Source organism: Parambassis ranga, chromosome 19 (assembly GCF_900634625.1).
Source record: "Parambassis ranga chromosome 19, fParRan2.1, whole genome shotgun sequence".
In the NCBI taxonomy this organism is placed as follows: domain Eukaryota; kingdom Metazoa; phylum Chordata; class Actinopteri; family Ambassidae; genus Parambassis; species Parambassis ranga.
The window spans coordinates 14487035-14588503 of NC_041039.1; the positions used below are offsets into that span (position 1 = coordinate 14487035).

A 101469-nucleotide genomic window follows, 5' to 3' on the forward strand; every position below is an offset into this window, starting at 1 on the left:
AAGGTAAGACACTTAATATACACGATGCAGGGAGACAGTGAGAGACAGGTGAAACACATTAGGACAGGCCAGGTAATAAACGAGGAGGACGGGACTTTCAAAATAAAACAGGAAACCATCAAACAAACCAAGGAAATACAAAATAACAAAAATAACCAGGAACTCAGGATATCAGGGGAACAATCAAAAACACAACCCCACTAAAATACCCAAGAAACTAAGGATAAAATCCGAAAACAAAAAACGAGGACACAGGATCCTGACATGTAGATGCTGCAAGTTTATGGTCAAAAAAGTAAATAGGAGTACCTTCTGTTTGGCACGGCTTCCTGTCTTTGATGTGTTAGAATATCTGACAGTTACAATCTTGCTGCAGGTGAAATAGAGTCAGAGATTTGGTGTCCACGAAAAAGACCCAAAACAAACTGCCTTTGAAGGCTCAGAGACCACTATAAATAAATGATCAAAAAGTAGATGGAACAGGGCTGTATGCCTACAAAAGAAGAACTTGCCTCTATGCCAACTTTGACCTCTATGAAAGCACAGGCTGACCTCTAACCTGCTTGACCCACTAGTCAGACAGGTCAAGATGACCTCAGCCTAATATAAAATATCACAGGTTCTGGCAGGTCGGGTCAAAAAGCTACGTTTCAACTAGGTTAAAAATAGTGTGCAAAAGGACAAGCTGTGCTAGTGCCGCAGGGTGCAGGTTCAGTTAAACACACTGTAACAGGCCTGTATTATTCCTTCAATGTTTCTATGACTATTCAGTGACATCTGTGCTGCTTAAATATACAGCAGACTACAATTATCCCTCAGTTTTACTAAATGTTTGGTGAAACCTGGGAGAGGAGCAGGTAAGATGATTGAGGATCTGAATCTCAAAATGAATCTGTGCCTGACAGGTACACATTTTGTTATGGAGCTATAGCCTTTAGCAGCAACATGCCAGGGAAAAGCACAGCTCAGACAGATTTCCCCTTCTCGGGTTTTAACTCAGCCTGGCTTATCCATAAAATCCACACAGAGAAATTAAACATGAAAGGTCTGTTTCTGTTAAAGGAAAGAAAAGAAAAATACACTAACGTGTGGGATTTTATGCTAATTTCTCATTTGAATGTGAAAAACAGGCGGCACCTCACCTGCAACAATTGAATCCTTGGAAATGCTGGAGCATGGGGGTATCCACGCAACCGAGGCCTAAGCTGAATTTAAAACATGAACATTCTCAAGACAATAACATTAGATTCGATCAAAATAAACCTTCACCACTTCTTGATATTTACTTTACTTGAAAACTCTGGATTTTATTTTGAAATAAAAGAAGCATCAGCTCACATTTTTGGGCATTTCCTTAATAATGTTTACTGGTAAAGTCTGTTGATTCAGATGCAAATGTCGATGCTGAAACTTTCCATGGGAGGACCAATAGGAAAACAGGCTCCACTGAGCTGACTGTAAACTTAAAAGTTATTTTTTTCTCTTCTTTTCTGAGTGCAAAAGCCGACACAATTCAAAACACTTAACAACTATAATTTTTGTTTTAAAATGGCTACCATCCACCATCACTCAGGCCAGACAAACACGTTTTAGTACAGATAAAGTGAGCTCTGAATATCGGAGAAAACAGGCTTTCTGGTTCCAAGCATGTGTGAAAAAACCCACCCAACTACAGTGCCATCACTGTTGGCTTCTTTTTAACATTAAGAGTGGACACATGGTGCTTTCTTATTGTGTCACCATCATATTTAAGCCTGCCACCGAGATGTGTGCTTGATGTACAAATTCAACAGAAGTAGTGTCATTTTTAGGTTCCTTTCAAGCTGTTTTTGACCATAACATTGATAAACACAGTGTGCTATATATTTCTTCTTTAAACTATCACTGTCAGGGGTTGTGAGATGGCGGACACAAACGCAGACTTAGCCGGAGGTGAAAACAAACTCAGTTCCTTTAATATAGGCCAGGGTTCGGTACACAGGTGATCAGTCAACGTGGCAGAGGTATCCAAAAGGCAAAGGCAAAAAAGCAGTAGTCAAATCCAAAAAAAACAAGTCACACACAAGAGAATCCAAAACTCACTCGAAAACACGTAGGAAAAAACACAAGAATCCAAAACTTACTCGAGAACACGTAGGGAAAAATCACAAGAGCAGAAAGGCTACTTGGACGGCTGTGTCGCATGGAAGACTCACAAGACGAACTGGCAACAAGGGGCAGGAAACACACAGGCTTTATACACAGGAGGGCGGGAAGACAATTGGACACAGGTGAAGCACATTAGGGCGGAGCAGGTAATCACAGGTGGGGGAAGGGAGCACACATGAGGAAGGGGAAGTAAACAGAACTGAAACACAGGGAGAAGATCGAGTTTCAAAATAAAACAGGAAGTGACTAGTAAAACTAAAACTAATACAAACAGAAAATGAACTACAAAATAAAAGACCTGGCTGAAACCATGACAATCACAGGAAAATATATTACAATTGTTTCACTGCTATACAGTCCTTTGAAGCAAAGGCACATGAATGATTACAGCCTTCAGATAACACAGCAAGCACCCTTTATTACCCATTCATGCTATAAATCACGCTTTACTCTGCAGAACAGTTCTAATGCAATGAAATCTAATAATTGCATAATCTGCGATTATTGGATGTGATGAAGACAGCAGCAAAGTGGGGAGGCACGTGTGAGTAAGTCAGGCTCCCAAGTGGATCACTTGGAGCTCGTCTTCATCATTATCTGTCTCCCATTGTATGTTTCCTTTCCCTGCCAACAATAGAGATGGAAGAAATGAGTCTTCCTTCATTTCCAAGCAACTACTTCTGGTTAGCAACAAACCCACACACATCTGTTTCACACACCAACCTGGTCGCCAGGAAAAAATGTTTCCATTTAACGTTTCTGTGAAACAAAACTACACACAAAAAATGTTTATGTCAACGAGTATATGAGTGTACAGACTATCAACTGATCGATGTGCTTTAGGCGATTTGGGGAAACACAATGATGGTAGGCTAGATGACCGTTTAAAAAGATGAATATTTATCATCTTAATAGTGCATTTGACTACTTTAAGTCACGATTGCTTATATTGTTTGGCTATCACTCAAAAGCTCGGCACACCCGTTGCCATGACAGCCACTGCAATATAGCAACTGTCGTAAATTGATTTGTTTTGTCAAAATAATCGATCCATGTGCCTGATCTATATGTAGGTTGAGCGCTCCTACCATGGTTTCTCCTTTATACCCAGAAGACACTTCAACGAGTGTATGACTCACGACAGATGTGGTTACCTGGACAGATTTGAGCTTTACGCAGCGGGGGAATCAGCAGCTTTTATTTGAACCCATTTCACATCATGGCAATCATCTTAAACCAATTCATAACAATAAACACATTTTTCAAGAAAAACCATCCCGATCACACAGTCGCCATTTTTAGCTGCCATCCAGGCATCTCCCATGAACACGTAGAGTTGCATCAGAAGGTATAAACTTAGAAATCAACTTTGTGTTCTGTTTTCAAGGACTGACATTTCCACCTCTTGTTTGGTTTTCCTATTAAGAAGTAAAACCCACAATTGCTACACATGATGTACTTCCACTAGAAGTAATGATTTATTTATCTTCTCTGTGACCTATAGTGATGTGTAGAAATGCCATGATATGTGTGAATGAGAAGCTTCACAAACATGCTGCAGCACGGAGTGGAAAACACAAATCTTTGAGCAGATGTCTGTGTTTGCAGGCGAGACATATGCACAATTATATATGTACAAAACGTCATTCAAGCTGTTTCCAACAACAGAAGTAATGATTTATTTATCTTCTCTGTGACCTATACTGATGTGTAGAAATGCCATGATATGTGTGAATGAGAAGCTTCACAAACATGCTGCAGCACAGAGTGGAAAACACAAATCTTTGAGCAGATGTCTGTGTTTGCAGGCCTGACATATGCACAATTATATATGTACAAAACGTCATTCAAGCTGTTTCCAACACCATGTATAGGTTAACCCATGGTGTTTTAAAGCATCTGTTAACCAATGTGAGCCCTATAATTAACTCTTATTGTAATCATAATTATTCTGCCTGGTGGTGTATAATCAAAATATGTTTTATAGAAGGTTTTTTGTCTGTGGTATTTCCATATAACCACACAGTGGATGCAACAGAGATGCTTGAGTGTGTGAGGAGCTGTGTGACAGTGCTCAGAGATAATTTCCTGCTGCTCTGAGAGTGTGTCAAACCACTTCTATGGGTCTGCAAAGGTAATTGAAAAGCAATCTAAGTAGACTATATCACAAAAAATGGTTATACAACACAACTTCACTTGTGAAAACAAGTTTACTGCACAAGATGATATACTCAGGATAAACATGTGCATTTTAGTTTTTCTTTATAATATCACTTTTACTGGTCAGTTCCTTTAAAAATGTAGAAAGCTACAAGCTGGATCCATACTCCGCGAGACAAAGACATTTTCCCCCCCTGCAGACGTTACGCCCACAAAATGACGTCATTTTTTGTCTCTGACCGCCCGCTGATCCGCACTTTTGTGCACAGGGTCCGGGCCGAACTTTGTCTTTCAAGGCTGTGCGGCAACCATGCTGTGATTGGTCGGAATTTATTGTGGGCGTGATGAAAGTGGAGAAGCGCAAGAGCCTCTCCAGGAATATAGGTAGGTGTATAAACAGCACTGATTCAACAGATACCGGTTTTGCATGATGAGCAATAAAAGAAAGAAAGAAAGGCAAGTAAGGGTGATTTGTCACCAATAACTCCAGACAGCCATTCACACATACCAGATGGTGACTGTTATTACCATTCTATATACTCCTACATACCCGGGCATAATAGGCTCGTTAACAATGTCTGTATATCTTTGCTATTGTTACTTTTAATGTTGCATCTTCACAGCTCATCACCGGACAGTTTGAAGTATCGCAGGCATATTGGAACACAGTAGATGTGCAAATGTGGTCATAAAGGCACAAACACTGAATCTTTGCTATTGTTACTTTTAATGTCGCATTTTCACAACTCATCGCCAGACATCTCACGCTGTTGCAGGCACCCTCTCTGTATAATGCCCTCTTGCCATGGCACAAGTCCTTGTGGTGTGTTAAAAAACTCAGTAAAGTCTTTCCTTATAGTTTAGTGGGCGGGCCGTATGAGGAGTTCTGCACACACGCGTCTCGCGGAGTATGGTACCTCAGTGCGGAAAATACCTTTTTTTGTATCTCTTACCACCCGTGGAGTGCGTTCTCCGCTCTTTGTCTCGCGGAGTATGGAACAGCCTTAAGAGTTCATAACTTTTGTTTTTGTTTCGAGCCATTAAAAGTTACAACAACATCAGCCTTCATGCAGCAACTAAGAGGGAGCGAGACCCCCATCTAGACGGCCAATCACACCACCACACAAGAGGCCAGATGCGTGACAGACCAATGCATAACACAGCAGTACAGTATAATACTACACAAACTCTAAATGGCCATGGTGTCAGCTTGCTGGGTCCTAAAGCTTTGTGTATGCTGCACAATTTCTGGACCATGTGTACAAATGTGGGAGGAAACTAAACTTAACTTCTTCTACCTTAGGCCATTAATGTTGTAGGCTATGACAACCAGACTTTACAAAAAAGTTTAATATTTGTCACACATTTATTTTGTTACATTTATTTCATCATGTGTAAACAGAGAGCCTGTGTTGAGTGCTTCTGTATTTATGTAAATAAAGAGACAAACTGCATACAGCTTGATGTCGCCTATACTGTATATTCACTGAATGTGGCTGGATCAACAGAGATTAGAGGCCAGAAGCAAATCACTGTCATCACACAAGGTGCCATATAGCTGATAATGTATGCCATAGCCTATGGGTAGGATCATTCTCTTTGCAGACGAACTTGGGCTTACCATGCTGATTTGTGAGCGGGAGAAGTGATTCATTGAGGGGGGAAAATGGAAATGTGCATGAAATTATGGATTATGTTGCTCGCTCCAATGTACCCCATACCAGTAAATCCAAGGAGACAACTGACCATCTATTGCGGCCAATGGAATAACCTCAGCTATTATTACCTACATGAATGCTTACTTCACAATAGGTAATCTACTAAACAAGAAGGAGAATCCTGCATGACGTTGTTGATGGCAGCTCGCAATTTCTCTGCTATGCCTTTCAGCTCTGAGATCAATAAAACAAACTACCTGCCATCAAGTAGGCCTATTCCCTTCGCTGACACCTTCATCTCAGAAGTCCTGGACATTAAAAAAAAAGCATTAAAAACCAAGCAGAATAGATTTCTCTAAATGTATCACATTGATTATTTTAATAGTTGGGCTTATATTGAAAGGTTTTTTCTTCAGCTTTAAAATCGATGCTGTGATACTACAGATTGTTTGACAGTGTCTCTGCTCACTGTTGCTATGCCCCCACAACATGCCTTTTGAGATAATTAAATGGCAGACCCTCAGATTCTGCAAACAGGGAGGTGGCAATGAGCTGGATTCTTTTTGTTTGTGTGAAAAGGGCTAATGATCTTATTGTGTTTAAAGCAGAGTGTAGCTTATGTATCTCTCCTTACTCTCAGTACATGACCTACTTACTAAAAGTGTTAAAAGATGAGCAGACCTCGACCTTTATTCTGATTGAAGTGAGACACTTGGAAAACACATGAAGCTAAAAAACAAAAAAACACAACCTACCCTATGTTAACTGAAATTCATCATTGCTGTTCCTCCAGATTAAACATTACACATTTTAAAGAACTTCATGCCTTCACAATGATTTAAACTTTAACTCCAACTTTACCTCATTCAGTATGTGTGGATGCATGAATATGCAAATCAGTCTTTGCCTCTACCTCCACCCACTCTACCATTGCTCATCTGCAGCTCAAGCATACCGATCACCTTTAACTTTGCTCAAACTTGTTACTGCTGTACAATAGAGGATGTTCCTACTAGCACTAAGATCGAGAAAATAGCTTTTTATATATTGAAAATGTAGGTTTTGTACATTAAAACTCAACCTATTATAAGAATTCACAGGCATTTTGTTTACTTTTTGTGTTATTGTCATTCATATAAGGTGAAATGGACCCAGCTCCCAGAGACTTGATTTGATTGGATGGATGCTGCTTGGTTATGTTTCACATGTTTTAAATTATCATTAGAACATTGCAGCTCCAAGGTGAACTGTTCACCTTGGGCTATTATTTTGCTTTGTCTTCTGGCATATTAACAAGGTTAAATAGGAGCCCCAGATGGCTGAAAACAGAAGTGTTTACTGAAGCGCAATTCCAACAGAGCTGAACAATACAAATCGCACAGAGAGGGTCACCCCAATTCTGAACTCACTCTGCCAGCACGCACTTCATCCATCTCCAGCTGAGACCAGCACTCTGTATCAAAATAAGGACGTCCCATACATGTGTGAGGCTTCCCTTGGGAAATATTTCATGTTCAGAACAGACATGGCTTCTTGAGCGCAGAACTCAAAAGCTTCTTGCATCTTTGCAGCCTTGACTGAGGCAGATAATGAACCGCAGGACACTCCACAGTGTACAGTGAGCATTGAACTCTGACATAACATTAAAGTTGTCAGATAGACTCAGTTCATGCTTTCTGACATATCACTTATAAGCCGCTATCCTTGTGTGGCCAGTAAGGCATGTAAGGTTACCACTGGGACAAAACTAAGCCTGTGACTAAGCATATAAATCTTGTGCAACACCTCAGCCAGTGACACAGCCAGGTGTGGGACTGGGAGATGAAACACCACCAGAGCTAAAAGAGGCAGTGAGTGTGCTTGTGTATGCATGAGACTCAATCAGAAGACCCCTGGGTCATGACTGAAATTGACCATTCAATGATGTTGTGCAGCCACTGAATGGGTGAGTAAATCATTTAGAAGAAACTCTGGGTGCTCTGGAGAGTGCCCCCAAATAGCAATTAAACCATCACTGTTATAACAGACTGATGAAACACAAGTGACAGAAAAGATATGACACACATAACTTGTCACATATGGATGTCTGGACACACACACCTTGTGTGTAAATAAAAGCCATCGTGGTCTTGGCCATATTGCATTGCATTGATCACCAGTATGTTTCTGGAGTAGAGAAAACGAGGTAGCAATCTATAAGACACACTGAGCTTTTTTTTGCATACTTTAAAACATGCATGAACTTTCAAAAACACTTTAATGGGAGAAGAAGAAACCTCATTAAATTGTGCAGCAATAATCTCTTTTTTCAAAGCTGACAGGCTGACAGAACTTTAAAAGTGATCTGCCAACTTTCAGGTGCAGCCAACCATAGACGACCTGAGCTATGCACCATCTCCTCTCTAGCGTGTAGAAAGAGGACAAACACTCACAGAGTTACAGACGACGTGACAGAGAAACAGACAGTCAGAGAGGGAGAGGCTGAAGCAGATAAATTATTCACAGAAATGACAAGGACAATTTTAGGAAATTTGGCACTGAGGTTCCCAGATGGATAAGACTGTGAAAGACAGTTATTACAATATTGTTATCAGATACTGATACGGTTGATGCTGAAAATTATATTAACATTAAGGTGATTAAATCATATCAGCAACCTCATAATAATGCATGGATTACAGCCATGACACAGGAGCAGATAAGGATTCATTGAATGAGATTATCAGTTTTGTCTTCCATTTTTTTTTGTGAGAGTATGATCACATTTTTATCATGTTTCTTCAGAACAAACTGGGGTGAGAAGACCTGAGATCTATCATCTTTCTATCTTTTGTCAGTCTGCTTATAGTAGACTTTGTATTGTCTTTACTTGTCAGCTTTTCCTGATACAGACCCACCCAGCAGGGGAGGAAGAAAACTCAGTCTGAGCTTGTAGCAGACTTAAGAAACTCCGCCGAAAGGATGTCTGGCACCAACTGACTGAGTTAAAGGGATGAAAAACAAATCAGAAAACAATAATGCATAAGTGGCTGCGCGCTGCTCGAGACAGCTCCAAGCAAATAACAGTTTTTATTATGATGAGAAGTTTCTCCTGTGTGAGAGCAGAGCAGAGGAATGAGCTGCGTCTCCTCCTCAGAGCTCCTATTCCTCATTCCCTCCCAACACACACACACACACACATATATATATATATATATATATATATATACATATATATATATGTATATATATATATATATATAAAATTATGCCTTTTCCATCCTCTTCCTGTGCTGGAATTTCATTTTATCACACAATCTTTCACTGCGGCTGTTTGTAGCCAACAGGATTTGTTGGTATTTTCATTGCGTCTCACCTGTTAGCAGAGAGGATCCCCCGTGAATGGATCAAACCACTCCGACTGTGTGTAGCTTGGTATTTTGCGCGTCAGAGCGGCTGAATGAAGCGGACAGAAGCAACAGCTGCACTCACTCACTGCAGTAGAGAAATACAGTCCTGGTTCCTTTCAGCGCGCACTGGTGATCCATCTTGCAGGTGAGTCTTTTTTCTGCTTTATTCACAGTTTTCTCTTTTCATTCGAAACAAAAACAAAAGACTGAAAGAAGCGAAGAGTGTTTATGAAAATGAAAATGTGAAGTTCACTTATTCAGTTCCACAGTGTTGGCATTTTATTTGTTCTCTGACCGTGTTCTTTTATGTCTTATTGGGTTAATTGGGTTGTAATTTATTGGTGATTGATTTGCACTGACAGATTGTTTTCTGGTCATTTATTGTGCGTTAATTAAGGCATGTGCCAGGGAAATTGCTTTTGGAGTGTTACACTGAAGGCGCGCTGCAGCATTTGCGTATTGTGGAACGAACAAAATAAGACAAATATACCCAATTGTTTTTCACAGTTTTCACATCACAAGTTGGAGATGATGGTGGAGGACAGACACGCAGCCTAGGTTCTTGCTTCCACCTCTGCACCCTGTCAGTCAGACTCAAGCCTTCATTATGTTCCACCATCTGACGGATCAAACTGTGAATGGCAGCTGTCAGGGACCGACTTCAGAGTGCAATAAGAGCGCCGATAGAGACGCGCTCCAGCTGCCCACTTTCTCCACCGCAGCCAAAGTCAGAGTGATCATCACATTCACCCTGTGCGCAGTGTCGGCTGTGTGCAACTTGCTTGTGCTGTGGGCAGCCAGCAACGGCGGCAAACGCAAGTCACATGTCCGGATCCTGATAATGAACCTGACAGTGGCGGACCTGCTGGTGACCTTCATCGTGATGCCCGTGGACGCGGTGTGGAACATCACGGTGCAGTGGCAGGCTGGGGATGTCGCCTGCAGGCTGCTGATGTTCATGAAGCTGGTGGCGATGTACTCCTGCGCTTTTGTAACTGTGGTCATCAGTTTGGATAGACAGTCTGCTATCCTCAATCCGCTGGGCATCAGCGAGGCCAAGAGGAAAAGCAAAATCATGTTGACTGTGGCCTGGACGATGAGTGTGATCCTCTCACTCCCTCAGGTAAGAAAAACAACATCCTGTATGTTCTTCCACTCTGGGCGCACTCAGAGAGGCTTGTAGCCACTTGGAGGCTGCCTATAGACCCTGTCAGGTGCCTGTTTATAAGCCTTTGACTAGCAGCAGGAATATTTTATTTTCTTTCAAATAAAAAATCAGGCTTCTTTTTTTTATCTGTGCAGGTTCAAATCATTGGTATCCACAACATTCACTGAATTTAATATACTGAACACAAAGTAAGCAGTTCAGCACAGGAATTAATTTGTATCTTCTTATTAGGTGAAGCATTTACCCTGCAGGTTTTTAGCAAACATTAGAAATGCTTATCAAGTATTTAATCAGCATAAAATCAGCCTTTGTAGCTCCTCTGTCTCATGTAATAGGACTGGAGCGCAAGGGGGCAAATACTATACAGTTGTCAAACACACAGTTAATTTTAAATATGTACATAGTGTTCTGATACTTAGATGACACATGACTTATCATTCAGTGAAATACTTAAAAGACGGTGGAGGTTGTTGGAGTGGATAGATGTGTGAAAGTATACAAAGTAAAAAATAGTAAAGATGTAATTGAACAGACGGAATGGTGTGTTTACCTTTCAGAAGTGCTAAGCACATTATTATTATTTTGTAGTGGAACAGCCAAAGAATGACAGAAGTCAAAACAAAACCTTCTATCCTTCTAGCCATTTTCACAAGCCTGCGTTTTAAACAATTAGAAACGTGTACAGAGGTGAGAATTACAGGGTTTGAGCAGGAGGAGACATTCAGCAATAACGTTTCTTTGAAAGCGAGGTTGTTGCACACCTGATGATGCAACAAGCAATTGGCCACCTCAGACTTAACATTCAAGAGTCACTTGACTGGACTAATACACTTGTAAAGAATGGAATGTGGTCTTTATGCGTGGTAGTCAGCCAGCATAATTTATTTTATTTATTCCACAGGTGTATAGATTATCTTGAGTACTATATGAATATAAAAACAAACATTTCTTTGTGACATAAGAACAGGTACATCGAGTCACGAAGCATTAAAAAGGTAAAAACGAGTCCATCAGCTAACATCTGAAAACTATAGGAATAAAAATCAACACATGTGCAGTGTAAGAGTGTGGCTCACATTTCATCCTTGAATTTATTCAAGCCAAACCAATTGATGTGACATTCATGAATAGGAAATGAGAGGAAACATTTGCCAAAATGATAATAAGATTGCCTTGATTGATTTTACCTCTTTCAACAAAAAAGTCTTAAGACCTGTATCATTCTCAGGCTGTATCATCCTCCTCAGAAGGAAAACGTTTTCCCTTACAAAATATGTTTAATGTTATGAATGCATGTAACCAGGGGTGATTAATTCCAACGTGAACCCCAGGATCCTGATTGAAGGTCTGCCTTGCTGCTACTACCATCAGCCTAGTAGACCTTTGGTCCCATGATTGGGTGTGGTTGGTAAATACATTCATATGTTATGTGTTCACCATGTAGCACTAATCTGACCATAAGTGAAAGAAATTTAAAAATCTTTGAATGAAGGTATGAGATGTGCTGTTGATTATAAAAAAATTAAAACACTGTGTTGTATTTTGCTGGACAATATAATTATCTATTAAGTCTGCAGGGGGAAAAATAATTAGACACCTTTCTGATCTTGTGTAACAGAAAAAATGTGGCTGGCTTTTCAGTGTCCTCTACTTGTGAGACACAAATTTGCCTGAAAGGTACACTCTGTTTTTATCCACATTATAATTTAATTGAGGTGTTTTGGTAAGAAAATCTGCAAGGCCATTAGGAAAGTAAGGGTTAGATTTGTTTACTGCATATTTTTTTTTTTTTTTTTTTTTGATACTGTATTAATCCCAGAGGGAAATTCGTTATGGCAAGCAGTGTCATACAATGACTAGCAAGGCACGCCACAGGCTAGGGTGAAGTGTCTTGCCCAAGTGGCTGGGTGCTAAAGAATGCCATGTGAAGTTCATGATAGTTCTTGTATTTGGCTGAAATGCTGAACACAAATGAAGCAGCTGTTCACATTAATGAGATGACATTTCTGATCAAGTACAGCACATCCGTGGATCATTGACCCGACAGGCTTTCAAGTGAGTTGCAAATATCAGGAATGCTTATCAAGCACCTAATCAAGTGTACCCTTCGATTTCCTCTGCCTTATGCCGTGGGGCTGGGGTGAAGGATGTAACATACACGTATATGTAATATACATTGGAGAGATAGTCATAGTTGACAATGCTGTAATATTCTGCAATTAGAGGCTCAATTACACACAGTGGAGCCTTAGATGGCCTTAGAGTCTATATGTATATATACACTACACACTTTTCTGGCTCACAAGCTACTTTTTACAATGACCAAGTCAAAAGGTAAGACATGAACTTACAAGTTTGTGTGCGCGGCAACAGTATGGATGAGACGAAACAGCTGTGGTGCTACAGACTCTCAGCGATGCAGCTTTAAGGCGCCATGTGCACTCCTGCAACGGAAATCAGTTTTTGGCACAACAGGTACACTTTTAGCTTCAGTTTAATGAATGAACTAATTAGCCGTTAGCTTCTAGCAGACTCTGTCCAAAACTGAGTCTGATTAACAGTTAGGTATGAACATGTCGCCTGGAGTCAGGTAGTTTTATACATGGTATAAATAGAATTGATGAAATAGATGAAATAGAACATTGATGTAAATGAAGTCAGCTGTAGCAATCTGGACATTTTGTTATCGCTGCACTCAATTAAAATGCAATTCAATGTTTGTAATCCAAGTATTCAGAATATGTTACTCAGATTGAGTAATGTAATGGAACACATTACATATTACACTTTAGGACACGTAATCTGTATTCTGGAACTGAATACTTTTAAAAGTATCCTAACACACTAAGCTTTGTTCAAACTGTGACCTCTGTCACATGTCTCTGTGCCACTATTATTAGTAATCAGCTACATTGCAGATTTCATAACACTACAGCAGGCACTCCACATCTGATGATACTGGATTTGGACTTTTTTTGGTGCAAGCTAGAGTAAGCTACCGATGCTGTACACTTGACATACTGTTTTTTTTTCTTTCAAAGGAATTCAAAGTCATGCTGTAGTGACTCCTACTGCTGTGCACCTGAGAACATGTCCACTTTCTACAGTAATATCTTTTTATAGAAATACCTCAAAACCAGCTTCATTAAAAAATCATTGCACGAACACACTCGGTTCAGATTTAAACTCCCACTCTCTCACCTGATTTGTGTCATGATCTTGAGTTCTTTTGTTGTTGTTCTCATTGATTCATTGTTTCTGGTTGGTCCCTGTGTTCTGGTTGTTTTGTTGTTGTCTTTGCATCCTGTGTTCTGTTTTTTGTTTATTATTGTGTTCTTCTTTCCCCTGTTTCCCACCTTTTGTAACCTTGTCATCTCATTTGTTACCCTGTTTGTCAGCCCTCTGAGCTTTTGGATTCTGGTCATTTTTTGTGTATTCTGCCTTTTGGATTTCACCCCTAGCCTTTTGGTCTTTGCATGTACTCTGTGCATGACCTCTGCCAGTAATAAAGGACCTGTTTTTGAACATTGAACTGTCACCTGTCTTTGCACTTGTGTCCGCATCCTTAAAAAACCCTGAAAATCTGACACCTTCGGGCTCTGGACAAAAACGATTTAGGAGCTCAGTGGTCTCCATTTTAAAAGTGATTATCTTATAATTGTGGCTGTGTTTAAACAGCAATGTCAGGAACAGATGGAAGAGATTCACAGTTCAGAAATTACACAATCACCTGAGGCTGGCAGTCAATTCTCATTAACCTCTGCCCAACTTAACAGCAGAACAAACATACTTGCAGCCCACTAGAAAACTGTTATTATATTAAGTAGGTTATGCATAGGTAAGAGAACAGGCACTTGGACTGCTTACATGATCACCAACCTTAGCTCCACTCACACTCCCATCTCCTGCCGTATTGAGATAACCAAGACTCAGAGGTTCACACTCATACATCATTCATTCTAAAGCAAAGGATACAGATAAATAACTGGCAGCTTCCACACACTCACTAGCTAGGTTTTGAAGTGGCGTGTCCAGTGACCCTGAAACCGGGTGACGGGTTGCGGCAGATACCGGTTACAACATCAGAGGCCCCTGTTAAAAACAGCAGAACTCTATGCAGCTAAAATCTCATACCCCCAGACCTCTGATATAGGTGGGTTGAGAGGAAGATTATTCTGTATCAGTCATTACATCTCATACGTACACAGTAGATACCAAGAAGTCCTGACCTCTAAGACCTTTCTACTGAACACCTGAAAGCATTCTCCCGTGAGGCCTTTTTATTTCTTTGTTTTTGAAGATCAAAAGGGAACACATGCTCCTTTGCATATTAATATAATGCTGAAGCAACCTGAGACCACAATTGGAACAAAATTAAATCCAGGTCCTTTAAATGATTACAAATAGGAATACGGTTGTAGCATGGCTTTCCTAATTTGATTTATGCATGTTGTCATTATTTCCTAGCCTCAAAGACAAACAGCAGGAAGACATTCAGTCACCTGTAGAACATTCAGCTGTAATACTGATGCCATAAGAGGACAGCATGTTATCACATGTCACTGTCTCTGCTGCAGAAGGTCATGGGATCATATCTCCATTTGAAAAGGTTACATATGAGGGAAGGTAAAGAAATGACAAAGATATATTGGAATATGACGCTGTGGCTAGAATGGGGTGGGAAAAAGTTGATTACAGCATTAATCAAAGAGTCAACATTGTATTTCTTGGGCAGGTGGACTACCTTTGCTGGTTACTGATTTTAAACCCATATAGAGCCGGTGTGTTTGTAATGTTTTATCCCAGTCCTGAGACTAATTAAACAGTATTATTAACTCTTTGGTCCTCCTGTAATTTAGTCTGTTCTTGTCAGTCAAATATCTGAACAGCACCTCCAAGGAATTTCTAAGAAATACACTTTTATTTTAGAATGAACTGATTAGCTGATTTGGTGGTCAAAGGTCATTGTGACCATACGTCAAGAATGAATTCATATAGTAATCATGAGAGAGGTTTACACAAAGGATGACTCTGTGAGAAAGGTCAGCTTCACTGTGCAAATACACCTTCATCAAACTATTATTAGAGTCTTCACTGTTATTCAAGTTAGACTTGATTAGGAGGTCACATTTTGTATTTCTCCTCATTAATGTGACTTACACACAAAATCAATTCTATATAACGCTGTATAGAACTAAACCTGAAACCTCCTTAAACTCTAAGAAGCAGCAGCTTGTAATTATGGAATTATAGAGTGTACTAAAGCCACTAGCTTTACAGAGGTTAAATCAAAGGATTGCACATAAAAAAGGGATAATGGTAATGGTAATGGTAATGGTACATATTTCCTGCATGGTCTGTGGGTGGGCAGGAAGTCCTGTCAACATGAATGAATGAGAGTAGATTTTCTGTTTGGGCTCATTAGTAAATTCCTTCAATAACAGGTTGGATTTAAATATTTAAATTGTAATGATTTTCTTTTGCATGTATTAGATTAGACTGTGATTGTGTAAATAGTGACATCCAGGTGAGACCAATGCTGCAGATCACTGTTAAGTGACTCAACCATCTGGCTACATCCACTTCTTTTTTTTTAAATTTCATTTGGTCTTTCCACAATTCATTTCACCTGTTCCTCATTATCTTACCTCTCACCTTCTTCACTTGCCGGCCCATCTTGCACCTCGCCTTCCAGCCTTTTAGTCCTCGTCATTTTGATCTCCTGTTTGTTTTTCTGGCCTCTTGCTTTCACATTTGTCCTGTCAGATACTGATGCTTCACTCGCTTCTTGTGTACCCAGCCTTCTCTTTGATAATGACGGGTTTTTGGTTCTGGATCCTGTATTTTCAGGTATGATTTTAGTTGTTACATATAGTACATTGCACAGCTGAAAAGTGAATATTTTCACCTCACCCTATGACGTGAACGTCTAAAAGGTTTTTCACAGGTCTAAAAGGATCACAAATGAGACTCCACTTCATGTATGATTTGTAGTGCAGACAGCTGGATCCCCCCCCCTCCGCATTGTACATTTTGCCCAAAACACTACATCATATGGCAGCTAACAAGCAGGATGAAATGCTTCAAGCAGGGGATTCGATATATTTGTCACAGCTCACAGAGGAATACTGAATGAGATGAGGGGAGCTCTGCAGCTAATCATGTTGAATTACATGTTGTATCATGGGCTTTTTGGCTTCTACAGTGGATGGCGGGGTGGCAGAGTGATGGCAAGTGCTCTAAACTATCGGGAATGCTCTAGATTATCCCCCAAGCCAGGTAGCAGATTTGCTATATTTTCTAATGTGAGAGAATAATTACGTTAAATCAGAAATCACTTCTGCTTGTATAAACTACACAGCAAGGCCATTACCTCGTTGTTTGATTTTTCCTCATCACTTCAGATGAATCAGTAGGATACTTAGATATTTTCTGGTGTAACAATCCCTGCACCTTGCTGCTGATCCTGTGTTTTTCTATTTGTCATTTCATTACAGACGATACTCAATGCATCTTTTTTTTTGAAGAAACATACACTATATACTGTCCTATGCACAGCTGTGAACTCTGGTATCTACTCAGGGGCTGAAGCAACAAATAAGCAGATAAGAGGAAATCCAGTGACCCGCAGGGATGTTTACTGTCCTCTGTTATTAATAGCTGTAGGCTATATAATTGCCAAATTTGTGAGCCAGCCATGCATTTTGCTATCCTACCTACTACATGATGGTTAGTCCAATTATATTTAAAATTGTTTATGTTGATTTATGGATGTAGTTCCATTCATCCATCCATTCATCTTCAAACCGCTCATGCTTTGAACCTATTATATCTAATCCTTTCATGTCAAAACCCTGTGTCCCATCCATAGTCTGTAAATCAAGATGGATGAACATACATTGGCATAACGCAGAAGAGGAGGGGTTTTGAAATGAGGGAGGCTCCAACCATTAACATCCAGGCAGAGTAGACTAAGTGGCATGAAGATTCTCAGTCATCCAGGTCATTTTTCATTCAAGAGCCTGAAGCAGTCCTGAACTTAAAAACCCTGCTTGAAAGAGCAGCCAAGCGTCTTCAAGGAACTCTTAACCAGTCCAGTTGTCCTGCTGCAAGCCCTTGAATGTAAGCAGATTGTGACCCGACCACCTGCCCATCACTTAAAACATTCCTACTCACTCTGTTAATTATCAATATGATTAAACCAACCAAAGTATATGTAGGGCATAAATTAGAGCAATTAGAAGGCTATTAATAATAGAAAAGGCAGTGTAAAGCCTTGAACATGAGCCTGCCTTCCCTGAATGTGTTAAGAATTAACTGTTGACTAATAAGCGTGTAACTCATTGTAAATCAGAGGTGTGGGAAGTAATCCAAGTGTCATTTATGGTTCTCCGTACAGATGGAGAGCTCAGTGGGGCTCCACTCAGAGGTGATTGCTATGTTAAGGAGAAGCAAGTGCTTATTTAGTATCACGGCTAAATGGGTTTATAATGTATTTATATGTAATTTCACACAAGCTTTAAGAGTCACACTTTGAACTTCAGCATTGTTCTGTTGGATTATGAACGTGTACATGTAAGTTTTTACCACTTGTTGCTCACCTCTGCAGTTACTGCTGCGTTTTCAGAGACTCAGCTTCTCAGCCATCACAGTGCATTTCTTGTCATGGTGGTGACCAGTGATGGGATGAGTGTAGATTAGTGTACAGTGATTTAATTTTTTTTTATACATGATTGTTAAAAGAGTAATGCAATAGTTACTTTCCCTGATAGTTAGTATAATGATGTAACTCAGTTACAAATTCAGTTACTTTTTTGGGGAAGTAACTAGTAACTATAGCTAGTTACTTTTTTAAAGTACCGTGCCCAAGCACCTGGAGATTCTGATTGTAAAAGGTGCTATATAAATAAAATTGAAATGAATAAAACTGCCAAAAGCAATGCTGCTCTCGTTTCAGATTCGCCTCATGTTTTAGCCCCAAGCACTGACTTTTCCCTTGACATCCTTGTGGCATCTGCTCTCAGTTTGAATTATATCATGTTGCAGGTAATAAAACTAAATACTAAATAGAAAATTAGAAACATGCCAGCTGTGGAACATCACATTGCATTTCATATTTGACCATAATATCACCTATTCCCTCGTTGAACAGAGAAAAACACATTAACACATTTTATCAGGATTAAATTTGTCACGGAATTTATTTAAATACTTTAGAAAATTTTTTGGCTGGCTTTATATCTTTGAAAGAATTCCGATGAGTGGTATTTACAGAGTATTTACAGAGGCATGGAAGAGTAAATAACTGTATTATGACTGCTTTATGAGCTCATACGTCTCATGGGATTGTGCTTCCTGAGCAGTAAATATATCTGTATTTTAGACACACAGGCCAAAGGCCATTTGAGTTTAGTGGAAAATATTCAATCTCTTTTATTGATTTTTAACACATACATCTACACTCAACAAAAATATAAACGCAACACTTTTGTTTTTGCTCCCATGTTTCATGAGATGGACTTGAAGATCTAAACTTCATTCCAGATACACAATATTACCATTCCTCTCAAACATTGTTCACAAATCTGTCTAAATGTGTGATAGTGAGCACTTCTGCTTTGCTGAGATAATCCATCCCACCTCACAGGTGTGCCACATCAAGATGCTGATCTGACATCATGATTAGTGCACAGGTGTACCTCACACTGCCCACAATAAAAGGCCACCCTGAAATGTGCATTTTGTTTCTGCTTTATTGGCGGTCTGGGCACTCAGAACCAGTCAGTATCTGGTGTGACCACCATTTGCCTCATGCAGTGCAACACATCTTCTTCGCATAGAGTTTATCAGATTGTCTATTGTGGCCTGTGGAATGTTGGTCCACTCCTCTTCAATGGCTGTGCGAAGTTGCTGGATATTAGTGGGAACTGGTGCACGCTGTCGTATACGCCGGTCAAGCACAACCCAAACATGTTCAATGGGTGACATGTCCGGTGAGTATGCTGGCCATGCAAGAACTGGGACATTTTCAGCTTCCAAGAATTGTGTACAGATCCTTGCAACATGGGGCCGTGCATTATCTTGCTGAAACATGAGGTGATGTTCATGGATGTATGGCACAACAATGGGCCTCAGGATCTCATCACGGTATCTCTGTGCATTCAAAATGCCATCAATAAAATGCACCTGTGTTCTTCGTCCATAACAGATGCCTGCCCATACCATGACCCCACCACCACCATGGGCCACTCGATCCACAACATTGACATCAGCAAAGCGCTCACCCACACGACGCCACACACGCTGTCTGCCATCTGCCCTGAACAATGTAAACTGAGATTCATCCGTGAAGAGAACACCTCTCCAACGTGCTAGACGCCATCGAATGTGAGCATTTGCCCACTCAAGTCTGTTACGGCGACGATCTGGAGTCAGGTTAAGACCCTGATGAGGACGACGAGCATGCAGTTGAGCTTCCCTGAGACGGTTTCTGACAGTTTGTGCAGAAATTGTTTGGTTATGCAAACCAATTGTTTCAGCAGCTGTCTGAGTGGCTGGTCTCAGACGATCTCGGAGGTGAACCTGCTGGATGTGGAGGTCCTGGGCTGGTGTGGTTACTCGTGGTCTGCGGTTGTGAGGCCGGTTGGATGTACTGCCATATTCTCTGAAACGCCTTTGGAGACGGCTTATGGTGGAGAAATGAACATTCAATGCACGAGCAACAGATCTGGTTGACATTCCTGCTGTCAGCATGCCAATTGCACGCTCCCTCAATGCTTGTGGCATCTGTGGCATTTTGCTGTGAGACAAAACTGCACATTTCAGGGTGGCCTTTTATTGTGGGCAGTTTAAGGTACACCTGTGCACTAATCATGATGTCAGATCATCATCTTGATGTGGCACACCTGTGAGGTGGGATGGATTATCTCAGCAAAGCAGAAGTGCTCACTATCACACATTTAGACAGATTTGTGAACAATGTTTGAGAGGAATGGTAATATTGTGTATCTGGAATGAAGTTTAGATCTTCAAGTCCATCTCATGAAACATGGGAGCAAAAACAAAAGTGTTGCGTTTATATTTTTGTTGAGTGTATCTCTTAGTCAGATATGTTTTCAAAATGACATCCTCAGCTATAGCTGACAGGAAAAAAGATGAAGCAGCTGCAGAGGGTGCTAGCAGGTATTTTGGTAAATATGACACAACCCCTCAGGCTGACGTCCCCCAATGTCGCCACCTTGAAGGTGAATAATATCGTTTTGTAGACCACATGAGTGACAGTATTCCTGTATTTACTGGACATTTAAAAAACTCAACCGTCACATTATTATAGTATATATTACAGTAAAACACAATTCACTAATCCATTGAGTCAATGTAGTGTACGTTCACCTATTGATTATAATACGAATTATGACTGCAGACCTGCCATTGTTTTTTCTTGGCTATTTTCGTATCTGCTTGGGTTCTAGTGTCTGCATGCACAATAGAGTGCTCTCCACAGGAGTCTAATTTCCCTGCATTTACTGTATGTCTTTCTGGTATTTTAAAGGCAAACTGTACAGATGCTCAGCAGATGGTCTGGCTCCTGTGCAGGAGCTTACATTGCATTATACAGACACAATAAGGCTGACAAGATGATATGTTACTGAAAGCAGCATGTTGGACTTACATTTGTAAAGAAATAATTTAGAATCTATAATGTGACTACTTGCTGTAATTATGATTTCAGTATAGAAATGGAAGCCCAAGATGATAAACAGATTATATAACAACCTGTCAGACCTGCTAACATTTATGCATTTCTTGTACTCTGCATGCATTCTGACCCTTAAGTACACTTGTACGATTCACTGCTTTCCATGTACGCATTTGTTGCATCTCTCAGTTTCGGTTTCAGTTTCTATGCATTCTATGAAGTTGACTCTGCCGGTGAGCCACAGAAGTCTATGTAAGTCGAGTAAAAAGCTTTCAGCCAATTAGAGCGATGCATTTGAACCCACTCTCCCACCTGCCCCTCCTAGCCTGTTGGGGGTAGTGCTCATAAAATGTCTCTCCTGGTTGGCAGGTCTGTCTTTTACACATGCTCATTTTGATGGCACATTGACATGTAGATAGGGAGAGCTGTGGATTATAATGGATGACCTGCTTTGATAACATCCATTCATTGGATGCTAATCGTCCCTCGATCATGTCTGCAGTGATGTTTCAGCTATAAGGAAATTATCTACCTATCTAAGTGGGTGTTCTCTCTCAGTCACTACAGCAATATTTCTGATAGAAAACAATAACATGTTTTTACTGCCAAGTTGTTGACAGCTTCAGAGAAAATAATTCTGACAGATGTCGTTTCTGTAATTAGTAGTAGATTTATTGTCAGGGATTGTGAGATGGCGGACACAAATGCAGACTTAGCCAGAGGTGAAAACAAACTCAGTTCCTTTAATACTAGCCAGGGTTCGGTACACGGGTGATCAGTCAGCGTGGCAAAGGTACAAACAACAAAAGGCAAAACCGTAGTCAAGAGTCCAAGCAGGGTCAAAACACTAGAGAATCCAAACACAGGGCTGAACACGTAAACACCACAAAAACTCACGAAAACCAAGAGGCTGTAGAAAGGCTGGAACACTTGGATTACTCACAAGACGAACTGGCAACAAGGGGCAGGTAACACACAGGCTTTATACACAGGAGGGCGGGAAGACAATTGGACACAGGTAAAGCACATTAGGGCGGGAAGACAATTGGACACAGGTAAAGCACATTAGGGTGGAGCAGGTAATCACAGGAGGGGGAAGGGAGCACACATGAGGAAGGGGAAGTAAACAGAACTGAAACACAAGGGGAAGATCAAGTTTCAAAATAAAACAGGAAGTGACTAGTAAAACTAAAACTAATACAAACAGAAAATGAACTACAAAATAAAAGACCTGGCTGAAACCATGACATTTATAATGAATTACAGCAGCACAAAATAAACATCATCAGATAATCAGAATGTGGAAATAAAAGTTGTACAGAGGAATAATGTCAGTAACTGCAACTGAACCTCTAGGTAGAAGGAAAACATAAAGAGGAGGTCAGGGTATTGCTCCCAAAGTCACAAGTTTACATGATGATTTCAGGCTTGTTTAAAGTTTTTGGAGATCCCCAACAGTCCCAACCTCAGAAACTATGCAGCTATGCAGACGGTCTGAAGTGATGCTCTGGAGAAATCTAACATATTTAAAATTTGGGCCTGTTTCTGAAAAAAAGTGTGTTTTGACTGGTGATGATCCACAGGTCAACAACATACAGGGCAGTGGAAATATCATTCCATTTGCAGAACAGGTTTTCAAAGTCCGGAGATGTGGGCCTCCCCACAAACAGGGCTTTAAAAAAATATGAAATAATGTCACACTAAAATTGTTTTTCCCCTCAGTGAAGAGATCAGGAAATGTTGAACTGATGGTGTGGAAAGAACATATTTTCTCATTAAATGTGTGGATCTGCACTTTCTCCTTAGACCATCTTCTTTCTTTCTGAGATACATTCACCTGCAGCATGGTGGCTTAGATGTGAAAATAGAGGACTAACGTAGAGTCAACACTAAGCAGAGCTGTTATTTGTCTTTTTCATGCAGATGTTCATATTTCACAATGTGACCATCACAGTCCCGGAGAACTTCACTCAGTGCACCACCCATGGCAGTTTTGTGCAGCGCTGGCAGGAGACCCTCTACAACATGTTCACTTTTGTGTGCCTCTTCCTCCTTCCTTTGGTCATCATGATCTTCTGCTACACGCGAATCCTTGTTGAGATATCCAGCCGCATGGCTCGGGGAAACCGTAAGTGTCACTTTTTTTTTCCTCTCCCCCTGATCTGCATTCTGAATGTTTTCCGAGACACAACGATGTGTGTGACAGATGCAATGTTTTCCTTCTAGTGCTGTCTAAAGATTTTCATCTCCGCCGCTCACATAACAATATCCCTAAAGCTCGGATGAGAACTCTTAAGATGAGTATCGTCATCGTCACCTCGTTCATTATCTGCTGGACCCCATACTACCTTCTCGGCTTATGGTACTGGCTGTTTCCTGAAAAAATGGAGGAGACGGTCTCTCATTCACTGACTCATATGCTGTTTATCTTTGGCCTCTTCAATGCCTGTCTTGACCCAATCACCTATGGCCTGTTTACCATACATCTTCACCAAGGTCTCAAGCGATGTCGTCAAAGCTCAAACACGCAGACTAATATAGAAAACAACACTTGCCTTATACAAATGACGTGTCTTTCACCTCAAAGGCAGATAGGCTCAGTTGGCCCTAGCCCACACACAGAAGAGCTGAATGACAGCAAAAACACCATAAATATTTCAAGTTCCATCATCCCAATAAGCAAGATATAAAAGCAACAAAGCTTTTCATTAAAAGCGTATCTTCTCCTTCATCCTTCTTTGGAGATGATGGCTTCTTCAGTGATATTGCTTTCAAAATTGCTCTTTTGTGAGACAAATCTCCTCCACTCATACAATCACGTCGCATTATGGCTCAGCCTTGGATTGTTCATCCTGTTATCTGTCAGACATAATATCTTGAATGCCACAGATTGTAAAAGGACAGTGTAGACAAATATAATGCAGCCTAATAGCATGTTAAACACCTTAAGTAGCAGGCCAAATCATACTTTATTATAACTATGCATTTTTAGTTTTCTGTTCTTCAACCAGTCACTGTCTGATTAGGCACCAACACTATTTTGGTAGGGACAGAAAATTACCTTTACCACATATTAAGGAAAAAAAAAGGCAATTGGCCATTTTTTGGAGACATTTCACCACTCGCCTCAGCAGCTCCATCAATTCACAGGGGGGGGGGGGGGGGGGGGGGGGGGGGGAAGGCATGTCCTTTAATGCTGCAAAACAACATGGAAACAATGTTGGAAATAGGCAGCTGTAACACATGTAATTTTAATACATAGGTCTGTATTATTAGAATATGATGTCATAATTATTACACAATCACTGTTGTTTGCTGAGGGTGAGTCAGTGAGGTGAAGTCCAGACAAAGTTGACACAAAACATAACTAAATAACAAAAATATGTGTGTGTGTGTGTGTGGCCACACTGGAGAAATGGATGTGAAGTGTGAAGTCTTAATTGTTTTTGTTGATTATTGGATACATTTTAATTATATTTTTGTGTTTGTTTTGGAGCAAGGTCCACCGCTTTACTGACATTTATTGAGTGAACATTGCTCTTAACCATCAATCTCTGTGTGCAGTATAAAATGATTATGATTCATCACAACAATGAATGTTATGTCATGATTACTATTGACCATGATAGCCTTTTAAACAAAAAGTTATGCCATGCAGTACAGTTTATTGAATGTAGCTGTTCAGCAGCATGTTGTTGATGTGTTATTGACTGTTTAAATGTTTTCCAATCAATTGGTCAAAAGTGTTGCTTTAAAGATCCCACTGGGGACAATGCTCTATATATAAATTATGCATAATTCAGCATGCCATATGGATATTTTGATGCAGTGTTATTAGTTTTTTATGATGTGGATTGCATTGCTTTCTGTAGCCAAATGTTTAAGACTGTATTTATTTTTGAATTTTATGAGTCCCCATTACTTGATAATTTGGCTTACTGGATGTGTTGTTGCAGAATCCCCTGTTCCCTCAACAGAAGAGTGATCTGTAGCATTTGTGTGTGAGGTCCTGCTTCTTTTCTGCAACTTCAGCAAGATATTGTATTGTGTATTTACAGTGTTTATATGTTAAATAAATATAACTCTTTTTTTTTCTTTGGTGTTGCACAATGACCAGTTTTTCTTCAGGGTTATTCATTGTAAAAAAATATAATAGGCTACAGCTTAGTCAATGTGCCCATTGTGGTACATATTATTTTCATCTTTTCAAGACGTCTGAAGTACAGATGTGTGGGTTTTGCTTTTATGTAACATTCCAAGAAAGTTGTTTAGAAATCAATTACAGTAAATAGTCAATTTTCCTGGTCCATTTTGTGGAATTGTCCATCATCAGACTTATTTTTTTTGTGTGCTTGAACAACTTTTCATTCAGGTGGAAATGTGAACGGCTACAAATTACACGATCAGATGCTCCACATGAACAAACAAACTTTCTTTTTATTGAGGCGTGTTTGTAAGATCATGAATGAGGCTGAATCACCAGCACCAGAGATTTTCGCAATTTATATGATTATTATTAGGAAGGGTTTTTCTTTTATGCAGTCTGACACGTTCGGCTGTTAACTTTGCACTTTCTACCTTACCTGACCTGTAACCACACTATTTTCTTTCTGTTGTTAAACTGGTCAGTTTTACACAGGGTCTTTGGAAACAGACTGCCTTTTGAATTCGACTTCAAGAGGTCATGTGAGGAATGGCAGTTTGGTCATTTCAACGCTCAGCATCACCTGATGTTGAGGGCTGGTTCCCACATTCAGCCATAGTCAAGTATTTAATCCATCAGGTCACCGTGCTGGTTGAGTATTGGATGTTTTTATGCATCTATCCAGTGATAGACAACACTCCAGTGCTCCAGTCTTGTAATACTGCACAATTGTCTGAAAATGTATCACCAGCCTCTTTAGAAAACAAAACTGTAGCTTTTTATTTTTTCTTTCCACAGTAAAAATCTGTCTCTATCCATCTGCACTTACACAGCAGGTGTCACCGCTGACTGGACCAGAGACCTCACATAAATGCTGTGTGTCTGTCCATCCTAAAACAACAGCAATCAGAGCTGAGATCAGGTTATTGTACAGCCACTGTACGTCTGACAATGCTCTTCTGATAAGCCCATCTTCTCTCACTATTTAAAGGTTTGAAATGCCTTTTAATGACAAGATAAATCAGCTCACCTCTCTCTCTCTCTCTTTGTTTAATTGGGTATTTAGTCGGATTTAGCATTCCTGTCATGAGCTCATCTCTTACTCTGTGTTTGCTGCCAAAGAAGTGATTTTTCCAAGTCATTACTTGGAATTTGTGAGATGAAAGTGTACCAAGGATTATTATATTATACTAATCAAGGTGCAATGTTCAGAAGTTGGAACCTGATCAGATATTCTGAGTTACCAAAACTTTACTGTAACACATTGTTAAGCTGCATGAGTTGCTTGAGAGTTAACTGTAGGTCTCATAATAGTTGCAAACTGGATTATGAAATGTTAGCATCACTGTAAACACTCTTTGCATTTAATCACAACAAAGCGAGTAAGGTCATGGTAAGAGTCTCTCTGCATGTTTACTTTGAAACAAAGAAATGTGTACCAACCATAATGACTACCAGCTGTCATGAATATATAAGAGTGATTATAATTAAACTCATTCCATACTGTTGAGACAAATTAGAAGTATGTGCAGCTCTCAGCAGTGAGGAGGGCATGCTTCCTGAACCCTGTAAAAAAACTGACAAGATGACAAGTACATGCTGAGGTATTCACGGAGAAATACTCATTAGTGACCTGGACCTCACATGTCATGCAGCAGCAAGGAACGAGGCCATTCATCCTGGCAGATCCTCCTCAAGGGCATCTTACTGCTGAGTGACACTATTAAACTAAACCCTTGCATGAGCTATCTCACCTGTCACAGGCACACTGCTTCACCAATTGAGTGTACCTTGACTGGTCTTGATGTACATTACAGTTAGAGATGAATTTGAATCATGCTATTATTTTTACGGCATGTGTCATCTGAGTGGATCTGGACAAAATGTTGCAGCAGCAGGAATTCATAGAAGTTGTAATACTGTTTTTAGTCCGGCTTATTGGACGGATTTCAGAGGGATTTACAGAGCATTTGGCCTGTACAAGTAGGTTTTGCCTACAAGTTGTTGGAGCTGACTCCAGATGGTGTAATGAATCAATAAATCAATATCCTTTCCCTCAATCCACTGGCTAATAAGCCAACAGAGCAGCCAACAGTCTATTTTCACTTTTCCCTTCTATCTTTTCTTCCTTTTCTCTTCTTGGCTTCTTTTAAAAATGTTGTTCATTGTCAACTCGAAGGGGCCAATCAGTGTGAAGAAGCATAAAGGCATTTCCACAAATATCAGCAGCATCAGAAGTTTCTGTGGGCAGAACACACTGTATATATGTTCTCAGTCTGTAATCAGATGTAAATGGTTGTTTTTCTGTCGCCCTTCACAACACTTGTGTTTGTGTCACGGACGGTAGAGAGGTGTACATTGTAACCTCTGACTGGTTGCACTTCATTGCCACTGAATGCCACTTAAATCGGAGTCATTTAAAAATACATTTATCATTGTAGAACACACCACACAAAACGGAGGTGAGCATAATTGCACTGCACATTTTGTAATTTCTGTGACATAATAAAAACCATCAGTATGTGATTTTGAACCATTAATTATCAATATGATTACTTTGAAATATTGTTGCTAAAGATAAGAAAGACCACTGAGTATTAGTTCATTCTTTCCCATGAAGGAGGAGTGCAGACATAAATGACAGGAGACTACACTGTACTCTATGATAAATGTTTCATTTCCTTTTGACCTTGTGGGTCGCTGCCACCATAGAAAAAGAAAGCTGATGACACAAGGTCATTTTTCTTCCTGAACACCCACCCACGTCCACATCAAGCCCATCCCTCCCTCACCTTTTTGTCTAGCTTGTGTCGTACTCTCCAGTTATTTCCAACACACTGGCTGGATTGTGTATGGTAGACAGCAAACACACTGAGGTTAGTGAAGGTCAAAGACTCTGAGAACCCCAGAGTTGAAGATATTGATGAAGATACTGACATCATGATGACTGGAGGTGCATCTTTTGAATGATTTATTTATTTTGACTTTCCATCATATTTATCCACAGAACATATCATGGAAGGGAAGGCAAGCTCTCGCCTGACACTGCAGATCAAATCCAATCGTGTCCATTATTATGAGTTGTCAAGATGCAGACGTGTGTGTGACAGTTTGATGTGTGTCGGTAAAACAACACATCCCACTTTAGAAAGAGAAGAGATAATAACGAGCCTCTTTTATGTCAGTTGTCTGAGGTTTGATCGGATCAAACACAGCCATAGTGAACAGACACACACACCTAGATTTTGTGTGTACTGTACACAGGCAGAAGATGTTGTGGCCCAGTGGCCCTTACAGTAAAGGTGCTAAAAAGAGCCGTCTCTTGCAGTGATTTATTTAAGGAATTGGGGGCAAATCTGTGAAGTGAGAGGAGGATTGGACCGTCCAATTAGCCGCTGCCCTTCAGATTTAAGGCAGATAGTGAAGGTGGATTAGTATTTTAAAATCTTTCTGTTCCCAAGTTCCTTTTAACAACCCATGTTGTGATCTATGATGTGTTCTTAATGAGCAGAAATGATCTCTGATTGTCAGAACAGTACAGTACGAGGTGTGCTGTCTCGTTTGAGATAAGACCACGGTGCTAACAACACTGGAAGATATACACAAGTTCAACAAAAGTTGAGCTGTACTTTTTTACAGCGTCAGATGAAATGCAATAATACAGTAAGACATCAAAGGAGAGCTGAAGGCACTGAGTATCATCACACCTAAACACGAATGTAGAGAGAAGTGCCGACTGCAACCCTCATCTTTTTTTGGTCTATCATGGTAGGACTGACACCTAATCAATGTATTGTGGTCAGACAGAAACTTGCACATGATTTTTCTACATTTATGCTCTAAACCCAGCAGTGGTGGAGCATGCAGATTTGCAAGGAACCTCTAGAAAGTGCTACAGCGATAGGAATGCCATCAGTGTGAAAATAACAACCACGGAGCTCCTACTTCATATTGTGGAAGAGGCAGCAGTCAGTCAAGTTAATATGTGTTGGATGAGTTCAAAAACAACTTTCCTGGATGGCAGTCACTCAGGAATTGCAGGTTTCCACACTGTCCTTCATGGAAAAGCGATCCTCTTATCAACTTCAAATGTTGATTTCCTGTCTCAAGAGTTCAACCCATGTAAAGGTAAACCCATTCCAAGATAGCAAACCAGCAGCAATCTCTTTCTAGAGGCCTTCATCTCGCCTGCAAACCTTATTGATCTGACCTTCTTAGCAGTCGGAGACTCTGGATGTTTCATCTCTGGTTGGAAATCATGGTATCAAGTCTTACCTGTGGTTACTGGAGGAGATTCTCAGTTATCTGCTACAAAGATGACAGGCTGCCTCTTTGAATGTTATGATGAATGTCAAGGAGTTTCAGGCATCCTGACACAGGTTATTTGGAGTTTGTTGTGCATAACTGCACGGACACATTCCAGGGATACACTCAGATTTTGCAGCGATGTATTGTTGTATTATTCATCAACCTGTCAGATCCTGTCACGGACCTTGCTGACGATATCCTCTGTAATGAGCGACCGGATGCCCAGAATAGGACTCATTTCACAGGTTCTCTCTGCCACATCTGGATTCCCCCTGCTATTGTGTTGCCAACTGCACATGCATGTGCTGGGTGCAATACCTTATTTTACCATAGGTCATGAACTGATCAGTCATCATTCATTATTTGAAATAAGTGTTTTAAAACAATTAATACCTGCACGATGTCAGCATGTGCTGCCTCACTCATCATGGTGTTCATCCTCTCCTGAATATGTGCTGGTTAGCCTGCAGTTGCTGAGTGAGCAGCTGCTGCCCTTGTTGTGTACACAACAAAGTGACTGACAGAGAAAGCATGGAGCCACACCAAAGTTAAGCTGTGTGAGTGGAGAGCTTTGAAGGTTTTTGATGAGAAGGTTTAAAAGGATGATGAGAGGTGTTTACACCTTTCGGCTCGCTATTTTTATCAAGAAAAAAACTTTACACACAGTTTTTTTTCCTAAAAATAAATAATAATTTTCAACAGCTGAAGGACTGAATACATCCTCCTTGACAGCTCTGCTGTTACTATGGCTACGATAAAGATGAGATTATAGAATGAGGCTGTTACAACTTTAAGAAGATAATATTATTACAAATATCAATGTCTTCGGACAAATTAGATCGTTTTTACTGTTACTCACAGTACAGAATATTATGATATTGTCATGGTTTCAGCCAGGTCTTTTATTTTGTAGTTCATTTTCTGTTTGTATTAGATTTAGTTTTACTAGTCACTTCCTGTTTTATTTTGAAACTTGATCTTCCCCTTGTGTTTCAGTTGTGTTTACTTCCCCTTCCTCATGTGTGCTCCCTTCCCCCTCCTGTGATTACCTGCTCCGCCCTAATGTGCTTCACCTGTGTCCAATTGTCTTCCCGCCCTCCTGTGTATAAAGCCTGTGTGTTTCCTGCCCCTTGTTGCCAGTTCGTCTTGTGAGTAATCCTAGCGACACAGCCGTCCAAGTAGCCTTCCGCTCTTGTGATTTCCCCAGTGAGTTTTCGAGTGAGTTTTGGATTTTCCTGTGTATCACCTGTTTTGGATCAGACTACTGTTTTTGCCGTGCCCTTTGTGTTACCTCTGCCTCGCGGACTGAACTCCTGTGTACCGATCACTGCTTTGGACTTTGACCACTGGTTTTTGCCTGTGCCCTTTTGGATACCTCTGCCTCGCGGACTGAACTTCTGTGTACCGAACCTAGCCTGTAATAAAACACTGAGTTTGCTTTCACCTCCGGCTAAGTCTGCATTTGTGTCCTCCGTCTCACAACCCCTTGACAGATATGGCTTTATAATTTTACATGACATGACTCAAATCAAATCAAATGAGGTCTAACATTTAAATTCAATCAGTGCATTTAAAGAGTGAGGTTGTTGTTAGAAACAAAAACACTTACTATCATTATTACCAGATGTCTATTTTACCATAGACCATAGACTATAAATGATAATGGACAAAGCCTCTACATCACCCTTAGGCTTTTGATAAGCAGCTGTCGCTATCTTGGCTGAGTCCACCTACCTTTAATCAAAATAGGCCTGAAGACATGGAGCACAGGAGCTGAGGTGGCCGCAATCTAATTATGCAGTGATTCTCTTGGTTATTAGGGTGTGGAATTTACCAGTGCTATGTTTGTGTAGCTTTCCTTTGCAGCCCAGCCTCACCAAGAAAAAAAAAAAACGATGCAGGGGATCAATACCTACCTGCCCTTCAAAACCTGTGAGCGTATTTCTCCGGCCACATGTCAGATTTCAGCAAATACGACTAGATCCACCTTGAAATCAACCCGACTAACCGGATTTGCGCTGTTCTGATTGAGAAAAAAATCAATCCAGCTAGAGGGGGATGCAGCCCGAATCCTGCTTCAGTCCGATTGATTACACAAGTCTGAATGGGGTCTACATGTTCATGAGGGTGGGGACTTGGCCTAAAGGCAGCCAGGCAACATTGTTCATTTGCTTCCCACATTGTAATGGCACAAAGCAAAACAAAACAAATTCTTCTGAAAGCCACCATGTAATCTGGTTTGCTGTGTATGTGGCTGCCGTGTCCTCTTCATTTATGTGGACATGTGGAGACATGGAGACAAACAATTAGCTAATTGTTGAAAAACAATTAGCTGGCTGTGTGAACTCATCACCACATAGCTATTTCTGTAATTGAATCAGACGTGCGAGCCTACATTGTGCTGTAACACAGACGTCAGCAAGACTGATACCACACCTCCTGATTATTCTACAATTATAGTGATTACTTAAAGTGTGATTAGTTAAACTGCATCCTTAGTCGCTTATATATTGCTAACAACGCTGATTAGGTTTTACATTTTACAGTAACCTGTAATTAATCAAAAATAACCCTAATTGGTCCAGGAGGGCTGAACCATCACTGACTATTTCTGTCTGTGCGTCAGACCGCTGACCTGATTTTTAATGGGGGGAATAAATTATGTCATCGCTGCATTTCCAAATTAGAAAGGTCTGATCCTGACTGGCTCTCAGACTGTATTAATAGGGTGTACAGAGTTATTTATTTATATTTAACGAAGGTTAATCAAAGTGTGAGTGAGTATATAATACAAGACCACACATTCACATGACGCCGCTTGATCTCACACCAGTAACTAATGTAATATCATTTTAATTATCTGGTTTATATCAGGACCACCATTATGTCTAATGAGTGGGAGCACGTTCAGTAATGGGGAAGTAATCATTACTGTTCCCGGCAACAGCAACAGCTTCTAATCAGACACACCACATTTCTTCTTTTCTATTCTTTCACTGTTGACAAACAGTCGTGAAAACAGAATGGAAAATTAGACCTTGTAGGATGAATTAAAGGAAACAGTAAAACATAACTCTTCTTTCAAGATGATGACACATGTGGAGTGTTCTCTGCAGAGCCCGCCACTGTCACATTAGCAGTGTGACAAGACTTATTAGCTGGACTTCAGTGCGTTGTAGCTTTTCATTTCAATCAATGTCCTGGTAAAGGTTTTATAATGAATGCAAAGCACTTTTTCAACTTGGGTGCTTTCCATTTCCATATGGTATGTTTAATTATGTCCTTCACTGCAGGCTTTGCTTCAGTTTGCTCCTAGAGTCTTTGTTTACTTGTGGATATTGTTTTGTTTCCATCATACAATGATACATGTGAATATACATAACAACTTTTTTTAAAGATTCCCTTGTTGTATTAATAAACCAACTTTACCATGAACGTTTTGCGAGCAGAGTGTTGGATTGACGACATCTCTCCATGCTTTCATCACGTCTATCGGCAACACAGCCGCTTCACACAGGAGTGCTGTAACACATCTGTTACATAGCAACTTTTTTAGGAACACTGAAAAATTCCAAGTCTGGAGGCTCATTAGGCATATTTTTCATTTAATTATGTGCATCAACATATCTTGCAGGATAGATGTATGTTTGCATATAACATGTGCAAAATATGAAAGATCCAGTGAAACACTAACAGAAATGTCAATGTGAGGATAAGGTATGTTGTTCAGGATCTTAATAAGGAACTCATCGAAGCCATGAACCATTCAGTTCATTATTGCTACAGCAGGGAAAGGATGGCCATTAGACGACCAGGATTAGCCATCGATCCATTTTTAACTTTAAAATACATCAACACGACACGAAATTGGCACACAACTTCACGCAATTTCACAATAACACACAGTTGTTTTGTGCTGTTGTGTATTAAAATTGTCTCTTAGAGTAGAGGAGATTTGAACACACAAATACCCCTGAGTTTCTGTGAGTGTTTGTAACGCTTGCTCTGCTTTGTCTTGCATTTTATTTGTGTTGTTTCACATCATGATGCTGTTTGCCACGATGCTGCATGATCTGGCAAAATGTGTATGGATTTATTTTCAAATTTGTTTGTTCATTTGTTTGTTTATTTGACAGAAGGCACAGTCTGTCTATGGTGATGAAGTACAAGAAGTAGTCAGTTGTGTATCCACACCTGATACAAACTTGATATGTGAAGGCGGTCAGATGGAAGTTAAACCCAACATGCACCTGTCCACAAATGACTTGTCTCGCTCTATTAATAAATACGGCATGAAGATTTTTGCTGTTTCTCAGTGCATAGTGTCATACCTGCTGTCATGGCTGCTATCAGGGATTGTCTCATTTTTTTAACATGATTCTCATTCAGAGCCTCATGCCCACACCATGAGCATGTTATCTGTGTCATTGTTCATAATACACCACACAGCAGGGGTGCTCTTTAATACAATTAAAGCAGTATTACAAATCCACAATACAGACAATGATCTCAGATGCCTTTAACATATTCGAACCAGAATAAAGGCCATGCAGTCCCAATGTGCTTTCAGTGCTACATCTCAACACAGAAATTTGCATATATAAATGCAAATCACGCTCCAGTCCAGAGTGTTAATGCCGCACACAAGAGGCTTTCTAACCTAAAGTTATTTTCTATGTGGGTAGGCTGTAGATTCCATCATCAGTGGTAAATTACAGCTGAAAATGAGACCGTAACTCATAAAAGCTCATCTTCTGCTCCGTGTTAGTACATCCACATGCGGTGTTGATGGATATAGAAACCATTCACTGACATCTTTCAAAACAACTTTGCACAAAAAGGACCTGGGACTAACATCGTATTAATGATTCATTTGTAATTAATAAGAGCTGCAGTGGTATAAAACACAAGCCATGGCAACAGCACTATCAGAAAATGATGTTATTTCTTGGCTCCATAGGCCAGCATTACATTAGTCTGAGGCAAGGTATGACATTTAAGCAGTTTGATATCACACTTTTGCAGAGAAAGTACGATTTAAGTTGAAATGTATTTTAAGGTTAGGCAGGTAATACACATTCATTCTCATCATCCTTTGCCTCTCTACCCCGAAGACACACACACAGTGTTCATATCAGTGAAAAACCAGGTGCTGATGGAACTAAAGGCGACGACTGACGACTCACATAATGACAGAGGAAAACTTACAGAGCTGAGGTGAGCCAAGCAGCTACTCCAGGCTAGTTCCAAAAGGGAGTCGGTAGTCTAATGATGTAAATAAATGCAGTCATTTGATGCATGAATGAAACCTAAATGCATGCTGTTGTTATTCTTTTTCTCACTTCTCCAGCACAACATTGCTGAGCAAGATATCAAAAAGCTGTATATTTATATGTTAGCATAAAATGTTGGATTTCCCTACTATTTTACACAGGTTCATTGAATCTATGTTTGTATACAAAATAAGAATATAGATTACATAGGATTACATGTACTGGCTGATAAGTGTCAGGGACCTGACCTGCATATGAATGTTTTTTGATCTCTGGTCTACCCTGACAATCTTGAGTTTAACGAAAGAGAATCAAATGCCATCAGACTCTTTTATATTCTGCTGTCAAATGGAACATTGTTTTTCGGAAAAGGGAGTCTAAGCATGAATCTGAAAATAAATATGTGAAGATGAATATGATGGACTGTACAGTTCTGCCCTGAGCACATATGGATTTTTATATTAAACAGCTCACTGAGTCACTGCTGGCCTTGTTGATTTTAATGGCCTTCTTTATAAGAGAAAAAAACTGTTATTTCAGCTTTTACGTAGAGAAGATTGAAGCAAGGCGTCTGGACTTGTAGAGTTTTCTAGAAGACGTTTTGCTGCTCATCCAAGCAGCTTCATCAGTTCTAACTGTTTGGTGGGGAAACATGGTTTATATGTGGTTACAGACCTATGTGGGTGGGTCTGGGTAAAACTTTAAAAAACTTACAAACAATAGCACTAAATGTTTCCATACTTACCTGTGATGTTCTGGCTGACTGGGCCAGGTGTGTCTAACGACTGGCTAACGACTATGAAACTGCCGGAGGGGGACTGGTTGACAGCCTTTTGTTCTTACTGTGAGTATGTGCAAACTTCCTGGGAATGGATGGAATCACTGCATTGTGTGTGGTAGAAAGATGATGTCTGAGGCCACCACCTCTGTTAAGGGAAGGTTTTTCCAGCTTAACATAGATGGCTTCCTTGACTCCTCTTTCATACCACCTTTCCTCCCTGTCTAAATGTGAACGTTGTTGTCCTCAAAGGAGTGTCCTTTGTCTTTGAGGTGGAGGTGAACAGCTGAGTCTTGTCCTGAGGAGGTGGCTCTCCTGTGCTGAGCCATTCTTCTGTGGAGTGGTTGTTTAGTTTCTCCAATGTACAGATCAGAGCATTCCTCACTGCACTGGACTGCATATATCACATTGCTGTGTTTCTCCCTGGGAATCTTATCCTTCGGGTGAACCAGTCTCTGTCTCAGTGTTGTCATAGGTTTGAAATGGACCGGGATGTCATGGTTGTTGAAGATCCTGCGGAGTTTCTCTGATACTCCTGACACATATGGAATGGAGATGTTCTTTCTCCGCCTGGTGTTGTCCTTCTTCTTGTTGTTGAGGGGTCTTGTTTTTGTGGCTTTGATGAGTGCCCACTTCGGGTAGCCAAGTGTTTGCATTCAACAGATTAACAGATTTGGCACAGCGACCCCAATTTACCCTGCTAACGACTCTTCTTCAGCTGAGCAACAACAACCAGCCACTTCACTCCCCCTATTCCCCCCCACAACTCATCTGAATGGTCTTGCTCGCACCTTGTCCCCAGACCCCTCCGGCTGACCACTACCCCCTGGGAATTACCTGTTCCCCTCCTCCACCTGTCACCTCAACAGTGACCTTTACCGCTGAGCAGGTGAGAAGACAGCTGCAGAGACTCCATGCAGGCTGGAGGCCCTGATGGTGTGAGCCCCAGGGTCCTGAAAGCCTGTGTCCCCTCAGCTAAGTGGAGTACTTCACCATGTCTTCAACCTGAGTCTGAGTCTTCAGTGAGTCCCCGTGGTGTGGAAGACATCATGCCTCGATCCTGTTCAAAAGACGCCGGGCCCCAGGGGCCCGTGGCTCTGACGTCACACATTATGAAGAACAGCGAGAACTACTTTAACAAAAGCATATCGAAATAATATGGTTTGGAGATTTTCTTGATAACTGTAAACTCTTCAAGGACAGTGTTCTTTATTTCAAGATGTCAAATTCAGCTCATGGTCACATGATAAAATGATTATTTGTACAAGAACTGTCTGTGTTTTCTCTTTAGAATGTGCACATCAACTCTCACTCAGTGGTATTACTGCATGCACAGTCTGAGTATCAGTAGTGAGTCATTTTTATTGGGCTCCTTCAGTGAGAGCCACAGAGAACTCTCTCTCTCTCTTTCTTGCTGTCTCAGTAATTCAAAGATTTAACTTGCTGCTGGGCTTATGGCTGACTGAAACAATATCAGTCCAGTATCAGATCATCTGTAAGTTTCTGCTACTTGTGTGTAAGGCTTTGAATGAACTCCTACACTCATGCTAACCCCAAGCCCCCTCAGGTCCTTTGAAAAAGACCTCTGAGCAGTTCTGCTGCTGCTGGGAGATCTGGTGTTTGAGGTTGAGGCCTTCCGATTATGGAGCAGCCTCCTACACTATATTGGACCCACTATCATTACTGACACTTTAAAATCAATCAATCAATCAATAAATTCAATCTGTATGGCAAATGCGTGCGTGTGTGTGTGCGTGCTTGCACACAGTTTGCTGCTTTTAGTCTGAATTGTTCTGTATCTATCCTCTCTCCTCCTCTACCTGGCCCGCTATCAGCAGGATGGTTCTCCCTGGTTCTTCCTGTTAAAAGGGAGTTTTTCCTTGTCACTGTCTGCTTGCTTGAGAGTTAATTAAATTAAATTAAATTAAATTAAATTAAAAAGTTGTAATTACATTACATTACATTAAATTCAATTTAAAAAATGTGTGAAACATATGGCTACAACTTATTAAGACTAAATTATGGCACATCACAAACCATCAATAGTAAATGCTAAATTTGTTTCTGTGCTTGAACCTGTATGTAAAGAAATATTGTGGAACCGTTATGGACTGGAACTGGAACAACCGGGAACTGAGGAACCCAGAGAGACGTGACATAGGGACCAGGACAGCACCATGGTAAAACAGACAAACTGACTAAGACAAAGGGGAGCACACAACTTAAATAGACAGGGGTAACAGGACACAGGAAATACACAAGGAAAACAACACTTTTAAAATAAAACAGGAAACAAGACCAAAACACAGGAAAGACGAAACACAAAAACAGAAATGAAAACCATCTATAAAATACAAATACACTAAAATAACCAGGAAACTGAAGATTTACTAAAAACAACAATACCAGAACACAGGACTATGACAGGAACTAAGACAAGGTTGATCTTTATGTAAATGTTCTTGAAAGAAAAGAGAACTCCCCAATGAAAAGCTTCAAAACAACCTGCAATTTAAAAAAAATCTTTGCTGCAGAAAATGTGCTCAAAACAAAGCTCAAAACATCCATATGGCTAAATCAGAACACAACAAGAAGGGTGTGTGAGGACAGCCATGGGGCAGAGGTGGTAGTTGCGGTACAACTGCTACATTAGTGCTATTTTAATTCAGATATGAACACTCAGAGGCTGAAAAAGATGGGAGAGAGAGAGATAAAAAGGAAGAAGGAAAAAGGTCTATTTCCAGGTCTAGAAAAAAAAACCTTCTATGTGTCTGTCACTCTCTTATGTGTTGTTAGGGATGCCACTCATTGGTAACTGAAAATGGTGGCAGCAGATGGGATAGTTTTTTCTTGTAAAATGTTCTAAAGTGTGTGTCTTAACCTGAATCTTGAATTTCTTTAAGTGTGTAGCCATTATGAACAACATTAGCCTTTGGGTTGACAGCAGCTAGGCATGTAACCCACATGTGCCTCACACATTCAGACATCCAGGGTGCACGCACCTAAAGGAACCTGTCAGCTATTAGGCTGAAGTGAGGGAACGGTTGATTGGAAACAACTAGAAGAAGTGAAGCAGTCAAGCTAAAGCTAAAAACTGTAGAGAGCAATTACAATTCCAACGTGTCACTGTGGCAGCTTCAGTCTTTCTCAGGCTCAGGCTCTGATTTATGTACATGTGCCTGACTCACTCTGGCACTTGAACATGCTATGTTGTAGTCTAGAGTGATTTTACAGTGTTTGAGCTGAGTATAGGAAGAGCAGCGCTGCAGGCAGGCAGAGAAAAGGATGGGAGGAGATAGTAGTTGGGGGGGGGGGGATGATTTGCATATGCATAGCTCTGTGCACACTATGAGGTGAGGGTGCAGACTTATACATCCAGGCCATCTCAGAGCATTTCAAGGCATGAAGGGATTATCATGAAGGGATTATCCTTATAGAAAAAAAAAAGTTTTTAGGTAGCTAGCCACTTCCAGGAGAGGAACGCTAACAAAATGAGACAGAAGGCTTTTGGGTTATTGATCATGTTATACCTGGTCTGGTTTTATTTGTCAACATTTATATTCCATTAGGGATGTCATACCAGTGGGGAGTTGTTTATTAATGAAATATTTCTCATATATTCCTGTTTTTTGGTAACTGGCTGCACATATCCTCAGAACCCGCAGAATTTCTACTTCTTGTAGAAACTATGACTGACTGAAACTACATTGATTGGCAGACTGCCATGAAATGTATCTGTAATTATAATTATAATGAGAAAATCCACATCAGAAGGGGCATTGCATAACAAATTCTTTCAAGGTCACTGCCACGTGTGGTGTCACTTCTATTTAATTTGAGTCCAGTTGATATTATGATACAGGGTGACCTCCTACAAAGAGCTTAAGGGATCTAGAAACAGTACATCTGAGCTTGACTTTCAAACATGAACATAATACTGGAGCCAATATGCGGCTCTTTAGATAGCCTCCGTCAGAAAGAGCTTGAGACTGTCTGTGAACGAACCCATGACAACGGAGGAAGTACTGCATGCATGACAACCTCATCAAGCTTTCACAAAGAAATCCACACATTCTGACCTTTAGACTGAATGAAATTATATTTGTACCAGTTCTGTGTGTTTTGTTGACCATATAAGTGTTATTTTAAACAGTTTAAAATTTAAGCTTAATTCCTGGGGTTTATCTTGTGGTTTATTTGGGAAACTTCACTTCCTCTCAGCTTATGCTCCCATTTTATATCTGCAGAATCTGATGTTACGTAAACCACTGCACACATGGTGCATATTGAATATTATTGTAGCTACTGACATTCCAATAGGACCTTGTACTGTATGTTTATATAGTGTACATATTAACCTGTAAGAGGAGGTCTACATGAGACTAATGGCAGACCATTTTAATGGTTGTCAAATAGTGTGGAGTAAATGTTTTGTAAATTTAAATACAGTAGGAGACCCTGTTGATTTAGACTGTATGCTATCAATAGCACTAATACCAATAACATCATTGAATATACAGTGAAATAAAGCACAGACACTGCAGAGACAGTTCATCATTATTCAACACTGCTGACAGCTTCCATATTGTCAAAACTAGATAAGAAGTGGAGTAAACATGTTTACACTGTGCACTTTAATCCTTTGCACAATAGATGCAAACTAATGCAAGCATTTGTACTCTAGCAAGGTTTTGTATATTAAACCAGCTGAGTGTTCTTTCTTCCATTCTTTACTGCAAGGTCTGCTTTAAAGGCCTGCAGCAGAGGCCACTGGCCTTCTATAAGTTTTTACATAGAAAACACAAGATCAGTTAAAGAAATTATTTATTGCACTCAGTTTAGCTTGTTTCTGCTGTATGCTGTGTTACTTAGACTGGTGCAGTAAGCTCTGCAGTTTTTGGCTGACTTTTCATCCTTGAATCTTAAACTCGTGGGTATTGTTACATTAAGAATAATTTATTTGCTGCACTCTAATGGAAAAACACAGAATTCATCCAACAGCTGTGGTGAAGCTGGAATAGATGGTAAGAGAACAGAAAGTTTGCAGTTTGCATCTTTCACTTTACACATAAGGGGTTTTAGATGAGCATTTTTCATATAATACTCTATATATAGCCTAGTAGAAGTAGAAGTGTTAAACCAAGCAATCTACACATGTATGAGACCAGCATATTTCTACTGATGCTTCATGATTTAGTACGCTTGTCTTCTAGCTAAACATCTAATGTTTTTTTTCACTGATTATTTCTCTTTTTCTGTGATTGTTTCACATTTTAAGGTCTCCACTGTCTATAGGGCTCCTGACACTAACTCATCTTTTGGGTTTTAGCTGTAAAAAGGCTAAAACCTAAACAGCCTGATAATGTCAGAGGTTTCCAAGTGGAACCTTATATGCACACTTTGTGTCTTATATCTTCAACATATCTAATTGGGACTATTAATGGTTCTGTGAGTTTTGGGGAATTGTGTAACAACTCATTAAAAAAGTCTAAAACTGTCATTGTTCTCTGTTGTAGATTATGCATAACGTACTTAATGTCTCTGCACTGCCTAGTTACTGACTGCAATTTATCAGCAACATTTATTTGAGTAAAAATGAAAATAATGAATTGCTGATGGGGCCCTGTGGCAGGATGAAAGGAATATTTTAATGTTTAGTAAGTTTTGAATCAAACACATTCAATAATAAATATGCATTTTTCACAGGTAGTAAACAGTGAACGCTTCATACAATTCATACAAACAAATAAAATCTCATGTGATAATGTTAATGTTTCCGTTTATTAATTTTCTAGTAACCTACGTAGCGATCAATTTTTACTGAGTAAAATGCAAAGTAACCATAGTAACTAAAAGTTACGCTCTGGTCCGTCCATAAAATGAGCACGGCTTTTTGTCCGTCTCCTAAACTGTCCGTGCAGAAACAAGCACGTTTAGCTCAGCTGTTGACAGAAGCGAAGGCGTAATTAGCTGAAGGTGGGACGCGGGTGAAAAGTTTAAAGTAGAATAATACCCGCTTGACTTTTAACTGTTGACGTTATATAAACCACAATTGCTGGTTTAAGCTGAAGAAGAAGGACGGACGTTGTTTTTAGTAGTAACGAAAAAACCTGCGGCTCCGTCTTTGAGCGTGGCTGTCAAACTTAGCTAACTAGGACAGACTGTTCTTGGTCGGTTTAAGCATGGAAGCGGCTATAAAATTAACCAGCCAGAGCCAAGGAAGGGACCGTATATTCAGGTGAGTTGCAGTGACCTGGTCGTAATTGCTGACGATTTATTATTTTACTGGTAGAAACGCGGAAGTTTCAGGTTGCACATGGACCTAACGCCAACATCTCATATTTACTAGTAACGCCTCTGTCTTGAATGATTGCAGGGCTACCCAGTATGCATGTGCTCTGTCTGCATTTCTGCTGCGAAACAACCCAGAGAGAAAGGAGCTTGTGGCAAAACTTAAAAGTCTGGAGGCCAACATGAGCGCTGGACGAAAATGTGAGTATAAATCTGTAAAATGAGGAACAAGTCGGTCGGTGGCTAGGACCAAGTTAAAACGGAGTTCATCACACTTGCACCTAATAACCTGACTGCTGCTGACCGCTGTGAACACAACAATATTATCAAGGTCAGATAAGCTCGCGAGTGCCTACTCTTTAAGGCCAATTATAGCGAACTGAGTCATAATGAATTAAAGCAAAGCTGTTCACCTTTCTGTTTGTTTAACAAAACTCTGGCCTTCTTTCAACATCACTAAAATGATCAAAACTGAAATAGTCACAGTTGTTGTGAGATTTATGGTGAACAAATTTAAAGAAACTGGAACACTTCAATTTTAGTTTTTACCACCTTGTTGCCATACCCTCTACTGAGTACACAAGTTCACTTCATGTAGAAGATAAGCTATCATTGCGCTCATACATGTGCCACATACATGCTATAGCCTATATGTTGTGAAAATAGTACATAAACCTGTTCCTTTAATCATAAAGTTGTCTTTTCCCTAGTGTTAATACATATGATACGTATTTCTGTGAGGAGGTATGTGAAGCCAAAACCATAGTGCTATTAAAAAAACAAATAAACTTTATGTTCAACACTTATTGTCCCATTTCACAAATCACAGTATCTTTGTTTAAGACATGTTGTGGCTGTGCTGACAACAAATAAACAGATCATCGGATCACATTTGTTTCTGCACTGAGTTTGAATGAAGTTGGGCAATTTTGTAGTCTCTTTGGCATCTTTGTCTCTTCAGCCTCCATAGGCTTATACACCATACTAAGCTTAGGGCTGTTTGTAGCTGTATTGAAGCCTCTGATTTTGTTTTGTTTTACCCACTCTGAGAGTACCAACTCTTCCCTATGTCAGTTCGAGCCATGGGGCTCTGCCGCCTCCATGCGTCGGTCAGGCTGAATAGTTGTTGATAAAGGACATGATTATGTCTTGCAATTTAAAGATTTTAAGATAAACACGTGCATATTTTGTATGTTCTTTTGAAACGGTTCAAAAAGCAAAGTACAAATGTATGCTTTAGCCCCAATAGCTGTGACTACAGTATGGAAACACTCACAGTGCTCAGAGACCTTTGCCTTTTCCCCTTATATGAAGTAGTGTTCTAGTTAATTTAAAAGCAGAGGAACTGTATTTTGCTGTCCATTGTGGACTGCTATGAAATGTTGACCTGACATTTCATATTAAATTGATTACTGCTCTAATACCCTTTGTATTTCTATCTCCTTTGTCAGTGTTCAGGCTGGGAAACACTGCAAATTCCATTGAGGCTGCTAAGCGAACCATGCAACTCTCTGATCGAGTGCTGTGCCTGTGCCTCACTGCGGCCAACATCAACCGCGCCCTCTACTTTATCTGTGACAATGTGCTTTGGGCCAGAAGTGTCGGTCTGATCCGCAGCGTTGACAAGGAACGCTGGAGCATAAATGCCACGCGCTTCTACTTGTTCTCGTTAGTGATGAATCTAAGCAGAGACGTTTATGTAATCCTGCAGCTGATGGTAAAGAGGGCCAGAGATAAACAATTTAAACAGAAAATGGATCAGCATTTCAGTGAAAGTCCAGACGTAGCTGAAGCTGTCATTCCTCAGCTGGATGCTTTTCTCTTTGTACTTTTGAAAACCCTAAAGTCACACCCGGCTGTTGCTTTGGACACTCTGAAAAATGTTTGTGATCTCTTCATCCCTTTAGAAAAGTTGGGTATATACCAGTCCAACGCAGGAGTGGTTGGGTTTTGTGGTCTGGTATCCTCAGTGATTGGGATTCTGACCCTCACACAGCCTGCATTTAGAATCTAACTATGATAACAAGGGTGGGGACAAACCTTACTGACTAACAGCAGGTGACGGGTGTTTGAAAGGATTACGTGTCATGTGAATGGAGTTTAGGGTTAACCTAACTGAGATTAGAAATTTTGTAATTCTCTCATTAAGACAACAGTTGTGAGTACAGCTACACTGACGAATTTTATAATTCATTTAAATTGTATTTTTACTACAAACAGTAATGTGGGGGTGTGTCTTGATGTAATCATGTTATACCAGATTTTCAAACATTTGATTTTCATTGTACATTTTATCTAATATAGAAGATCCAAAACTAGCCCTTGTTGCAATTCACCAGCACTTTTGTAACTACTGCACTAACAGAATAAGGGCTCCTTAATGGTGCAAGCTTTTGCATCTGCTTTAAAAAGTACAGTTGTTATGGTGGTCAGTTTTAAGTCTTCTTCTCCTCCCTAATCTGTGATCAAATGCTGCTAAAAGTTTTTCAAATTCCAACTGTGAATAAGGAACAGGAAAAGGGAATATATGATTCAGTGTAAATCTAAGGTGTTATTTATCTTTCATTTGGGTATCCAGAGACGAGGCTAAACATTGTGGTGTCTGGGATTTGAATGTTTTTGTCACAGAGTTGTAGGACTCTAACTCAAAGCTGCAGGGTTGTCTGTTAACACATGTAGTGGTGCTTAAAGTGTTAATAAAACAAACTAAATATAGTAATGAGTTTAATTGTAGTTTTTACTGTCACCTCACTGGAAGAAGATGCTGGGATTGCTATTAATTGATGGTTCTAAATTGGCTGTGTGAAGTTGTCTCTGTGTGATGGCCTGTCCAGGGATTACTTATTACCGCCTATTACTCACTGTCTGCTGGGATACAGCCCGTCATATTGTCAGGATGCAGGAGAGCAGACAACAAATCTGAGGCCCTTGGTCGACATTTGGCCCATATTCTCTTTGTTTTAGGCCACCCTGGCATTTATTCTGCCTTTTATCTTACTTTTCAAGAAATCATTAAATGACGCCTCTGTACCCTACATCAGCAGCTTTAAAGTAGCTGAAGATGGTGTAATTAAAAAAAAAAGTAGAGAAGAGAAAAATGATAACAATATTGTTTTAGAAATACATTTGACTACACAGTACACAGTTTGACTAACTTGACTGTCACTGTTTTGTCACTTGTCACTTTTTTTTAATCTAATTGAGATTAATTAATTTTTGAGTCCTTAGGGAGGATGTTGGTGCCTCTGCACTGCATAATCAAGCAGATATAGCCAATCAATGATTGGATGATATTATTCCAATGATTTTTAGTACTGATCGCTATTGATGTGTTCAGACACAGAGTAACACTGCCCTCTTGGGGAAACACAACACCTTGTTGAATTGAAAAGAGCATTTATTTTTCATTTTCACTGAGACAACAATACACTTTTTTATTTTTTTGGAAAGCTTTTCTCATACGGATGACGTTTTAAAGCATCCACCATCAAAATTTGCAAAAATATATTCCGTTTCCCTTTCACCATAATTTTGAGTTTTGCTGTGAAAAGAATGAACAAACAAACTAGGCAAAGATGAATCTCAAAAAAGAACAAACATACAAAGCAATAAATAAAGAAATTTGTTCTCCCCAAATAAATCAATGCAGTTATTTATAACAGACAAAATGTTTGATTTCACATTTCTATCGGGGTATGTTTTTTATTTTATTTTTCCCAGTACCAAAAAAGACAAACAATTAGGCCTACCTATATGAAGTATACTTGCTGTGCTTGAAATTTAAACTATGTCCAGGCCTTTCCGTTAAATACACATGTACCCCGATGTGAAGTGGCTTTCCGAAAACATTAAATCTTTAGAAGGCCAGATTTTAATAACTTGAAAAAATCAGTATGTCAGTGCCAGTACAGTTTATACATTTTACAAGGCATCTGAAATTTTTAAAAAATATGAACAAAGCACTTTGAAAGTGGCAACAGTGTCAAACTACAGATTTGTAAATACTGTTGGCCAGAGGTTGCTTCTTTTCTCCGCATAATACCCATGACAGTTACATGCTTTCGGAATGCAAAGGCACCTTCAGTAGTTAGCTACTGCAACAGTTAAAAAAACAGGACAGCACTTTCAGCAAGGATGTGGTTTTTACTAAAAACATGTTTATACTGATCTTCATTTATTACACTGATAAATGGCCCAGGGAGTGTCACCCATCAGGCTATTTGATCTCATTATTATATGGCAGATCAATGTTGGTAAATTGTAACGACTCCCTGTCCTCGGTACCTCTTATATAAATTATTTTGTCTAAACAGGCGACGTGTTCAGTACCAAACTAAACCACACAGTTTCCAGTAAAACGCCTGGTCCTGAGAAAATATCCACATTTTTTTTAGAATAATGCAAACACTTCTGTAGGTGTACAAGAGCTTTTTGCTATGGTTATATTGTATATTTCAAAGTTTGGTAACACTTCCTGGGCTCTAATTATTACTTTTCCAGTTGTCAGTGCTAATAAAAAATCCTTTCTTTATGTGCCAAGACAGAGCATCTGTTGCTACTCTCAAACACACTCCTTCAAACACACCAGAGTACTGAACGTAAAGAACATGAATACCATTGCATGAGACCTGTTCAGTATAGTATTAAAAAAAGAGGAGTAAAGCACATTTCCTTTGTATAGATTTCTGCAAAGATTCTTTCTTTGATAGTGGTGCTTGAATTAAATTCCTGTACAAATCATGATTATCCGACACATAACAAGAGACAAGAAATGAAGCTAAAACAGGAAAGAAACTTTAAGACATATGAAAGAAAACAGACACAACACCTATCCAGTAACTAAACTCCTACTCCTTGAAACTAAAAAGACATTTACAGAAATACTTTAAATTGTGCAGGTTAAGCAGAGCAGAGGTACCAGAACAATGGAAATGTCTGACAGACAGTAAATGTCAAGGCAAATATCAGCTTCATTCTCTCATTAAGACAACAGTTGTGAGCTACACTTGATGCAAAAAAGTCCAGAGAATGCTAAAGTCTGATCACTAAGTCCTCACTTTAGCCCACTGCTAATTAAAGTGAAATAACATTACAGGCTGTGGTTAATGACCCCCATCAGGTCAGCCTGCTTTCTACACCCAAGTGGTTTGAAGTGAGTGAGCCACACTTTCCACAGTCTGATTTAGTCAAAGGCATCTCTGTCACATTCAGCAGAATAACATCATAACTGAAGTGAATTACAGTTGTTCAACCAAATCCCACATTAAACATCATCAAGACATCAAAGTTATTGTAAATCAAAATGTTGATTTGCAAGATAAAATCCCCCATACGCTGTAAAAACTGCACGAGGATTGAGATGCTTTAGAGTCATTCACAAAAACACAGCATCATCACTGTGTGTAGTGCATGAGAGAGATGTGTGGAAAAAAAGGCAGTTCATGGTACTGTAGGCTACATGTGGGTGACACTGATTAGTGTTACAGCACTGAGAGGTCTGTCTGTGGGGTTTCAACATTTCTTAGAAATGGAACAGGATGTTAGCAGAAGAATGATGTGATAAAGTTCCTTATCGTGATCACCCCCCCCCCCCCCAAAAGAAAAAAAAAAAAAAAAAAAAAAACTGAGTGGAAACACAAAGCAGCATATTTTTGAAATGACTCTTTAGAAGAGATCAGATATCAGGGTAAACTTAGAAGAAGTTGCCTGAAGAGGGATACACTGTTCACCATACTCTCAATAAGTCATCTTATCGTAAGTAAAGAATAACTGATGCGATTGAATGCATTATGTTTGTTGTTGTCTATCGGCAACAAGCAAATAAACAAATCCCTCTCTATTTAAATATAAAGATTTTGGTAGCATTTGTTTACCCCTATGATTGATTGTACCATCACTTTAATACTTACAAAATCAACCCTTTTTCAGTTCTGACAAGATATAAGGATATAATTAAAAAAAAATACAATTAGGCAGGAAGGATCAAATAATCTGATCATTTTACAGCAGAGCAGAATCCAGCCATATCTGAAAACCATGGTGTTAAAAGATAAAGATTTGATCACAAGTTGGTGGTCTCAGCCCATGTCTGAAAAACAACCCCACTCCTTGGTTCCATTAACACTCTTGAGGAGTAAAGTGAATAGTGTCTCAGCGACATTGGGACCCAGCTGGGCAGTCTTTGGGTCCATTAGGAGTCTTTTGGTCCAGTCGAATCGCACCCTGCCAGAGGGCAGAGGCCAGCTACTAGGAGAGTTCCTGCGCTCTGTCGTAGTCTGTGATCAGGCCTTTGATATGAGACAGTTTCTTGTGGAGGAACTCGCATCGCTTCTTCTCTTCCCGGTACCCAGGGAACTTCTAAAGAGAATCAAGAAAGAGGAAAAATTGAGCGGCCAGTGATTGAAATCAACATGAGCATTTTTTAAGATCATTTTTTAACGTCCCCTGGTGGCAGTGTATGACTTATGGCCTGTCAACGTGCTAAAGTAGAACCAATTTGGCTAAAGATGAACGGTTACAGAAGCTACAGCGCTTCCCCAGTCTGCAATACAGAAGTGTGGTACTCGAGGAGGAACACTGACACCTGTTTGAAGCTAACTAATGCCGTGTCTCGCTGGGTCACTAAAAACAACTGCCAAACTAATATAGTAGAGTGTGGTGGACTAGGAAAGTCATTCAAATGATTGCATTGCCTTTGTAAATGTAAAACAAAATGTAGAATGAACATGTCTGAGCCAGTGGAGGACTACACTAATGATAACAATTAATTTAATTTCTTCTAATGCAATAGTAAAACTAAGGACACTATGCATTCTAATCTAATTTTACTTGCCTTGTTAAGTAATTCAAATTGTAGACTTAATGTTATTATCTTAGTTTCTTAGAAATTTCCATGAAATGTTATCAAATTTTAACCATAATCGAAGCAAATTGTGTGACAACTTTAATCAATTGACAGCCAGTTAAACCAGCCCTATTAAACCCCTATTATGTGTTTGTTAAATATGTTTCTTGCCTTAAATAAGGTGGAAAAAACTAATACTTACTTTCTTATACTTTCTGTACTTCTGTAGTATTTGGTCCTCCATTATCTGAAAAAAGAAAAAAGGTGTTTAGTCATGTGATCTCTTTTCTGTTTGGTGTTTAACTAGAGATGATCCAGACAGTACCTTGTACTCTTGTGTTCCCGGGGAGAGAGTGTTAATCTTTGAGCCCAACTGAACAAACATCTCTGTGATAGCCCCGATCCGATCATGAAGAGCTCTGTATTCATCGTACTCGGCACAGAAGTCATCATTGTACTGTTGACGCTGCTCCACAGCTGTTATGGTGTTGTATTTTCTAAAGAAAAGAAATAATGAACTCCATAAGAAGCTGCTGCAGGGGCATTTCTGGAAACCATGTTGTTCTGCAGTTTTTCCAGTAGGTGGCATTGCACATTGGCAGACTGAAAGAGCTGACATGTTACCGATTCAACTGTATGATGTGTTGACCAGATGGATAACATAAGATCATTTGTTTTCAGAGTAATTTTCACTGAAGCTGTGCAACAGCTTATTTAGACAAGGCTCTAACTCCCTCTGCTTATATGACGCTGAACCCTTTAGGGACATGTTGGTTTCTTTTCTCAATAACTGTGGCCTAACACTTCACAGTAACGGATGATATCAATGAGTTCTTTGGATTTTTTTTCTGAATTTGTGAATATGGTGATAATAGATATAACATGCTTTTAATCTTACATTAAATAGTCAGGCAGTTCCTCTGCTGTGGTTTGATTTACAGGTGTTTTCTCTCCGTCATGGTCTGCAGATAGGAAAAACACACACATATTGAAAAAGGTTAAAACAATCTACCAATGCAAATGTGATATTGTGGCCATCATGTGAAGGTTGATGGAATAATTTATCACTGTCTCTGATAAGAGATCTGAGCCAAGGCGCATGGTGACGTCAGCGGGACAGAGTAGGAGGCAGCGCTGCCTGCTGACTCGCTCGACCGTAGGTCACCCAGCTGTTCCACAGTCAATCATCAACAGAGCGCAGGGCGATAGTGTTAGAGTCCTCTTAACTGCTCCCTCAAATAAAAATTTATGTTCTCTTTGTGAGCCCCTAGAAAAAGCTATAACTCAACCATTTTCCCCTTTTTGCTGCCAGCACAAATAATATTAAAGTGTCATGACAGGGCAGTAGAATACACAGTGTGTAACAGAACAAGTCACAGGTTTAATCGCTTTACTGCCATTTACCTTTGAGATGTTCTTGATTCTGCTTCAGGTCCGGACTGGTCTCTATCCAGTCTGGTTTTAGGCGCTCCCGTTCTTTGTCTTTGTGTTTTTTGGACCTTTTCTTCTTATGTTGGCCATTGGTGAACTGCTGGTCAGTGCAAATGGAGGTGCCATTGTGGGGGGGCTTGGGGCTGGGTGCGGTAGGAGCCGGCTGTGTTCTCTCCAGTTTAGGGATAGTAAATGGCCCGCTGAGTTTGTGCGGTGAGTACAGACCGTTTGGACTCCCCTGAAGATGATTGTTGGTTTTGTCGAACTCTGTTTTGATCTGTGCACTAGAGTTTCCGCTAGCAGAGGAGCTATGAGCCCCGTTGATGCTATAGTCTGTGTGTGAGGGTGACTGTAGTGGCAGGCGCTGCTCTTGTAGCCTTTGTTTTTTGGGCGTTTGAAAGTTGGAATGGTCCAAGGCCAGTGGACGTTTCTAGGGGAGGAAAAAGACAAGAATTATACTCAAAATAGCCTTAGAGTGTGGTTAAAAGGAACCCTTTTGCTTTTAAAGGAATAGTTTTTACATCCACTTTTTGTTGACTTCAATGTGTAATTGGAAGACGCATAAAACACATATAAAGCTACAGCCAGCAGCACTGAGCAAAAAAGGCAAACATCGGAATTATACTCACTTAGGGTGGCAAAGACGGCTAAATACGCCACAGACTCAGTTATAATATACTATTTTATGTGGAGTCTGTGCTCTGTACAACACAGAATGTGCATCTACAACATTGCATAGCTGACACACTTTCTTCTTAACATAAAATCTAAGGAATGTGATGTTGTCTTTATATTCTTTTAAAATAAATTGTACATGAAAGTTGGATGTTTTCTCATTTCCAACTGCATGCACAGTTGGTGCCATCACAGACGCCACCTTAATCACACAGATTAAGATGCTGTTTTGTTTTTTTAGGTTTTATAAAAACACTGTTTCATGGTTAGGTGTAGCTTTGTAGTGTCTAGTTGTTGGCAAACGGCCCTTGCCAAAAAGAGGTTGGCACATAACATGCTAAATTACCCGGAACCACTGAAATATTTCCATACAAGACATGAGAATGGTGCCAGCGTTTTCATCTCCTAGTAGTATTATTTATTTCCTGTCAGACCTGTATTTTAGCTGCAAACTACATATGTATATACAAAAATATAACAGAAGTATCAAGCTAATGAGAAAGGAAACACTATCTATTCTTATGTGACAGAAGACATGCAGGGAAAATGGAATTCATTCCAGGTGAATAATTACCACAGAGAGGTTCTTGGCAGGACTGAGATGTGAAGGAGAGTCCCCTGGGGTTTTGTGGAATGAATGGTTGGATTGGGGGCTCTTCAACTGGCTACTGTGGAGTGGCTGGAGTTTCCTGCAGAAAGATTAAGAACGCAGTGCCTTCAGACAGACCGCAGCTGCAAGGTAAAATAACCTGTGCTGTGGCAGATTTATGAGCAATTATTTTTTGTTATGAAAAAGCTTCCAGAGATGAGACAGAGGTGGCACCGTTTCCTGGGAAGAAGTAAAGTTAAGAAACATTTTTTTTTAGTTTTATCAAAGCTTTTCAGACGTTTCTGTGGTGTATTTTCTTTTGTGTCTCTGGTGATACAATCTACAGGAGGTGACCACAAAGACTGAATACAGTCCAGTGGTAAGAACAATAGCAGCAGCTTTAACTTCTGAAAGGCCAAACCCTCTTTTCTGGTAATCTGCTTCCTACAGCTCCTTCCTCAAACAGATGCCACTATAAAATGTTACTCCCCCCTTGGGTTAAAACAGCCCTCTTAATCATATGGTTAGTATGAGTGGAGCCAAACATTAACATCAGACAGTAGTTGTAATAAAGTCAAAAGGACCATTTCTACAAATGAATAAACTAGAAGGAAAAAAACTGGAGTTCACCGTATTTACAGACTATCACGGTTTTATCACACTTGGCAAACAGTTTGTTGACAACAATTGAAAGCTTTTTTTCACTTAGCAGGGTTGTGAACAGAGGGGGTTGTACAATCAGCCAAACAGGACTTGCACTTTTTCCAGAAATGCTCCTGAAGCACATGGCTCGATGTTTACTGGCAGAATCAGAGAAACTACTCGGGGTCAGCCTAGCAGCACCAAATCGTCTTGTTAATGCCATTTGGCAACGGAGTGCAACGAATATTTCCCTCTGCTTTGATGTGTCCATGAAGAGATTCATCAGTGCGGAGAAGTAGTCATTTGGAAGCTCCCTTTTCAAAATGATCACAGCAGACTTCTACATTAATTCATTAGCCCTCCCTGTGTTAACGCCAGCACTGTCACAGAACATCCATCCTTTGGCCTTCCTTCTATTACTGGCCCAATCAACACCTTGGGGAAAAATGCATAATTGCTTTCTTGCTATATGAAAAGATAAAGATAGAACACTACACTACATCTGTATGATAAAATACTATAGTCGTGATGGCAACAGGTAATTATCAGCTGTGAAACTCTGTATATATAGAACAAATGAGATACAACATGTTCATTTGAGGTGCAGGCAGGCGGTTATCTTCAATGTTACCTTCGCTAAGCTAACCACTTAGTGCTCAATTTAAATTAAGACAACGGCACCAACATGACAGTACTGATCTTTACATCTTATTCATAGCAAGAAAGTCAATAAGCATATTTTAGAACAAAACATTCATGTTTTCCTCACCTGATCAGGAGCCTGTGGATGAGTTGCTTCTCTTCCTCTAGATATCCAGGCCAGTCTTTTTGAACGTATCTGTAGAGCTCATCTTTTAGGGAGTAGCTGTGGTCTTTAGGGTTCAGCTTACCAACCTGGAAAAAAACACAATCCATCAATGTTACCAAATCCACAAAAAGCGGGACTTAATTATAATGGGTAAAGAGGCTAGCTAAATTTTCATTTAAGCACCTACGGTAACTGTTTTGGCTAAAATGCTGTTACATCACATTCAAGTTTAAATAAACTGTTTTTTTCTCTGTGTTTTTGTCACAGTCTAACCCTGTCCTTATACAACCTAATCCCACTGATAGAAATCAGCCCAAAACAACCACACAAAGTAGTCAGATCCCAGCTGACACTCCACCCCTGTCCTGTCAAAACACTATCTTCTCGTCCAAAGATAATTAAAGCACAGCCCTAATTACAGCTATGAGCGGTGGCACAGTCTCCACTTGATGATTGCAGTGGGACACTCGAACATTGTGAGCACCGGAAATATGCCTGAAATAAACTTCACTGAGATCACCTTTTGAGAGCAGAGTTTTAGCTGTACAGTACTGATGAGTAGCAGCAATAGTTGTGCACAAGTTATCTACAAGTTAGACCTTAAGACCCTGATATAAACCTGATATCAAAAACCCACTCCTTATAGGTTATTTAATCCTTAGTTTGCACACCTCATCTAGTACTGAGGTCAAGTCAGTCTTGTCCTTTGGAGTGGCCCGCTCCCTCTCCAGCCACAGTAGCAGCTCAGGTTTCCTATAGGGCTTTAAGGCTAGGAGATGAATGATGCGATCCCTCAAGGCCCGGTGTGCCACAGGGCTGGGAACCAGGCTCCTCTTGTTGCTGGGGGAGTGCTTGTTGCTGTTATCTGAGCCTGATACTAGACCTTGCTTCCTCTGGATCTTCACACACTTGCCTGAAAATCAAAACAAAGGTTTAGGCAAATGTACAAAGTTAAGATAAAGACATATTACCGTACTTTAGTTTAGCTGGCTAAAAAAAGAGGGAGTATCCTGTAATAAAAGTCTTGCCTGTGTATGATTGTCAATCTAGTCCTCAGGCCAGATATACAAATCACACCTTACTTTTGAAAGACAGACCTACGCACAGGAGATATTTTATCTTTTTTTGGCATCTCTGTATTGTGATGCAATCTGCTTCATGCAAATGTAAGCGATACTGTACTGTGCAGTACTCTTGAGTCCCATCTGAAACAGCAGTTTATACACATTTAAATGCCTTAAACACATTGCATATACTTCTCTCTGTCCATGTGCAGAGGCTGCAAGTGGGTAATAGTGAAAGGGCTGGACAGTATAGTTAGCCCACTGCTGAGTAAACAGAGGAGCATGGAAACTAAAGCAACTGACACAGAGAGGCTCTTTCTTCCTGTCACAGTACTAATTCAGTTGGGCCCTGGCAGGCAGTGCTTATAGATATCTGCAGACTGTAATCCCATTACAACTTTAAGCTATACTTTAGAGGTTTCTATAGGTCAAAGACTAACAGTGCTTTCACTGCGTCAACATGTGTGCATGTAGGATCTTTAACTGCAAAGCCGCACACACACACACACACATATTTAGCAATTTACAGTCTCTTTAAATCTTGCAGAAGCTTGTTTCAAGCTTTACTTTGTACCTGTCTGAAACAACCTGCACTGCAACATTTCTAACAAGCAGGAACTAGAGCCTTTATTCCACAGTAATAAATCAAAGCAGCCTCAGGGAAGTTTTAAAACACTCAAGGAAACTTTGAGATACTTTTCATTATGACTTACTGACATGGTTTTCTATGTCATGGGCGTATTAAACACTGGTGTGTCAATGATATAGAGGAAATAGTTGTAGTTGATGAAGTGAGAAATACAGATTTGTATATATATTTTTTTAATTTTTACAGCACCAGGTGTGCACACATTTCTCCTGAGCTGTCAGTTCCTCCTTTTTCTCCACTGAACACAACCAAACATTAAATCATACATTATTATATAAATTGCAGTTTTTTTTGGCTGCAACCTGTAATTGTGAGATGGTATATGGACATTCTTTATGACAAGTATGACATTACTGCACCATAAAAAGACAGCGAGTCACCACAAAACAACTGTGTATGTAATCCATAGCCCATTTATCTCTTTCCCTCTCCAGGAGAAAGAAAGAATTTTCTGTGCAGAACTACACGTAGAAGTAAAATGGGATATCCTGTACTGTGACTGCATGTTTCTGTTTGTCTGAGAGATTTTTCTGGGTTTGTCTACACATGAGACACCTAAATCTCAGGGCAGATCAGTCCAGGTTATGTGTCCCTTCGTTTTCAAGTATCATCTGAAGAAATTATCAAATTGAAATGAAAGCTGTTCCAGTTAGTGTAATTACATTTTAGGCAAAACTTCATCAGCATGAGACCTGTTAGTGCATACTTCTGGCAAACTCAATCACATTAATAATGCTGGCAGGCATGCTGGCACAGTGCCTACGCAATCTGGTCAAAACAAAAGCAAAATTACGAGAAAAAGAGGCATTGCTGTCACATGAATAATTGCACCAGCACTTTGATCAATTATGTGATAACTTCCACACCATATGGTGATTATCAGCAGGATGAAATGGTGACAGGCAAATGGTTTAGAAGCTTTCTGGGAATGTGAAATCTCTCGAGTTATCTATGCTTGATCCCTACATGCTCAAAGGCTGCCACGTACACTTGTACAGAAGATACACCTATTGGCAAAATCTTACTTGGTCCTGGCTTGATCTCAATCGCTGAGCGGCTCCAGATGTCCTTCTCCACTTGAGACATGCGCTCACGGGTCGTTTGGTAGGAGTCATCTGTGGCACAAACTGTGATCTTGTCCTGAATGCTGCCCTGACCCTCCAGGTGATCCCTGCCCTCCCTGCACAGAGAAGGAAAGGGAAGATGTAATTTGTTCCAGTAAAAACAATTGTTGCCATCAACTTCGATGAGTTGCCTGACAAAGACGACTAGTCCTGTTGCAAAGCTTCATTCTTAACAAAAAATGTAAAGTTATGAAAGCTGTCAGTCTTCATATAAATCGGCTCTTATGTAGCCTTTTACCCTTTAATCCTACACAGGCTCTACTGCTCTTTGTTCTTCATTATTACGGTACCTTTGAGATCAGCCGTGGCAGCCTTTTATTTGTTGTTATTGCAGCTGAAGTGTTACTATCTGTTGCTGTAGTATTGAAGAGAGAGAGGCCACTGTTTGGTCAGGCCCTGCAGACTCCAAATTTACTACAAATTCCATTTGTGGTCAGCTGTGGAAAGAGTGTGTATGTATGAGTGCGCTGCTTACCCTGAGACATACTGGTGTATGCAGTCGAAGCTGGACTGGGGTTTGTCTTTGCTGTCACTGGATAGGTAAAAGGAGAATACTCTGAATCCATCTGGAGCCTCAGGGGTTGGAGCTGGGATCTTTACGTACTATCAGAAAAAAAATAAACAAAAAATAATCCTTCAGAATATGTTAACAAATACACTTCAAATGTGGAGTCTATAAAGGCTGTGCCATGGTAATCTTTAACAGTGTTACAATTCTTTGTTCTCTGACATTGAGTGTACCTGCTGGCTTTGCTGATTTGAGTGCAGTGTTGTGTAACATGTTTTATCTCAGAATGATATGATTCAGTGTAATCTACACAAAGTAAGACACCTCTCTTACTTCTGGATAGATGTGACCTAAATAATTCATTTGGTCCAAACAGTGAGGCTTTATGGTACCTCCCAGGTCAAAGATGATGACCTGTAGCCAATCATGGGAAGGGCCTTTCTGAAAAGGCAAACCATAACAAAAGTATGGCTTTTAGCCGATAACCTCCTCTCCTCTGTCTATAGCTCCCTACCAACAAACTAGCCAGCACAGTGAAGTCTATCTCTGCTACAAACCTGTTACATAAAATGACCTAAAAACCCACTTCCACTAAAAGGATAGTTCAACATAGAAAGTCATTAACCAACAGGTAATATGTCCTTTAAAACACGTTGGGTAGCGGCTCCTCCACATTGCCTGCAGCTGTGCTTCAGCCTAAAAATGGACAGTTTATTACTTTTGTTGATAAAATGCCCTACATTTGGATGGCTACAAACATGAATACGTGCTTACTGATGAGTAGTGCTTAATACGAGATGGCTGCAGGAGCTCAGACTTTTTTTTTGACCTCGTGGTACCAAGGCAAGCCTCTGTTTTTCCACTGCAGGTCTCAAGAAAAAATGTCCATCAGATGGACTTGAAGCTGCCTCTTTAGTTATCAGTCCCCAAGTGATTGATTAGTAGCTGACTGGCTGAGAGCACAGTGCCCATGGCAGATGTGGCAGGCAGGACTATAGCTGTCACAAATGCCCAGTCATGCAGCAAAGCCATAAGCAGTTTTTTTTGCAGCACAGAGCCAATGAACAGCTCCTCTTCTCGACACCCCTCCTCCTCTTCTAAAACCCAATGCATGCCATTCACCCTACCCCCATCCGCCTCTAGCTTTCCTTCATGTGCACCCATGTCAACACAAAAAGCAAAGCAGCCCACAAGGCCATGGACACTTGAGACAAACAGCTGACCATTAATTCTGACCTATTTATGTCCGACCGTTACATGAAGTGGTAAAGCAGAGTCCTGCATATGTCTGCAGCGGATTTTACGCTAATTAAGAACGATCACCCCCCCAAAAAAGCATCAAAGTGAGGAGAGCTAAGCGTGAGCCTCGTGCTCAGCACATATTCTTTTTTTTAAGTAGGAGCATCTATGACCAAACTGATTTGGAGTTTGCAAGAGACCCACATTTGTTTTTAAAAATGCTACTACTGCTAAACAAAAGGTCTGTGCACATTGACACATTTAGCATTGCAATAGTGCCACCACGTTGCCTCTTTCAGTTGATGGCAGCAGCATGAGCCCCCTCCAGCCATGCATTAGATCTGCCTGTCACCCCGTCCATGCCACCGTGCACACTTCACATTCTAATTCTAATCAATGTCACTCAGGTCAGACTGTTCAGAGGTCGCCCCCATTTTATTCACAGCTTCCTTCTCAAGCTTCATAACCATATGTCATTTAACCCATTAGTTCCCAGTTCCCAACTCCTCTAGCAGGGCCTCTCTATCTGACCTGAGGATCACAAACTTAGCCCTGAAACTTCCATTATAACACTTATTATACCACTAGTTTCATCTGTTGGATGTTTATTTCTTTCCTTGTAAAGGCAGATGAGAAGACTGGCAACAACACTGATATCTTATGTGCCTAAAGCTGATAGGATTAATGCACACATTTTGGAAATGGAAAGGGCTTGTTCATTAAAGTAGCAAAATCCTCTAAAGTCCACTCATCAACTTGTCATTTTAGCTTGTTTAATCATTACAAAAGGAAAAAAATAATGTATCCTTGAAAATAAGACATGTAATATATTCTTTTCCTCATTTGTGTCTATAGATCTAATATTCTTTTATAAAAAAAAGCTATTTTTTTTGTTACTTTTAAGAGAATACATGCCAAATTAGCTATTGTTAGCTCACTGTACTGTTCCATTGGTTATACTACTGAGAAAGCTAAGGCTTTCTGAACACCATCATGTTGGCTCATCAGTTGATAATATTTTTGTTGCACACATATACGAATCCAGCAACTTTTAGAATACACTTACTATCAATATTTTGTCATCACACCACCCAACCTGATGACTTTTAATGTGTTTAGTCAACACATGTGCTAACAGGTTTGTTATCCTGAAGCTGCTGTCAGTCAAGTAGTAGGTGTAGATTTACATAGAGAAGCTGAGTCATAGACATCTCCATATGGAGCATAGGCCCGATCCCCTAAGGCTGTGGGTGTGTGGGTGTGTGGCCTTTTTCATCTTTTTTTAGGCAGAGGAATTCTCACAGGTCACATGCAGTGAGAGAGGCGAAATGTCTCCCCAACGGTTTGGGTTGAGGGCCAACAGAAAAAATATAGTGTGAAATCATACACACACACACAGTTCTCATGTGTGTCATGATGACTCACATTATGTACACATTTTCATTCTCAAACTAAGACAACTCTCAGAGACAGTAGCTTCAGTACACTCAGGTCACGGTGAGTCATGTATACACAGTAACAAGCAAGAAAGCTCTGGTTACATGGCTCCAACTAACTGCATACATTTCCTAAAGCACTAGAACAGGTTTTTATTTAATTGTAGCTGTCACTCAATGCTTTTTACATGGACCATATACATAACAATATGCAAATGAATATTATTTACGATCCACCAGGTGAAGGTGTGTTCTTGTTCACCCCTTTTACCTCCATCACCCTGTATTTTCTAACCCTAAGCTGTGAATTTTGCCAGAATTTTGTCTTTTTTTTTGGGGGGGGGGGGGGGGGGCAGCATCACACACAATTAACAAAATGTACAAATGGCACTATTTTTTTACCTTTCACCCAATTTATATAGATAAACTAAAAATCATTTGTTTAATGATAGACAGATAGTCGGATAGATACTTTATTTATCCCGAGGCAAATTCAAGACAAGATCATAATAATGGGGAAAAAATATGCATTTTGATAAAATACAATGTGTTCAGCTATATATTATATTATATTATATTATATTATATTATATTATATTATATTATATTATATTATATTATATTATATTATATTATATTATATTATATTATATTATATTATATTATATTATAAAATATAATGCATTTGAATCTATTGCTGCTGTAAGAGCTATTATAAACCAGTGTTATTTGTAATTCATTCATGGGGAAATTATTCATTAAATTGCACTACAGTATTCTAATTATGATTGTTGAGTCTTTTAATCTGATGATTAATTAATCAGGGGAAAGCTTAAGCGGGTATTATGATGATCAGAGTGTGCCAGTAACATGTGTCAGTTGAATAAAATGGAGCAGCTTATGAGCATGGCTGGGCGTGTGTGATACTTCATTATCATGAGTATGAGTAAAGTTTTGCTGCTGGACAGTTACAGTCAGAGCAGCCAAATGGCATCAGACAGGCAAACCTTAGCACCTTGTCAGCTTAGCCCCCCCATGGAGTGTACAGGCTAACACAATAACTGTGTCCGTGGCTGTGGCCCGGCCACATCTGCTACTCCAGGCCCTGTGTGTTTGGAGATGTCAAATACTTTTAAGTTGTTTTAAGGTGTGAACTGGACTGGAACAGTAAATCTTGGCAGGGGGCTCAGCAGTTGAACAAGGACAAAGGGCAGCATCGGTGATGTCCTTGTAAAACTTCATCTGTACTTCCCTGAGCATGTTTAAACTGCGCATCTTTGATGAGGTTAAAACAGAGTTCTTAACCCTACCATGTGGAGGAGGAGGAGGAAAACAGGTTCATTAATGAGAACTACATTTGCACAGTGTTGAGCTTCGTGAAGGCCAAACATCTGCAGGGGATAGTTTTTCTTTCTGTCTTTTCTCTGCAGATGAAAGTGAGAAGGCAGGGTTTACCAGCTCTGGTATTTGGCATGGCAGCACTGAGATGGGAGCAGGCGCCTGGATATGTGATTTACACTGAAGTCTTTGCCTCCTGCCCCTGTCTGTACTGACACTAGTTACCATTGTCTTCTCATCTGAGCCTACTCAGCCATAGCTGCTCTGTGAGCTGCCTGTCTTTTGTTCTAGCTTCTTCCCCCACAAAGCTGAGCGCAATGGCCTGTCGGGCTGCCTGGATTATTCATGAACAGCAGGGACGTGTGGCTGTGTTGTTGGGTGGTAAAGGGAGGGATTGGGGGGTTTGGGTGTGTATGTGTGTGTGTCTGCATAGAGGGGATGGGGGTGACTCCCAGCAGAACCAGTGCATGAGGGATGGCCCTAAATAGTCTTCCTTTAGGAATGTGTAGCTCAGTCACAGAGGGGGATGGATCCTGATGGGAACAAGTGTATTTGCTCATAGGACTCTTCTTTTATCAAAGCCGGTAGCATTTTGTTGGGTAGTACAAATCTTCAGCTGCAATGGCACACACAGTGAAGTAATGACAGTGTTGTTGACAAACAAACCGTGTCTTGTGGGCAAAAAATGATTCCCGTTCACAGTTGTCAAGCTTTGTACAGTATGATCTACAACCCCATGGTGACACAAAATGATAAACATGCAGCCTCAAAGCATGATTTACACTGTATAGTCTAAATCATGCTTTCAGTGAGCCTTTATGGATGTGGGGTTGTGTGGAGATGCTTCATTGAGGGGGGTTGGTAGATACAGGAAAAGCAAAAGGAGGGGGGTGGGGACTGATGGGAGGTAGTGAGGGGATATGGGGATGGGCAACTGTCGAACATCCCCCAAGGTACTGCCTGTTATGCCAAGCAGAATCAGTCTTTTTCCAAGGAGCTGGGACTAATCTGTCAACCTCAACAAACGCTCTCAGTCTCACTAAGAGTGACACCCCCATCCTGCCTTATAGGTGCCTTCCTTTTTATGTACAGAGAGAGGGAGACAGCACTTAAAAGCCAGCAATTACATTGTATATAAGTGGCTGGCTGCTGGAGCAATATGTCAATTAAAACCAAATTTTAAAAAATCAATTAGACAGAAATGTTTTCTTCCCCTTAGCCTTGCCTAATTTGCATTTGCACAGTGACCGTATTTGTGAGTAAGGGATTTCCCTTTTACGCACTGGTTATTAGACCTCAGATGCACTCACCAATAATGCTTTTTCCTTGTTGGTGCATAGCTGTTTAACTGGAGCAATCCTGCAAAACCCTTGGATCGCTGCACTGTACTCCCATTACCGGACTTTTCTCTCCACACAAGTAGCCAGTCGGTAATCCTTTAACAATTCACAGATTGTTGCGTTGGAAAGTATTTCCAAACCTGATTAACTTGCAGGGGAAACTTGAACAAAGAGGGCAAAATCTGAAACATGCATCGAAATGTGATGTGTAAAATCGCAAGGATTGAAGGGGGCAGGCCAAAATGTCAGCATGAGCTGTCGAACGCTTTCAGCACACAGGTGCCACAGTAGAATGGGCTCTTTTTTCTAAGTATATGAAAAGAATAATCAATAATACAGATTTAAAATCTTCAAGATATGTAAAGCTGAGTAATTTACACTTTAGACTTCAGCCAGTCTAATGTGGGTGCCATGTAACAAGCCATATGATGCACAAATATTTATCATCTCTATTAACTATTATGTTATCGGTTGGATCTGCCTTTTCAGCTTATGCTAATAATTTAGTTATTTCTACACGATTAAAGGCATTCCTATATAAATTTAAAACATTTACAGACTTATAGACCTATAAAAATGTATCTTCTTCCACACTTGTCTCACTTCAGTCTGCAACAGGTCAAATGACTTTGCACTAGCTTATCAGTTCCAGTTCCAATCAGCAGTGATGTAAACATGATGGTGAAAAATACCAAATAAGTTGCCATCACAGTTGCTGATCTCCATGCTGACTTCAGTTTACTAATGTTAGTTATGTACTGTAACCCCAGATTTTTAGAATATAGGCATAACTGTTCCAGTGGTGTAATCATGGTGTCAGATGTAAAACACAGGGAATAAAAACAGAAAGACCTATCTAGTTGTCTTTTGTAGCACATTTTAAAAAAACCTGCATAAACACACAGATTTTTGTGTAAAAATGTGAAGAAAACACAGCAGCCTGTGTTGTTATTGAGAAATATCTCACTGCTATTTTCAGTTTTCTACGGTGCCGGCTATATCTTTAGCTCTAATGGTTCCGGCTTAGCTTGGAATGTAAATAAACAACACAAAGCTGCAACAAGAACACACAAGTCTTTTTCAGTGTGTTTCCAATCCTGTAAATTTAAGGTGGTTTTTATACAGTGTACTTTACAAGTTGGCATGTTTACTGTCAGCCTGCCTAGTTTGTGCCATCGATTTCTGATCTTTTACAGCACTGTGCTACCGCTACTAAAACACTGCCAAAGTCACAATGGTGTTCTTCAAAAGAGGAGTACAATAATGACAGAGGGCTAAGAAAAGAGCTTTTTAAATGTAACATCTCATGAGATGTGTTCCTAAAATATACTAAGGCCAACAGTCCCTGTGTAAACACAGTGGGCCCCAGACGACCAGAGAACACTGGGACTTTTGCCTCACTTAACACATCTGGATGAATAGAGCGGCGTGTGCCCTTTCAGAAACACGTGGGGCAGCTCTCCCTCTCACTGCTATGCCACTGGGAGAGGACAGCTCTCAAACCACATTCCAGTTATTGTTATTCTAATTAGCTTCCAGAAAAAAAAGTGATGTGTGTGCGCATAGACACACTCACACAGTGCAAAAGCTTATTTGCAGTAGGAGAGCGAGGCAAAGCAAAGCGCCGTGGTGGTGGGGGGTAGAGTCTGAGCAGCCATGTGTGAGATAGAGGCCCTGATGTCTCCCAAGGATTCAGCACAGGCACTGGGTGAAATGGCACAATAATCAAGAGGGCAGGCGGGAGGGAGCCTGGAGGAAGCTCTGCCTTCACACACAGTCGTCATGAGAATATCTTAAGAGCACTTCTACATTCCCCTCATCCCAGCACCACTGCCTTTATTTGACAGCTGCGCACAAAAAAACAAATATGGCTATAAACAATAACAATTAGTCTGGCAATCGCAATACAGCATTTATGAATTGAGGATGTTTTATCATCACAATTTAACCTCAAAAGACATTTGTTCAGAGCTACATTAAGGATGTCTCTCTCTATCTTCACCAACTTCTACAGATGTGAAGTGCGAGAAAGATGTGCATTAACATAACAAGCAGCACTGCAATTTGCCTATCAATCAATGCAGCCTACAGCATAGATCTGATACATAACCGCAAGTCACAAGGTTCTCTTTTCTAACTCAATGGATATAGATCATGCCAACAAGCAGGCGGCACTGCCAGCTACAATGGAAAATAAGCACTTGGATGTGAAATTCCAGGCCATGGGAACCCAGACCTGCTCGGAATATATTTCTTAATGTCTGGTGATTTCAAAGTAATCCACAATCTAATTTTGAGCTTCTACAAAATGTGTAAAAAATAGGATCCCTGTCATTTTCTTATTTTTCTTCATAGTTGCATCACATGCATAAATTCTCACTGCTCCCGGTGCTTGTTATTGATTCACTTTCCACCAATGCCAGTTTTAAGTAAAAGTCGAGGTCAGCTAGAGTCAATTTTTTTCAGATTTGTGTAGTTGCCTTGAAGAGCCGAGGACTTGCCTTGAACGCTCTCAAAGTTTGTGTCTTTCATTGCATGATTACAAGCTTGGCAGGCAGTTTACAATGGCAGAGCTAAATGCCGCAGGGACAGAGAGAAAAGCAGCCGAAAACCTCAGCGTGCTATTTCTTGATAGGAGCCCTGGCCCCTGATACCGCTGAGCCCTGGAGTGAAGCCAGGACAGTGATTTGAAGAATTCCTCTGGTTTTTGTGGCCCTGGAAGTGCCCCTTTTACAGGAAATGTGACATGAGCCAGCCAGGACAAAGAGCAAGCTCTACAGTTGGCAGCTGTCAGCGCACATATGACCTCTTGAACCTCACGCTGCTTTTGGGGAAAGGATGAGCTCTAGCAGACTGACACGTATCTAGCAAATATAAATTGGCAGAGTATCTACATCTGCGTGGCTGTAACAATCCATCCTGCAGACACAGATACTGGATATCCTCTTGGTCTGTTGTATGCCAGATTGCCATGTTCACCAGCATCCTCCCCCCACTAACGGCTTAATCTGGCTCCCCCCCTCCCCACCACCACCACCACCACCACCAATGGTTGCAGCTACCTCATTAATGCCCAATCGTCCAGCTCGGGGACTATTGTCAGAGGGGGAGGGAGTCCATGCTCAAATTCCGCAAAGCAATTTGAATATGTAATGTGCCAGCCAAGATATAATCACCAAATCCTATTCAGTGATTAAAGCACACTTAAATTGCACTCACTTAACAATCCTTCACAGGGAGACTCTTATAAGCAGGTTAATCTGCTGTTTGTTTCACAGATGTTCTCTTACATGTTTACACACATTAGATGTTGCGACCATATTTCATGGATAAAAAAAAAATTCCTCTGCTCCTGTTTCATTCCTCTATTTCAGATCTTTAATGTCTGCGCAGAGACAACAGGCATGGAGACATGGGGGCTCCCTGGGGTTTGCCAACTCCCTTACCTCCTCCCCCTCCCAGAACAAAGCCTCCCCAGTTGCAAGCCTGACCCAGTAACCTGGCTAGCAGCCTGGGGGTGTAGCGTACCCTGTCTTATGGCTTCCAGGGCCCGTGTCAGCATACAGGGATAGCGTTTGTGTACAGAGCAAAGTCACTTTCGTCAATGCAATCGGCTCTTGTGAGGATTAGAGCAGCTCCTTTTAGACAGGGCTGATTGTGTGGTAAATATGTAGTAGCCTAGCAGGCAGAGTTGGGGAGGGTTTAATACTGGCCCGGCTAATCTGGCCGGACACAGGCATCTTTCTTTACAGCCGCTTCACAGGAATGCCCTCTTACTTTCAGCACCAAGTGTGTTTTTGTTGGTTTACCTTGTCTCTTTATGTACACATTTAGCACAGGATATTACATGACACATAAATGAATAACACCTTTCCTCGGCTCTGGTAAAACAACATCAGCCATATGCATCGCGCAGCTCACTAGAATAAAATAGTTAACTAGAATAATGCTGAAACTCATTAAAATCACAAGGCCGACCTCTTCATGGACGCATACATGCGCTTGTCGGAATCAAATAAGACGTCCAGAGGAACTGTCACAAGTGTGCTCCACAGAAAATCAGAACTAATTAGAGTGTCTAATTTCTGAGGCATTTAGAGAGAGTACATATGCAAAACGTCTTACCCCCTGGCTCCCCTTGAAGCAAATCGCTGGCTGATTTGATAGTGATGCCTGAGGAGAGAGAGAGAGAAAAGAAGAAAGTGGTCACTGCTTTACAAATCATGTTCATCTAATAGACAGCTCATACATTATGAGTGGAAATGCAGCGCTATTGTTCCTCAGTCTAGCTTGATGACACAGGGCTTCGTAAATGTGCAGCTGATCGATTTATACTCTACAGAAAACTTCTCTTATCTTAGGTTACTGAGCATGTTTGTGTTTCATCTGGTTTCATCTCTAATTTATTGCCTCTATGAATATTCTCTACATATAATCATTTTATTTAGTAAACTATCTTTATACTTATCCACACTCTGATCTAATGCTGCTACTGGATACCTGAGTTTGCCCCATGGGGATCATTAAAGTATACATCGAGCTCTTCTTTAAGAATTTATCTGTATAACCACAGTTGACACACCTGACTTCAGCTTTCAAACATCTTATTGTTTCTCCCCCCTACTGATAAAGAAATATTAAAACCATCTTTGAGGCAACGTGATACATGGTTAATAGATGAAGACCATTATCTGTGAAATACAGCTGTGCCAGTGATTGACAGGGCTCTTAATATATTATTAATAGTTTTGGGAAATGTCTTCTCTATAGAAGAGTGTTGTTGTGATTTTCTCCATCTTCTGTTGACTTTTAATATTGAATGGAATAATAAATATTAGAGCACATAGTGTTTGTTACATATTACAATCACAGCCACAGGGCTAAATCAAACTGGGCCTATAGTGTGGCCATTTTATTAGACCGTTAATCATAATGTAAGAAAATAGATGATTATTGAGTCACATTAGTCACAAGTAGGCTACTCTTCAGACAGCTGACATAAATAATAGATTATTTAAGTAACCTTTGCGACAGCTTTTTATGAGTTGGCCATTAATAATAATAATATCTTTGGAGCAAAATCTGTGTCTGATGTGTATTCTCCTGCAGCTGAAGATGCACAATCTGTTTATTAACAGCAGACATGATGAGAGAACAAGAAAACAATGCTTAAAAGGGATCTGTCAATATTTATAGCTGAATAAAAATGAGTCAAAGGACATCATTTCAAGTTGGCAACCTCAAAGTTGTAATTACTGACTTAAAACATTATTAAATGAATTATTAACCATTAGCAACACAACTATCTCTACCACACCCATCAGATTAGAAAGTTGTGAGAGATTAGTCCATCAACAGAAAACCAACATACTCTGTAGCATTCAATTATTTTTTAAGCAAAGAAAGAAGATGAATTTATGGCCTTTTTTAAATTTTTTATAAAAAAAAACTGATCAATATTAGCTTCGGAGAAACAGGACGTTGCACAATAATAAGAAATATGGGAAAAAAGGAATTCCCAAAGTCTGAACATTTTCTGGGTTTTCTGAAGTCCTCCTTTTTACACTAGTGGGAAAAAAACCCTGATGTGTGGCATTTATCTTCAGAGGAAGAGGTACAGTCCACATACACTCCCAGCTCAAGTGACACTGCAGTAGTCACAGATATTTATCAGCTCCAGTTCCAATAGGCAGCAATGTAAACAGGACACCCATTTCTCAGTGCACTGCTATTACACGCTTTACAGCTTTGCTTATAAGTTTGGTAGCACAGCACTCTAACATTGTTTATCTGTGTTAGGTTTATAATAATCCTGCTTTGATTGTGTGAATTTGAATGTGACAGAAAATTCGAATTGTGCCAGTTGTGTTTATTTAATCAAGAAAGACAAACATTTTTTTAGATCATTTTCTTTCTTCATAGGCTATATTATAGTCCATTTCTGGCAAAAACAATCATCAGATAGTTTATAATTTAAAGTTACAGCCCAGGTTTGACACAAAGACTGCAAAGTTTCACTTAACATGAGTCTTTATTCTAATGTTTTTGAGCCCCTTTTCAACACAGATATGATGATCATCATATATAAATAATAACTCTCAGGTTGAAGTTCCTGAGAACACAATCCTCCACAGCTCAGTGGGAGTCCAGCAGTGTAGAGCAGTATTTTCTGGGGTGGTCTTTGACTTGGAAAACTTTCGCAGTAACCTCGCCTGCCTGCCTGGCTGCTGTGGCCTGGAGGAAGCTGTCAGCTGAATGGAGTTTACTCTGCTTCACAGACCAATGAGCTCGGGAGATGGGCGGGCTTCCAGACACGTAAAGGGCAAAAAACAACAATACACAAGAGCCCAGCAACAACTTGCAGAGCCGTGCCAACGAACCCAATAGCTACAGCTGATCCACCGACCCCATATAGGTTTTGTTCTGTTATTATGGCGCACGACTGTGGCGCACACGCAAATACACTTATTTATTTTGACGGCTCAGAGAAGAGAAAAAAAGAAGAGTGAACCTCCTGCAGTCAAAACTGTGGAACTGTCTTATCACGGTTTGCTGTGGGGGGAAAACATTTGGATCTTTTGGATAGACTAAATTTATCTCGGTCTAATCTGATGGCTCATAAAAGCAATGAAAAGTCTCCTGCTTCACATTAAAGTCAAACAATTTGGTTGATAGCTTGTTCATTAATTTATCCCCGAGAGCGGAACTGCCACAATCTAATAAATATACAAAACAACGAGCTTTCAAAGGTCAGAACACAGTCACAGACCTCCGTCATATGCCAACTTTTATAATACCCTGTTACACAGATTACGATTTGATAAACAAGCCGAGGTGCAGTTTTAAAACAGAGCCACACTTCTGTTTTTAGTGTTTTTTTTTTTAAAAAAAAACTCGGGGATTATATGAGAATTCAGTGAAATCCCTTCATTCATCAAAGTCTATTGGATCGCCTGTTGTGACAATATTAAAGCTCAGCCTGCCTTCTACTGTAACAGAGCCAGAATAAACTATACCGCAGCCCTCATCAGCCTGCCTGCTTCCGTCGATGACATTTCAACAGTCTATTTAAACTTTACTGTTTTTTTTTCTCCTGATAGAAAGAACAAGCTGCATTTCCCGGAGTTAGGAGGCGATTAAGTGAAGGAAAACGCAGAAACATGAGGAGGTCCAAAGTTTGACCTGCGATTGTGTCTTACCTTTAAGTTCTGGTAGGCTTCCAGGGTTCGGATGGCGGTGTCAGTCAGTTTGACGTGATAAAGAGTTCGATTCGGGCTGTTTTTGTTGATTTTACCACAGGAGAGCCCATACCGATGCTCCTGTCTCAGCGCTGCCATTTCTACAACTGAAGGCTATTGGGCGACATTCTGCCTGAAACGTCACCGAGAAGACGACGAGTGGGCGTGGCCAGCAGGGCGCACGCACCGCACGCAAAGCACACGCACACCAGCACACACACACATACGGCTTGAAGTGTATGAAGTAAAAACCAAGTAAAAGTATTTTACTTTCGCTTTCCAGGTCACCCTCAGTGGCCATTTGTGCACCCTCAGTCTGTATTTGCTTTTTGATCTATTTTGGTTTGCGGCTCTTCTCCTCTCCAGCAGGGTTTGGGTGAAAGGACTTATGCGTCACAGGAAGAAAGTATAAATGCTGATATTTGAATCAAATATAGATGGCATTTTAGCATCATTATTTATGTTTTAACCTCTTTTTTATTCATATAAAATGCTACATTATCAACAAGCATGGCTATAAATCTACTGTGTATTATTGTAGACATTATGCAAGAAGACATTAAACCCCAATTAGAACAGCTTAAAATGTTCACAATTAACCAAATGCAATATGTTAAAATATGATTTATTTGATTTAATTGTATTTTATTTTTTGGCCAAACAGTCTCTGATTTTAAGTTTACTGTCAGACAATTAGAGCACTGACACATGCGAGGAGCTGCATCTGTGTGCAGATAATATCTAAAAACTATATGATGGTTTTTGTGTAGCAATACAAGTTAAAAGCACGAGTATTCTCTTGTGGACTACAAAGTGAAAATAGCACAAAATAAAAGTACCTTGCTTTGATTTTTTTTAAAGTAGTAAAAATCTCAGAATTGAGGTGCACTCTAAAGAGCAGACTCCAGACAAATCCTCTCAGAAAGGAGGCAATTTCACTCAGAATATGTGCATCTTTTTTTTCTGTGTGTCAGAGAAATTAAATGACAAATATGGAATTTGGATTAATTTAATCCCTGATGGACAACATGCTTTGGCTGTGGATTAGAGTACAGCCTCACAGCCTGTAAACCAGATTTTATTTACAATATAGGCTGGAGGAAACTGATGTCTGAGCCTCATTACAGTCTCCATCTGATGTTTTGGTGCTCTCTACTTTGTGTGCAATGTATGTCTCATTTCTTATTTCGTATTTCTATAACATTAGTTTTGTACTTTTTTGTGCCTTTGCTGAATCATGCTCATAATTTTGTTAAAATTAAACCAACGCATACGTGTTGCCAGAAGACTTTAGCCAGTAGATTGATTTCTTCGTCTTTGATTTTCCCACAAATGAAACATCCCAGTACATCATAGGTGTTTAGGTTGTTGCCAGAGTTTGCTGTTGTGTTGAGGTGCAGAATTAAATGTGCATCATCCTAATTCCTGGTTGAATATGTTTCCATTGCTTTCATGTATGTTTTAAAGCTGCTGAGGATTTATAATGTCTGTACTCATGACAACAGCATGTGTTCGAGGACATTTTCTTGTGTTCAAAATCGATCATATGTCAACTGTAATCCAGTCTCATCGTTGCAGCCTGCAGGTTATTATGTCTGATGTTGTCTTAAAAAGCAAAAAGCAAAATCTCCCTCTGTTAATCAAAGTAAATTAAGTTAGGGTTTGTATCCCCAAGGATCTTATTGGTAGGTGCATTCATGGAAACTGTGTTATGGGGCACGGTGAAGTCATTAAGAAGCTTACAGTTCTGGCAGATTAGGTTTTTCTCTTCTAATCCTGTAGATTACCACTGCACAAGCCTGCTGGCTGAGAGAGCTTCATTGCGCTGCACATTTTCTTTACATTGATCTCTTTTTTTTTTTTTTTGGTGCTGCCACATCACAGAACTAAGTAGACTAAAACAGGAACAAGCAGCAGAGCAGAGAGGTCAAAATGCAGCAGAAACTACATACCTGCAGGCAGAACTGTGCCCTTTGAAAAAAGAACCAAGCTGCACCCAGGATTTAGACATGCATTCTGAGCTGAAACGTGGATTTTTCTAAATATTATGTCATGGAGATCTTTTTTTCTATGGATAGAATATAGGTGGCAGAAAGAAGTACCAAACTGCAGCTCAGCGGAACATTGGCTGAACAAAGAGGATCATCTTTTTTGGGAGACTAATGCAGATGGTGTCCATCGCGCTCTGTAGTGAAATGGAGACAGAGCCATGTTGTGAGGAGCGCAGGGACTCTGCAGTGGGGCCTACAGAAACTGAGGTAAGAGAGGTAATTTCGGAGCCTTCTGACAGGGACGGTCTCATCAAGGTGCCCTGTGAGCTAGCAGAGGAAGGCAGGGAGCCATGTGTGAAGGAGCTGGCTGAAACGGAGAGCTGTACAGGAGAGGGGAAAAGCACTGAGATAAAAAGCCATTCTGATGTTGAGCAAGAAAGTAGAGAGAAAGAATGTAAGGAAGGGAGAAAACTGAAAAAAACTAACAGCTGGAAGATGGTACGATTCCAAGACCCATCAACGGAGGATGATAAGTTGGAGAGGGACAGCTCTGCCAAGAGTCTTTTTCCAGAGTATGCAACAGAAGAGTGGACTTCAACCAGCTTTAAGGAGCTGTTCATAGCAGAAGATTGGAAGCACATCACAGGTGAGGACAGGAACAGCACATAACATTTTACTGCTATTCAGCAATAAACTCTTCACAAAATTCTGTATGGAAAAAAAAGAGAAAAGTGATCAAAATGTGACTTGGATCAGGCTTGGTGTGCTTGCGGCTGTTTCTGAGCAGGTCTTTACTGACAACCTGCAGATTAACCCTACTTCCTCCTGCATGACCTTTTCTTCTCTCCTCACGCAGAGGACCGGCTGTTAAGGAAGAAGGTGCTGGAGTCTGGGTCCCTGCAGGCCCCCACCTGGGGTCAGGAGGTTACTGTGAAGATGCAGTGTGTCCTGGAGGACCGCACTGTGGTGGAGAAGGACTGCAAGCTCGTCTTTGTAATTGGAGAGGGAGACGTAAACCAGGTGAAATCTTCTGACTCTTCAGGATGCATTTCTTCTGTATTATTAAAAATCACACTGTATTAAAGATTAACTGCACAACTTTAAAGCCGCACAATCAGGTCATGTTAACATGCTAAATTTGCTAATCAAGCACAGTTTTACATAAATTACAACTGGATTTGCTAATAAAGCAACAAGAACGTCAATGTGGATAAATCCTTAGCCAAACATCAAGATAATTGATCTAATAGTTTTTGGAATGCTTCCCTCAATGTAACCTGACATGCCAGCTGTTTAGTTAAACATAACACACGTTGTCCTTGAAAACTGTTTACTGGAAAAGTACAGGCAGTTTTTATAAAATACTTGGCAGGTGGTTGGTTAAAATTAGTTGGGGATGGATTACAATTAAAACACACACATAAGTGCTGACTGTTCTTTGCAGGGCAGCAATTTGTCCCAAAACACTTGTTTGGCCGCATAGTATAAAAGCCTGGCTAGATGGTTTGCTAGGAAAAGTCAGTGGTCACCAGAAGCCTCCTCATCTCTAAACCACAAATATAATATCACATTGTTATGTCCAGTCTGGACCAAAGCAGCTGAAGAATACATTTTGCAACATTTTTCTTTCATTTCTCTGCAAGAATGATGTGTGGGTTTTACACAATTGATAACAAAAAAATATGCAAAGCTTAACCGAAATATGTTTTGTGTAATTATGTAAAAAGCTGTGGATAAAACAGGCTCCACCAGCCCTCTAAATAACAGTTTTTTGGCACCTGCAGGCCCTGGAGGAGTGTGTCATGTCCATGCAGATGGGCGAGATCACATTACTGCTGGCGGATTCACAGTACGCCTATGGACTTCTGGGAAGGTAAGGACTTTCCAGTTATTGTTGTTGTTATTAATTTGAAAACACACACAGCTAAGCAGAAACTGAGCTTTTTTTTTACTAAACTCTTCTTAGTTAGAAGCTCAGGCTGCTTTGAACCTGTTGCTGTGGGGGCAGCCTGGTTATCCAGAGATAGCTGGGGTTAATGGACCATAAACAGGAGCAGATGGCTTCCTCCTAACACCATTTAGAGGCAGCCTATCAGTGGTGTGTTTGTAACCTCCCCAACCTATGGGACAAGACCACACTCATATTACGGCCAATGGCTTGGGTTTATAACCTTTACACCATTAAAGGTCCAATGCAAACACAGGGGAGATTGGTGTGCTGCTGCCAAAAACCCATTGTTTATAGTTTAAATGTTTACTTTAGATAACATGAACATGTGAGAAAGAGACACTAATGCACCACAGTGATTAGGTGAGATTGTGTATTATAGAATATGTGAAGAAAAAGTCTTTCTTGTTTGCTGGTTGATTATGTTACAGCAAATTATTTTAGCTGTCATAAGGCTTTTTCGGCACAGACTTTCATATTGTGCATTACTGATAGCAGAATTGTGGCCATTATTTCAGCTCTGAAAACAATAACATCTACTCAGTGTTGGAATAACACCCATTACAGCTAATTAAACATTATTAGATACTTCCAAAAAATCAATTTAGATCCATGTGTGCTCTCAGACAGCAGTTCTTAAACACAGCACTGTCAGCCACAGCACAAAATGCTGTTACCTTAAAAGCTTAACAAAAACCCAGAAGTATTCACCTGCATTTTTGCTACCAGTGGCATGGCTAAGTAAAACACAAAATTATCAGTAAAAGCCTGGAAAAGGTAAAACATGTTGTTGACAACATAATGTTCAGATTTGCAGAACATCGCACTGTGTGTACTGTTTTGTAGCTCTGTTAAGGAGGACTGCTGTGTGAGGTGAGGTCGAGGTGTCTCTGAGGCATTTTCTACAATCTCACTGTGTGTTGTTCGCATGGAGAAGGAGGCAGCAGGTGGTTAGTTAATGAGTGTTTTGATGCAGCTGATTAGGGTTGTGCGTCGTGTGGAGTCGAACTTAGACAATCAGAGCATCCCTTTAGAACATCGGCTCACCTCCTGAGGCTGTCGTTGCCATAAATGTGAGTTGTTAAATATTTGGTGTGACAGTTGTCTACATCAGTAATAAAAAGATGTTTGAGCAGAGAATACCAAGCAGCAACAGATGTCATGTTTCAGAGCAGATTCGACAGGCTCACCATGTAAAATGCTGTAAAATGATGGAGAGACAATGTCGGGAAAATCTCATTAGCCTCGCTGTTTTCTGGCAGATGCATTGATTGAACTCTGTCAGCCGCCTGTTGCAAACAGTGCTGCTGAGAGCACTTCACAGTCATCTGTGAGGATGGTGCACAAAGCTGGTCAGACAGTATGATTCAACACAGCACCATGGAGTGGTCTGTAGCTCAGTGGATGGGTGATGGACTGGCTGCAGTGTTTAATGTGTTTGTTGCCACGACTCTTGAAAAAGGTGAACACAGTGGAAAAGTCAGCAGCTTTTAGCTGATTGATTACAACAGACGAGCCGAATCGACTGTAAAAGGGAGTTTACTGTGAGACATTTAAGCCTGGATGAGACAAAAGACCCTTAAGAGGAACAGCAGATCTGGCAGAGAGGCACTTCCTAGTCAGAGGCACAGAGTTCTGCCCTCAGTCAGCAGGTTAGAGAGGAGTGGACGCTCACATCTGTTGATCTCTGGACTGGTGCAACTTTAACACTCATGAAACCCCTCGGGGGCCAGAGGGAGTCTGCCTCATCAACCTTGCATAACCCCAAAGTCAACACATTAAATGTCACACTGCAGCTGCTTTATTTTCATCTCAACAGGAGTAAACTTGCAAAACAAGAAACTGTAAGCTTGCATTATACAACCACACGTGTGTATTTCCAGATGGTAGATGTCTGCACAACACATGCAAAGACTGCTTCAGTGTGAAGCAGTGCGCTCTTAGGTTGTGTTGGCCAGCTGTCAACAAACATAAACAGAAGCTTTAACATCCACCCTGGCAGTAAAGGCGTTGGCAAACTTGTAGCATGCAGGGGTGTTTTTAACCTTAAATTAATAGTCTAATCTAAGCCCAGATGCACAATGCCAGTGAATCATTCCAGTTTTTTTTGGCAGTAGGGGATTGTGTGCTATTCTATCTATTATTTAGTTAGAGCGGTAAGTAAGTATGCTGCATGCACAATATAAACAAACTACTTAATTTTTTATTAGTAGATTTAAAATGGCAAAAACCACACAGGATTAGATGATAAACATGAATAGTCACTGTGTCGATCATCAGGGTTAATTTCATTCAAGAACTTGTAGAGTGTCTTGAAGATGTTTCGGTTCTGCAAGTACCGGTAGCTTCATCAGTTCTTTTTGGTGGGAAATACAGGTTTATATGTGGTTGAGGACCTCAGTGGGTGGATCACTTAATGATGAAGCTGCTTGGAGGAGCAGCCAAACATCTTAAAGAAACTCTATAAGTCTCTAAACTAATGTGTTTCCCTGCCAGAACAGCAAGGGACCTACAATCAAACCTTGAGGGATACCCCACACTGACATACAGTATAGAAAGACCAGCAGTAACTGTGAGCTTCAGAAACTGTGATGCAAGTATAGTATATAATCATAGAAACACAATGGAAGCACACAAGATGGCTATCATATCAGTTTCTGAGGGAAGAAAAACAAACAAGTCCTGCTGTGGTAGGGAACAGAAGAATCTCCCTCTCTTTGGCCCCAGGGGAAGTGGGCCTGGAACCCTGATGACACCAGACCCACTGCTCTGGCTTTATATTGGCAGGGCGTAGCTAGCTTGAACAAATCTGCACTTCATGGGAAAGTGCTGCAATCCTAACCTTGATGATTGATGGTTATTGTGTAATATTCATCATCACTTAATCAGCTGTACAGTTTAATTTGAGCGTGATGACACAGGAAGGTAAATACTGGACTGATATCCGTTTAGTAAGACATTGAAGTGTAGGAGTGACAACAAGGTGGGAGAAAGACCTTTTTTAAGCCCCTTTTACACTAAATAAAAAAACCCAGAAAGGCTTTGGTCTTTAATAGGTGTAACATTCTGCACTCTTGTCTGGGTCACATGACTTTCTTCTAGTCTGGATATTTATTGGCTCCAGCTCTAACTGGTCAGAGTGGAAACATGACAAGCAGGTGCGCCAATTTTCCACCACGATAAGCACTTATTGTCTCGTTCTGTAACTTCTGCACATCTTGAATGAGTTTAACACGTCCAAAAAATGCAAATATGCACTAATTTTGATGTAAAATGGTATAATTACGACTATGTGTGGGAGCCATTACATTCTGATGACAGCTACCACTGTGTCCGAGATGAAGGCTGACTTTTTCTACGTACTGGTAAACGCAGTTTAGAATGATGGGAAGGCTTTTGATCATAAATCCTGATTCCTGCTCGCACACTCTGGTGCTGTTTTTATGCAACCATTACATCAGACAGTGTTTTCACCCACATCTGCAATCTGTGGAACATCCTGTCTGTATCAACTTTGTTATATAAATTATGTAATTGTAGTCTGTGTGACAGCATTATATACACCTGGAACTAATACATAACAGACACCTTGGGAATGAACACTTATGAACACTGTTAGGAAGTCGGTGAGTTTGGAAACCTTTCCTCTGTGGCACACCCACATCCAGCAGCGAGAGCAGTTAAAAAAGGTAACAGTGACATTTCTCAGAGCAGAAAGGCATGTAGACTGACAGATTCACCAGCAACATGAGAAAGTGTCAACACAGAAGTATGATCAATGTGATCATGTCTGGTGATGAGTGACGAGTTACCTTTGGTCACATTTTTAAACAAGTAATAAATGTCCTTCTCTGTCTTTTTCACAACAGCAATAGTTAAGCATTTCTCCGCCATGGGAGATTAAATGTTGGCTGTTAGGGTTCATTTGTGATGTGTATGCTCTTCCTCTCCTTGCAAACCAATCTTATCATCTGGTGTAATATGAGACAGCCAAGAACTGGCAGTTCTGCTTTTCACTACATCTGCCACTTGCCAGTAGAAAGGTAGAATGACTCACTCACAACAATGCTGTGCTGGTCTCTGTCACTTTTATGAACACACGCTCTCCTCCCCCTGTGTCTCTGCATACGCAAGCATGCTGTCCAGTCAGAAAATCTCTGAGGTGCAGTTCCTCTGTGTGCTGAATGTTAGTGTGACTCACTCCTCAGAACCACCTGGGTCATATGAATAATGTGACCTTTGAGGCGACGCTTTGCGGAAAACACAGAGCTGCATCTGAACCACTCTATTCCATGCTGGTGTGCTTCTTCTCAGTGTTAAATGGCTTGGCAAATAATCAGCTGTTTGTAAGTGCAGCCAGCACAAAGAACACTGTTCTTTGTTTTACTGGTTGTCATCAGTGAAGGATTCCAGAAGCAGATGTGAACAAACCAACAACTGAACTCTTGGCTAGCTGGTCATGTGATCTAAACAAGTTTGACTGTAGCTTTTGGGCTCTTGTTTGTGTGTGTCTTTCCCGGCACAGAGACAGCAGGCTAGAGACTAGAAACCACACCCAGACCTCACGCTCCAGAAGCAGGCCAGCAAGCACCGACAGCTGTAGTGCGCTCCTGATAAGATCACTGCTCGGCTCTGAATCAGCATGCTGTCCTCTGTTTGCTACAACCACTGCCACATTAATGTGTAGCTCCTAGCAAAAGAGCAATGTAGGAATTAAATCTGATGAGCACTGACCCTTTGCTTTACCTCTGAAATTTAGATGGTGGGTTGTTGTGGCGCCACTTCAGTATTTTACCACTCAGACCCCTGTGTGAACTGTGCATGTCCTTCATCTAATCTGCCTGGATGTTTACCTTTTTCCCCTACTGCTAGCAGGCTTATCTCTCACATCGACAGCCTCGGTTGTAATATAGCACTGCCCTCAGTCCTATCAACTTCTGCTTTCTGTGGGCAGGGGAAAAGAAAACTCCTGAAATGAAATGTGCTTTTATTGAATTTTAGGTAGATATTTTTAGAGCAGCGTGTGTAGAGTAGAGTTGATTTTTGTGTGACCATTCTGCAGTTTAAAGTGTTGTTATGTTGACAGTGTGGGATATTTATCACAGGGAGAATGATACAATACAAGCCTGTTTGTTTTTGTATTAACCCTAACCATAACCATAATCCTAATCCTGAGCTAGTGTTGGCAACTTGGCCAACGTAAAGTGTAGAGCCTCAAGTGAGACATCTGTGGAATGGTCTTAGTGAGCCCAATACGGGACACACTGAACTACAATTCTGCAACCTTCCTAAACCCTAACCCTAATCCTGAACTAGGGTTGGCAATTGGGCCACCGTGGGAGCCTTAACTCTGCGACTTTCCTAAACTGTAACCCTAACTCTAACCCTATTCCTAGTCCTAACCCTAAGCCTCATCTTAAATTGAAAGAAGACATATTTTATAATCTGTAGAAAGCAGAACAGACCAGTGAGCTTTATATAGCTTACAAGAGCAAACAAGAGAAAAGGAAACACCACTGTTATTATTGAAACCAACATTCTGGACAAAGCTGTTTAATGCATTTCCTTTTTCCATAAAACAACAGCAGAGCCGATGTTATTATATTGTAAGTGGTGCCTGAAATTACGTTCTACTGCACTTGTGCTTTTGAGTGCATAAATGCATCATGGAGTGAATGATTTGCTTCTCACATCTGTCAAAATGTTGTGTCCCCAAACACGGACACTTCTGAGCCTCCATGGTTGCCATCTCGGCTCTGTGGCAGAAGGGGAGAAAACACAGTGGTCCAGGAAGCTGCAGGTGCTGCGATGAAGTGATCAGAGGAAAATATTGTTGGCTTATGATGGTTTTGTCCAGTGAGGAAGACAAATTGAGACAGTGCTTATCTGAATTATACATATATTACACATTTTTACCTTTGCAACAAGATCTTAGAAAAACCACATGAAGGATATAGATCATTATCGAAGTACGCATATCAGGTATTATTGCCATTGCAGTGAGCAGTACTAGCAATACTATACTGCTGATGTTCTCTCATCAGCACACATTCTCACCCCCATCTTGCCATATGGCCTGATGAGGTACACTTAGCTTTATATAATGGGGCCAAATGTTCCCTTTTTGGGTCCACAATACAAGGACCAAAGCAGATCTGAGTTCAATCATTGTGTTTTTTGCACTTAAGCTTTATTTCTTTTGCTTACTTTTCTGTTTTAAATCTCTTTCTCTCTCTCTTTGTTTCACTAAACTCTATTTAGTTGGATATTTATAAAAGCTGCCTGGTTTCAGACCCGGTTACTGCAGCTGTCTGTGTCACAGTCAGTGTGAGGGCTGTAGCTGTCCAAGAGCCGGTCAAGAGCCCAAATATTTGTAACAGCAAATTTAAAGATGATGTAGTATCAGATAATATAAAAACTAAAATTGTATTTGTGAAAAAAAATCATCTTGTTGGAGCCAATCTCCTTCAGTAGTTGTCACAGTTTACATATATTTTAACAAAATATAACAACTAAAGAACACCTCCCCTTGTGTACAGTGCAGGATGAGCTTCCCTACAGCTTTAGTTGTCATTCATGTTCATGGTCTATGATCACATCCAGACTGACCGAAAGAGATCATGTGAGGAGAGGCTTCAATTTTATTTGTTAATTATTCATTATAATTAGAGAAGAATTAGATATTATAACAGATTATGCCTTATCATATGCTTCATATTAGACAGGCCTGCTCTCCTACCATCACCTGTAACTCCCATAAGCTCACATAAAGGTTGATTGATAAGCTGGTATCAAAACATGCTGTCCCAGAACATTGACAACAGTCATGCTTCACTGACATCACCTCTCGTCCACAGTGCGTCTAGCTGGGCTGTGTGTTGTATAACCACCATGTTACGACAGAGTCAGTTTTCCTTATCGAGGCGTACAAGAAGGACACACAGGAGAAACACACACGCGAAATGTCACTTTATCCCTACCAGCACCTATCCTGCCTGAACCGGCCACTCTTTTAAAATCATCTACGTCTGCTGTCTATGAAAACACAGCTGGGGAGGCCGATGGATTAGTGGAGCATGAAGAGAAATAGACGTCTGCAAAGACCTGGTTTTAATGAGTCTTGGTTTACTCTCATGCCCAGCTAACTGTGCTGAGTGCATTTTTGATGTTGAAACATTAAACCCGATGGAGTGATCAGTACATTTGAGTTTAGGTTGGTCTACTGATGCTCTACTTGCACATGCAACACTGATCTGCCATGATAACTAAACTACTGCTGAAAATCATCATCTGTTAGAGTCACTAAATGTGGCAGTTACAATCCAAATCCAGACCTATAATCAGAAAACCTTTTTGTTTTCCCGATCAGACCATTACTTTCACACTTTTCCTTTGTGTTCCCTGTTGGTTTAGCTTTAGCCACCAGAACTACTTTCACCCTCTCACAGTGATACAAAGCAAATTTTACAAAGACGTTTTCTTGGCTACCATGACTATTCCCCCACTGCATCATTCACACAATCACATGAGGGAACAAAGCTGTTGTTCCCTCATATGCTGAAATTTTATAACATTTCCCAAGATATGGTCAAGTGATACGTCATACGCACAGTTTTGTCTCAACCTGATGCTGGTCAAAAACCACAAACCAGTGTTTTGTATCCATAGCTGCTCTCAATCTTTCTTGCCATTTTCTCAAACACAGAAGCAGTTTCTTGAATTTCTTGACTTCCAGGACCACCCACTCACTATTTGTGTAATAAAGAAGTCACTTATTATTATGAGGGTACAATTGTAGCTACACAATTCAAATAAAAACAAAGCAGACTTACTGTAACATAAGCTCAAACAGACGTCTAGTGATAACAGACAGAGTTGCCGGGCAACTCATAACCCCAATTTATATATTTTGCTCATTTGCAGCAGAATGGAAACAGATGGGATTATAGAGGGACATGCTGTTCCTGACAGTGACACACTGTGACAGGCATACACAATGGTACAGTATGTTACAGAGCTGTATGATGAGGTTAACATGCTAAATGTATAGTGCTCTCAGAAGTACAGACAGCAGTGTGTCTGACTAAGGAAGCAAACATGTAATTGGTGTGCTGCAAGGGGATGTGAGGAAGCAGAGCTTTAGCAGAGTGACAAGTGGCATTGGAGTGTGTGTGTGTGTGTTCGTGCGTTGGGGTGATGAAGTAGTACCGTCAGTGGGGGGCGGTGGGGGTATGGTAGGGGGACGTGGATCATGACTCATCGCACCAAGACGTCAGAGCTCCGTCACCAGTCGTTTGCAGGAGTGTATCAGTCAACCACATGGACACACACACACACGACTTTCAAAATATTCCTCTCAAAGTTAATGACTGTCAGACTCTCACTGACGTACTCACAGCAAAATCAGAATCAGATGTGCTGCTTTTAAGCTTTAGGGATTAATTAAGTCTCATTATAAGATCTCATTATAAATGAAACAGCCTCAGTTGTTTGATAGCGCTGATGGGATTAGTTGTTTCATATTGTCATTCCAGATGCTGAAGGACAATATAAGTACCAACACATTGTATCTGTGGAAGTAAACAGATCCATTTGCATGTATGATAGGAACTAAAACAGGCTGACATTCCTTGTAAATGAGCTTTCTGTGTTTGCCTTTCAAGCTCTGTGCAAGTGATCTGTGCCTTTACACTGCCTTGGGGTAGTAAAGAAAAGCCCTCCCTCTTCAGAAATGCAGTTGTTTTAGTCAAGATTAATGCTCCAGGTCTCATACCTCTATACAGCAAAAGACAGACAGACCGAGGCGCTGGCAGACACAGGCGGCTCTTTTGTGACAACCTGACTAATAAGTCAGGAGTTCAGTTTGCTGCCATTGATTCACAGGCTGCACGGGGAGGCAGAGCTGGCTGCTGCTGACAGGAAGCTGGATCTTTATTGGGTAGATTACAGACACACTCTCACTGAAGCAGTCATATTTCTCCTGGATGTCAACATGACAGGAGGACGACAGTGAATGATAATGATGACACTTTTGTCTGATGGACACAACTTCAGAAAAGTCGACATGTACACATCATGTATACGTGTGTAAACTACTCTTGCTCAACATGTGCAACATGAAAGGTGACAAGGCCAGGCGTAGCTGTGCAGGTGCTTTAAAAGCTGCTTTAAAGTTACATCTCATTTAATGATCAGTCAGTTGGCGTGATAACTGCAGCACGTTTGTTGTGCGCTCAATTTGCAAAATGATATCCCAGAAATGGTGACATTTACTCTGTGGGAGTTATCAGGTTTCAGCACGTGCACGTGTGACAGCCCAGACTTAGAAGGGAAATTAATTTCTGATCTCTATCTCTTTATGACATTTATTTCTCAACCAGAATGTCATACACAAAGCAGAGAGGAGCTTTTGGTCACAAACATTCATGTTCACAACCACAGAGGGAGGCAAACAGCAGCCCTGTTGAATGATAATTAATGTCTCACACATGTTGTTTACACATTCCCCTGGAAATACATCTTTTGATATGCAAGTTAAAGAGCTCATTTAAACATAAAATAGTCTTGCAGCTCTCATTGTTCTGCATGGAAGTAGGTGATTGTGAAGTATAACAGTAATGAAGGAGGAGGGCTTTCATCTTTCAAAGAGCAGGATTTTTGGCTACGCGCTCAGAATTTGTCACAACTTAGAAAGCTTTGAAGTTCAAAAGTGAAATTCAAAACTGTCTGAGATTGGCTTTATGTAATCAGAAGACATAACATCTGTGCAAAGAAAGACCTGAGCTGCCATTGCTTCATATTAACCTCTCAGAGAATCCACTGAAACTAAACCTGCATCCCCAGGGCTGCGTGAGAAATCGCCTGTGAGATTTCTGCTTGTTTATATTGATTGATTATGGATTTAGAGTCAAACCCAGGATAGATTATCTTTGGCAGATTTCAGCAAGATTGAATTATTGGATAATTACAGAGCCCCGGGTCAAGGCTACACTGAATATTAAGAATTATGCAAAAGTTTTCTTCTCAGACTTTTTACGTATGATGTGTTCATCACATGCTTCTATAATGTTAAAATAATATTTACATTTGAACTTCTCAGATCACAATTTTTAACTCTTCAACCAAAATATTAAAAAAACCTACAAAATCAACAAGTGTAAATTTGCTAATAGCTTCTAGATTTTAGTACTGTATTGTTTCTCTCTTTGCGACCACTTCAGGTTTCCATTAATGACCTTCTTTCAAAGCAGACAGCAGAAGCTTTGAGCTATTTTTTGAGGAATAATTCATCAGGATGCTGCTCCATATCAGAGCCCAACCCAGACAGATTTCAGATTATTGCATGAGATAGACTCACCTGTGAGTCAGAGCAAAGGTGTTTAGTTTAAATGCTTTCAAGTTACCTCACTCACTCACATCATCCCTTCACTCGTTCACTGCAGACAGCTGAAGCGGTTGATAGATTTAAATTTGCATTTTGGCTGAACGGTGATTGACATGATATTATATAAGCATATAAGCATTCACTGTGCTTTTTAAGTTTTATCACATGTTAATAATGTGTCACTGAGTCATGGAGCCAGCACTGGGAAGTCCACACAGCCTGTGGTTGATTGTTTTGTTGCATGTTGTATACACATGGTTGAGTTACAAAGATCACCTGTGGTGCTCCCTAAGCATGACATAGGAAGATATAGTAAACAAACACGTTGGTTAAGAGACACTTGAACATAGCTTCTTTTAAATGAGTGTATTCACCTGGCCTTCACCCTTCCTCCTGTACAAATGTACTGTATGTACATTCTTATGTAGTAAATGATCCTCTGCAGTGACGCTAAATGCAGCCTGAGGCTGACATGGAATGCATTTTAACAGGCCTGAGGAATAGTGCCTGAGACTTTTGAGGAGGTAAATAGCCCGGATGTAGGCAGTAGTTGTCCCTGTTCCCTGTGACGCCCTTTTCACTGGCTCATTGCTGAAGGAGGAAATACAAACAGACACAGGGAGGGAAGCACCCGCCGGGGCAACAGCTGAAAGGAACACAATGTTGGTTTAGTTTCTTGATATCCGACCATAATAGGAGGTTGTTTTGTCACAAATTAACTAGTATGGCAGCAGGCGAGGAAAAACAGCTGTGACGTCTCACCAGTGCCAGGATTATAGCTAAGCCTCTTTGCATGGCTGTGTTGATGCTGTGTGTCCATCCAAGAGTCAAAACAGACGCTGAACGACAGCAGCCCTGTTTTTACCACTGTGAAATAAAACAAACACATAAACAGCCTTGTTTATCCTCCTTGGATTTTGTATTACCATACAAGCTGCACACTGCATTTATTACGGTATATTAGTGCACTATCTGAAGTTGTAACCATAGAAACCAGGATGAGGCACATCGCTGGCCTTTCCATCGTTTATGGAGCGCATGACGTCAGAGTGACCACTGTTTTTCTTCCATTGGAGATTTTCCTTTCATTCTGAGCGGTGAGGGGTCTGCATGGCAGATAACTGGATGAGTCAGCTCCACTATCATGCACCTTAATGAGGAAGTTTACAAAGCCGCAACACATGAATCAAAGTCATCTGTAATGAGTTCATACTAAGCATTTGCCAATGACACACAAGGAAAATGCTTATCACTACATACGGACAAGAAGAGGAAACATTCTTGTCTTAATCTGACATGTCACACAAAGAGGCACAGACACTATCTTCATTAACTGTTGTTTATATTAGCATACATTTGGTCAGAAAGAAGGTCAGTGCAAAAGAAAAACTCACATAATAACACATAATAATCAACTAATAGTCCCGGTGGTTTTCTGCAGTCAGATGCACTGCTACACACTAGCCCACTAAGCTAGCTGAGTTAACTATGCCAAAGTAAACTAACAAAATGATGTGATGATTGTGTTACATTGTTCATGTGTTGCTCCCCTACAGTTATGGCTAGACTAGGACTATTTAGTTGTTATAAGCTGGTCTTTTTCCTGAGATAGCTCCTCTTCATTTTGTTTGTCATTAGAAATACATGACACTCGCAAGGCTATGAGTGAGCAGAATTAGACCCCCCCCTCCTTTGAACTGTACCACACATTAAATGGGTATGTCAAAACAAAGTATTGTAAGTCATGTTTACAGCTGTGGAGGACAGCAGCAGGCAGGGAGGCCGTGCACTGCAGCTAATCATTGACCTTGTCTGTAGTTACAGGTTCAGGTTTCACTAGGATCTTGCAGAGGGATCTGGTCCTGCTGACCAGCCTCTGCTTCCTGTTTGCACTAACAAGACCCTGGGGGCCTATTGGCTGCGCTCTGTACAGCAGCACGTTGGCGCAGTGCTAATCACCGTCGACCCACATGATCTATATGGTTTACGGTAAACCTTATAGATCTGTCAGCACACTGCATTCTCAGATTACGTTCACCAGTCGTGTCAATTTTGTTTAATGATCATGACAGCGACAGCTCAGCTCTCAGCTACTCACACTATTCCTCAGTGTGCCGGTCATTAAATCCTCAGCTGGTATTCTCTGTGCTGTGCTAGTTGTTCATATAAAGCTGCTGTGCTTTTAATTTAATCACACCTGTTGAATCCAGCAAATGAAGAATTGCTGTCTGTTAGTGAGCAGTCAGTGTGTGTGTGTGACTTGTGCTTCATTTGCAGGATAACACATCATCTGGGATTCATTAAGTTGGTACAGTTAGCACTGAAGCAGCTGTACCTGCATCGATTAAGAAGAAATGACTCATGACATATTGAATAATGTTTCTCATTCTGTGTGAGTCATGAGCATCATAGTGGGTGTTACCTCTGTATGGACAAATCAATATTTAATGACATGATGAGTAAGGGGCTTTACTGCAGTGTTATTTACAAACCAAACACTGTTCAACCCATCGTTCTGCTCTCAGGAGAAATAAGTACTCTCTTCCTGTCTCCAGTGAAACATCCTTTATTTTATACATTATATATTTTATAAACAATTCTCAAAGCAGAAGCTAATAGCATGTCGTACTGCTGGATTCATCCTGACCCCATTATAGTCAGTCATGAGCACAGTGACATTGATTCCTACATAATATAAAGACATAATTCTGCACCACAATAAATAGTTCACACCTGCTGCTCAAACTGGATGTTCTCTTAGCTCGTTGCCAGTTAACTGCAATAGTTAACTGTATTGATCCGCATGGCTTGTTGTGTAAACCTGTTAAGTAAATATTTGATGTAAACAGATCACAAAACTTTATTCCTGTTCTTCAAGTTGTTGGGCCTATAGTCAAAAAGTGGGCTACCTTTCAGATAGCAACATTTAAGCATTACTTTACATTTTCAGTTAATCTACCTCAATGACCAAAGCATAATATGACACTAACAATAACAGCATGTGACTTGTAGTGGAGTATCTGCTGTTTTAAAATAATGTGTCTGGATGCTGAAGATTGAGCAAGGTGCAGTGAAGGAATTTGTTATTTTGATATTTATCTGTGAACGGTCACATGGAATACTAGAATTAGAGCGTAGACAACAGACTCACTCTTCTCGTTTTGCTGCATCCGTTCTGATAAACTCATTAGCCTCAGTACAAGTGTGGACTCCAGTGTTTACTCACTGACTTGCAAACTACAGGTTTCTTAAGCAGCGTGTGTTCATGGCTGATTCAAAGGAGGACGTTTAATTAGGAGCCAGGCACTTGTAGGTCAGAGTATGCAGGACGTCTGCTTGTGTTATTGTTGTATGCTGCAGTGTTACATAACACGTGGCCTGGAATATTGTGTAATAGTTTCAGATAAGAGTTGAGAAAAGTATGCATGGACAACAAACACCAAGAGTATGTTTATATGCCATGTGAGAGCAGTATAAGGCCTTTTTCTTAGAAAGACTAGGAGTAGAACAGGAGTCACCCACTGGATATTCTTCCACCTGTTACATGAAACAACAAGTTGCTGGGACCAAACATTACTGTCACAAAATAAAAAGGGTTAGAAGCACTACTTATGTACAGTCCAGGCTGATAGCGTCTCTTAGTCCTGCCTCCTCCGGTCGTGAGGACTGAGATCCAGCTCAGGTTTCTGAGGCCCTGGCTCAGCCGTGGGTTTCATACTCCTGTGCATCATGTGAGGGTGGATGTGGTCTCCAGAGAGGAGAGGTGAAAGGGTAATCTGATCCCACCTGCTGACACAGCCTCACAGGTATCTGGGGATACAACTAATTCTGTTAGACAAACATAAATTGTGCCGGTTTGAATAATTCATGACCTGACACAACTCCCAGTGCTATCACTTTGCAGCAAACAGTGACTGGGTGGAGAGCTGCAGGAAGCTCCACTTCCTCCTGCCTGACTCTGTTTCAGATCTTTGTTTTGTTGAGTTTATTAAAGTGGAAGGATCCTGATCTTTAGTAGAGGGTTTTATATTCTATTTTTGTCATGCTACAGTCAGTAATCTGCCCTTTATTTACTATAATCTTGTTAGTGTTTATGTGTTTCTTTATTGTCATTATGCAAGGCACAATGAAAGTTGTGCCTTGCTTAAGGCTTAAGGCACACAGTAAGACACCGTGTGAAAAAGGCACACTTAGAATAAAAAGAATAAAATCTAACATCTTTAAAGTGACGGACATGAATATATTACACATAGTGTGGCGTATCGGTGTCCTAAAGTGCAGTGCAGCGTGAGTGTCTAGCCACACACACACAGGCATGTCATGTGGTGTCATGTGGTCACAGGAACCAGATGATTGAAAACCAAATTAACTTTCCTTCTGAGTGACTCTTAAGTAAGCTGAAGCCATTGACGGCTCTGGCTCATACCAGTTTTAAATTCCTGTCTGCTTAAATGACCCAGAATCATCAGACCTCATTAAAGGTGTTGCTTTTAAGGTGTGTGTGAGCTGCTGCAATATAGTAAGATGTAGTCTATAAAGGGAGCAGCTGCCAAAGTCCTAAACCACAATAACATAACAGATTGACCCAGCTTGCCCCACAACCAGAACCACAATCAGTTCCCCAATCCTCCCAGCAACCTGACCCAACCCACAAACCGCCCTGCATAACCCAACCCGCAACCTCACATGCACCCAAACCCAACATGTGACCCACACTTGGACCTGCAAACACAACTCTACCCATGATCTGACACAAACCAGGACCTGTTCCGTGACCCGACCCACGAACCATATCCTCAAGTTTTCTTTGTGATTGATAAAACATTCTACTGATACTGTCACCTCTGTCACATCTGGTGTCTATTGCTCATTCTTTTTATGATTCTGATGTCTGGACACTCAAAGACTTGTGATGTGTTGGACTCGAGCAGTTTCCTGGCACTTGATAACTTTTGATAGGTTGATTGATTGGTCTCCTCCGGAGGATTTTGAAAGACATCTTAGGTAACTCCATTTTATCCTGCGATGATATTGATTGTGTGTCTTTGTTTTTGTGTGCAGAGAGCCTGATATTCCAGCCTGGGCTCCATTACTCTACCAGCTGCAGCTGCTGGACATCAGAGAGAAGACAGACCCACTAAGTTTGCCCATTGCAGACCGCATCCGCATCGGCAACCAGAAACGAGAGCAAGGAAACTTCCATTTTCAAAGGGAGGAGTACAGCCTGGCTGCCAGATCCTATTGTATGGCTCTGGATGTGCTCACCACACGCAGCAGAGGTAACCCGGGATCAAAACATGAATTTATTCATGGAAAATATTTCCATAAAGTTGGCTGTAACAGGGCTGTTTTAGTAGTTGATAAAAATGGAAATCCAACACAGATAGAAGTGCACACACACACACACACACATGCATAAGAGACATAAAACACACAGTTTCTGATGGAGACGCCACATTTCCACATCAATCTCGGCTCAGAATGACATAACAGTTCAGAGCCCTCCTCTATTCGGCATCACACTAATCGCACCATCACGATGCAGAGCCGCATCCCTCTGAGCCGAGTGCCACCATAAAACGTTTTTGCTTAATTCTTTTGCATAATCTGAGCTAATCAACTTCCTTATTAGTTCCATTTTCTTAATCACTTTAAGCATTGACGAGGCAGGGTAGGGCCCGAGAGGGAAATGTGACTGTGAGGAGAAAAACATGAACTGCTTCATAATGTGTCAATGACGGGGAGCGGTGAGTGAACTCTGAAGAGACGAGTTCATCAGGGCATCGAGATCATGCAATTAGCAGATGAGAAGAAAGAGCCAGAAAGAGGGCCGATTTTTTTTTTTCAATTGATTATCCAGAAACAACATGCACAAAAACACAACTTTTTTTAAGTAAGAAATCTTATAGACACCAAAACAGAGCTCAAACAAAAAGTTATATACAAACAGATCTCCAAGTTAGTTTTGTATCATTATGTTGGTTTCCTCACAGTCTAATTTAGAGCATCATCTAATAAAAAACTGACTTTATTCAACCGCAGCATAATTTAGTACACTGTGTGTCACATTCACACAGATCCCTAGATGCTAACGTTCATTACCCATCATGCTCAGGGCCAAGAGCAAAGTTCCTCTGTGCTAACAAGTGCTCATTGCTTTGGTCAGAAGTTTAGTCATTTGTAAGATGTTTTGGGTCTAATGGTGAAACCGTGCAGTCAGAATAGGATGGTGATAAAATATCCAGCTGAATAAATGAGGAGAACATGAACTCTCTTTATAATGACACCCGATGGGAGTTCCTCTTTTTCATGAATATAAAAAACCCCAAGATGAGCTAAGAAACCTTTTCTCCAAAGCTGTTTTGTGTCTACAAAAACAAAACATATCCATAAGAGCAGATGTAACAAAATCTCTGTGCAGATGGCAGCGATGGTGGTGTGCAGACGGAGGAAGAAGAGGTGCAAGACTACAGAGTCAAGTGTTTGAACAACCTGGCGACCGCTCAGCTCAAACTGGAGCAGTTCGACGAGGCTCTGCACACAAGCCGGGACGTTCTAACCCTTGAGCCAAATAACGTCAAGGCCCTGTTCAGGATGGGAAAGGTGAGGGTGCTTCCTTCCTTTGATCTTTATCAACCCAGAGATGATTATTACAGAAGAAGGATTAGGATTGGAAGAACATGGGATTTTAAGATAACCAGTTTATTATTGTTACCTCCTCTGTGTGTTTTGGTTCATGAGTCCACAGCACTGCTCACACTGCACATTTTCCAATCATTTTCAGCTCCTGTCAGACAAGGCCGAATACAAAGAGGCCATGGAAGTGCTAAAAAAGGCCTTGAAGCTGGAGCCAGCCACCAAGGTGAGTTCATGCGGGGGAGCGTGTTTCTTCCACATCTGCCAGAAAGTATGTCTCCCATCAATACAACAGAGCCATGACCCCAATACTGTTATTCACAGAGGTTGTCAGATGTGTAATTATAGGAGTAAAAAAAAAAATCATTTAAGACACAATGTAAGTAACTGTGAAACAACAAGTTAGCAGATGATTAAATTTTAATTGTAGTAGTTTAAATATGCATCTTTAACATCCAATACAGTCATAATAGCAGCTCTCTGAGACCACACTTTGGCAAAGAGAAGCTTGAGCTAAATGTCATGTCACATCGGCAAGTTAACATGCTCTCAATGACAGTCCTAACCTGCTGATGCACATGAATGACTGAACCCTCACCATGTTAGTGTAGCATGTTAGCATCTAACATTCGCCGTTAACATAACCAGGACAAGTCATTTTTACTGTTAATATTTTTCCACTTTCACAATACATATATTAGGATATATTGCTTATATATGCCATGTTTTGTAGCTGGGGGACAAATTCTCATGATTAAACAAATAGATTATCTTCAATGAGGGGGGAAAAATCCTCCAAATTCATGAAACAGGCTTTAATATAAGCTGCTTTAACATGACAAAGATTCCGTTTTCAAACCCCTTTAGCTGCTGTACCGGCAAACTGACTATTGAATGAGATGAAAATGTGGGTAGGTCTATATGTATTTTTAAGTAGCAATTAAATATAATTTAATACTTTATGCTTTACATACAGCATTTATTTGACAGTGACTGTTAGTAAACTGTCCCTTACAACCAAATGACTTCTATGGGATAAAGTTTGGCTCTGGCAGGCAAAACTGATCTGACTAATACACTGTTAAAATTGCCCTTTGTCTCCACAGGTTAGTGCATTTACTTATTGAAAAAAAAAACTTCATTCAAGCAAATAGCTGACATTCTGCTGTCACACTTTCTAGTTTTCAGTTTGACAGGTTATTTCATAACAGGCAAAACAAAGCTGTGCACGATCCATGAAAAAAGTTACAACAGGTATGAAGTGTGTGTAGAGGTATTACCCAAAAGTCAACATACTGCATGCACAGCTGACAAAAGTCTGTCGTGCACATCACAAAGTTATGTAAAACACCGCCCACAAAGGATTCCTGTAAAGTTGTCAAATTATATTGAATTCAATGACTTTTAATTGAATTTAAAAACAAGAAGATTTTCTGGAGTTTAAAAAGGAGAGACCCCAGTGAACTGCTTCTATCAAAAGCCTGTGTTCTCTTGTTTTTGTGGTTTGTCTAATCTGCCAAATCCTCAATGGAGGCTCTGGCAATGTGCACATCTGGCAGCCTACAGATGTGGCCATGCTGCTCAGAGCTTTCAGTACAAAACAAATGTACACATAAATAGATATTGTATAATAAAGATGTTGTGTAGAACCACTGTACACCAATGAAGAACAATATTAGTTTATGGTCGTTAGTTTGGTCCATGTTCTGAAGCTTTCCAGGCTGGATTAGAAGACGTGTTTGTGTGTAAGTAGTTTATTTCATTAGCTGTTTACTGCACACTGCTGCCAGTATTACAATGACCTGACCTATAGGGCACACTGCCATCGTCACAAATATGTCTGCTTTGTCTAGACAAAACTAAAATATCTGCTGCTTTGGTAATTACACCCTTGCGGATAAAATACTTTTGCTGCTCTGTGAAGACAGAGAATATGGAGCATGTTTGGTGATAAACTGCTGCTTCATGTCTGGAAATTCTTACTTAAAAATACAATATATAGCCCTTTGTATAAAGTTTAAATGTAAAATCTTTTACTGTTGTGATTTGGGGGCCTTAATGTGTTCTTGTTGCTTGAGATCTCTGCTCTCACCTGCTGGATGTTTTTAAAACTGCAGCTAATTACAAAAACTCCCCTTTTCCTTCAGGCGATCCATGTTGAGTTATCTAAACTCGTCAAAAGGCAATCTGGTGGCAATGACACTCAGGAATGGAGAGCCAAACCAGCAGAAATGCTCGGGGACAACATCTCACCCTTTCTGATTCCCTCTAAGAAGAAACCATACGTAAGCTGTGACGGTCATATGGCCCAAGTGTTTTGACGTGATGGCTGACAGAACGGCTGGATCTTGACTGTGTTGTTGTTGCCATGTTGCAGGGAATTTCCTGGAAGTTCATACTTGGAGCTCTGGTGGTGGCCTTGGGCAGCTTAGTGACGTCAGTGGTTCTGACTGCAAGAAACTAAAGTCCTCTGCAGGAAGCACAGTCCTCTTTCATCGAGTTATCTGAAAAGTTTCATACTGTGAGTGCAGCGCTGCAGACCTGGACCCTGACCCTCCATTTATGAGAGCCACTCTGAAAGGTAAAAAGTAAAACAGTGGATTCTGCTGATCAATACAACAGACGTTTCTAACCATCGTCTCTTCAGCTCAGTCTGCTTTATTTGGAAAAAGGGATCACTTTCCTCTGGTTATTAGAAAATGGGTCCTGAAATCTGCTGTCACAGATTAAAAAAAAAAGAAAACTTTTTTTAAGACTAACTGAAATGCAAACTTATATTAGGACATAAACACCACCTTAAATGTCACAATTCTGTAAAACTTGGCTGAAATAATATTACATACAGTGTATTACTGCTTATGCTTCGAATAAAAAAAATCCATTGTAAGTATGATGTCTTTATTTTTAATTAAATACGAGTACATTATAAAATAAGGGGATTATCATCAGGCTTCAATCTATGTGACTGTCAAAGCACCTTCTAAGGTTTGTTGTTTATTTACCTGCTTTCCAAACAGCTGCCACAGAAGCCTTCCTACAGTACTCTGTAAGTGAGGTCATATTAGGTTATAAATCTATAGATCCTGTTCTGTCAAAACCATTTAAAAGTCGAATCTCTATTTTAGTCATCAATATATATTTATTTAATTCATAAAAAGTCTACTAAATACATAAAAACACTTAAAAAAATAAACATGATCATATTACCGTATACATGTGCACATTTCCATTGAGACCTTCATTATAAAACTAGATTTAACATTGAATTAAAAATAGGCAAAGTCAGTTTTGTTCTTCATTACAAAATAAAATTGTCCTTCATTCTGTGTGTGTGTGTGTGTGTGTGTGTATTTGGGTGGGATTCAAGCCAGCTACAGTCCACAGCAGCTGTTAAGAGTTTTCTTTGCGCTGCTTTCACTCAGTTTGACCTGAGAGTTCGACTGACGCCTCAATTTGACATTTTTCTTTACTTCTCTGTGGAAAAGTTAAAAAAAAAAGCCTGAGTACAGTTTGTGAAGAACATTTTGCACTCAAAGTTTCTCTCTAGCCTCCTACCTTGCTAGATGAAGCACTGCCTCGACAACGTTGGTTCCCTCTTTGGCACTGGTTTCACAGAACAAGGCACCGTACGCCTGCCAGCAAAGCAACAACAGTCAGTTTACTCAGACACGTTGGAGGCTGGACATCTGTATAAACATTTTCCCACTTGGTGGAGTGAAAGCGTACACACCTTGGCCAACTTTTCCCCGTGCAGACTGCTCACACAGCTTCCCGGTGGAAGCTGCTCTCGGAGGTCCACCTTGTTTCCAATAACACACATGGGGATTTTCTCCTCTGCTGATTCCTTAATAAAAACAGAGGTGGGGATTGTAAAATAGATCCAAACATTTTGTTCTTTGTCATTTTGTTCAACATTTGTTCAGCATCACTGCAGGTACCTGAATCTGATCCACCCATGCTCGGATGTTGAGGAAGCTGCTCTCTGAAGTAACATCATACAGCAGCAGGACTCCATGAGCTTTACGGAAGTAGGACCTGGCGATGCTGCGGAACCTAAAGGAAACACGGTGCTATTTTTAGTTTTCCAATGAGTCAACATCAAAATATGTTAACTGACGAGTTTTCCTCTTGCTACTTCCTTGATAAACATCATGAAATGTTCCTGCAGTAAGTGCCGTACCTCTCCTGCCCAGCTGTGTCCCATATTTGCAGATTTGTCTTCTCTCCATCTACCAGCATCCTCTTCATCTGGAAATCAACCCCTATATCAATAAAAATCAACACAAAAAGCAGATGTGTATTAAAGAATGCTTTTGTAGTAGATTAGAAGTGATGTGTTGACACCCACCCAGTGTTGTCTGAATATCTCCTCTGAAGTCGTTGAGCGTCAGCCTTAGCAAGAAGCTGGACTTTCCAGCTCCGGCATCTCCGGCTAGAACCAGACGGTACATCGGTGCCTCAGTTTCTGCTATGCCAGCTTCTATTGGATGCTTCAACAGAACAAAAGATGACAAGCTGTGAGGAAGGTTAAAACCGGAATACCCTCAATGTTCTGACAGGATTGCAGTAAAGTCTTTATTTGCTACATCATGCAGAACTGTGGTTTTTTAACTGGTGAATATTTAGTATAACTGTTCTCAGAAAGTAGTGCAAAATGTACAGGGGGGTGAGTCAAATGTTTTCTGGTGTGCCCCCTAGTGGAAACTTCTAGTAACACATAGTACCTATGCCAAGTACAGCAGCTGGCTGTCTACATTATTTTGTGCTTAGACAGCAAGAACAGTGTGTCTCCTGCTGAGAACTCTGAAGGCATGTTAACAGTTAACAGCATCAGCAGGAGGAAAGGCAATTACACGAGTTATTTAATTAACCCTGATGGCAACGTATGTGTGCACATACATCATTAATCCAAGTTATATAAGACGGGCAAACTCAGTGTCCTCTTTTAAATCTTTTCTTAAAACTCACTTTTATCACTTGGCTTTTTTTATTCATTGATCCTATCAAACTCAAATTGTTATTTTACTTATTTACTTAATCTTAATCTTGTTTTATTTGTTTTTATTGAATTATACTGTATTTTATCCAATTATTCATTGATTGTACCTTTTGGTTTGCAAATTATTGTGAAGCACTTTGTAACTGTGAGTTTTTATAAAATCTTTAGGATGACTTTAATTGATATGCTAATCCATATTATGCATTTAAATACTGAAGCAGCTTACATTTGTGGAGAAGGCAGACAAGCGTCTTCGCAAGGATGAAGCGACAGAGCTCACCCTGCTGGGAGCCACTGACACTGCAGCTTCAGATTTCACTTCTGATATCTGTAACATATCATAAAAAATAAATAGTCATTTAAACCTAAATCCTGGGAGTGCCGTCGTATTTTGGCATTCTTTACCCACAGGTGTTTTTCACTGACCTCCATATCAGACGGGACATATGAGTAGCTGTGGTGCACCGTTTCCACCGAGCTTCTGCTGTCGTCGCTGTCGTAATCACTGCCTGAGCTCTCAGCTGTGTCCATCGGCAGGGAGACCCCACTGTCCAGGTACTTATCAGCCCAGGAGGCTACATGAGAGTAGGCCACTTTGCTGGAATCCTGCTCCAGGCTGTGCCAAGACACCATTACTGACTTAGCTGTGACGATTCAATTCACAGGGATCGATCCACAGACACAAAAAAGTATAAAAAAGCTTCCTCTACCTGCTATGGTTGAGCGTGCTCTGGCGGAGGGGTTTCATTCTTCGGGCTGGGATTTCATTTTGGGGTGACAGCTGTTGAGCAGATAAGAAGAACCAGGGAGGAGAGGAGCTTTTACACAAACAGTTGACTGTCAGCTTCTAGTATATGTCAGGTCATCAACACGGAAGGGACTTACCCTCCGTTTAGATGCAACCGCCTCAGTGGCCAGAGCTGAGCGCAGGCCGTCATTACTGTCATACAGCTTTTTATTCATGTCCCTAATGATGAATTTACAAGACAGCATTAGATAGAAAGACACTTTGGCCTGTGTTTTTATCTAAAAAAAAAGCAACTTAACTAAAATAAACATGTATAATTCCAACTACTACAGCCTCTGCTTTTTTTGCTATAGACACAACCATCACATCAAAGACAGACTCACTGGAGGACCTGAATCTGACTAGAGTACGCCTGGTACTCCATGACCATCCTCTTCAAATCCTCTGTTTCTCTGCAAAAACAGTCATATACATTATCATCTCATCCTCTGTACATCATACATGAGCCGGCCTTAAAGACGGGCGTCACCTGTCGTGTTGAGCTTTCTGATCTGCATACATGTTCTTCAGCTTGTCCAGCTCGGTTTGCAGGACAGCAACGTTGGTCTGGGCTTGCAGCAGAGATCCCTGCAGCTTTTTGTTTTCCTGTGAGGAGACTAAGTCAGCAGCAATTCTACTCAGGAAACATGTGATTTGTTCCACTGAATGACATACCTGTGAGAGATCGCTGATCTGTGTGTTCAGTCTGATCACCTCCTCTTTTGACTGGGTCAGCTGAGAGTCTTCTCGACTCTTGTTAGGACAAAAAACAAAAACATTAACATGACGTGACATTAACATGTTTCAAAATGTTTTCATTGATGAAACACTGAGTTCACAGGCAGCACAGAAGGGAACAAACCTGGAGGATCAGCATCTAACATCAAACAAGTGCAGAGTGTGTGCAGGCATGAATGCATAATTGAAAGAGTATACCCTATGTATGTATGTAATTACTTACTAATTTGCACAGAGTAACAGACGCTTTTTACACAAACCAAACACTAGGTTTGTCAGGATAATGAATAGACGATTAGTCTTTATGTTTACATTGTTTACTTTGACTTCTCTGAGCAGATTTTCTGAGGCTCTTACATGTAAGGTGTTGGTCACTATCAATGAGATGTATGGTAAATTTGTAAGCGGGCCAATCATATTTCTTGGATGCTGTTAAAGGCAGTCTTTATTACTAAAGCTTTCTACACAGGTGACAACTGGACTTTCTTAGAGAGATTTTCCTTTTAAGAGGTATTGAGACATCATGCAAGATCGGTCTATGGTCAAGCTACTGAATCATCTCTCTGTTCATGCCTGTCTGACTTAACCTTGTGTGTGCACAAGCGACCAAGTGAGAGTTGTGTTTGTGAGAGTCTGAATGGGCCTATTAACATGTGAACGACTGAGTTGTGTGCACAAAATAGCTCATCAAAGAATACGTGTTTTATATACTATGCATCTTTGTCAATCTACACGTCACTATAAGTTATGTGTTGTAAAGTCTCCAGAGCAGAAAATCTGTTGCCAGTGTACATATTCATCTCTCTCATCTTTTTCCCTCTAAACTCCCTCTCATCTCTTTCCATTATTATTTATTATGTGCACTTTGATCCACTATGCAAATACCAAGTAATATATAGCTAAGTTTAATAATGCATTTATAGCTCTGCTTTTTTCCTGCAGTGTGGGTGGGAGAAGCAAAGTGTGACTGGAGATGTATCGGAGATCCTGTCTTCCTGGAACTTGTAGCTATTTTGTGCATGAATAGAAAATTTCAGGTTTAACCTGTGCTAAAACATGTGATTGTTATACACAAGTGTGTTGTCTTTCAGGCACAGTGTCTCGTCTTTTCCTCATCATTAGAAAAAAAAAAAATCAGAGTAGAACAAAGTGAGCGCACGTTGTGGTCTGTGAAACCCCTACCTTTAGCAGTCTGTCCAGTGTGGCGTGCAGGTCTGCAACCTCATTCTCATGCTTCCGCTGCATGTGAGCTATAATTCCTTCCATCTTCTTACGTTCCTACGGACATGAAACCAAAGCTGTGAGAGGTGCACACTGGGCTCATGCCTTGAAGTGGGGCTTTCATCTGACTGTACAGAGGCTCTTTGTGGAGAGACATGTAACCTGCTGCTGTGCGCTGCACCACAAATATGCAGGTAGCTCATAGGAAATACAGAATGTGTCCTCACTTCAGTCGGATAGAAAATCATTATTTTTAGTCGGTTTTCTGTGCAGTTTAATGATCAAATTTGCTTTTCTCAATGATAATTTTGCTTTTTAAGAATTTCTCTTGACAGCAGAAACGGTTTGCTATAAATCCTGCTGGTATCCCACTCACCTCCTCTCTCACCCGCTCCTCTGTCCTGGTGAGATGTTGCTGTAGATCGTCCTCCAGTTGTGACAGGTGACTGTTGTTTATCTCCTCAGCTCTGTCCATGAATAGAGAAAAGTGTCTCACACCTGCCCAGTCAAAACTTATTCTCAAGTTACAATCCAAAAATACAGCAGGAATATGTCAAATCTACCTGACTGATTCAACTTGTACAATGTGCAGAAGTTGTAACTGTGCTCCTCTCAGACAACAGGTGAACCAACCAGAGTTGAGGGAGGGACAGACTTTACAACAAAGATCCCCCTAGTCTTTATCTCCAGCACACATTTATGTTTATTCGGCGCAGCTTTTACGTACAAAAAAATCATTTCAAAAGGTCATTTCAGATGCTCAAAACATAAGGTACAATGACAGGGAATAACCCTTCTTTAAAGAGATTAAATAAAGGGGCAGGGCAGCACATTAAGTCTTCCTACTTCCTTGACCGAGGAATGTCACCTTTCTCATGCCGTGCACTCACTGAAGCACAGACAGCACTAAGACATTAAACAAAAACAGCTCTCACACACAGTCTCTGCCCAGATATAGGACTGGATTTGAAGTAAATTCTTAAAATGGCAGAATTTACACTTTTACTCTTTAAGCTATAAACCTGTAACTCCTGTCACCAATCATACATCAATATCACAGCCAGATATCGTCTTACTGCTGCCGAGTACACAGAAGTAATTTGAGGACAGGTGTGAGCTAATCACACATTTTGTTGAGTGAAAACATGTCCTTCCAGCAAACAGGTGTTACTGTAGTGCAACATGTTTTTAATTAAACTGTAGTTCTGGTTAAAGTCTGAGGACTCATCTATTTAAACAACCAGAACTTCACTAACTTGTTCAGCTTGAATTAGGCCATTAGATTTTGTCGGGCTTCCTCAAATATGCGTAAGCACTCTACAGCCATGGGCTGAGAATGTGGAGCTAATTTATGCCTACAAGACAGGGAGATGCAAGAAAAAAAAAAGATGTCCAGGTGCTTTTAGCTTACAGTTTTTAACAGGCTGAAATGCCACTAAGTAATGACAGTTAAAGAGAAATGGGACTGTCATGACAGTGTCTGACCAGGAAAAGCTCCAGAGTGACTGCAAAGGAGAAGCAACAAGGTTTAGTGGAGATACAGGATTGCACTGTGATTATCAATACTTCAAGAAAGAGTAATCAGAAGGAAACCTCAAATGTGACCTCTTCACAAACATGAACATCTGCATAAGCAGATTTAGAACAAGGAGTGTCATTTGATGCACTGGAGGTTATGTGTTAGCCAGTGACACACAGACAACCTGAGTACTAGATATAAATCTATGAGGAAATGCATGCTGATGCTTTTGGAAAGGCCCTCCCAGTTCAGCACCACTGAAAATCTGTGGGTTAAATATATCTCAGAGACTGAAGGGCAAGAGCCAAAACACTTTAAGCTGGATGCAAGAACAGTTAATGGTCAGCACTTATTATGGGACAACTTTTTACCATTTATAAGCATAATTTGGACCTGATAAAAGATCATGATAGTGGATGACCTGTGGGGCACACTGATTATTCTCCACTGACATGCTAACAGTTTCTAATTCCCAACACGGTGTGTTTTTTTTGTTTTGTTTCTTCATTAGTAGTGACTGACAACTAACAGGTGGCATCGACACTGTGCCACTACTGGTTTGTTCCCGATAAGACAACTGTCTTATCAGCTGTACATCAAAGTATTTTGTGGCATTTGTAAGAGTGATATATTTATGTCCACCATTCCATCATGTGTTTTACATCCACAAGAGGGCAGCAGGTTGCTAATGGATGCAGTCAACTTTAGTTTCAGTACAGACAGGCATCATTATTTTATACAAATCATAAAGCTTGCACTTTTTTGCCACTTTTAAACAGCACTTCTGAATTTGCTGCCACAAAAGCCCCATGTCATCATCTATATTCTTCTTCTTCTATATTCTATACCCATGTGATGGGATGTTCACAGTGGACCCTCTTGCTTCTGAGCTTTTGTTTTCTCACCGCCTCAGACTGGTCTCCAGCTGTTCACACTCCAGCCTGTTGTCCAGGCTCTGACTGATCAGAGTGTGGATGACTTCCTCATACGGCTGCAGCAGAGCCACGTTTGCAGAGGAGTGGATGGCCTGGTACAGATCAGCCAGCTGCTCCCTGAGACTGTGGGAGGAGAACAAACACTTATAACCTGCAGGTCAGTCCCACTGTCAGCCTTTCTGACCGACCACGTGATGACAGCTGACCTGTCTCCATGACAACACAGTAGGATGTGACTGAAAACCAGGAAAAGTCCAACAACAACAACAACAATAATAATAACAAAAGATGTACTTAATGTAAATGTCGCTCTCACATCAGTATGACTGATCTGTGCCGCGGGGAAGAGCTGGAAAAAAATCCTGTGTAAATGTGTGTTTGGGTGTGTGTGTGTCTGACTAATGAGTCACTGTTTGTGTACACTTTTGTAAATAACGTAACGTAAGTCCATACTAAGTTAATAAAATGAAGAAAACTGAGCAGACACAGGATCCCAGCACAGCTAACAGCTAACAGTTAGCTAACAGCAGCAGTAGCGGTTAGCTAGGTGAGTCCAGGTGTACCTTTCAGATAGGAGACACTCTGTGTCTATCCTGTCCATGAACTCTTCCCACGGGGTTTGTGTTGTCACAGCAGCGCCAAGAGAAGCCAAATCCAAAGTCTCGGAAACCTCCTGGAACCGGGAGGAAAACTTTTCGTAGTCGATGTATCCGTCTTCTTGAGCGTCGAACTTGTCGAACAGAGATTGGATATCGGTTTCGGGGACGCTGAGCTCCTGGCAGACTACAGCGAAGTCCTCGTACTCGATCCTACCAGACTTGTTCACATCGCAAGCAGAAAAAAGTCTCCGAAGACTGGGTCGATCCATTTGGACATGAATAAAAACATACCATAGTGTATAAAATGTTCAATTGTGAGTGCGCTCCTCACTTCAGCTGCGCGTCCGCCACATTAAAAGCTCCCATCAGCGCCTCAATCACAGGCTCTGAGTGGATTGGCGCACAGATCAGTGGAGGCGGACCAGAGTTTCAGCCGAACCTACGGACCCCTGTGTCACTTCCGACTAAAACCAAGACATGCATGAGTACAGTTAAGCCCTGTCACAGTAGAAAGATACGCAGGTGCTTGTCATTATTTGCCTTTAAGGTGTGAGGTACATTTTATCAGATACACTCCTCTTCTGGGTTTGCAGAGTGTGTTTCTGACTACACCCTGAGAGATCATTAAACCTGTAAAATGCTATGAAAACTCCTAGAATCCACAGCGAAGAGGCAGAGAGAGGTCTTTTTGGTGCTGTGTGGTTTTATTTATTTGTAAAAGGCTATCCTTAATGCTGTTTCTTCTATTTTGTCCACCCCGATTTATATGAA

At 40.5% G+C, this 101469-nt stretch overlaps 4 protein-coding genes across 5 annotated transcripts; 2 read left to right on the top strand and 2 right to left on the bottom strand.

Annotated features, from left to right (window-relative positions):
* Window positions 1-9932: 9932 nt before the first annotated feature.
* gnrhr4 (gonadotropin releasing hormone receptor 4) lies at window positions 9933-23912 on the top strand. The gene is made up of 3 exons (XM_028430752.1): window positions 9933-10478; window positions 23146-23350; window positions 23449-23912. Exons 1-3 carry the CDS (start codon window positions 9963-9965, stop codon window positions 23910-23912), a joined length of 1185 nt encoding a protein of 394 aa, XP_028286553.1. The 5' UTR covers window positions 9933-9962.
* A 17736-nt stretch (window positions 23913-41648) lies between these two features.
* On the top strand, window positions 41649-92723 carry LOC114452700 (peroxisomal membrane protein 11A-like). Of its 2 annotated transcripts, XM_028432188.1 has the most exons (10): window positions 41954-41963; window positions 42102-42217; window positions 71020-71578; window positions 71789-71952; window positions 72717-72805; window positions 88326-88543; window positions 89686-89867; window positions 90049-90126; window positions 92048-92185; window positions 92278-92723. In XM_028432188.1, exons 3-10 carry the CDS (start codon window positions 71104-71106, stop codon window positions 92362-92364), a joined length of 1431 nt encoding a protein of 476 aa, XP_028287989.1. In that variant the 5' UTR covers window positions 41954-41963; window positions 42102-42217; window positions 71020-71103; the 3' UTR covers window positions 92365-92723. The 2 variants fall into 2 exon arrangements, with proteins under 2 accessions (XP_028287992.1, XP_028287989.1); XM_028432191.1 differs by lacking the exons at window positions 71020-71578; window positions 71789-71952; window positions 72717-72805; ... (3 more) ...; window positions 92048-92185; window positions 92278-92723 and adding an exon at window positions 43468-44731 and having other exon boundaries at window positions 41649-41963.
* On the bottom strand, window positions 45415-69089 carry LOC114452699 (RNA polymerase II elongation factor ELL). The gene is made up of 12 exons (XM_028432187.1): window positions 68903-69089; window positions 65829-65876; window positions 56318-56445; window positions 55744-55898; window positions 53677-53918; window positions 52967-53091; window positions 51541-51655; window positions 50265-50721; window positions 49759-49822; window positions 49186-49357; window positions 49063-49107; window positions 45415-48373 (listed from the first exon to the last, which is right to left on the bottom strand). Exons 1-12 carry the CDS (start codon window positions 69038-69040, stop codon window positions 48263-48265), a joined length of 1800 nt encoding a protein of 599 aa, XP_028287988.1. The 5' UTR covers window positions 69041-69089; the 3' UTR covers window positions 45415-48262.
* A 129-nt stretch (window positions 92724-92852) lies between the features above and the next one.
* On the bottom strand, window positions 92853-101146 carry rasef2 (RAS and EF-hand domain containing 2). Its single transcript, XM_028432186.1, has 17 exons — window positions 100663-101146; window positions 100070-100222; window positions 98022-98112; window positions 97607-97702; window positions 96362-96439; window positions 96177-96292; window positions 96031-96099; window positions 95785-95866; window positions 95610-95680; window positions 95326-95515; window positions 95126-95227; window positions 94249-94390; window positions 94081-94162; window positions 93839-93953; window positions 93631-93744; window positions 93456-93532; window positions 92853-93374 (listed from the first exon to the last, which is right to left on the bottom strand). The coding sequence occupies exons 1-17, from the start codon at window positions 100965-100967 to the stop codon at window positions 93272-93274; spliced, it is 1986 nt and encodes a 661-aa protein (XP_028287987.1). The 5' UTR covers window positions 100968-101146; the 3' UTR covers window positions 92853-93271.
* Window positions 101147-101469: the final 323 nt, after the last annotated feature.

Bases quoted from the DNA above. Each gene is read 5' to 3' on its own strand.
- gnrhr4 (XM_028430752.1), top strand. From the start codon at position 9,963: ATGTTCCACCATCTGACGGATCAAACTGTGAATGGCAGCTGTCAGGGA. The intron at 10,479-23,145 runs GTAAGAAAAACA...TTTTTCATGCAG, and splicing joins TGATCCTCTCACTCCCTCAG to ATGTTCATATTTCACAATGT. The intron at 23,351-23,448 runs GTAAGTGTCACT...TTTTCCTTCTAG, and splicing joins CCGCATGGCTCGGGGAAACC to TGCTGTCTAAAGATTTTCAT.
- LOC114452699 (XM_028432187.1), bottom strand. From the start codon at position 69,040: ATGGCAGCGCTGAGACAGGAGCATCGGTATGGGCTCTCCTGTGGTAAA. The intron at 56,446-65,828 runs GTAAGACGTTTT...TTTTTCTGATAG, and splicing joins GCTTCAAGGGGAGCCAGGGG to TACGTAAAGATCCCAGCTCC. The intron at 51,656-52,966 runs GTGAGGAAAACA...ATCTTTCTGCAG, and splicing joins ATCCACAGGCTCCTGATCAG to GAAACTCCAGCCACTCCACA.
- LOC114452700 (XM_028432188.1), top strand. From the start codon at position 71,104: ATGCAGATGGTGTCCATCGCGCTCTGTAGTGAAATGGAGACAGAGCCA. The intron at 71,953-72,716 runs GTGAAATCTTCT...TGGCACCTGCAG, and splicing joins GAGAGGGAGACGTAAACCAG to GCCCTGGAGGAGTGTGTCAT. The intron at 90,127-92,047 runs GTGAGTTCATGC...CTTTTCCTTCAG, and splicing joins AGCTGGAGCCAGCCACCAAG to GCGATCCATGTTGAGTTATC.
- rasef2 (XM_028432186.1), bottom strand. From the start codon at position 100,967: ATGGATCGACCCAGTCTTCGGAGACTTTTTTCTGCTTGCGATGTGAAC. The intron at 95,681-95,784 runs GTAAGTCCCTTC...TCTGCTCAACAG, and splicing joins CGGTTGCATCTAAACGGAGG to CTGTCACCCCAAAATGAAAT. The intron at 93,375-93,455 runs GTAGGAGGCTAG...ACTTTTCCACAG, and splicing joins GCAGTGCTTCATCTAGCAAG to AGAAGTAAAGAAAAATGTCA.